General features: G+C 50.9%; 6 protein-coding genes and 2 non-coding genes across 15 annotated transcripts in view; 2 read left to right on the top strand and 6 right to left on the bottom strand.

Moving 5' to 3' along the window:
* The window catches only part of KRT9 (keratin 9), a 6,363-nt gene extending 5,081 nt beyond the window's left edge, over window positions 1-1,282 (bottom strand). The window contains exon 1 of the mRNA XM_086360962.1: window positions 563-1,282. Within this exon, the coding sequence (XP_086217088.1) occupies window positions 563-1,138 (576 nt within the window). The 5' untranslated portion in view covers window positions 1,139-1,282. The remainder of the gene's footprint in view (window positions 1-562) is intronic.
* Window positions 1,283-10,482: 9,200 nt separating this feature from the next.
* On the bottom strand, window positions 10,483-14,735 carry LOC147351614 (keratin, type I cytoskeletal 14). The gene is made up of 8 exons (XM_086355362.1): window positions 14,136-14,735; window positions 12,833-12,915; window positions 12,154-12,310; window positions 11,842-12,003; window positions 11,633-11,758; window positions 11,314-11,534; window positions 11,177-11,223; window positions 10,483-10,745 (listed from the first exon to the last, which is right to left on the bottom strand). The coding sequence occupies exons 1-8, from the start codon at window positions 14,676-14,678 to the stop codon at window positions 10,651-10,653; spliced, it is 1,434 nt and encodes a 477-aa protein (XP_086211488.1). The 5' UTR covers window positions 14,679-14,735; the 3' UTR covers window positions 10,483-10,650.
* Window positions 14,736-43,256: 28,521 nt separating this feature from the next.
* On the bottom strand, window positions 43,257-46,184 carry LOC147351613 (keratin, type I cytoskeletal 14-like). The gene is given in 7 exon segments (XM_086355361.1): window positions 43,257-43,466; window positions 43,605-43,955; window positions 44,271-44,396; window positions 44,486-44,647; window positions 44,750-44,906; window positions 45,013-45,095; window positions 45,566-46,184. Coding segments are annotated over 6 exon segments (1,248 nt in total). The 5' UTR covers window positions 46,061-46,184; the 3' UTR covers window positions 43,257-43,466; window positions 43,605-43,730.
* Window positions 46,185-52,776: 6,592 nt separating this feature from the next.
* LOC147351612 (keratin, type I cytoskeletal 17) lies at window positions 52,777-58,295 on the bottom strand. Its single transcript, XM_086357735.1, has 8 exons — window positions 57,757-58,295; window positions 56,614-56,696; window positions 55,864-56,020; window positions 54,896-55,057; window positions 54,151-54,276; window positions 53,835-54,055; window positions 53,722-53,747; window positions 52,777-53,004 (listed from the first exon to the last, which is right to left on the bottom strand). The coding sequence occupies exons 1-8, from the start codon at window positions 58,222-58,224 to the stop codon at window positions 52,910-52,912; spliced, it is 1,338 nt and encodes a 445-aa protein (XP_086213861.1). The 5' UTR covers window positions 58,225-58,295; the 3' UTR covers window positions 52,777-52,909.
* Window positions 58,296-60,121: 1,826 nt separating this feature from the next.
* On the bottom strand, window positions 60,122-91,175 carry LOC147351610 (keratin, type I cytoskeletal 42). 8 transcript variants are annotated; one of them, XM_086357729.1, is made up of 14 exons: window positions 91,105-91,175; window positions 79,066-79,359; window positions 74,883-75,099; window positions 74,245-74,384; window positions 74,087-74,156; window positions 70,377-70,635; window positions 66,967-67,095; window positions 64,561-64,643; window positions 64,279-64,435; window positions 62,979-63,140; window positions 62,276-62,401; window positions 61,808-62,028; window positions 60,557-60,606; window positions 60,122-60,432 (listed from the first exon to the last, which is right to left on the bottom strand). In XM_086357729.1, exons 9-14 carry the CDS (start codon window positions 64,408-64,410, stop codon window positions 60,335-60,337), a joined length of 789 nt encoding a protein of 262 aa, XP_086213855.1. In that variant the 5' UTR covers window positions 64,411-64,435; window positions 64,561-64,643; window positions 66,967-67,095; window positions 70,377-70,635; window positions 74,087-74,156; window positions 74,245-74,384; window positions 74,883-75,099; window positions 79,066-79,359; window positions 91,105-91,175; the 3' UTR covers window positions 60,122-60,334. The 8 variants fall into 8 exon arrangements, with proteins under 8 accessions (XP_086213855.1, XP_086213857.1, XP_086213856.1 ...); XM_086357731.1 differs by having other exon boundaries at window positions 74,282-74,384; XM_086357730.1 differs by lacking the exon at window positions 74,087-74,156.
* Window positions 78,167-78,270, bottom strand: LOC147351611 (U6 spliceosomal RNA). The gene has a single exon (XR_015148529.1). It is a non-coding gene; the product is annotated as a U6 spliceosomal RNA (small nuclear RNA).
* Window positions 91,176-97,304: 6,129 nt separating the features above from the next.
* LOC147351609 (small nucleolar RNA SNORA26) lies at window positions 97,305-97,424 on the top strand. Its single transcript, XR_015148505.1, has one exon. It is a non-coding gene; the product is annotated as a small nucleolar RNA SNORA26 (small nucleolar RNA).
* A 27,948-nt stretch (window positions 97,425-125,372) lies between these two features.
* EIF1 (eukaryotic translation initiation factor 1) lies at window positions 125,373-127,942 on the top strand. The gene is made up of 4 exons (XM_086357726.1): window positions 125,373-125,547; window positions 126,252-126,415; window positions 126,560-126,661; window positions 127,093-127,942. The coding sequence occupies exons 1-4, from the start codon at window positions 125,517-125,519 to the stop codon at window positions 127,135-127,137; spliced, it is 342 nt and encodes a 113-aa protein (XP_086213852.1). The 5' UTR covers window positions 125,373-125,516; the 3' UTR covers window positions 127,138-127,942.
* Window positions 127,943-140,853: the final 12,911 nt, after the last annotated feature.

Below are 140,853 nucleotides of genomic sequence, written 5' to 3'. Positions count from 1 at the left end.
TATGCTCCCTCCATGCTACCTCTGCTTGCCCCACATGAGCCAGGCCAAGAACTGTTTCTGATAAAAGTTCAAGTTTCCATGGAGTCTAAAATACAATACTATGAAACAGAAACAGGATCACAGACATAGAAGACAGACCCAGTGGTTGCCAAGGGGGGAGGGGGATGAGGGAGGGATGGAGTGGGAGGCTGGGGTTAGCAGATGTAAGCTTTTATATATAGAAAGGATAAACAAAAAGGTCTTACTGGGTAGCACAAACTATATTCAATAGCCTATGATAAACCATGAAGGAAAAGAATATTTTAAAAAGGAATGTATATATGTATATATAACTGAATCCCTTTGCCATAGAGCAGTAATTAACACAACATTGTAAATCAGCTGTATCTCAATTAAAAAATTCTTTTTGAAGTTAAAATTTGCAAAAGATGGATTCTCTGGCTATCATCTAAGTTAGAGTCCAGCATCTTGCCTTCGCAAGGGAAATAAAACATGTGAGTGAATGAGTGTACATATAGGTGTGAGAGACAGACAGACAGAGTTTTGAGTTTCCCTGGCCTACCTGGTTCTTCAGATCTTCGATGGTGTCATAATAGCAAGAGTAATCCTTCTTGACATTCTTGGGCCCCTGCCTGTCATACCAGTCCCGGATCTTAGTCTCCAGGTCAGTATTTTCCTTCTCTAGTTTCTGCACCTTATCCAAGTAGGAGGCCAGCCGGCTGTTAAGATCCTGCATGGTGGTCTTCTCATCAGCAGGCAGGATGCCAGCGTCTCCGCCTCCAACAGCACCCCCAAAGCCTCCAACAGCACTGCCAATGCCACCCCCAAAGCCCCAAAGCCCCACAGAGCCTCCAACAGCACCACCAATGCAACCCCCAAGGCCTCCAGTAAAACTCCCAACGCTAAAACCGCCCCCAGACCCTCTGCCATAACTGGAGCTGAGGCTACCACTGCCTCCCCTCCCACAGGCCCCGGAGCTCCCCATGACATAGCTGCTGGTAGAGCTGAATCGGCTCCCTCCTCCTCCAGCTCCCAAAGAGCTGAAGCGGCTTGAGCTTTCGAAGCTGCCCCCACAACCCCCACCGCCTCCGCCACTCCTGTGGCTCCTGCTGGACGAAGAGAACTGTCTGCAACTCATGGCGCTGCCCAAGGATGAAAGCAGTCGTAGCAGTGCTATGGGCTCTGGAGCCAGGATGCAGAGCTGTCACAGAGGCTGCCTACTTATACCTCCAGTGGATGGTGGCACGCCTGGGTGTGCCCGCTGTCCGCCCCAGTCGCCCCCAGACAGACTCTAAAGGAGGTCCGGGATTCGGGAGGTGGCCGGGCTGCCCCAAGCCACCCCAGGCTCAGCGTCCTTTGGTGACTGCCTGAAGGCAGCCCAGCCTCTCTCCATTGTGTGGGGTAATTTGATGACGTTAGGATGTCCAGGGCACCATAAATCAGTTCTGCTGCCAAGGGGGTGACCTAGATCCAAGAGTTTGATCTCCCCTGCCTAACAGCAGTTCTGAGACTTAGTCCCTCTGTGATAGAAATCCCCAGAACAGTCACCTCCGCTATTGATGATCATCACAGTCTGCACCTCTCCCTGCTTCCACTTGGTGCCCACTGTGGGTGAGCTGGTGCCGGGGTACCAAGGAGTTATCATAGAGGATGGGGGAGCTACCTGTGTGGCTAGAAAGTCCCAGGCTTCAAGGAGCCCCAAGTTGATGGGGAGCCCAGTCCTTGCTCTCAAGGTCTCCAGTCTGATGGAAGAGATGAGTGGCATGGCGGAAACACTGAGACAGTGACAGGCAGTGTGCCCCCCAGCACTTGGAAGTGGTGAGCAGAGCTCACACAAAGGACGTGGGAGAACGGACTAAATTAACTAAGCAGTGCTAATACAACCTGACCTTCGAGCAAGAAGGCAAGTGGCTTGAGTGTCCTAGTCCTTTAGCAGGGCCAGCAATGGATAGGAAATTGACCAGTATGGGTGTCTAGCCTGTACTGAGCCCTGGGAAGGATACTGAGATGTGGGACTTATCCTGCCCTCCTGGAATGTACAAGGCCCTGCCCCTGGCAGAAAGTCAGAGCATATTCTGGTCAGCAAGGCCAGACAGAAGAGAGTAGGAGAGAAGGCGGCAGGCTCTGGGACCAGACTATCTGAGCTCAACCCCAGCTCTGCGCTCACTAGCTGTGTGACTCAGGAAAGTTACTTGACTACTCTGTGTCTCCATTCCCTCTTCTATAAAATGATGATATTAATAGTCAGCCCATCTCCTATTAAGAGACACAGGCCTAAAAATGATAGACTGCCTCTTCTCATTCAGCGCCCCCAAGTCCCTATCCACTCCGACCCCACCTGGACCTTTGCCACCAACTCCTGGCTCTTCTCAAACCTTCTGACTCCTTCTCCACACAAGAAGCAGAGTGGACTTTCCAACCCCTGTCTGACCATCACTGACCTCCCTTCACCCCCAAGATAGTGTTCACCTTCCTGGTTTTCAAGGCTCGTCCTGATCTTTCATTCTCACCCCATCTCTCCTGCTTCCCCAGGACTCCTAACTAAACTATACAATGTTCCCACACACCCTGCATGCTTTGGAGAATGCTCAGCTTGCAGATCCCTCCAGCTGAGGTGTTCCTCCCTGTCTTTTCCACCCAGAAAACTCCTGCTCGTCTTTGGTGACCCATCTGTGTGCCCTCTCCTCTGTGAAGCCTTCCTGGGTTCTCTCTCTCCGGTTTGCACTTTGCTCCATTACAGTTTCCACAATGTATCTCTGTGCTCCCCCCATCCCCACCCCACATGGATAATATAAACTCCTCTATGCCTCTGCTGCTTATCTTGAACTTGATCCTGTGCCTAGCACCAGGTCTGGCCCAAGTAGGATCCCAACAAATTGAATGAAGGGAAGATAACCAGCTCCAGGTAGGAGACGCTAAGAGCCTAAAGAAAAGCTAAAGGTAAGGAGAGGCTAGCGTCATCAACAATGACCTCTAGAAGAGACAATGACCTCTGCGCTGCAGCTAAAAAGGCTTTCATAAACAACCAGTGTTCCCTGAAATGCTTTTAGGTAATGCATGGAGGCTGTGTTGAATAATAGTAAATCATTTGCTGGAAAAAAAAAAAAGATTTCCTTTCTCCATTTTCCAAACTTTTGCTCAGTCAAGGAGAAAACCTCAGACCCTAAGCCCTCTTCAATATCCTTCCCCTCTTGACAAGCACGCTGTTTAACAAAACCAAAGCCAGCCTTAGACCCAGAACTTTTAGGAAGCAACAGTATCTAGCTAGACATTAAGTATTTATTTGTAGCATCTCCTTGATAAGTGACTCTGATTTTCATTTTTTGGCAGTAATACAGACTTTCCTTCATAATATGCATGCAGGCTAAGTCGCTTCAGTCATGTCTGACTCTTTACAACCCTAGGGACCATAGCCCGCCAGGCTCCTCTATCCATGTAATTCTCCAGGCAAGAGTACTGGAGTGGGCAGCCATGCCCTTCTCCAGGGCATCTTCCTGACCAGGGATCAAGCCCAGGTCTCCTGCATTGCAGGTAGATCCCTTACCATCTGAGCCACCAGGGAAGCCCATTCCTTCATAATATATCTTTGTTGAAATGAAAGGTGAGCTTTGATGCACCAAAATGTACTAAATAAATGACTAGGACTAAATATGTTAAATAAAAGTTTAAACAGATAATACAAAAAGTATTGAAGGCATTTTGTGAATGCCTGACACCTGGGAAACTCTTAGACTAAGCTTGGTGGTGAGAGTGTTGGCTGTCAACCTTTCCCCAGGCTCCCACCAAGCTCTGCCAGTGAGCCCACCATCTACCTGCAAAATGACTGAAGACCTGGGAAGGCCGTATCCCAGGCCTGCTTCTATTGTCCTTTCTTCCTCCCCGCCCCCATCCCCATGCTGATGCTGCCACCCCGTGATGGAAGCCTCAGGTTCCAGGTGACCTAGCTGGATGGAGGAGAGTTTGGGCAGAACCAGGGGGAGCAGGCAAGGGGACAGCTGACAGCGTAGTGCCTCTGGGGCCCTGCATGTCCATTCTCTGCAAATCCAGTCATGTTGGGGGATCCTAAGGACCCAGGCCTGTCTCTATCAGCGTAGCTGAGACCAGCCTGGCTGACCAGACGCTCCCAGCTGGGACATACCTTCTCAGCTGACTCAATAAGAAATGGCCTCTTTCCAGCCCTGGTCCCAAGCTCACCAATCCCTGCCCTCAGCCACCACCTCAATTTTCTGTCCTCCAGACTTGCCCTGACTCTCGTTCAACTCAGAGTAGCAGGCCCCCATCCTTAGACTCTCACTGCAGCAGCCCAGGGAGACTGACCCTGGGGACCACTGCACAGCCGGCCCTCTCCCCACAGCCCCCTCCCAGGGCCAGCAAGATGAGGACTTGATGGTTTATTCGCTCTGGACTGCCTGTCTAACCTGAGTCTCCCCTAACTTTTGGATTTACCTGGCAGATTCTCTGCCTGCATGGAGGCCTGCCTGCTCTCCTCTCTTCTTTGAGAGCTAAGAGGACCAGGGCCTTCCTCCCACAACTGGCCATCCGTGCACATCGGCTCCAGCACCTACTTCTCTCCCCCAGCCTGCCTCTGTTCTCAGTCCTGGCCCTCCCAACTGGGGCTTGGAAGGGCAGCGGGGTGGAGAGAGAAGGAGATGCCTCCCAGTCCAGCATCCCTATCCCTGGACCTTAGCCTCAGTTTCCCCATAAGAAGCTGCTCTGAGCAGAGTTGTCGGGGGCCAGAAAGACGGTATGTGTGAGGCCTTTACCTGGAGGGGCCGCTCCATGAATGCCCAGCACTCCCCGTGTGCAGCTCTGCTCCCCACATCTGCCAAACCTCTCCACACTGGCCCTGCCTCCAGTAAACAAAGAGGAGCTAGCAATGCTGGACAGCTCCTATGGCCGAGAAATGAAGTCCTACTCCTCGGCACCTGGGGACCATCCTTTGCCCTCTCCCGAGCTCTCTGAATGGCCCAAGGAACCAGACAGGGCCAGGTGGGGTCAGGGATGAGGAAGGCTGGCAGAGCCCTGGCCTGAGCGAGCCATTTCTTCCAGGCCACATGACATGGCTCACTCCTCTACCCTCTCAGGGCTCAGGGGCTGCCCTCTGGGTTCACCTCCAACACCTATTGTGGGAAACCTCCAAAGTGTGAACATGGAGCAGCACACAGGCAGCTCAGGACACCCTGGCGCCTGAGACCCAGGCAGAGTCGGCTGCCTCTGCAGCCCCGTGGGCAAGGCTGAAGCCAACACCACAGTGCAGCCAGCAGCCACGGTGCCACACGTGCCCTCTGTACTCCAAGCAGAGCGTGGAGAAGAGGGGCTTCGAGGACTCAGGCAGACAAAGCCACAGACAAGGACCACACAGTTCCACCTACGAGGTGTCCCCAAAGGGCTGAGGCGATGGCAACTTAGGGGACAAGGGCAGCCTTCCTCTGACCACAGGGACCCCCCTGCTTGCCTGCGAACCACTGCTCACACCTCCCACTTGCTCCCCCCAACTTGCTGTCTGTCACTGGGCTCAGGTGGGGCCCCAGGAGGGCCCTGAGTCATCAAGTAGCTGGCTGCGGGGTGAAGGAGGGCAGGTGTGGTGCGTGGGTCCGCCCCTCCATTAGCCACCTAAGCAGGGCCAGGGCACCTGCACCTCTGTCAACGCTCAGACTTTACTCACACGTTAGGCGCCTGCCACCACTCCACCCAGCCAGACTTCCCCTTCTCCAAGACCAGTGGGCATGGACAAGAACAGAGGATGGGATAGGCTCCTCCCCTGAGCCTGGACACCCCAGGTTTGTGTCTGCAAGGACACGCCCAGCAGAAGACTTTTAAGGACACTGGCTTTGGAGCTGGACAGTTCTGAGTACAAAGCCAGGTTCTTCCACTTACTTGGGGAAGCAGTCTCCCTTCTCCGGACCTCAAGTTCCACTCTATAAGTTTGGATTCATCCTTTACTGAGCACCTACTATGTGTCAGGTGTCCTATTGAGTGCTGGGGATGAGGTGATGAAGTCAGACAGAGCCCCTACCTCCGTAGGCAGCTATGGGCTAAAGCAGACTCTCAAGAATAAATGTGCCATTCAAAACTGGGCTGAGTGCTGTCAGTAGGAAAATGGGGTGCACATAATGAGAGTGTGGCCCAGTTGGGGAGACTGGGGAGCCTCTCCTTGAGGAAGAAACCCTTGAGTGATGGGTGAGTGCAAGTGAGCCAGCAGAAGCATGTCCTGTGGGTGGGGATGGCCTGCGAGGGGGCAGAGCATGTGCAAATGTCCTGAGGTGGGAAGGAACAATGCGACTTCAGGGACAGAAGCCCAGTGTGGACAAAGAGTGGTGAGTTGTCAAGCAAAGGATTTGGATGGTAAAAATACTTCTGATGTCCCCAGGCTGCTGTGAGGCTCAAAAGCTAATACTGTAAAGCTCTGGGTGTGGATCTAGCACCCAGAGGGACATTCCCTGACTGTCAGTGGCAATGGGTCCACCCCCGACTTCCCCTTGGACTATGTGGATAACTTGAGTTCTCAGTCTTCTGACTCATAAGTCCTAGTCTGTTGAGTCCCCTTTCATCTGTGCTAAGTGGGCCTGGGAGAAGGGCACACAAAGGTTGGAGGAGCGTGGTTTCTTCTATGAAAGCACCTCCAGGCCTCCAGGTAAGGCTCCCGTTGCTTTCTTGCCCTGTTCATATTTAACCGTCAGTGTCATTTTACAAGGTAGGTGCTAATTTTACAGTCATTTTACAAGTGAGCAAACTAAGGCTCAGAGAGGGTATGTAACGTGGCTACAGTCACAAAGCTAAACCCGGAGGTGGAGCGGGTTTGTCCTGCAGTGAGTGGGAGCTAAGATGAGCTAAGATGAGCCCGGGGCTCCCTCTCTCCACCCCCAGCCTCCTCACTTTGTCTCTCTCCTTGTTCAGTCCATCTCAGTCCGTCCTTAGGTTTCCCCACACCCAGAACAGTAAGCTTCAGTAAATACGCGTAACTGAGTGAATGAACAAGTGAGCCTCTCTGCCTATTCCTCGCCCAGGGCCTTCACTGTCTGTCTTTTTCTGTTTTCCTTTTTCCCAGACTCCTCTCGCTCTCTCTTCCCACACACCACGCTTTCTCTCTGTCTACGTGAGTGTCTGTTTCTCTCCATCTCTCTGTGTCTTTTCACCCCGCCTTCATCCGAATACCTCAAAGGAAAAGGCTTTCTTTCCCAGTCCTACCCTACAGCGGCTAGCACTGAGCTGGGAAGCCCATCAGGAAAGTGCTGGCCCAGCAAAGGGCAGCTCTCAGATTGGTGCTTGCCCCGTGTCTGTCTGAATCCGGGCATTGCCCTGGAAATCCCAAGTAGCCCCTTCTTTCTTTGTGGCACCATCCAATCTCAGTGAGGATCAGGTCAGAATATCGGGACCACCAGCCTCCTGGGCTTCAGGCTTCCTTAGGGCTGCCTCCTCCGATACCAGCCTGTAGGACTAGTTAGCTACCAAACCAGATTGTCTGTGGCTGTGAGGATAAGCCGTCCACCTGATCAAATAACCACAAGGAGATACGCCTCTTGTTGCCTGTAGTGGCTCCTGGACATGATTGAGGTCTTTTCACAACAAAAAGAGCCCCCCAGGGACTTCCTTGGTGGTCCAGTGGCTGAGGATCTGCCTTCCAGTGGAGGGGACACAGGTTTGATCCCTGTCGGGGAACTGTTAATAGAATCAGGCATGCTGAGGGGAAACTGGATCCATGTGCCACAATCAGAGAAAAGCACACGCGCCACAACTAGGATCCAATGCAGCCAAATAAGTAAATAAATATTTAGGGGGAAATAGCCCCCCCTACTAAAGCAGACCCAGAATTTCAAAATGGATCTTTTCCAATGGAAAAAAAAAAAAAAAAACCTGGAGTCAGCAAGGAGAAATTAATATTGGTGCCGTTGGGCTCTCAGCTTCATCCTGAGAGACAGAAAACAGAATAGGAATGAGCACGAGCATGACGAGGGAGCAGGGCTGGGCTCGGCCACTCTCCGTCCTGTGACCTAGAGCAAGATGCTGTGCCCCAAAGAGGAGGAAGAGGTTGGAGGAGCCGGCTTTGCAGCCCTTCCCACAACGCCCTTGTGCTCTGAGGACAGAGAGATGTCCACACCTTCCTAATTGCTTAGGGGGAAATGGAGCCAGAGAGGCCGCCTGGCGGCCCCAGGACTCTGAAAGGCAGTTCCTGCTCCCTCCACTAGATAGCGCTATGGAGTCGCTCTCCAAGTTCCCCATCAGCTAGACCTAGGGGGGCGGTGCGAGAGGCGGTCTTGCCTTCGTCAGAGTAAACGGCCCAGGTTTTCAGCTGGGCTCCTGTGGTGCCAGGGCCTGTGGACGAGGGCAGTGGTCAACAGCTGGATCCAAAGTGTTGGCTTCACTTTTCCCAGTGGGGTATGGTGGGGTTGGGAGATGCACATCAGAGGAGAGTAGGCTCCATGTGGGACTCTGGGAAGGCTAAGGACGGTGGGGCCACCTTAAAGCCCACTGCTTGACTTCCTCCCCTTCCACTTCTGAGCCTGCTCTCTGTCAAGCAAGCCCATGCTCTCCCGATTCCCTCCAAAAAGTAATGGCAGCCTCTCCGGAGATGAAGCTAGCCCCACCACCGCCAGGTCTAAGAGATCTCACATTCCTTGAAAGCAGACCTCCCTTGGGGGTGGAAACTAATCCGCCACCGTCTCAGAGGCAGCGATGTCCCAAGAATCTTCACATAGTCCTCGCCTATGACTACAGATATGTTTTGCTCTCTGTCCTCCCGATGTGGACCACTCCCCCGACTCCATGCCAATTGAGCCCCTTGCACAGCTGGGAACACAGGTCTTCATGGTCCAGCCTCCCCAGAGGTGTCATCCAGCCACTCCCCACCAGGGCCTATCACTTTTAGGGCCATAAAACCATCTCTTCTCAGTCTCCAAGGAAGAGCCTTGAAACCTTCTTCCTCCCTGAACCGTTCCCTCATACCTCCAAAACTCTGTCGCTCACCTCCAGAATGGCCCATCCTCACCCAGAGATCACCCCAGATCAACCCTTTTAGAGCAACACTCAGGTAAAAAGACATCCTGGAGTTTATGGCCTCTCTTTCCTGAGGTGAAGATGAGGTCAAAGAAACCAACATTACTTCATTCCTTTTCCTAATAACTCACGCTCTTACGCTTCCATTTTATAGAGCCCCAACTATGTGCCAACCACGATGCTAAACTCGTTCCTGCATGAGATCATTTAATCCTACATGGACTTAACGCAGTGAGGGTTTTCATTCCCCATTTTGCAAAAGAGGATCTTGCCCAGATTCTAGTCAGTGTCGGAGCTGAGACTGCAACTCAGGATGTCTGACTCTAGCCAAGGCTTTTAGCCCTCTTGCCTTCAAAGACTGCCTTTTCTTTAACCCAAATCCCACCCTGACTCCCCCTGGAAGCTTCAGTCAGGCGGCCAGATGAATGAGTTGTTGAAACTGATACAGTGACTAGTTAACTTTTTCCTACCTTGGGGCAATGAGCCCTACCCACCTCCGGAATCTCTGCTACTCACCCAGGCAAGGCCCTCCCCTTCCTCCTTCTTTTCCAGCCCTCCAAAGAGAGAGGAAAAGACACTCCCCTTCAGAGGAGGCTCCTGCAACCCTGCCTCTTGGTGCACATTCAGTCACTGGATTCCCATAAAAACTCCAAGAAGCAGAGTTCATGCTTCTTGGAGCATGGAGCTGATTCAGAATAGACCCAGAGTTCGAAATCAGTCCATCTGTTCCCAAAGCCTCTAAAAACACCCTCATTATGGAAAAGAGTCACCATGCACAGGAAGAAGTTCACACAGCCATGCTCTCAGCTGGCAATGTGCCAGGCACTGTGGTAGAGATCTGACATGGGAATTTTCACAACAAAGTCCTGGGGTAGGTACTGTCATTGTGGCCAACTCACTGATGTGAAAACTGAGGCTTGCAGACACTAATCCACTTGCTGTTTGTCAACTAAAGGCAGGCAGGATGAAGATCCAGCTCTGGAGGCAAGAGCAGGTGGAATGGAGGGAGACAAAACTCTCAGTAAAACATGAGTTCTTACTGGGTTCATGGACCTCCATTGATGAGCTTTAGGGGAACTGTGAATCTCATAAATTATATGCAAATGTATATATGCTTACTGGGGGTGGGAAGAGATCTATAGTTTTCAATATACACGCAAATCCTTAAAGACCAAACTGTTAAGAATCCTTAACCTAGCATAGTGCCTGGCATGCAAAAGGCACTCAATAATATCTGGTGAATGAATGAATAAGTAAATGGAGGGGTGAGTAAATGAATGAATGTTCCAGGAGACGCCACATATGAGCTGGTACACACATTATCTTCTGTGGTGGTGAAAGCAATCCTGGGAGCTGAGCCCAATCTGCCCCCAGGTTCTTTCTCCCAGTCCCAGAGGCCACAGCCAGGTGCTCTGAGAGCTCGCAAGAGATGCCTCCCCCGCATTCTCCCCACCTCCACTCCTGACAATGACCAGGCAGAGACAGGAGTTGTGCAACTCAGCTAATGAAGCTTTATTGATTGCTGGAAGGGGCAAGGGTGAAACAGGGCTCACGAGTCAAGTGCTTGGGGGAGGCGGGGACAGGAGAAGGGATCCCCCAGGGAAATCTGTGTCCACTTGGGGGGTGCTTTCTAGGCATGAGCAGTGCAGAGAAGCCTTAGTTCTTGGTGCGAACGATCTGCTCGTGTGTGGATACCACCTTGCCATCGTGTACATCCACGACTTTGGTGCGAACCTGGCGACTGGAGGATACTAGGGAAAACAGAAGAGAGGGCGTTACTAGTGGTGGGTGGCAATAGAGAAATCAGGAGCACAGAGGCCAAGGAGCCCAGGGCACTTAAATGAACTGTCTCCCTACTGCCCTGTCCCCTGATTACCACCTCACCCACTGCTCTTGCCCCAGCACTGATATTATCAACACATTTCTTTCAGACTAGAGCTCCCTAAGGTCAGGGAGTCTGTGTCCTCAGACTGGAGCATCCTAATAACTGAGATCAAAATGGTTCTGTCCAGATCCGTCCAAATGGACCAGGCTTGGTGGGAAGACCATGTGGGGCTCTGTCCATGGTGCTAACTATGGGACCCTAGCTCAACTCCTCCAGAAGCCCCTATCTAACATTCTAGAGCTGCTGGGAGACAGGCGGTGGTCCTGAGTTCAGACTGGATGAGGAGGAAGGCCTTACCATCTCTGGATGACTGAGAGCCAGAGGAGAACTGGGAAGAGGAGAGGCTGTGAAGACAGAAAGGGGCAAAGGTCATTAGACACCGCGGTGGAGCAGTGAGTGAACACAGGGGCAGGACAGGAGTTCCAGGCACTCACTGGGCGTCCTCGCCCTCCAGCAGGCGGCGGTAGGTGGCGATCTCCTGCTCCAGCCGGGTCTTCACGTCCAGCAGGATCTTGTACTCCTGGTTCTGCTGCTCCATCTCGCAGCGCAGCTGGGCCAGCTGCTCTTCCACGCTGCTGATCAGCTCCTGGATCTGAGCCAACTGCATGCAGTAGCGGCCTTTGGTCTCTTCCAGGCTGTTCTCCAGAGATGCTTTCTGTGAGGGAAGGAAAGAAGATCAGGAATCAGGGAGGGCGGTCATTCCCTCCCAGCGAGACCCTGCGCACATACCCCCAGGCCCGGCCACGCCCCTACCATGCTGAGCTGGGACTGCAGCTCGATCTCCAGGTTTTGCAAGGTGCGCCGGAGCTCCGAGATTTCGCTCTTGCCGCTCTGCACCAGCTCGCTGTTGGTAGCCACCTCGCGGTTCAGTTCCTCTGTCTGAAGAAAAGAAAGCACCGTTTGCACGGGAAGTTCCAGGGAAAAGGGGTTCCTGGGTCCCTTCCACTCCGAATGCCACCCACCTTGCTGAAGAACCACTCTTCGGCATCCTTGCGGTTCTTCTCCGCCATCTTCTCGTACTGGTCGCGCATCTCGTTCAGGATTCTGCTCAGGTCCACGCCGGGGGCGGCGTCCATCTCCACGTTGACGTCTCCGCCCACCTGGCCTCTCAGGGAGTTCATTTCCTACACAACCAAAGAACAATCCATTATGGTGGCCGATTAGAATTCCCCAGTCGGAGGTGTTCCTGGACTGAACGCTGTCTTCAGCCATCTGAATTGCATCTCTTCCCTCCCAGCTAACCCTCTAAGTGGGCTTTTCCATTTAGCTCTCACCTCCTCGTGGTTCTTCCGGAGGTAGGCCAGCTCCTCCTTGAGGCTCTCGATCTGCATCTCCAGGTCGGCTCTGGCCAGGGTCAGCTCGTCCAGCACCCTACGCAGGCCGTTGATGTCGGCCTCCACGCTCAAGCGCAGGTTCAGCTCCGTCTCGTACCTGGAATGACCCAAGAGAAATGAGACACCCACCCCAGTCACACTGGTGGTTCTGTTCTCTTCCCCCCTTCTGTCCATAGTTGGCCTTCTTGGGTGGTTTATGGAGCCAGTCTTGATTGGCATGGATAGACATAATACCCATTATTCCTCAGATATGAACATCTGGGGAGGGGGACAATGACAGGAGTAAGTAGTTCATTGTGCTGTAGAATTCATGGAGGGGAGATGCCAACCAATATGACTACCGCTTGCACTTCAGGAACAAGTTGGGAAGTGGGGAGTGCCTCTCCCTGAAGCAGTGGCTCCCTAATCTGACTGTGGATCAAAATCACCCAAGTAGCCTATTAAAAATAACTGAATCAGAATCCCAAGGGTGGGGCCCAAGAGTATTGTATTTTTACAAGCGCCCCAAGGGGGTTGCACACAGCCATCCTGACACAGGCACGCTCTGTTCAGGGAACACTGCTCCCAAAACGCCCCACCCAGGGAAGACCGGGTGCTCTGAACCACCACTCTAACTCACTTGGTGCGGAAGTCATCAGCAGCCAGACGGGCATTGTCAATCTGCAGCACAACATTAGCATTGTCCACAGTGGCTGTGAGGATCTGCAGATGGAAAGGGCACAGGTCATTGGTGGAAAGGACAGTGTTAGCCAGACCTGACTTCAGCCTGCATCAGGCCTTTACCTTCATGCTTTTCTTGAATCCCCATTACTCCCCACAAGCCTTTGCCATGGCAGCCTAAAGGATAATCCCTGTTGGTCCAGCCTGGCTCATGCTCATCAGAATGGGTAGAAAGAGCCTTGGCTTTAAAATAAATAGCCCTTGAGTTTGGGTCCTGCTTCTACCACTGACTTGTTACAAAACCTGAGATGGGTCTCAGAGCCTCAAGTTCCCTGCCATTGAGGAGAATGACCAGGTTCTCCAGACCCCCTTCCTGACTTGAATTCTCTCTCTGCACAAGCCAGGCCTGCCAAGACTCTGTAGACACATGCACTCCTTCTCAAGCCCTCGGAGCACAGGATCTTAAGTGGGGCTTTCCCACAAACTGAGGTCCAGCTGGCACAGAGGATTCAAACCAGAAGAAGCAAATGGGGGTGGGGGAAGGGTTGGTGGGGATAGATCGAACTCTGGATTGGCTAGAGTTCCCTCCCTCATCATCTGATTTCCCTAATCCCCTCAAAGCATCAGAGCCAGACATCAAGATCAGCAGACTCCTGGTGTGATATGGGAGCAAGGAACAAGAGTCAGATGACACAAGTCCCCCCAGCTCCCCTCCTGTGTGGGGCACGTGAGGTGGGTCACTGCTGATTGTCTCTGTGGGTTTTCCATGCCCTGTTGGCTGTGGGGAGGGGCTGCCTGTGCCAAGACTCATGGAGGCAGCCACCACAGCCCAGACTAATGAGCTAATGAGTGGTTTGGATGTCTAGCCTGGTCCCGTTACAGCCTCGCTCCTCCCCTGGGCTGGAGAAAAGGTTGCTGCCTCCCAAGCTGGCAGGTGGAGCACAAGGGCTCTAGCTTTGGCTCTGCCATTAATTTGCTATGTGACCTTGGACAGAGAGCCCAAAGCTTCAACTTCTTCTTCTGTAACTCATAAGGGTAGGAACCCCTGGTGTCTCATGGGTCTCGAGTCCAGAGAGGTATGAGCCAGGTGGGGAAAAGGAGACCATCTTTTCATAGACCAGCTCTGTTGGGGTCATCTAGAGCCAGAAGAAGGGGCTGGAGGCTAGCCTGTCTAAGAATTCAAAGCAATCAATGCTCTGAGGCCTCCATTGCTCCTGAGTGAGGTGGCTAGAATGGCACCTCCTGCCGCCTGGCCCACACACCTTGTTCCTCAGGTCCTCGATGGTCTTGAAGTAGGGGCTGTAGTCCTTGATCTCAGCAGGCCGCTGCCTCTGGTACCAGTCACGGATTTTCACCTCCAGGTCAGCGTTGGCCTCTTCCAGGGCACGCACCTTGTCCAGGTAGGAGGCCAGGCGGTCATTCAGGTTCTGCATGGTCACCTTCTCACTGCCTGCCAGGAGCCCATCACCAGCGCCAAAGCCACCACCAAAACCACCACCCACGCCACCACCGAAGCCACCACCAAAGCCGGCACCAAGGCCACCGCCATATCCTCCACCGAAGCCGCTGCCCAGGGCCCCACCAAAGCTGCTGCTGCTGCTGAAACCACCACCATAGCCACCCCCTAGCCCGCAGACACCCCCGGAGGAGTAGCGGGAGGAGGAGACAGACAGGCCTCCATAGGCGCTGGGGGCCCGGCAGGAGCCTCCAGCCAGGACGGAGGATATGCGGCTAGAGCCACCACCGATGCCCCCAGAGCTCTTGATGGAGCTGGAGGAGGTGTACTGGCGGCTGCAGGTGGTCATGGTGCCAAGGAGAGAGGTGAATGAGCAAGTGAGCGAGTCGGCAGGGAAGAGAAAGGTGCTGAGGTGTAGAAGGATGCCTGGTTTTATACTCCTGCGTAGGGGCGGGCCTGGCATTTTCCATTCCCCTTGGCTTTCATCACCCAGAGGCCAGTGCCAACTCCCAGGCAGATCCCTCCTCTCATCCACCTCATCATGTCTGTCTTATTTTACTGGAAACTCATTGTTCAGGGTGTTTGGGGTTTCTTGTCCTGCCAGATGTGATTCACAGGAGGAGGTGTGGGCCTGCAGGCTACGCTTTCCCTTCAGACCCTGGGAGCACACGTGCTGGGCTCAGCAAGACGGTGGGAGTAGGGCTTGTGTGCACCATAAACCTGGTGACTTGTTAGTTTCCCATTAATTCAGTGAGCCTCTGCCATCCACCTGGGGGAAGCCCACCATGCCAGGTGGCACCTGGCTGGAGGAACAACAGCATGGCAAGGTCACATGGGGCACAGAGATGCCACTCAGCATTACCATCTATAAAATGAGATGAGGCTTTGGGACCCTCCCAAGTCTGACCTTCTGGGCTGTGCCAAGGGGCCTGTCACACTCCTGAAACATGCCCTGCCAGTAGTCCAGTGGCTCAGGCTTCCACTCCAATGCCCCAGGTAAAGAGAAATCCAGGCAGCTCTCCTCAGCCCTTAGCACAGACTCTAAGGTCCTCCACACACCTGTGGGTATGCCCATGGCATTGGCTGCTTAGTCTGGCCAAAGGTGGGTGGGAGTCACGAAGACATCGGGAAAGAGCATGGAGTCAAGTGGAGTCCTGACTCTGCTGTTTACTCCTGTGTGACCTAGGCCCTGACGCTCCTCCGAGTCTCGGTTTGCTCATCTGTAAAGTGGGCGTAAATACCACCTGCTCAGTCTGGCCATGGACTCTCGGTGGCCACTCTGCCTACGGCAGTCAGCTCAAGAAGACAACATGACAATCGATGTGAGAGGGTTTTATAAGTCGAGTGGGGCAGAGTCTGGGTAGCATTGTTGTAGCCCAGTCTGGGCCCCAGAGCTGGTGGAGCAACACCCCTGGAACAGCAATGGGGGGCACCAGGGCACTCAGACCACCAGGGCAGCCCCATGGGAGGGTCTGGCTCAGGCACCGTTGTCTGAGCCCCTTGTAGGGTTTTGGTGGGTGGAGGAGCACAAGCATCAGAAAGTGGAGTCAAGCGTCCCCAATCCCTGAGGCTCCGAGGGTCAGGGGACATTTCCAGGGGTCCTTCAAGCTCTGCCTCATATGTCTGTATATCGGGACCTCAGCCATCTCAGGTCTCCCTGACAACCTCCAAAGTCACCCCTGAGGCCTCACCCCACCCTCCCACCACCCCTCAGTCCCACAGACCCCGGCAGGCATGTTGGGAGGAATGCGGTCGTGTCTGGGGCTGCCTGACACGTCCCATCTCCCCAGACAGGCCCCAACAGCCCCTGCTGGAAGCTCCAGGACTCCTCCTAGATCAACTGCTCCTGGAATGGAAGCAGAGCCTCCCTCTGCCCCCTCCCCAACTGCCACCAAAGCAGAAGTCAGGGAGCCGCCCTCCCCACCCCCACCCGTCGCCACTGGGGCTTAGAAGACAATGCTGAGACAGACACTTGAGGCTGTGGGCTCCCCAAATCTGCCATGCTGAGGACGCTCGAGGATGTGAGTAAGCGAGGGCCCCGCCCCACCCCAACCTCCCCTGACAGACACTCTTAATCTCCTTCCAGAGAATGGTCCCCCACCCCGGCCCAGCCCTACAATTTCCTCAGTGAGAGGCAGCAGGGATTTGGGCTGAAGGAGGAGATGCCTTTGTTAGAAGATGTTGCTCTTGGCTGTGCGGTGGAGGGGTAGGGGTGCTCTCCAGAGAAACATGCAGCGTTCGGAGGGACCCAGGGAGCACCAGTGAGTGCAGAGCCCAGCACCCGCTTCTTCCATGGTGCCCACCACGCCATCTCTTTCCACCGCCAGGAACCACGGACAGAATCCCTGGAGCATGGGACACAGGAAGAGCTCTTCTTCCCTCTCACTTGATTCAGTGGAACCCACAAGAGGCTCCCTCCTTGCCCCTCGCCAAAGGGGAATCCAAAAGACAAAGAGGGTGGGGAACCCATGACGCATACCTTCACGCACACAATCCAGGAAGAGATCTTTGCCAGCCCACTCCCAACCTCCAGGGACCCTGGAATCCCAGCATCAGAAACAGTTCTGACCGTTTCCCCCACCCATCACTAGACCCTGGCTCAGATCCTAAGGCCAGCCCTCTTCCCCCTGTAGACAGGGATCTAGGTGTAAATAGCCCGGCCTGGTGTTCCTGACATTTTGAAGAGGGGCAGCTTTCTGGAGCAGCAAGGGTTAATGTGATGGGTTAGGAGGTGGCATCATCTGTTGGAACTGGACTACCCCCCACCTCTGGACTCCCACAAAACCCTGGTTTTGTGTGGCATGTGGCCACTACCTGAGCCTCCTCCAGCCTCCCCCCGGGGAAGAGGAGGTGGCGGTAAAGAAGGGTGGTGCCTCTTGCGGTTGGTGAATCTCCCAGCACCAGCCAGTTGAGGGGAGACGGATGCCAATCCAAACTGGTGAAGGGGCAGGGCCAGGCAGCCCCCCACAGAACCAGCACTGTGTGCTGAGGACCCGGCTGCTCCTAAGGAAGGAGGAGAGCTCAGGACAGCCCAGTCTAAGGAAGGAGACACAGCCCTTGCTCTCAGAGCCCCAGTCTCAGTGAAGAGACAGTCTCTGCTCTTTGGAAACCCCCAGCCTGAGAGGGAAGAGAGGACACAGACCCGAATTACTGAAGCTACGAATAAATATCAGAAAAGTGCAGTTCATGTGTATTCGTTTCCTGGGGCTGCAGTAACACATTATCACAAACCTCATGGTTAAAAACAACCGAAAGTCTTCCCTCACAGTTCTGGAGTATGGAGTCTAAAATGAAAGTGCCACACTCTGTGTGGAAGTGCTGAGGGGGATCCTGCCTTGCCTCTTCCGGTTTCTGTCCGCTCCTTGCACTCCTTGGTTTATGGCAACGCAACTCCAGTCTCTGCCCTGTCTTCATGTAGCCATCATCTCTCTGAGTCTGCATGTCCTTTTCTATCTTAGGACACTCACTGGAGTTAGTGCCCACCCTAGGCTTCCCTGGTGGCTCAGAAGGTTAAGAGTCTGCCTGCAATGCAGGAGACCCGAGTTTGATCCCTGGGTCAGAAAGATCCTCTGGAGAAGGAAATGGTAACCCGCTTCAGGATTCTTGCCTGGAGAATTCCACGGGCAGAGGAGCCTGGTGGGCTGTAGTCCCTGGGGTCCCAAAAGAGTTGGACGTGACTGAGCAACTAACACTCACTAATCCAGTATGATCTTCTCTCAGTTCTTACATCTGCAAAGAGCTTATTTCCAAATCAGCTCACATTCTGAGGTTCCAGGTGCACACAAAGTTCAGGGGGACACTATTCCACCCACTAGCTATGTAACAGATCCAGAACTATCCATGTTGCAGAGGCAGTGGTGAAAACTTTCGGAGAGATGGTTATGATAAGATGTGGGCAGGGCCAATCTGGAAGGCTTCTGGAGGCAGCTTTAACAACATATAAAGGTGCCAGGCAGTGAGCATCGGGGAAGTACTGAATTCTCTTGTCTCTGATCCACACTTCCCATCACCCAGTTTCTCTGACTCCCTCACAGATAGACAGCTGCTCTGGGACAGAGATCTTTTATGACTTTTTATTTTTAGATTATCTTCAATTTTCATTAAAAGTTGCAAAAATTTTACAGAACCTATGTGTCCCCTTCACCCAGCTTCCCCTAGTATGAACAGATCTCATAAACATTATACAATGATCAAAACCAGTACCTTAACATTGACCCAATAATGTTAATTAACCATGGACTTTTCTTGCATTTCACCAGTTTCTCCAGCCATGACCCTTTTTTGTTGCAGGAGCCAGTCCAGGATTCCGCTCACTAGTCATCATATGTCCTGCAGTTTTCGACAGCCCCTTCTGTCGTTCTTTGTCTTTTAAGACCTTAACGCTTTTAAAGAGTACCGGTCAGTTATTTTTATAAAATATCCCTCAGTTTGCATTTTTCTGATAATTTCTCAACATCAGATTGAGGCGATGCATTTTGACAAGAAGACCACAGATGTGTCATTATGACCTTCTCGGCGCATGATCTCAGGCATCAGAGACATGTGTTGATGTGTCTCAGGGCTGATGACACTAACCTTGCTCACTGGCTAAAGTGGGTTTGCTAGGCTTCGCCATGGTAGTATTGTTTTTCTCACTGAAACTAATAAATACTTGGAGGAAGATACTTTGAGACTATGCAATTTATCCTGTTTCTTTTTAAACGTTCACCCACTAGGTTTTGAATCCATCAGCAGAGGGAAAGAGCTTTTGACACCCACTGGCTCAAGAGCCTCATTTATCCAGACTTGAGGGACTGTGGCTTTTAGGAGACATTTGGAGGATTGTCCAGGCCCAAGAAAGAACTCTTTCCTCCTCTTTTGTCTAGCCCCATAGCTAACCTGGGCCCCTCAAACCCTCTGTGCCCTAAGGTATTCCCATACCTCTTCCTTGGAAGAGATACCAAGTCTTTCTCTAATCATTGATGTCTAGAGTCTTTTCTTAGCATTGCCCCCCACCAGCCATGGGGGAAAGAAAGGGACAGTCAGGGTCCTCCTCATGTCCCAGGTAGGAAGTCTGAGGTCCAGAGAAGCTCACAGTCAAATGACCAGTTGGAGCCCTCCTTGTGATTCTCAGATCACCTCCCACCCGGAGGGTCTGCCCAGAGCTGGGCTTCTCCTCTCCTCCTGGCGGAGTCCAGGTCCCCTGCCTTCCCTTCCCCATCTCTCCACACCCTCCCCTGCCCAAGCTCCTTCACTTTGCCCACCGCCTCTCCTCACCAAGTCCCAGCTACCTGTGTACAGCAAGGGTTATGTCTGCTAGAGCTGAGGGCTGCCACTTCTAGGAATGACAAGCTGGAACCTGAACTGATCTAGACCTCAGCATCTGTCACCAAAAAGGCAGAGCTGGCACAGGGGCCAGAAGCAGGCAGGCTGGCAGGCAGGATTGCAGGCGCAAGAGGCAATCAGGAGCCTGGAGCACCCGGCTCCCCTTTCCCCTTGAAAGCTCTGCCACCCGCTGGTTTCCCAGGCTAGCCTGCCCATCTAGGCTAAGCGTCCTGGGAGAAGCTGGGTTGACACTACCAATGGGCTGATTCAAGTGTCTCTGTGTCTGCAGGCCTGCCTGAGCCTGCCAGCTGCAAGAGTTGATAAATCTGAGACTGACCATCCCACGTTGTAGATGCAGAAGTTTCAGAGGCTGAGGAAATTCTCAAGGGTTCACAGAAAGGAAGCTGCTCAGCCAAGATTCAATCCCAGCTTGCCTGGACTGTAAGTTTCACTTTTCAAAGACAAGCCCCCTCCTGCCAGACAGTCTAAGATGGAAAGGGCCTCAGGTGTTATCTAGTCTCTTAACTTTACAGATGGGGAAACTGAAGTCCAGAGAGGGGAAAGGTCGGGTCCAAAGTCACACAGCAGAACCTGCTTTAAAAGTGCCAAGTGTTTAACAACTGTTACCCAGGAATCTGAGCTAGGCAGGGTGAGAATGTGTGGGGTGAAAAGAGCTGTGTCTGCACCCCAGAACCACATTCGGGTTGTTAAGAACATGAATGGTTAGGTGGTCAAAGGACAACAACAGAAGGATTCACTAACTTACTATTAGCTCCTTGTTCAAAAAAAACAAGGCTTACAATCTCTAGTCAATTACCTGTGATGCCCAGTGCAAACAGAGCTCCACCCCAACAGCCCAGTTGCCTCACAGACCCTTACATTCCCACCCATCTCCCAGCCTCTGTGTGAATTTCTGCTTCTGTCTTCTTTCTGCCCAAAGCCCTCATGCCTTTTTAAGGCCAAGCCTCAATCCGACAGGCAAATTTAAGCTATGATTTCTGTAAACCGCAGAGCATAAAGTAAATGTTCAGTGAAAGGGAGGGAAAAGAGAGAGGAGAACAAGGAAGGAAGGAAGAGAGGAAAGGGAAGATGGTAAGGAAATGTGGAAGGAAGAATAGATGGATGGATGGACTGGCAGGTGAGTGGGTAGATGGATATACGGAAGATAATGGATGGATAAATAGAGTAAGGTGGATGAATGGTGAGTGGGTAGGTGGGTTGTCATGGGGATGAAGAATTGATGGAACACAGAGAAAGGGAAGTCATCCCACCCATCCCAGGATGGGTAAGCATCCTAGAGGAATTCTTAATTTAGCTGTAACTTGACGATGAATAGATGCTAAACAAGCCTGTTTGCTTGGGGAAGCACCTGAGCAGACACAGAAGCGTGAGACATGGTTCTGCTGGAGAATGCAAGCTCTTAAGCACTACGGGGGCCCACCGCTGAAGGCTGGATCCGCCTGAGGGAACTAAGAACAGAGGCTGAGAGACAAAGGCTGTGCTGAGGTGCTCTGACCACTCTGGGGGCACTGAAGTGTCCTAAGCAGGGCAGTGACACTCTCAGATGTGTTTTCAAGGGCCACTCTGGCATCCGCGCGAGACACGCTTTGGGAGAGGGGGCAGCAAAGGAAAAGGGGGGAAGGAAGATGCCCCTCGCCCTTATCCAGATAAAAGATGGGTTGGCGGACCCCTCCTCTCCCAGGAAGTCTCACTCCATCACCTTGGATCACCTGGCTTTCCCCTTTCTCAGCCCGCCCAGTGTGTCTATAATCTGTGCACCCTCCCTTGTAGCTTCCTACAGTGCCTTAGGGGGACACAAATTGTCTCTCCCATAGCAGTGTTCAGTGTGTTAATTTACTGTTAATTACTCTAGTCTGCCAGGGGAGACACAGCCATTGCCCTCGGGGACACCCAATCTGATGGAGGATCTAGCTCTGATGGAGTTTAGAGCTTACTCTGCTTCCTAGGCTGAGGGGAGCCCAAAGCTGAGGAGCCACCAGGGGGGGTGGGTAGCACATGGAAACCTTCTTGGAAAGGTTTGACTCAGGTTTGAAAGAAGGAAGATCCCTGAATGGGTGGAGTGGGAGATGGCATTCCCAGGCAGGGGCGTGGCTGTGGGAACTCCAGCGCCAGCAAAGTCAGCACCTGGGAATCACAATAGCTGTGTCAGGAGCCTTGAGCAACAGGTTGGGAGAGGGTAAGGGAAAGGGCAAGAGAGGAAGGGGTCCTGGGCAGTTCCAGCCTGGAGGGTGAAAGGAAGAAACAGTTTCCATCAGTCAGAAGTTGGGGACCAGATTCAATGCCATGCCACCCACACGTAGGCTGAGACACCAAGGGGCCGGGGGGGAGCAGGGCCTCCCAGATTAGTCAGACCTGGGGTTCCAGCCTAGGATTTCCCCACTGACCAGCCATGCGACCTTGGTCAAGTCACTGCAGCCCTCTGAGCCTGCTTCCTATCAAATGGATTTAATAACCTCCCTTGCAGATTTATTGAGAGGAGTTGACAATTCATGGCGAGTAGCCAGCATGGCATTTGGCACAGTGAACATGTTTAGCTTTAAAACTTCCCTTAAATTAAGCCCTAGAGGTTGACCATGGGCTTCCCAGGTGGCTCAATGGCACAGAATCCACCTGCCAATGCAGGAGATGCAAGAGACTTGGGTTTGATCCCTGGATCAGGAAGATTCCCCTGGAGTAGGAAATGGCAACCAGCTCCAGTATTCTTGCCTGAAAACCCCATGGACAGAGGAGCCTGGCGGGCTACAGTCCATGGGGTCGCAAAGAGTCAGACACGACTGAGTGAATGAACACAGCACACAGAGGTTAATCAGTGGTGGCAGGAGGTGAGCACAGATGGAAAACGGGTATCAAAATTCAGGCAAAGGCAGAGCAAAGAACAAAGAGGAGTCCAAGATAGAGCTAGGGCATCGGAGTGACAGAAAGAGAGAGGCCTCAAGAGAGATGCTGAGGCCAGCGGGCCGGGGTGATGAGCCGGTGAGTCTGTGAGGGCCTGGCCAGGGCGGAGTCTCTAGGAACCGGCAGACCCAGAAACCCTGCTGAGGAAGAGTCAGCAGGATGGCTTGGGTGTGAGGGGAGAAGGCAAGGCCCACATTCTGAGGTTGGAGGCCCAACAGCATCTCCCGCCTCCCTGTGACGTCCCCTACCCCAGTCCAGGAGTGAGGGGAGCAGGGGAGCAACAGCTCAGGGGTTCCAGTGAGGCCCCAAGACCAAGGAAGTCCCACCAGTCACTTGGCATCACCCAGTACCTGGTTCTTCTCCCAACCCTGGCTGTTGGTACAATGAGGGCAATATCTATCCGGCTACGCGGGCAAACACACACACACTCACACACATCCATTTCTGTGTCACTCACCTACAAAAGAGGGAACGGGCAACTTATGAGATAAGACACGTGGATAACACAGCAAAGGAAACCATTTGCTGTTGTTGTTATTTAGTCACTAAATAGTGTCCAACTCTTTGCGACCCCAAGGACTGCAGCACACCAGCTTCACTGTCCTTCATTATCTCCAGGAGTTTGCTCAAATTCGTGTCCATTGAGGCAGAAACCGTAAGCAAAATATAAAGGAAATCATGAACAAAACCGACAGACAACCCATGGGCTGGGAGAAAATATTTGCCAATGATGCAACTGACAAGGGGTTCATTTCCAAAATATACAGACAGATCATACAGCTCAATATCAAAAAAAAAAAAAAAATCAAAACATGGGCAGAAGATCTAAATAGAAATTTCTCCAAAGAGGACACACAGATGGCCAATAAGCATATGAAAAGATGCTCAATGTCACTAATTATTAGAGAAATGCAAATCAAAACTACATTGAGGTATCAACTCACACGAGTCAGAATGGCCATCATCAAAAAGTCTACAAATGAAAAAGGAATGCATTTGAGTCCGTTCTAACAAGGTGGATGAACCTAGAACCTATTATAGAGTGAAGTGAGTCAGAAAGAGAAAGATAAATACTGTATTCTAACGCATATATACAGAATCTAGAAAAATGGTACTTAAGAATTTACTTCCAGGGCAACAATGGAGAAACAGACCTAGAGAACAGACGTGTGGGCATGAGGAGGGGGAGGAGAGGGTGAGATACATGGAAAGAGTAACATGGAAACTTACATTACCATATGTAAAATAGATAGCCAACGGGAATTTGCTGTATGGCTCAGGAAACTCAAACAGGGGCTCTGGATCAACCTAAATGGGTGGGATGAGGAGGGAGATGGGAGGGAGGTTCAAAAGGGAGGGGATATATGTATACCTATGGTTGATTTATGTTGAGATTTGATAGAAAACAGCAAAATTCTGTAAAGCAATTATCCTTCAATAAAAAAAATAAATTTTTTTTAAAGTCTACAAATAGTAAATACTGGAGAGGGTGTGGAGAAAAGGGAACCCTCCTACACCATTAATGGGAGTGTAAATTAATGCAGCTACTATGGAAAATAATATGGAAGTTCCTTTAAAAACTAAAAATAGTTGGCTTGCATAATGCATAATTATGCTGCACATAATCCAGCAATCCTACTCCTGGGCATATATCCAGAAAGGACAAAAACTGTAATCTGAAAAGATACATGCACCCCAGTGTTCACAGCAGCATTATTTACAATAGACAAGACACGGAAGCAACCTGAGACTCCATCAACAGAGGAATGGGTAAAAAAGATGTGGTGTATATCTATGCAATGAATACTACTCAGTCATAAAAAAGAATGACGTAATGCTATTTGCAGCAACAGGGATGGGACCTCACATATTAAGAGAAATAAATCAGGCAGAGAAAGACACATATCATATGTCTCTTACATGTGGAATCCAAAATATGATACAAATGAACTTATTTACAAAACAGAAACATATTCCCAGACATAGAGAACAAACTTACAGTTACCAATGGAGGGCTTCCCTGGTGGCTCTGGCAGTAAAGAATCTGCCTGCAATGCAGGAGACCTGGGTCTGATCTGTGGGTCGGGCAGACCCCCTGGAGAAGGGAATAGCTACCCACTTCAGTATTCTTGCCTGCAGAATTCCATGGACAGAGGAGCCTGCAGGCTACAGTCCATGGGGTCACAAAGAGTCAGATACAGCTGAGCGACTAACACTTTCTTTTCACTACCAAAGGGAAAGGGGAGGTGGAGGGATAAATTAGGAGTATGGGATTAACATAACATACATGCTACTATATATAAAATAAATAAGCAGCAAGGATTTACTATAGCACAGGGAACTATATTCAGTATCTTGGAATAACCTATAACAGAAATGAATCTGAAATATATATATATATATATGTATATATATATACATGTATAACTCCACCTACTCTGCTATATATCTAAATATCATAAATCAACTATAGTTTAATTTAAAAAAGAAAAAGCCTATAACAGAAAACTTACCTCTTTAAAAAAAATAGTCATGTATAATAAAGCTTAAAATGTTCACCAAAGAAAAATAAATCAAGAATCAGGTAATAGAGTATATTGATGAATGTGTTGCAAAAGAAAGAAAATCAATTTGAATTAGTTTCAAAAGAGACAATTCATTGATTCCTCATTCTCTCTCTTTCTGACACACACACACACTCATACACACACACTCATACACACAGAAGGCTGGAACCACTGCTGAAGGCAGACCTAAATTCATCCTTCAGCCTCTTGGCTAGAGAGGATCAACTCAAATTTGGGGGAGGCGGGGAAAAACAAGGGAAGACCATCTGCATGGCCTGATGTGACCAGTAGCCAGAATCCTACATGACCAACCCACTAGGCCTATTTGCCCCACTGCCTCACCCCTCAAGGAGTAAAGATCTGGGATCAGAAGAATTAAGGGACACAGGTTTGGTCCCAACGTTCACGATCTAAGCAGCCACTCCAGCTTGTGTCTACTGCAAAAGGGAAGTGGTGGTAACTGAAGGCAAGAGGCTGCTGTACCTAATGTCTAGTGCTAGGTTTCCCAGCAGACGAGACAAAAAGGGAAACATGATGAAATATGGAAGTCTCGCTAAGCAGGAGGCACATCTGACTGTAAAGAGAGAGAATCACTTCTGAGGTCTAAGAAGAATCTGTCTTCATGGAATCTGGAAGGCACCAAGAGCTTTCATCCACTGAGCCCTGTGCTAGGCACCACCACCAACATTCTCGCTTAATCCTAACCCCCTTGGGGAAGGCATTGCTGTGTCCTTGTTACAGACTTTGAGGCGGGAAGGCAAGGAAGTGCCCCTGGGCCTCAGTCCCCAGGCACTGAGCCCCTCCCAGCTGCCGATGAACACGCGGGTGTCCCAAAGGTGCCAAGATGCTCCATAAAGCCAAACCTTGGCAGCATCACAGCCTACCTCCTGCTGCCACCAAGCCCCAGCCACTTCTCCTAGGCATTCAGCGGCCAGATTTGTCAACACCAGAGATTTCCTTTTGATGGTTAAATCTTTTCATATTTTACCTCCCCCAAAGAAGTCTTTCTCTTTTTTTATTTTATCTTATTTTATTTTATTATTATTATTATTTTTTTTTGGCCACACCACTCAGCACATGGGATCCTAGTTCCCTGACCAGGGATCAAACCACACTCCCTGCTTTTGAAGCACGGAATCCACCACTGGACCACCATGGAATTCCCAAAGGAAATCTTTCCTTATATTCACCCTGCAAAAGTCAAATGTATGTACCTATATGTGGTTTATGGCCCAGTGAGGTTGATGCCATTAAGCCCCATTTAGTAGAGAAGGAAATGGCAACCCACTCCAGTATTCTTGCCTGGAGAATCCCATGGACAGAGGAGCCTGGCAGGCTACACTCCATGAGGTCGCAAGAGTTGGACACGACTTAGTGACTAAACCACCACCACCACCATAATGGTTTAAAGACCTTTAACATTGTGAGTTATTCCAGCAAACAGGCTCAAGAAAAAAAATAGGTATGTGTCTTAGTCCATTTCAGTTGCTATGACAAAATTCCACAGACTACGTAGCTTATAAACAGCAGAAATTTATTTCTCACTTCTGGAGGCTGGAAGGTCCAAGATCAAGGTGTCAGCCTAGTAGCATTCTGAGCATCAGAGGCTTTTGCCTGAGGGCCTTCTCTGGGCACAAGAGCCCATTCTGCCAGCCCACAGAGCAGGCCAAAGTGCTAGGGGATTAACAAACTCCCCCTGCCTGAGCGCACCTTCAACCTGAGACTGGAAAGTGAAAGTGGCTCAGTCATGTCCGAGTCTTTGTGACCCCATGGACTATACAGTCCATGGAATTCTCCAGGCCAGAATACTGGAATGAGTAGCCTTCCCTTTCCAGGGAATCTTCCCAAACCAGGAATCGAATCTAGGTCTCCCACATTGCGAGCAGATTCTTTACCAGCTGAGCCATAAGGGAAGCCAATGGAATGGGGTATTAAATACCCCAGCTCCCTCGTCCTTTGGGAAGAGGGAGGCGTTCTGTGGGAGTTCCCTGGTGGGATTAAGCTCCAGTTGTCTTCAGTGTTCACATGCTTGATAACATACTCCTTATTAGCTTCCATCCCTCCCTGTCTCACTTCCCACTTCCTAACAGTGTTTCATGAGACATCACCCCAAATTCTTCTTACCTCTGAAATTTTTGTCTAAGGATCTGCTTCTAAAACCCAAACTGAGGCACTTGGGTTTTTGAGTTTTAACTACATAAGCCAGTGGTGTGCTGTTAAATGTTCACCCACCAGATACCCAGGGGAGATGGGAAATATTAATATTATTTGTATAAAATGTTGTATAATTTGTGTACATATTATTGTGTATGATATATATAATATAATTTTACTAATATGTAATTATATAACTTCACAATATATTGTATAACACATGTGTGCTCAGTTGTGTCCAACTCTTTGCAACCCCGTGGACTCTAGTCCACCAAGCTCCTCCATCCATGGGATTCTCCAGGCAAAAATACTAGGGTGAGTTGTCATTTCCTCCTCCAGGGATCTTCCCACCCCAGGGATTGAACCCGTGTCTCCTGCATCTCCTGCACTGACAGGCAATTCTTTACCACTTAAGCCATCTGGGAAGCCTATGAATATCTATGTATTAAACAATATAGCATATATAATGTGTGTATGCATACTCAGTTGTTCAGTCATGTCTGACTCTTTGGACCCCATGAACTATAGTCTGCCAGGCTCCTCTGTACATGGGATTCTCCAGGCAAGAATACTGGATCCGGTTGCCCTGCAGAGGAAGATACCCTCCCCCAGAGGATCTTCCTGACCAAGGGATCGAACTGCATCTCCTGTGTCTCCTGCATTGCAGGCAGATTCTTACCACTAAGATACCAGGGAAGACCATTATATAATGCATAGAGCATACATTAGCATCATATAGTAGCATCACTGACTCAATGGACATGAGTTTGGGTAAACTCCGGGAGTTGGTGATGGACAGGGAGGCCTGGCATGCTGCGGTTCATGCGGTCGCAAAGAGTCGGACACGACTGAGCAACTGAACTGAACTGAACTGAGCACACAATTTGGGGGCCTCCCTGGTGGCTCAGCTGGTAAAGAATGTGCCTGCAATGAGGGAGACTTGGGTTCCATCCCTGGGTTGGGAAGATCCCCTGAAGAAGGGAACATCCCCTGGAGAAGAGAACGGCTACTCACTTCAGTATTCTGGCCTGCAGAACTCCAAAGAGTCGGACATGACTGAATGGCTTTCACTTTCACTTTTCAGCCCACAATTTACAAATAATAAGACAATCTCTTAAACTGTAGTTCCTCGGAGTCAAATGATTCCCACAGAATGCTTTCATCTATTTTGCCAAATTCTTGCAATCTCTGGTTGCTCCTGATAAGCAAGTGTTGTTCTGACATGAATGTTTACATCAGGGGATAGGATAAAAGTAAAATAACAAAGACCTAAGCTCCAACTTCCAGAGAAGGCAATGGCAACCCACTCCAGTACTCTTGCCTGGAAAATCCCATGGACAGAGGATCCTGGTGGGCTGCAGTCCATGGGGTCGCTAAGAGTCGGACACGACTGAGCAACTTCACTTTCACTTTTCACTTTCCTGCATTGGAGAAGGAAATGGCAACCCACTCCAGTACTCTTGCCTGGAGAATCCCAGGGACGGGGGAGCCTGGTGGGCTGCCGTCTATGGGGTCACACAGAGTCGGACACAACTGAAGCGACTTAGCAGCAGCAGCAGCAAGCTCTAACTTCAATCATTCAGCACTGATGTGAATGACTCTGCTAAGTGAAATATTAATAGCAGATTTCAAATACTGAAAAGATATTTTGTTATATTTTTTTGCTATTCACAGGCAATAACTACAGACATGAGACACTTTTCAGATTAATCTGCATTTTAACTATTTTTTTCTTCAACTGTTAAGGCCTATACTTCCCTAAGTCTTTGCAATCACTGAAACACAACAATCAAGACCCAGTTTGTAGCGTGGGCCATTTGCAAGGTGTAAATGCCCCATCACCTTACCTAGAGGAGGAGAGGAGGAGGGAAGGTATCAGCCAAGGCCAGGCTGCCTAGAGGCACTTGGCCACACTGGTGAGGTGGGTAACATGGGGGATGGGGAGAACGGGGATCCACCCCACCAGAACACACCAGAGGCACCTCTAGGAGAAGGACAAGGAGTGCCATTCCCCACATAGGAGCTGTAAGTCAGCATCGCCTTTAAGGCCAGGACCACTCCTGATTGATCACCACAGCCCCCACCCTGCCCTCACTCTCAGCCCAGCACACCTGGCCCAGAGCAGCCTCTAAGTGGACATGGGATGAGTTCACTAGGCTCCTCCTGTGGGAACTCACCTCCTCTGCCAACCTGATCAAGTCAAACAAGACCAGGGGTCCACTCGTCTGGGAGGTCAACCCCTAGGTAAAATGAGGGGACCCCATCCTGACATCCCACCTACCCCCTACACGCCCCTCAGCAAGTTGCTCAGCCTCCTTGAGCCTCAGTTTCCTCATCTGGAAAATGGAATGAGTGCCATACAGGGAGACAAAGAGGAGCCCTGGCAGAGAGCAGGCAGGGAGGAGGCATTTGCTCCAGGTCAGTCTTAGAGGCCAAGACACAGTGTGTGCCCCAGCCTTGCTGCAAAAATCAAAGGAGGTAGACTTGTGGATACAGTGGAAGGTGCGAGTGGGTTGAATGGAGAAAGTAGCATCAACATATATACACTGTCATGTGTAAAATAGACAGATAGTGGGAATCTGCTGTATAACACAGGGAGCGCAGCTCGGTGCTCAGTGACAACCTAGAGGGGTGAGATTGGAGAGGGGAAGGAGAATCATGCTGGAGGGCATGCATGTATAATTACGGCTGATCTGCAGCATACTGCTGCTGCTGCTGCTGCTAAGTCACTTCAGTCGTGTCCAACTCTGTGCGACCCCATAGACGGCAGCCCACCAGGCTCCCCCGTCCCTGGGATTCTCCAGGCAAGAACACTGGAGTGGGTGATCTGCGGCATAGTACAGCAGAAACCTGGCTTCCCAGGCGGTGCTAGTGGTAAAGATCCTGCCTGCCAATTGCAGGAGACATAAGAAATGCTGGTTCAGTCCCTGGGTCAGAAAGATCCCCCTGGAGGAGGGCATGACAACCCACTCCAGCATTCTTGCCTGCAGAATTCCATGGACGGAAGAGCCTGGCGAGCTATAGTCCGTGGGGTAGCAAAGAATCGGACACGACTGAAGTGACTGAGCATGCAAGCCTGCACGACAGAAAACAACACAACCTTGTAAAGCGGTTTTCCTCCAATGAAAAAATAAATGAAAAAAAAAGAATCGAAGAAGGTAGCAGCAGGTTATGAACGCTTCGAACACTGAGCAAGAGAGAGGGAGGTGCCTACTAAATCTCTTCAGTTGTGTCCGACTCTTTGCGACCCTATGGACGGTAGCCCCCCGATGCTTTTCTGTCCATGGGATTCTCCAGGCAAGAATATTGGAGTGGGTTGCCATGCCCTTCTCCAGGGGATCTTTCTGACCCAGGGATCAAACCTGCATCTCGTGTCTCCTGCATTGGCAGGAGGGTTCTTTATCACTAGCGCCACCTGGGAAGCTCAAGAGAGAGGGAATGTGTTAGCTGCTCAGTAGTGTCCAACTCTTTGCAACCCCATGGACTGTAGCCTGCCAGTCTCCTCTGTCCATGGAATTTCCCTGGCAAGAATACTGGAGTGGGTTGCCGTTTCCTTCTCCAGGGGATCTTCCAGATCCAGGGATCGAACCTGGGTCTCCTGTGTTGCAGGCAGATGCTTTACTGTCTGAGCCACCAGGGAAGCCCAAGAGAGAGGGAAGGAGCAAGCAAACATTTATTGGGTACCTACTGTGTACTTTGTCCACCTTTTATCTCCTTGATTCCTCTCATGAATCCCTTCAGGTGGATACCCTAGATTTTTAGAAGAGGAAACTGAAATTCAGAGATGAAGAGATCAGCTCAATGTCATGATCAAATTTCAATCCATGTTGTCCTCTTGCTTCCTTCCACTATTCCACACTACCTTCTGCAAGGGACTATGATCTTACTTTAGGCTTGCTTTATTTTTCTTTTTGGTTATCACTTTTGATTTGTATAGCCCTATTGTTATCTAAATATAAAATTAATTTTAAAATTGATTATATGGTTTCACATGCCAAAACATGGATGAACCTGGAGGACATCATGCTAAGTAAAATAAGCCAGACCCAGAAAGGACAAATACTGTGTGATTCCATTCATATGAAGTACTTGTAATAGGCAGAATCATAAAAACAGAAGTAAGAAGCTGGTTACCAAGGCCTGGGAGGCGGGATAAGAGAGAACCTGTGTTCTGTAGGTAGAGTGTCAGTGTTGCAAGATGAAGTTCTTGCACAACATGTAAATATATTTCACATTACTGAACTCCACTTCAACATTTAAGAAGGTTTTTAAAACACATCATATAGCTATATGCACCCTTATGTTCAGAACAGCACTATTCACAGTGGCCAAGACACGGAAACAACCTAAATGTCCATCAACAGATAAATGGAGAAAGAGGATGTGGTACCTACGTAATGGAATACTACTCAGACATTAAAAAAGAATGAAACAACGCCATTCGCAGCAGCATGGTTGGACTTAGAGATTATCACATTAAGTGAAGTAACTCAGGAAGAGAAAGATGACACATGATGTCACTTCTATGTGGAATCTAAAATATGACACAAATGAAGCAGAAAAAAATAGAGAAATATAGAACAGACTTGTGATTGCTAAGGTGGAGGGGGTAAGGGAGAGGGGTAGATTGGGAGTTTGGGATTAGCAGATGCAACGGATAGACAACAAGGTCCTGCTGTATAGCACAAGGAGCTATACTCAGCATCCTGTGATAAACCATAATAGGAAAGAATTTTTTTTAATTAAATTTTATTTTATTTTTAAACTTTACAATATTGTATTAGTTTTGAAACGTATATGTATATTATAACTGAATCACTTTGTTGTACAGTAGAAATTAACCCCACATTGTAGATCAACTATACTTCAATAAAATAACAAAAACACTTTCATATAGCAATATAAAATTGACAGTCCAGGATATTAGTGTGTGCAATCAGTTTTTAACTAGGAATTTAATGTGAAAGTGTTAGTCGCTCAGTCATGTCCAGCTGTTTGTGATCCCGTGGACTGTAGTCTGCCAAGCTCTTCTAACCATGGAATTATCCAGGCAAGAATACTGGAGTGAGTATCCATTCCTTTCTCTAGGGGATCTTCCCAAGACAGGAATTAAACCTGGGTCTCCTGCATTGCAGGAAAATTCTTTACTGTCTAGGCCACCAAGGAAGCCCATGGAATTTGATGTGGTATTCAACAAATTAACTGATTTTTTGGTTTTTAAATTTTGTTTATTTTCTTTGTTAATAGGCACACATACACAATTTTATGTGTATATATACATATATATAAATGTCTGCATTCTTTTTCTCCTTTCTTGTTTTTCTTAGATCCCCTTTTCCCTTCTACTCTTCCCCTCCACCCACATCAGCCTCCCACCCTACCCCCAGGGTAAACATGTTAATCACAGCATACGTTCCTGTTCAAATATTTTTGGTGCTCATATAATTGTACACACACACGTGTGTATTAAATAAATGGGGGACTGGCTTTTGTTTATTCACACAAGTGAGATTAATATCCTATATACGCTTTTCTACATTTAAGGAATCTCCCTTGCCATCCGACATCTGAACCCACCTGCCAAGGTAGGAGACGTAAAAAGATGTAAGTTTGGTCACTGGTTTGGGAAGATCCCCTGGAGGTGGAAATGGCAACCCACGCCCATATTCTTGCCTGGAGAATTCCACGGACGGAGGAGTCTGGCAGGCTACGGTCCGTGGGGTCACGAAGAGTTGGACACAACTGAAGCGACTAAGCACGCATGCTCCTCTGCCATCTGACAAAGCTCCAAGTTATCGATCGTGATGGCTGCTGAATACCCCATAGTGTGAGTGGAGCACTGTTACAGAACCAGACTCTGATCCCCTGTGCACAGTAGAGTCAAGCTACTGACCCCAGGCTTTGGTGAAGGAAAGCACAGATTCATTGCAGGGCACCGTTCAAGGCATCTGGGACACCTAGCTAACGCTTTTGAGCTAGCTAATGCTCAAAAAGCCTGAACTCCCTGATGGGTTTCAGCAAAACATTTTTAAAGACCAGGTGAGGGAAGGGAGTCTCAGGGTATGTGATCTAGGGCACAGTTCTCTAACTGGTTGATGGTGAAGTAACAGAGTGGTGTCACTGGGGTTAAAATTATCAATCCTTAGGCTCCAGTAGGGCTTCCCTGGTGGCTCAGATGATAAAGAATCTGCCTGCAATGCAGGACCCCCAGATTCGATCCCTGGATTGGGAAGATCCCTTGGAGAAGGGTATGGCTGCTCACTCCAGTATTCTGGCCTGAAGAATCCCGTGGACAGAGGAGTGTAGCAGGTTGCAGTCCATGGAATCACAAAGAGTCAGATAAGACTGAGCGACTAACACTAGGCTCCAGGAGGTGCTCCTGATCATCAAGTAGTTAATTTCTTCCATTTGGTGGGGGTTTTCATATCTATAAGACAACACAGGAAATGTGCATCTGCTATCTATCTACTACTACTTCAGAGAGGAGCTAAAGGGGATATTAGTGAAGGACAGGGAAGCCTGGTGTGCTGCAGTCCATGGGGTCACAAAGAATCAGATATGACTTGAACAAGAACAAAAAGAGGATGTGGGGGAGGGGATCTGTCCCAGGAAGGCCCCATGAGGTCCTGCTTGGTCACGTCACTGTCTCCTTTACTGCACACTACCAGTGTCTGCCGGTTGGTTTTCCATTTTCAGTCACTGTAAATAATGCAGCAGTAAATAGCTTGCACATATGTCCTTTTATACTTTTATTTCTATTAACTTATTTATTTAATAATGAAGACCCTAAAATATTTGAAAATCATCTTTGCCGTGTATTCACATATAAGGGCTTCCCTCGTAGCTCAGTTGGTAAACAGTCTGCCTGCAATGCAGGAGACCTGGGTTCGATTCATGGATCGGGAAGATCCCCTAGAGAAGGAAATGGCAACCTACACCAGTATTCTTGCCTGGAGAATCCCATGGACAGAGGAACCTGGCAGGCTACAGTTTATGGGGTCACAAGAATCAGACACAACCAAGTGACTAAGTGCAAACACACACACATACATAAGGAGGCCAGAAAGGCACCCAGGAGAATAAAAACCCTGGGAACAGAACAATGGACAAATGTTTCATTTTTTATATTTCCATTTATGTTGTCACATTATTCATAGGGCAGATAAAAACTGTGTTACTGAACACAAGTTCACTTGCCCTACACAAAGTGAAGACAAAACAAACCGAAACACTGAGTTTTGGAGCAGAAAAAGGTTCGTTGCAGGGTCACACAAGGCTAATGGGTGGCTCATGCCCAAAAGGAACCCAAACTCTGATGGGTCTCAGCAAAGCATTTTTAAAGAAAAACTCAGGAAATATGCATGAGATACTATTATGTGGATACTTCAGAGAGAAGCTACAGCAGAGGAGATGAAGGGGGAGTCTCTCCCAAGAAGGCCCTATTAGGGTTTGCCCAGTTACAATTGGAAGGAAATGAACATATCTGATTTATGTGTGAAAATCCTATAATTGTAGGAAAGAAAGGGACCTTTGGGCCCCAGCAACAAGATAACAGGGAACCAAGTCAGAAACGGACTCTCCTTCTAAATAGCTCTTTATTCTTTAACACACCTTGATCTGCTCAAAGCCTTTCCGGAGTCCTGGACAGTTGGGGAAATGGGGACAGAGTTGTATCTGCCCTTACAGTGACCACACAGCTCATCACCAGAAGGGACAGCACATCAGAGAGAGACCAGATAAAAAGCTGCACTTGCTTGGTGCCTCAGCTCTCACAGACCTAACTCCACCTCTCCATGACTCAAAAAGATACTTGCTCTCTCTTCCATGACAGCCTCAGACCAACGTGATGAAAGGCATGTGGAGTCTGGAAAAGCCGGTCCCCAAGAATTTTGCTTTTGAGAAGGTTCCATGGAGACCAGAGAGGGCAGAGGCTTGTACACTAAACCCCCAGCTCAACTCCACAAATCTTGAGTGTCCCTTACATGCTAGGTGCGATCTAAGTTTCTAGGGGATGGGCAAAACCAAAAGCTTCATTTGTGTTTATGTTTCAGGAAGCTGCCAGAAGATCTTAAATAGCAAGCTACGCAATGGGAAGGCAAACAGAAGAAATCACTTATCTCAGATATCAGGAGTGACGCAGAGCTTTTAAGAGCTCTCAGAAACAATGGGCCCAAAGAAAGCAAACCCTTATGAGCTTACCACTAAGCCATTGACATCAGCAGATCCACTTTATGGGCTATCATTAATTCTCACACCAGTCATTGTTTTTAGCACTTTATACAATTATCTAAAACAATATTTCACCAACTTTGACTCTAACTCAAGCATTAATAATCTGAGGGTGTGAGGAAAAATATCATATGACATCTGTTACATGCGAAATCTCAAAAGAAATGATACAAATGAACTAATTTGCAAAATAGAAACAGATTCACAGACTTACAGAAGGAATTTACGGTTGCCAAAGGGGAAGGATGGGGGGAAGGGATAGTTATGGAGTTTGGAATGGACAGGTAAATACTGCTATATTTAAAATGGATAATCAACAAGGACTTACTGTATAGCATAAGGACTCTGTTCAATGTTATATGGCAGCCTAGATGGGAGGGGAGTTCGGGGGAGAAGGGATACATGTATGTGTGTGGCTGAGTCTCTTTGTTGTTAACCTGAAACTATCACAACATTGTTAATAGGCTATATGGAGGCTATACTCCAATATAAAATAAGTTTTAATAAAAGATAAAAAAAAGAATCTGAGGGTGTGTTCAGAATAGACAGGTTCCAAGGAGCATTCAAGAGCGCTCAACCTCCTCACCTCGGGTGCCAGGATCTTAGGAAGCGGGAAGACCAGGCAAGAGCAAAATGCAGTCAGATTTGACATAGAGAGGGCTTCCCTATTAGCTCAGTTGGTGAAGAATCCACCTGCAATCAGGAGACCCCAGGTTGATTCCTGGGTCGGGAAGATCCGTTGGAGAAGAGATAGACTACCCACTCCAGTATTCTTGGGCTTCCCTCATGGCTCAGCTGGTAAAGAATCCGTCTGTGATGCAGGAGACCTGGGCTCAATCCCTGGGTTGGGAGGATCCCCTGGAGAAGGGAAAGGCTATCCACACCGGTATTCTGGCCTGCAGAATTCCATGGACTGCTTAGTCCATGGGGTCGCAGAGAGCTGAACACGACTGAGCAGTTCTCACTTTATTCCACTTCACTTGACGTAGAGAACAGACTGCTGGTTGCAAAGCAGGAGGAGAGGAGGGGGAGAGAAGGATCGGGAGTTTGGGGTTAGCAGATGTAAACTGGTATATATAAGATGGATAAACAACAAGGACCTACTGTATAGCACAAGGAACTATATTCAATGTCCTATGATAAACCATAATGGAAAATAATATGAAAAAGAATATATGGCGTAAGGAGCAGTGTGTTATTCACTCACTCATGTCTGACTCTTTGCAGCGGTAGCCAGCCAGATTCCTCTGTTCAGGGAATTCTCCAGGCAAGAATACTGAAGTAGGTGGTCATTCCCTTCTCCAGGGGATCTTCTCTTCCACATTTCAGGCAGATTTTTTTACCATCTGAACCACCATGGAAGCCCCATATATGTATGTAACTGAGTCACTTTGCTGTACAGCAGAAATTATCACATTGTAAATCAACTATTGGCACCCCACTCCAGTACTCTTGCCTGGAAAATCCCACCGACAGGGGAGCCTGGTAGGCTGCAGACCATGGGGTCTCGAAGAGTCGGACACGACTGAGCAACTTCACTTTCACTTTTCCCTTTCATGCATTGGAGAAGGAAATGGCAACCCACTCCAGTGTTCTTGCCTGGAGAATCCCAGGGACGGGGGAGCCTGGTGGGCCACCGTCTATGGGGTCGCACAGAGTCGGACACGACTGAAGCGACTTAGCAGCAGCAGCAGCAGCAGATCAACTATACCGCAACAAAATTTTATAAAATAAAAAATGCAGTCCAATTTGGGACTTGACTCTTAGCTTGAGAAATCCAGGCATTTCCAGGTGGAAAAGCTGCTTCCTTTATTGAAGGGGAAATTCACATTTCTGCTTTGATAATGTCTTTCTGTAAAAGGGGCTCATGATGAATATAACAAAACAGAAATAGACTCACAGATATATATAGTGGTTACAGGGCAGGGGAGAGAGCGAAGGGAGAAAGGGCAAGAGAGGGGTAGGGGATTAAGAGTTACAAACTAGAACTTCCCTGGGGTGATCCAGTGGTAAAGAATCTGATTACCAATGCAGAGGACACGAGTTCAATCCCTGGTCTGGGGACATCTCACATGCCTCAGGGCAGTTAAGCCAGTGCCCCACACCTACTGAGCCCACGCTCTACAGTAAGAGAAGCCACTGCAATGAGAAGCGCGGGCACTGCGACTAGAGAGTAGCCCCCACTCCCTGCAGCTAGAGAAAGCCTGCAGGCAGCAGCAAGCTGAAAATAAAAGAAATAAATACATGAAAATGCATTAAAGAGATACAAACTACTATGTATAAAATAAATAGGCTACAGGGACATATTGCACAGCACAGGGAATATAGCCAATATTTTATAACTCTAAATGGAGTGTATCTATAAAAATATTTAATCACCATGTTGTACACCTAAAACTAATATAATGTTGAAAATCCATTGTACCTCAAAAAAATAAAAATATAAATTAAAACAGGGGCTCACGTTTTGTTTACACTGGACACAGCAATGAACAGGAGACACATGCCTCCTGCTCTTAGGCAGTTTTACTAACTAGCTAGGAGATCCTAAGAAAGTTTCCCCCCTGCACCTTGGTTAGTTGACATCTCAGTTTTCCGTCTGTCAAATGGGGGACTTTCTCAGGGAGCCTCCCGAGGGTCCACAGACAGGTGGTATTCATTCTGAAGACACCAACACAAACAGCTTTGTTAAAATTGCTCCCCACACCCAGGTAGAGGGTGTTCTGCACGCTCTGTTCTGACATCTCATTACTGAACAACTCGTGACCATGTGCTCCAGCTCCGTTTTTAACAACCCAGGCCAGGACTACATCTCTGGGTCAGAGTCCTTCCATAACAACAGTTTTAAAAGTGACAGACCCTTAAAATATCCACTACCTTCTCACCTAGTAATTATACTTCTGGGAATCTAGCCTAAAGAAATACTGCAAAAACAGATAGGAAAGCAAAGATTTATGCAGAAAGATGTTCATTGCTGCATTATATTAAATGCCAACCAGAAAGAAAAGTGGAAACACAAGCTGCAGGGCAACTAAGCCCGTGTGCCACAACTTCTGAGCCTGAGCTCCAGAGCTGGTGAGCCACATGAAGCCCAGGAGCCTGGAGTCTGTGCTCCGCAACAAAAGAGCCACTGCAGTGAGCAGCCTCCACTCACAACTAAAGAAGGCCTGGGCACAGCAGTGAAGACCCAGCACAGCCAAAATGAAAATAAATTAACTCTAAAAGAAGATTTTGAAGAGTAAACAAGTCAAAAAAAAAAATGGAGACAGCATTAAAATGTATTTGGTATGATTGTAGTCTTGTGTGTGTGTGTATATACCTCCCAGAGGTATGGGGGTCACAAAGAGTCAGACACGACGGAGTGACTAACACTCCCACTTTTTTCACTTTCATAGTTTTGGCAATGAATTAGTCACAGGTACAAAGAAAACTTAAGCAAACTGAAAAAAGATACTTATTCTGAGGAAATTTAATATGGTATAAAACATGATTTGACTGTCAGGAAGATCTCCTGGAGAAAGCAATGGCAACCCACTCCAGTACTCTTGCCTGGAAAATCCCATGGATGGAGGAACCTGGTAGGCTACAGTCCATGGGGTCACAAAGAGTCGGACACGACTGAGCAGCTTCACTTCACAAAGTAAGCATTAAACATTTATCTAGTTAAAATTTATTGAGAGGGTAGAAAAGTGTGGAGAGGAAAAATGCTGTATAGAAAGCTGAGTCCCCTTCCTTTATAGCAGCAATTAAAAACTAAACTTGAGGGACTTCCCTGGTCCAGTGGTTAAGACTCTATACTCCCAATGGAGGGGGCCTGGGTTTGGGAACTGGTTCCTGGTTAAGGAACTATATCCTACATGCTGCAAATATGTGTTTGCATGCTGCAACTAAAGATCCTGAATGCCACAACAATGACTGAAGATCCTGCATGCTGCAACTAAGACCCGGCACAGCCAAATAAACATTAAAAAAAAAAAAAAACTAAATTTGAGAAACGGCCATACCACCCAAAGCAATCTACAGATTTAATAGGATCCCTATCAAATTACTTGTGACATTTTCCACAGAATTAGAACAAATAATCAGATTTCAGTGTCAATAAATAAAGTTTTATTGGAACACACACACACACAAAAAGAACAAATAATTCTAAAATTTATATGGAAGTAACAAAGACCTGGAAAGAGTCAAACATGACTGAGTGACTGAACAAGAAAGATCCAGAATTTCCAAAGCAATCCTGAGGAAAAAGAATAAAACTGGAGGCATAGCCCTCCCAAATCTCAGACAATGTTACAAAGCTTATGGTAATTGCACCGGGACAACCCTGAGGGATGGGATGGGGAGAGAGGTGGGAGGGGGTTCAGGATGGGGGACACATGTACACCCATAGCTGATTCATGTCAGTGTATGACAAAAACCATAACAATGTTATAAAGTAATTAGCCTTCAAGTAAAATAAATAAATTTATTTATTTTTAAAAATAGTGTGGTATTGGCACAAAAACAGACATATGGATCCATGGAACAGAATAGAGAGCCCAGTAATAAACCCACACACCTACCATCAATTAATCTTCGACAAAAGAGGAAACAATATACAATGGAGAAAAGACAGTCTCTTCAGCAAGTGGTGTTAGGAAAGCTGGACAACCATGTGTAAATCAATGAAGTTAGAAAACTCCCTCATATCACACACAAAAATAAACTCAAAAGGCTTTATTGACTTAAATATAAGACAAAACATTATAAAATCCCTAGAACAGAAAACAAACAAAAACATTCTCTGACATATATGATAGTAATGTTTTCTTAGGCAATAGAAATAAAAACAAAAATAAACAAATGGCACCCAATCAAACTTGTAAGCTTTGCATGGCAAAGAAAACCACAAACAAAATTAAAAAGCAACCTATGGAATGAGAAAAAACATTTACAAATGATGTGACTAACAAGGGCTTAATTTCTAAAATATATAAACAGCTCATACAACCCAATATCAAAAAAACAAACAAACCAATCAAAAAATGGGCAGAAGACCTACATGTATAATTTTCTAAAGAAGACATACAGATGGCCAACAGACATAGAAGTAGATGCTCAACATTACTAATTCTTAGAGGAATGCAAATCAAAACTACAATGAGATATCACCTCACACCAGTCAGAATGTCCATCATTTAAAAATCTACAAATAATTTTCATTTCGATGTTTGGCAAAACTAATACAATATTGTAAAATTTAAAAATAAAATAAAATTTTTAAAAAACCTACAAATAATAAATGCTGGAGAAAGTGTGGAGAAAGAGGAACCCCCCACAATGTTGGTGGGAGTGCAAATTGGTGCAACCACTATGGAAAATAGCATGGATGTTTCTTAAAAAACTAAAAATATAATTGTCACATGCTCCAGCAATCCCATTCCTGGGCATATATCCAGAGAAAACTGTAATTCAAAAAGATAGATGCACCTCTATGTTCATAGCAGCGCTATTCACAACAGCCAAGGCATGGAATCAACCTAAATGTTCATCAGCAGATTGAATGGAAGAAGATTTGGTGCATATATATGATGGAACACTACTCGGCCATAAAAAAGAATGAAATAATGCTATTTGCAGAAAGATGGATGGACATAGAGATTATCATACTAAGTGAAGTAAGTCAGATAAATAAAGACAAGTACCATATGATATCACCTATATGTGGACTCTAAAAGACGACACAAACGAACTTATTTACAAACCAGAAACAGACTCACAGACATAGGGAACAAACTTATGCTCACCAAAGGGGAGCAGGGTGGAGGAGTATGAAATTCGTAAATACAAGCCACTGCCTATAACATAGATAAACAACGAGGTCGTTCTTACAGCACAGGGAACTGTATTCAATAACCTGTACTAAGTAATAATGGAAAAGCATATGAAAAGAATATATCAATACATATGTGGGTATGTAGATATGAATCTCTTTACTGTACACCAGAAACTAACACAACATTGTAAATCAACTATCCTTCAACTTTTTAAAAAAGAAATCTAAAACAGAAAGATCAAGGAATTGTAGTATAACCTGTTATTTAGACATAAGGAGGCAAATGACAAGTTAAGAGCTAAAACTTGAAAGTGGGAGGTGGGAAAGGAGGTATGTGACACCTGGGGATGTCAGCCTGGGGACTGCTCTTTTCATAAAAAATCTAATGATGATATGCAGACATAACTGTGATTTCTTTGGTTAGTTTTGGGGGTTTTTTTGGCCACATCTCATGGCCTGTGGGATCTTAGTTCCCCAACCAGGGATTGAAGGCCCAGGCCCCAGCAGTGAAAGTACTGAGTGCTAACCACTGGGCCGCCAGGGAATTCCCATGTTTGATTTTTTTCATTAAAATTTTAAAATATGAGAGGCATTCATGGCAAGTGAGAGGATGGCACACCTCAACAGCCAGGTAGGGTGGATTCAAGGGGTAAGTATAGGGGGTGAGGGAGACACCTCGGTGGGTTGAGACAGGAGGGCCCAGTGTCCCAGGGGAGAGGGAACATCCAGAATGGTTGAACGAGAGGTCCTGATCACATCCTCATCTTTTATCTTACCCACATTCTCATTAGAATGGTCACTGGGGGGACTTCCCTGGTGGTCCAGTGGTTGGAAATCTGCCTTACAGTGTGGGGTATGTGGCTTTAATCCCTGGACAGGGAACTAAGATCTCACAAGAGAGGAGCAAGTGAGCCCATGCACAACTAAGACCCGACAAAGCCAAATAAATGAAAGTGAGAGTGTTCATCGATCAGTCGTGTCCCACTCTTTGCGACCCCATGGACTGTAACCCAACAGACTCCTCAGTCCATGGAATTCTCCAGGCAGGAATACTGGAGTGGGTAGCCATTCCCTTCTCCAGGGGATCTTCCCAACCCAGGGATCGAACTCAGGTCCCCTGCATTGCAGGCAGATCTTTACCATCTGAACCACCAGGGAAGCCCAAATAAATAAATACTTTAAAAAAAAAAAGAACAAAAGGTCATTAGGTAGAGTGGGAGAGATGAACAGCAAGAGGCCTGTCCCAGGGAGAAAGGAAGGTGGCGGTGGTTGTGGGGATGAAGAGGAGGGCATGGGTGACAGATACTTCTAGGGGACTCATTGACACTCAATTCACTAGCTGAGGGGAATGAGGAAGAGAAGAAAGTTAATAGGAATGATGAGGGGAAGCAGATTGGAAGAAGAAAAATCCAGTCCTAACCTTGGACACCACCCCCAAGACAGAAGTCTCATCCTCTACCATCCAATACCAAAATCCTGGTGCTCAAAGGTGAGGAGCCAAGGGGTAGAGTTAGGAGCTCATACGTGGGAGTCTTTGGGTTAAAATACCTAAAAAGATAGAGCTGTATAAAAGAAAGACGGTCTTGGCAGTCCAACAGACCTGAGCCACAGTCATGCCACTTAGTGTCTGTGTGACTTTACTCTCCAAGATGGGCCTGACTACACCCAGCTCACCCAGTTGCTGGGAGACAGTGGGAGGAAAGGGCTGCTGTAAAACCCTCACTCAGCACCCAGCAACATAAGCAAGCCAGCTCCCAGCCTGCATCCCAACTCCCACTCCTACCCCACAACAGCCTGGAGGTCGTCTAGGAACACCATGCAAGCTCTTTCACTTGGCTCTTTCCTTCCTCCCTCAGGCTGTGCGGTCCCAGAAGATTCCTCGGAGGCACCTCCAACCCCATATCATCACTTCAAGAATGGAGACCACACAGAATTGTTGCATTAACCAGAAATTCAGCTTTATTAGCCCACCACCAGCAAAGAGGGAGGGAAGGCAGCTGGGAGCCGCATAGGGGGAGCAGGAGCCAGCCCGGGCCTTCGGGCGGTGAGCCTGGCGGGTGGGCAGGCGGGAGGGCAGGCGGGAGGCTCCAGGAGAAGCCGCTGAGGGCTTGGAGCTCTGGGCCGGGCAGAAGCCGGATGAGCCCTCCTCCTTGAGGATGGACCGGGTCAGCCGACCAGAGGAGGACGGGAAGGAGGAGGTGAAGAGTGTGGGAGAGAGGAGAGGAAGTGAGAAGGGCACTGGGAGGGCCGAGGGCTCAAGGGTGGCCGGGACCCTCAGGAGCCTTACCTTCTCAGGAAGCAGTTTTGGCCAGACTGTTTCTGGGAGGAGAGGCTGTGCGGGAGAAAAGGCAGAGCAGTCAGGTGTGCTGGGAGCAGCAGGGGCGGGGCTGAAGTGCCCAGGGGGTCCGGGCACTCACTGGGCGTCCTCGCCCTCCAGCAGGCGGCGGTAGGTGGCGATCTCCTGCTCCAGCCGGGTCTTCACGTCCAGCAGGATCTTGTACTCCTGGTTCTGCTGCTCCATCTCGCAGCGCAGCTGGGCCAGCTGCTCCTCCAAGCTGCAGATCTGCTCCTGGATCTGGGCCAGCTGCAGGCAGTAGCGGTTTTTGGTCTCCTCCAGGCTTTTCTCCAGGAATGCTTTCTGTGAATGGGAGGGAGAGAGAGAGTCAACAGAGGTGATCATTGTTGACCCCCTAAGTCTCTGGGCACGTGTCCTGAGAGGTGCATGGATTTTGACTTCAGCTGGGCTGCTGATGAGCCAGACAATGTGGAGAAAAGTTATTCCAGGGTTGGTTCTGGGCTTTAATTTCTCTGTCTATATAACGGGTGCAGTGATCCCTCCAACCCACTCCTGGGAAAAGAGGAGGAACCATGCGGTGGTAGGGTTCCATTACAGGGGGTGGTGCCATTGCTGGCGATTTGGAGACTGGGGCTGTGCCCTCCTGGTCCTTCTCACCATGCAGAGCTGGGACTGCAGCTCAACCTCCAGCCCCTGGAGCACCCGCCAGAGCTCATTCAGCTCACTGCGGCTGTTCTGCATCAGTTCGCTGTTAAAGGCCGCTTCTTTGTTCAGCTCCTCAGACTGAGACAGGAAAGAACAGAAGGTGTAGAGTGCTCCAGAGGCCCCCTGGCTGGGAAGTCTGGCAGGAGGGCTGAGGACCCACATCCCACCTTGCTCAGGAACCAGGCCTCAGCGTCCCTGGGGTTCCTGTCTGCTATCTGCTCATACTGGTCACACATCTCATTCAGGATGCGGCTCAGGTCCACACTGGGGGCGGTGTCCATCTCCACGTTGACGTCCCCACCAGTCTGATTCCGCAAGGCAAGCATCTCCTAGGAAGGGATGTGAGGAGGTGCTCAGCTAACCCCTTCCCTGGCCCCAGGTGCATTTGCAACCCCATTGGACCTGCCTCCCTGCACCAGCAGCAACCTTACCTCCTCGTGGTTCTTCTTCAGGTAGGCCAGCTCCTCCTTCAGGCCTTCGATCTGCATCTCCAGGTCAGTCCTGGCCAGGGTCAGCTCGTCCAGTACCCCGTGCAGGCCATTGATGTCAGCCTCCACACTCTGGCTCAGGGTCAGCTCATGCTCATACCTGGCAAGACAAAGGTCAAGGCCTCAAGGTCCATCATGAGGCTTCTGAGGCTCAAGACGTGCTCATCCTCCTGGCTGGACAACCCCACTGCTCGCCCTCTGCTCACTTGGTCCTGAAGTCATCAACCGCCAGCCTGGCATTGTCAATCTACAGAAGGGGCTGTACATTCTCTATGGTGGCCTCGATAATCTGCAGAGGGGATGAAGGACAGGTCTGGTTAGCCAAGGCCCTGCTTCTCAGAAGTGAACAGCAAAGATGAGAGAAAGAAGCCTCCCCAGTCTTGAGAGCTGTCTAGCTGGTAGGTCAGGCTTTACACCCCCAGTCAGCCTCAGGTGCCTTCTCCACCGAGCTCAGTGTGTGGGGGTGATACAACCACATATCCCCCACCACATCCTGGGCCCAAGCCTGAGAGAAGCTGAATCCAAAGAAATGCTTGCATGAAGTAAGAGACTCAGGGTGCCAGCCCAGCTCAGACACCCTGATGTTGAAAAAGGACCCTCTGCCACCAAGTCTAAGTGGCCTGTGGTCACTCCTCAAAAGCAGGCTTCAGTCTCCCTCTTTGTAAAATGGAGACACTAGCAAGTGTTTTTCTAAGGGCCACTGCAGCCATGATCTCTATCAACACTCCACCACCAGAGCCACCCACCTGGCCAACCCACCTTGTTCCTCAGATCCTCAATGGTCTTGAAACAGGGGCTATAGTCGCGGGCAGGCCTGGGCCCCTGACTCTGGTACCAGTCATGGATCTTCGTCTCCAGCTCCCTGTTGGCCTCCTCCAGGGCGTGCACCTTGTCCAGGTAGGAGGCCAGACGGTCATTCAGGCTCTGCATGGTGATCTTCTCATTGCCAGGGAGGAGGCTACCATCGCCACCACTGTACCCTACACCAAGGCCACCCCCATATCTTCCAACCAAGCTGCCACACAGAGCCCCTCCAAGGCTGCTGCTGAGGCCACCACCATAGCCGCCCCCCAGCCTGCAGACAGCCCCGGAGGAGTAGCGAGGGGAGCAGGATACGGACAGGCGCCCATAGGCGCTAGAGGCCCGGCAGGAGCTTCTGGATAGGACAGAGGACACGCAGCTGGAGCCACCACCGATGCAGCTAGAGCCCTTCACGGAGCTGGAGGAGGTAAACTGGTGGCTGCAGGTGGTCATGGTGAGAAGCGAGAAGAGCAAGGTGCTCAGGGAGGCCAAGAGGATGCTGAGGCGGCCTCGAACACAGGAACATTTACATGCATGTGAGGAAGGCGGGGCTCCCCTCCGGATTTCATCACGCCGGGTCCCATCCAACGCCCTCTCTGAATTATTCAGCCCAGGGTCGATGCACTTCACTCTGTTCTGCGCTGAGCTCCCACCCAGCTTTTGTTTTTTTTTTTTTTTTTTTTTTTGGGGGGGGTAGGTGTGGAGCCAAGAGAAAACACACCAACTCGAGTTGGTGGTGACTCAGGCTAGGCGACAAGGATCTGGCTCCCGTCCTTAGAGCCTGAGGGGCCAGCAGTGCCCTGGCACAGGCGACTCTGGGGTGACTGCATCCCCGGGTAGTGAGTCAGGCCATGGAAGGACTCCCTGCCCCGTGGTGACAGCCTTGGATGAACGGCCTCAGTGATGCTGTCCAGGGGCTGTCTCAGGAGACAGCTGTGGGATCCTGGCTGTGGACAGGAGAGCTGGGTTCATGGCCCTGCTCTGCTGTGCTCGCTGTGTGAGCTTCTTCCTTCTATGAGCCTCAGTAAAGTGATAAGGCTGGACTGGGCAATCTCAGTTCTAGTTCTGAAAATTCTATGACTCTTTCCCTTACTGGATTCAACTTCAGTTTCGGGGGTTGCTTTTGAGTCCCCAGGACCTCCTGGAAGTGGTATGTACCATGAAACCAGTACATGGCAGCTTGAATCCCTGCCCTGACAAGCTACATGGCATAGGCAATCCTTTGGTCTATGAGCCTCTGGGCCTCAGTTTGCTCATCTGTGAAAGGAGAGGACATACCACTAGCCACAAAGGAACATGCATGAAAGACCCCGCTGGCCCCTCCCTAGTGGCCACCCTTGCCCCCCTCCAGTCTCCCCTTCCTTCCTTTCAAGCCCAGCTACCCCTCACCTGCCCCTTCTCACCTACCTCTGTGCTCCGGCACCTCCCTCCCTCCCCCTGGCCCTCCCCTCTGCCCCCTTGCACTCCCACCCTTTGAGCAGCACCCTCCACCAATGCCTTGCTTCACCTAATCGTGGGTACCCACCAAAAACTGCAGTGGGAAGGAGTTCCCACTCTGCTGCTGGTCCCACCTGTGACCCCAATCCCCCACCACAGGCTTCCAAGCCCCGACACTACATCCAAGGCTCAGATTCCAACAGTTTTCTCCAGACTGCCCAGATTCTAGGTTTAACTTGGCAATTCCATTCGCTCAGTCAAAGGAGACAGGGAAGGTGGGTCTCTGGTCACCTGCCACATTGACCAGGGCTCGGTATCATATGGAGGTATCGTATGTATCGTATGCCACACAGTCCTGTGAGGAGCCCTATTCCTGCCACCAGTTCACAGATGATGGACCTGGAAGGGGAAGTGGACTTCTCAAGACCCCGTCAGTGGGGAGCTAAAGCTCAAAACCCTGTCTGTCTGCTCGCCCAGCCCAAACCCTTTCCACCATTCTAAACCACTCTCTCTATACCCCTCCAATAAACACCATTGTCTTGAGTCAACTCTGTGAAGTGAGGAGGAGAGGGGGAGAGCCAGATAAATGGTGATTTGCCCAAAGTCACTGAGCTGCAGAGCCAGGATGAGACCCTGGTGTTTGGAATGTCTCCACATTCCCACAAATGCCCTGCGAGTGGGGACCAGGTGTGTCCACTATCATCTGCCTTCCCAAGGTGCCTTGAATGAGCTCTGCCCGGTGGGCATGACCTTGGCCCGGGGGCTAAAGGCAAGACTGGGAGTCTGGACTCCAACACAGAGGCCTCCCTGGGGTGCCCTGGGGGGTGGCCACTGTCCTTGCTCTGAAGTGCCTCTGTGGAGGTGAGAAGAGGCAAAGAGGGCTTGTCTCAGCCTGAGCCCTGCTGGGCGATACCACCATGAACCTTGGGGCAGGAAAGTCTGTCTCAGCATAATCAGGGCTTTGCTTCTGCCACATCACTCCCCTCACCTGTAGGCACAGGGCCCAGAGAGATGAGCAGAGCTGGTACCCAGCACACGTCTTCAGGGCCAGGCCTGGGAGAGGGAACTTACTGTTCCTTTCCCCCAACCCCCAAAATGGGCAAAAGGGACTTTGGAATCTTGGACAGATATCCCACCATCACAGGCATCAGCATGGGCCTGGAGTTCAGGTCCAATCAGACTCATCACCTTCAGAACTGGAAACAGCATTCGAGGTCACCAAAGACCACCAAGCGCCAACCAGAAAGAGCAGAGAAGCAGAGACTAGACCCAGGTTCGGCACCCTGACTCAGGCCCACACTGACTCTCCCAGTGGTCTCTTCTTCTCTGCACCGCCCCCCAACCTGCCCTGCATGACCTCCACCTCCCTTCGCACCAGATCACTGCCCCTCCCCTCCACCCCAGCATCCCTCACCTCCCACCCCCATCCTGGATGAGTCGGAGGTGAGATTACACACCAGGTCCTGCCCTGGAGATTGGGGATCTGTGTGGGCTGAGAAGCTTCAGGAAGCTGCCAACCAACCCATCAGACCACTTCAGTCAACACCTCAGACTGAGCACCCACCACACATTTGGGGTGCGGAGGGGAGGAGAGTGATGTCGTCATGGTCTCTGAACTGGGAACTTATCATTTGACCCTGGAGAGAAAAATTAAGGTCAGGAATACAGCCTGGTACAGCATGAAACGTGGGACACTGGGCCTGTAGCATGCAGCTGGCATTTTCTTGGTGCCAGTGAGCCATACCGGCCCCAAGGTTGGCAAGAGCCAGAATTGACAGGCCTGGTCAGCGCAGAGCACAGACTCCCATCCCTTCCTCCACCCAGGTCTCTTTCCTCTCTCCTCGGTCCAGCCTCATCCCAGGTAGCAAGACACACCTGACTTGGCCAGGGAATATCATTGGCAATGCCATGCTTCGCAGGTGGTGTTAGTGATAAAGAACCCGCCTGCCAATGCAGAAGACATAAGAGACGCAGGTTCAGTCGCTGGGTCGGGAAGATTCCCCAGGAGGAGGGCATGACAACCCACTCCAATATCCGTGCCTGGAGAATCCCATGGACAGAGGAACCAGGCGAGCTACAGCCCAATGGGTCACAAAGAGTCAGAAATGGACTGAAGCAACTTAGCACACAATGCCACAACTCAACTTGCAGGGATTCCCAAATCTGACTGATCACGAGAGTCCCCATACAGATTCCCGGGCCCTGCTCTGACCCACTTCAGCACTGGGCTGGATAAACCTGATGGTGAGGACGTTTTTACAAGATCCCAGGGGATTCCAGTGACCAGCCAGGCTGGGGAGCAAGAGGCGGCTGGGGGAGTGAGGGATGAGATTCCGGGCACGGGGGACGGGGGGAGAGGAAGAGAGCTCCCAGCCCCTGCTGGCAGCCAGAGCCACAGGCTTCAGGTCAGAATGAAGAAAGAGAGGAGCCCAAACAAGCCAGGAGCCCAAACAAGAGCAGGCTGGAGCTGGGCAAGCAGGGGCCAGATACTGGGCAAGTCACTCCTGCCCTCTGAGCCTCAGTTTCCTTCTCTGGGAAATGGGAATAGCAGCACTACTTCCCAGGCACATAGGGATGAAATAAATAAAGAAGCTTGCACAGAGTGGTGGCTATCACTGCATTTATCCACAGGTATTTATAAAACACATACTATGTGCCACACACTGTGTGGACACTCAGATGCAAAGAACAAGACAGAGAGGCTCTCAAAGCAGGACGTCTGGAGAAGCTAGAGGCAATGCTAACACCGAGTGTTCAGGCCACGATGGGGTGCAGGGGGCCTGCAGGGAGGGGGCAAGCTCTCTGGGAGGGAACAAATAGCCTGGATGCAGGCTCTGGCCCCATGACTGGTCCCAGGATCTGGGTGAGTCTGTGAGCAACTGATTTGCCTTTTGTGGTCATCCCCCCATGTTTCACGGCCCCCTTCCCCGGGGGCAGTTCTCACAGCCCCTCAGGATGGCTGCACAACCAAGAGGCCCTCAGGGGAGCCTGTGGCTGGATCAGGCTGGGTGACTGCCTGCGCTCTGCCAAGAGGCAGAACTGTCCTGGCTCTGTCCCTCTGTTCCCCTCAGCCCCCGACAGCCTGGGTGGTGCAGAAGACAGCAGTTCCCAAGGGTTGAGGGAGGTGTCAGGCCTGCCGCTGTGCCCGGCTCACCACCCACCTCCCTCCAGGTCGCTCAGGGTCCTCCCAGGCCAGGGCCTGGGTCTCTTCCTTCCCGCGTGCCCAGTGCAGACCCGGGCACAGAGCAACACAGTGCTGCGGACCGCGTGATTGCCGTGTCATTTCTCAGCAGAAGTGCTGCCAGGTCACCCTTCCAGGTGTGGGTGTGTGAGGGCAGAGACACAGGGACTGGCTACCACCGGCCCTGCCCCATCCTGGGAATCCCGTGCATGTGGCCCTCATAGGAAAGTGGGTGAGGCGGCACCAAGGGTAGGTACAGCTGGGCTCAGTGAAACATTCCGTGCAGCAGTGGGCAGGAGTGTGGGTGTGGACGGACTGTGAGTCCCTCAGGAGAAGCCCGCAGCTGTGTCCCCCGATCCCACTGCCTGCACACGCCCCAGCAGCCTAGGTCAGCTTGGCGTGCCTGGACAAAATCATACAGTGTGCCCAGGACCATGGGCCCTCACCCCCAGTCACTCCTCCCTGCTGCCCCCTCCTGCCCAGGCCTGGGCTGAGCATTCCTGGAAAGGGCTGGGCACTTCCTCTCTGGGCCCAGCACTCTGTCCCAAGGACCCCCAACCCCAGCACTGCAGCCACTGCCCTCCTGGGGCAGCCGGGAACATCTGGCCACTCCCCCACTGTGGCCTCCCGACCACCCGTTCACCCATTCAGTATATGGGCAGGGGCTTCTTCCCCCGCAGAAGGGTGAAGTCGGGGGCTGCCTCTGGCCAGCCCCACACTCTGACCCGCCCCACACTCTGACCCCTCCTCACTTGGCCCATCAGTAAGAGTGGACCTCCAGAGTCTGCGGGGAGACAGGGGCCCCGCCCAAGAGCCTGGCGTTGGGTAGTGGGTGGGGCTCTGGCCGCCCTTCCCAGCACAGCCCCGCCCCTCCTGCGCCAGCTCCACCCCTGACACACCAGGCTGCGGACAGGGGCTGAGTCACTGCTCCTCGGAACCTCAGTGTCCCCATCCGCACAATGGGGCGCCCCTTCGCGCTTCCTGAGACTGTTGTTCAGGTAAATGAGATCACCCCTCGATGAGCCTTCCGCGGCCCAGGGCTGGTTCTTCTGGTTGCGGCCGGATGTATGGTTGGGGGCCAGGTGGGTTCAGCGCCTCCTCCCTCCCGCCCTCCATCCCTACCGGGACTGCTGCCCAGGCAACGGACAGACGCCAGCCCACACTCCGAGCCTGCTGGAGTCCTGCGGTTGCTTCTGCAGACGCGTGCCCTGGACACCAGCCCGTGGAAGGGAACTCACTGTCCTCCGGGGTCAGGACCAGAAGGGCCGCAGGCCGGGGGCTCATCTAGCCCCTCCTTCACTGCTACTTCTGAGATCCAGAGAGTGCCTGGGATCTGCTCCAAGTCCTCACACCCCGCTGCCCACTTCATAGATAGCTCCCGTGCCACTGCCCCTCCTGCTCCTCCCGCCCCCTCTCCCTCTGGTCCCAAACCCCCACTGCTGGGGGCTCTGGCTGCTCCTGCCCGCTCCCTGCCTCTGGGCCGGCCCTCAGTCTCCAGGCATCTGGGAGAGCAGGTGTTAGAGGGGTCTGTGTGACTCTGCAGCAGCAAAGAGTCCAGGCCTGTCTGTGAACTAGGAGGGGGGCATTCCTCCTCTCATTAATCCCTCCACCCACCCCGACTTCTTAAGAAAACCGGGAAATCAGACCCACCCAGCCCAGTGGTTTTCAGATTTACTCAAAGGAAGACTTCCGGGGCTCCTCCCCTGCTGGCTGAGCCAGAAGAGCTGGGCTGGAGGGTGTTAGAGCGAATAGGCAGGACGGCCCCTCCCTCTTCCCCAGGAGGCAGCTTCCCCTGACCTCCAAGCTGCTGGAACCAGGAGGGGACAAAGGGCCAGGGAAGGCGGTGCTGCTCCCAGGGTACCACCTCCCCTGAACGCCCCATCCTCAGCTGACCATTTGAGGAGACGTTCCTGGAAGAGGCCCCGCCCTCTCTCCCACACCTGCCTTTTCTGGAAGCGCAGGTCTCAGATTCCTGGAGTTGAGGCAATGGAAGCATCCGGTTCCACCCACCCACCTTCAGTCCTGGTGCGTCTCTCAGGAGGATCCTGATTCCTGTCCTGGCCTGCCTCTCTTCCCCAACTGCCCCCGCCCCCCGACCTTGTCCCCAACAACTGGCTGGACGTGTTATCCCTTGGGCCTCTGGCTCCTGAGATCTTCTTGTCCATTTAGGGATGAGAAAATGAGGCTCCATGAGGGGAAGGCACTGCCCAAGGTCATGGGCCCACTTATGGGGCAAGAAGAGGACACCTAAGATGTCCTCCTGACACGCTGACCTCACTCTGGGTCTGGCGCTGCCTGGACCACCCTCCCTGGGGTCACTGCCTGGACCACCCTCCCTGGGATCATCAGCACTTGGGAGGCACAAAGCAACGCCCCCCCCGCCCAAGCTCTGCCTAGACCTAGTCTTCACCCCTGTTCTAAGATGACCTTTGTCCTCCAAGTCAACAACAGTGGGTGTCTGCAGACAGTTCCCCCAGCCCCCATTTCCCCCATACCCTTTACCCCTTCCTCACTAGGGTCCTCATTGGCCACAAATAGGAAGCATTCTGTATTTCAGTCAACAAGCTTTATTGGTCAGGGAGTGAGGACAGGAAAGGGACTGAAGCTGGGGGGGCTGAGGCTGGGGAGGCTGGAGGCTGCGCAGCCAATGGGGAGCCCCAGGGGGCTGGTGGGGGAGAGAGTCCTCAGTGGCTGGTCTGGTGGACCTGCTCGCGGCTGGAGATGACCCTGCCATCCTGCACCTCCTCCACAATGGTGCGCACCTGGCGGGTGGTCACGGCTGCAGGAGACAGACACTCGGGGTGGGTGGGGGCCCAGAGATCCTGGCTCAGCCCCCAGCCCCCTGAGCAGAGCCAGCTCTTCCCACCACGGCCACCTGTGTCCAGGCCTCTGCTGGCCCCTCAACATCACACCCCTCACACGTGCTCCCTCTGACCCTACCACTCCCTCCCTCCCACCCTGTTCCTTGCTGGTGCCCCAGGGTGGGTCCCACCTCCCAAATAAATGGTTTGATTCTGACCCTCTGCAAGAGGAAGATTGCGCAGACCAGATGCTAGTCTGAAATGGAGTCTGATTCCATTTCTCTGCAGTCTCCAGGACATGTATTTTGCCCCCTTCAGACAAGGATCTCCAAGACAAGACCCTGGTCCCCATCACCTCCCTTAGACTAGAGACCCCAGGGCTGGGACTTTATCTTCCTCATCAGACTGGGATCTGAAGGACAAGGATCAAGTCCCTTTCTGCCACCAGACAAGAGACTCCAGACACAAGACTGCTTTTACTCATCTGTAAGGTCCCAAGAGCAAAGAGAGTGAGACCATGTGCCTATCTCCCCATCAGATGAGAGTCTCAGAGCTGGGACCACATCTCTTTTCTCAGCCTAGGATCTCCAAGGTAAGGGCCTTTTCCTGCCCCACCCCGGGGACACTCCCCCAGTAAGGTGCAGGTGGGTCGCCTGCCCCGTGAAGCCCCACCCTCAGTTAACCAAAATGCTTACGTTCTTTGGTCTTGTACTGGGTCAGGCTGCAAAAAAAAAAAAAAAGGTTAGATGTGGGTCTGAGACTCAGCTTTGCTCCAGGCCCCCAGCCCTGGCCCGGCTCCCCCACTCACTGGGCATCCTCGCCCTCCAGCAGGCGGCGGTAGGTGGCGATCTCCTGCTCCAGCCGGGTCTTCACGTCCAGCAGGATCTTGTACTCCTGGTTCTGCTGCTCCATCTCGCAGCGCAGCTGGGCCAGCTGCTCCTCCACACTGCCAATCAGCCCCTGGATCTGGGACAGCTGCATGCAGTAGCGGTTCTCTGTCTCAGCCAGGCTACCCTCCAGGGATGCTTTCTGCAGGGGAGCAGGAGAGGCCGGATCAGCAAGGGTGTGCAGGGCCCCCTCCATAGCCCTGGGCACGTCTCCACCAGGCTCGGCAGCGCCTTTACCATGCTGAGCTGGGACTGCAGTTCGATCTCCAGGGCCTGCAAGGTGCGCCGGAGCTCCGAGATCTCGCTCTTGCCGCTCTGCACCAGCTCGCTGTTGGTGGCCACCTCGCGGTTCAGTTCCTCCGTCTGCAGACAGGACACAGGACAGGGCAGCGTGAGCCTGGCTTCCCTTCTCCAAGGCGACCCCCATGGTCTCCATATGCTCAGCCCAGGGCCCACTCTGGACCCAGACAGACACCTGGAGCACCCAATCCCCCCAACTCCCCTCACCATGGCTACCTTCCTGACCTACCTAGGCCTCTCAGGCCTCCTTCCAAATCTGGCTGTGGGAGCAATGCCTTCTCATCAGCCTGCCACCTCCCCAAACCCAGAAGACTTTGAAAGAATGTTAAGTTTTATCTCTAATGCCTTCAAGAAGAAGGTACAAGAGTAGGAAATTTGAGAACCAGCCAGGACAGTAGCCAGGCCCATGGGACTGGTTCCTGACTTCTTGAGGGACAGATGGAAGCTCCTGGGGTCTTGACTCTCTGGCTTTATTCCTGAGGGGGCCTCCCCATGATCCCCTCAGATCCCAGTTTCAGGCAAGCTGAAGGTCTGTGAATGCAACAGGCAACCCTGACGCCCAGGGTCCGTGCAGCTCACCAGGGTTAAGTCACCCAAGGTGCCAGGCTCTGGGCTTACTGTGGAGACTCAGGCCCTGCACCCCATACCCTGGGAGAGGCCTCTGGTCTGCGGCAGCCCCCACCTTGCTAAAGAACCAGTCCTCGGCATCCTTGCGGTTCTTCTCCGCCATCTTCTCATACTGGTCGCGCATCTCGTTCAGGATGCGGCTCAGGTCCACGCCGGGGGCGGCGTCCATCTCCACGTTGATCTCGCCGCCCACCTGGCCTCGCAGGGCTTTCATCTCCTGTGGAGGAGGGCGTGGTGGGTGTGGGCATCCCCTGCTCTGACCTCTCATTCCCAACCTTCCCACGCAAGCTCTCCAGACCCCTCCCACAACGTCTCCTTTGTTCTGCTCACCCTCTACCCTCTGACCCTCCAAATGACTTTTGTTCACCTGGTCTGTGTGGGCTTTGCCTCCAATATCAGACTAGGGGTTCCCCCAGGATAGATTCTGTGCTGCCCCACTAGACTGAGGGCTCTCTGAAAATACAATCTTAATTCTTAGGCCTGAGCCCCCAAAACCTCCTATCTAATTTCCAAACTTCTACCTAGGGTCCAGATTGGAGGGTTTGAGCTGGGAATCCTCCTCAATTATCTCCTGTCTGGTGAGGGAGGCCAGGACAGGCAAAAGAGGCTTCTGTGGGCCCCTGGGAGACTCCCCAGATGCAGGAAAGTAGGGTGGTACATGGAGAAGGCTGCCCTGCATGGGGAACTGGGCTCTGCAGACAGGGCAACACTCTAAGCTAACCAGCCTGGACACCCCCTGCCTTCAGATGATGAGGGGTGTGGAGTGAAAGCGAATCCCAGTCCTGGGGCCCTGAGACCACGAAGGGCAAGGCCCCACCCCCGCCCATCGTCCTAACTCCTCTCCGCTCTGCCTCCTGCCTCCCCTCCCTCTCTTCCATCACCTAACTAAGCCCAGCGACCTTCAGAATCTGCTACACAGTAGGAGTGCTCGCCCCAGTCATAGCAATGGCACAGCCTTGGCACAGCAATGGAGCCCTGCCACCCCCTCAGCATCTCTTTGACCTACTGCCCCAGCTGCCTCACCTCCTCGTGATTCTTGCGGAGGTAGGCCAGCTCCTCCTTGAGGTTCTCGATCTGCATCTCCAGGTCGGCTCTGGCCAGGGTCAGCTCGTCCAGCACCCTGCGCAGGCCGTTGATGTCGGCCTCCACACTCACACGCAGGGCCTGCTCTGTCTCAAACCTGCCAAGGGAACCAGAGACTTCTGTCAAGATGCTTGGACTGGCCGGTGCAGGTTCTGGCCAGCACCCTTCCCTTAAATGATGAGGGGGTGTTTGTTCAGTTGCTAAGTCATGTCCAACTCTTTGCCACCCCATGGACTGCAGCATGCCAGGCTTCCATGTCCTTCACCATCTCCCGGAGTTTCCTCAAACTCATGTCCATTGAGTCAATGATACCTTCCAACCATCTCATCCTCAGTCACCCCCTTCTTCTCCTGCCCTCAAATCTTTCCCAGCATCAGAGTCTTTTCCAGTGACAGGGTGGAGTGAAAGCCATTCACAGCCCTGGGGCCCTGGGACCACGCAGGGCAAGGCCCCACCCCACCCGGCTTCCTGACTCCTCTCTTGTCTGCCTCCTGCCTCCCCTCTCTCTCTTCCATCACCTGACTAAGCCCAGTGACCTTCAGAATTTGCTGCTTTTGCAGCATCCTGGGCTAAGAGGTGAACTCCTTAACCCCCAGATTCTGGACCTTGCCATCAGCAACTGAGGAGGCCTGGGCTCCTCAGTAGGGAGCGCTGCCCCCAGCTTCTCCCGAGACCCTGACCAGGGCTCACTTGGTGCGGAAGTCATCAGCAGCCAGGCGGGCATTGTCGATCTGAAGCAGGAGGTTGGCATTGTCCACGGTGGCCGTGTGGATCTGGGAAGATGGGAGAGTGATCAGGTCCCTGGGTTGGAGTAACTCAACCCAGACCAGGATTCTGAGATGAGACTCTCCATCTGGGGGCCAGGATGTGGCTACCTTCTCCAGGAAGGCTCCCTTCTCAGACTGTCTCCCTGCTTTACTGCTCTACAGTTGGTGACAGAGGCGGGGCCAGCAGGAGTCTGATAGCTGATACTCTCCTCCTCCCCCCACAGAACCCCCTTGCCAGACTCTGCCTTAAACCAAAGCAGACAGCCAGCTGGGAGTGCCAGGCTGGGAATGCAGGAGAGCCAGAAAAGAGTAGGAAGATGCCCCAGGCAGAAGCTCTTCCCTAATCCTGGAAAGAGGATGGATGTGAGAAACTCCCTCCTATTACAATTCAGGATACAGTGCCCCTGAGAGGCTTCCCACAAGAGGAAAACTAAAGGCGCCCTCACCAAAATATACTTCCAAATCAGAAGTCATGACCCCTGCTAAGCCCTGACCCCAGGCTCCAGCAGGCAGCCCTGCCCCAAGTTTGCCGAGCCCGTCTTGAGGGCACAGCAGGAGAGATGGAGAAGCCAGAAAAATCCCCAAATAAGGCATAGAAGTGGCCTCCTGAGGTCCCACCCACTATCTCCTGCCTCCTCCTCCCAGCAGGTGCCAGCAGGAGCTCACCAGACCCCTGACACCACCTTAGCCCTAAATCCCCGTCTTGTTCCAAGGAAAGCCGTGTCTGAGTATCTGGCAGCCCCAGGAACCCAGCCCTCCTCACGCCTCCATCCCTCTTATCCTACAACCACATAAGGTGGTAAAAAGCTCCATGATGGGAAACAGGCTCCAGGAAGCCCCCAAGACCTACTTGTCCCTAGCCCAGGCTACTGTCCTGAAAAAGAAATCATAAGCCACACAATGGCCCCAAGGTGGGCTCCCAGAGGCCAAGCTGAAGCCAAGCTGTGCTTGGCTCCCCGAGACCCTGTGACAGCCCCCAGGCTGGGCTCCAGGCCTAGATCAAGGGCAGATGGTAGGGGAGGAAAGGCTGTGCCCCACCCAGGACCCCTCCCATCACAGCTCCTACCTTGTTCCGCAGGTCCTCGATGGTCTTGAAGTAGGAGCTGTAGTCAGGAGCTGGCCCCGGGGCCTGCTTCTGGTACCAATCACGGATCTTCAGCTCCAGCTCCGTGTTGGCCTCCTCCAGGGCGCGCACCTTGTCCAGGTAGGAGGCCAGGCGGTCATTGAGGTTCTGCATGGTGGCTTTCTCGCCTCCCACCAGCAGCCCGTCGACACCTCCAAAGCCACCTCCAAAGCCACCTCCATAGCCACCGCTGACATAGCCACCACTGCCATAGCCACCGCCAGAGCCAAAGCTGTAGCAGCTAGAGTAGCTGCTGCCTCCAAGGCCACTGCCTAGGCCACCGGCAGACCCTAGCCTGCAGGAGCCACCACCCAGGCTGCCAGACACGCGGCAGGAGCGGGATGAGCCGCCCGCCAGGCCAGAGGAGCCCTTGATGGAGCCGGAGGAGAAGTGGCGGATGGTGGTGGTCATGGTGGTGGCAGCAGGTGGCGGGCAGACACGGAGAGAGAAGGCTGGAGAGGAGAGAAGCCCAAGATGCTGTTACTGCCGGGGCTAACCAGCCTCCTTTATAGGCCCTGACAAGTGGGCGTAGCGATTACAACAGGCTCACTCCTCTGTTTCCATTCCCCTGGGCTTTCATCACTGCTGGCTGCCCGCCAGCTCCCAGGTGGCTGTGGGCCCCCTCCCCTCCCACTGTCAGCTCTTTGCATCATTTCTCTGAACCCTCACGCTGGGCGTCTGCGTGTGTGTGTCTCTGGTCTCAGCCCCGTCACCTGTGATTCAGGCGGGCCCTCCAGCTACGCTTTCCCATGACCTAATACGGAGAAGAGGAATAAGAAGGACGTCACTGCCACGGGCCCTCCCAGGCAGCTGCCACCCCAGCCACACCTGCTTGGACCCTGTGTCTGGTGGGAAAATGGGTTTGGAACCCAGGCTGTTCCCAGCCATACACCATGCCACACCTGGTGCTACCCCTGGGCGGCAGGGGAGGCAGCAAGCACCGAGACCCCATCTTGCCTTGGACCCAAATCCACTGGGCTCAGCATGCAGCAGCTAGGTCAAGGTTGATTACCATCCCATTTACAGAAGAGGAAGCTGGGGCTTATACGGGGAGGGTGTCCCTCTGCCCGACCTGACTCAGAACCCTTCTGGCAGGGTTTCATCCTTCATCCTTCACTGCACTCAGCCACAGCACCCTTCCGCCTCCCTGGGGGCCCCTGACACACTGGCCCCCCCTTCTGCAGAGCCCTGACGCCAGGGGAGCATGTAGGGGCCATGATTCCATCTGGCCAGTTTTCTGCTCCTGTCTCTCGCCCTGGAACGCCCTGGGACCCTAGCATCCTTTCTTGACCTTTCCCCATTTTCTCTTTCTCAAGTGGGGAGTTCTGGGCTGGAGTGCGCAAAGAGGAGCTTAGCTGCAGGCTGGGGAAGTGGCAATTTGGGAGGGGGCATCAAAATAAGAGGAACAGCCTCCCTACCCCTCCTGTGCCCCAAGAACCCTTGGATGGGGGGTATGTGGCTTCAGGTCCCAGCTGGCTAGAAATCTAAAGGACACTGCCCAAGAAGACGGTCTTCCTGGGAACCCTCAACCCCCACCAGTTGGGAGGGGTCCCCTGCAGCCACCCCCAGAGGCCCCACCCCATCCCCTGAGCTAGCCCCTCAGGATGGGCCGGGTGCCCGCCCCACAGCCCCACCCTGCCCTGCCCACCACCCTCAGTCCCAGGGTCCCGGCGGGCCCGCTGGGCGGAATGTGGTCGTGTCTCAGACTGCCGATGGCTTCCACTTCCCAGACAGGCCCAGACAGCCCCCACCAGCAGCTGAGAGAGATTCCCCAATAGCCCAGCAGCTGCCAAGCCACCAAAGCAAACAGGACGCCCCCCCACGCTCACACGCAGAGCGGCCACCCCGCCCCACACACCCCCAAGCCCAACAGAGCCCGTCTGCTTCCATGGGCTGGCCATGCCCCTGCCACACTCACACCCTTCAGTGCCCTGGACCACTTCTCCAGGAAACCCCCTGCCCAGCCCCTCTCCCTCTGATCTTGACCTTGTACCCGCCCCAGGCTAAGGCAGGGTGCTCTCTATAACAGGTGTGGCTCCTGGAAAGTCTATGGGGCCCTTCCAGGGGCCAGCCACAGATAATGGGGCACCCAGGGACTGACTCTCAAAAACTTCCCCAACCTGGTGGACTGTCCCATCCCTCCATCTTCAAGCATCCTGCCTCCCTCCTTTGGGCCCCAGGCCCAGATGGGCTGGGAGAACAGATTGGCAGGTGACAAGCAGCCCCAAACATTTAACAAACTCTCCTCACCCCGCCATCGCCAGCCCACAATGCCCAAACCAATGACCAGACCAAATCACAGGAGACATTGAACTTCAAGCAAAGCTTTAATTGCAGTCACTGGGACAAAGTCAGGAGACCCCCCTCAGCGAGGGGAGGCAGGAAGCAGACAGAGAAATGCAACAGCTCTTGGGTGGTGGCCCAGACGGGCTCTCGGGGTGTGGCAGTAGCGTGCTGGGAGATGGAGGCGATGGCTGCCCCTGGGCCCTGGAGGCTGGGCTGTTGCAGGTGGAAAGGGGCCTCAGTGGGTGGAGCGATGGACCTGCTCGCGGGAGGAGACCACCTTGCCGTCCTGGACTTCCTCCATGATGGTCCGCACCTGGCGGGTGGTCACCGTGCCTGCGGGCGGAGGGGGAGGGATACACACAGAACCTCAGGCTGGAGGCCCTCCCTGAGCCCCCCCACACAGAAGGGGCCTCAGCCTCTCCCCACCCACCCTGGGCAGGACGGGGCAGGCTCTTACCTTCCCGGGTGGGCTGAGAGGCCAGGGACGAGGAGTACTGGGTGGACAGGCTGCAGGAAGAGGGGGAGCTGTCAGCCCAGGGGTGCTGGTGGGGAGTCCAGCCCCCTGGGAGGAGTAGCAGCTGGTGAGGCCGAGGGGAGCGAAGTCCCAGGAAATCGGAGAGAAATCACAGCGTGGGGTACACAGCAGAGAATGCCAACCACAGGGTCAGAGGGACAGGCCCAGTGGGCAGGAATAAGGAAAGCGGATACCCCAACAGGAGGCCCAGAGGCACTTTGCTGCCAACCAGGGATTTACAAGGAGAAGCTGAGAGAGTGGTTTTTTTTTTTCAGTATCCTGAAGGGCCCAATAAATAAACTTCATTAAAACAGGAGAGACTGCAGTTAGACTACAGATGGACTTGGCCACTGGCACAGAGCGAAACGCTGGAATGAGTGACTAAGCATGGAGACTCCAGGATATCCATGGCCCCTTTACACCAGGGCCTGAGTACCCTCCCAACTCCAAACCAGAGCGCCACCCATCCTGGACAATGGGATCACCAACCAGTCACTGGAACCAGAAACCCAGTGCCATTGTTACCCATTCCTTCATGCACTTACTCAAACATTTATTGAGTTCCGCCTACAAGCCACGCTCACCCCCGTGTTCAGGCATCCAGCCCTGCTGTTTTTAGCTAACACATCCTCTGGGTACACGACCTCCCCTCCCCTGTCCTCCACCTGCCTTATAGCAGGGCTTCTTCCCCGGTGACTCAGATGGTAAAGAATCTGCCTGCAATGCAGGAAACCTGGGTTCGATCCCTGGGTCAGGAATCCCCTAGAGGAGGGCATGGCCACCCACTCCAGGATTTTTGCCTGGAGAATTCAATGGCCAGAGGAGCCTGGAGGGCTATAGTCCATAGAGTCACAAAGAGTCTGGACATGACTGAGCGACTAACACGTTCCCTGGCCTTACTCCCTGCTCCAGCCTCCTGACAGGTCTCCCTGACCTCACCCTGGACCCTCAGACACATTTCTCTCTCTGTAGCCCAAGTGACTGTTCTAAGACATCTTGACAACCATACTTCTCTCTACACAAAAGGGCCCCGTTGGCTCCCCAGAGCCTATACCATCTAGTGGGCCCCCAGCCAGTGTTCTCTGCTTCATCTCCTGCAAGCCTCCACACCTCCTCCTGCCTCAGCTGGTGCCATCCCTCCCTGGGTGAAGCCACCCTAGCCCTCCAAGCACAGGCAGGGTGCCCTCCACTCACTGGGCGTCCTCGCCCTCTAGCAGGCGGCGGTAGGTAGAAATCTCCTGCTCCAGCCGGGTCTTCACGTCCAGCAGCACTTGGTACTCATGGTTCTGCCGCTCCATGTCACAGCGGAGCTCGCTCAGCTGAGCCTCAATGCTACTGATGAGTCCCTGCAGCTGGGCCAGCTGGGCTCCATAGCGTGCCTCAGTCTCTGCCAGGCTGCCCTCCAGCGACGCTTTCTGGGGGTCAAGGTGTAGGTGACTGGGGAAACCGAGCTGGGGCCCTTCCCCACGATGGAGCCCCCAGAAGTGGGTCCCCAGGTGGTGCAGGCCTGTGGGTGCTGCCAGCATGGCAGGGCAGGAGGTGGGGCAGAGTGTGAAGAGGCAGGGTGGGGCAGGGAGCCTCTGGTTCTCCCAGTGGGGGTCCAGGAGGCAGGGCCCACCCTGGAGCGGTGGGCACAGGGCAGGGAGGGGACAGTGGCCCTACCATGCTGAGCTGGGACTGCAGCTCAATCTCCAGGTTCTGGACCGTGCGGCGCAGCTCCGTGATCTCCGTCCGGCTGCTCTGCAGGGCTTCGGTGTTGGTGGCCACCTCGCGGTTCAGCTCCTCCGTCTGGAAGGCAGGATGGGCCCCTGGGGCTTGAGGAAGCTGGCAGAGGTGAAGCAGAGGGCAGGGGCCATCCCCGAGCCCTGACCTCCCAGACCTGCCCTTCCCCCGCCCTAGAAGGCCTCAGGCCCACTGGTGCACACTGGCGCTTGCAGGATTCATCTTGTCCTGCGGTCCTTTGCTTCTTCCTTACTGGGTTGCAGGCACATGTAAGGGCAGGCCCTGGCCTTTGCTCTCTGTGTGCCCATCACAGTCTGGGTGCTGCCACTGCTCAATGTGTTGTTCTTACTGGGGGCAGGGGAGTCTGCATCCAAATACACACCTGCCTATGAGTTCCCGGGCTGGGAGAGTGTCTGGTGGGGTCAGGAGATCTGGCTCTGCTCCCCCTGCCCCCATGAAGGGCTATGTGAGCTTGAGGCCTCTCTGAGCCTCATAGTCTCCCCCTGAACGTGATGGTTTGGTCCCAACTGGTTTCCAAAGGTCCTTCCAGCTGGGAATCCACATCTGCAAATTTTCCAGTCAGTGCTCAGCACAAAGCACAAGCACCCACACGTGTGCACACCTGCTCACGCGGGCCACCCACCTTGCTGAAGAACCAGTCCTCGGCATCCTTGCGGTTCTTCTCCGCCATCTTCTCGTACTGGTCGCGCATCTCGTTCAGGATGCGGCTCAGGTCCACGCCGGGGGCGGCGTCCATCTCCACGTTGACGTCCCCGCCCACCTGGCCTCGCAGAGCATTCATCTCCTGGACAGAGAGGGGTACAGGGGCTCACTCAGGGCCATCCTGGGGAGCGTCCCTGGGGCTGCCTTCTCATTCTGGGAGAGATGATTGCAGAGGACAGACACAAACAGGCCAACAGCTCCTCACCCTGATGGTGGAGATGGATGTTGTCGTGTCTCAAACGTGCATGGCTGTGGATGTCAACAATCTCCCCCAACACACACTTGGATGGTGGGCTTCGCCCAGCCCCAGTGCATGCTCGGGCAGGAGAGAAGGCAACTCCTGGTTATGCTGGGGGATGAGTCAGGACAACCTCACTCCCTGCCCTGACCCCTCACTTCGGGGCCCTACCACCAACCACGCAGCACGAGCACAGGGAAAGCAGCCCCTTGCTGGCACTGGGGGAGTCAGACCTCATTAGGAAATGTGAATCTGCTCAGGGATGCATCCCCAAAACCAGCCTCAAAATCAAGCAGAACCACTGGATGAACTCCTGCTGTTCGGGCATTAGGCTCTCTCAGCTCAGGCCACCCCAGAGGTCTGGTGAGAAGGAAGCCACACGGCTCATCAGTCCCCCTGCAGGGTCTTGGATCCCTACCCTTGGGTTAAGCCTTGGGGTCCCTAGGTGGTGGGAGAAGTGGCAGAGTGGTGACGTCAGAGCTGCTGCAGAAATGGCTCAGGCAGACCTGGGGAAGACCCACCCCTGTGCAGCCTTGGCTAAATTCCTTAACCTCTCTGAACCTCAGTCCCCTCGCTGGTAAAGGGAGGAACTCGCTCCTTTCTCCCAGCGACGCTGTCGGTATCAGCTGAGATAATTGCATGAATCACTTGGAATGCGCTGGGCAGATGTTCCTTGTTGTTATGACTATCACTATTACAATTAATCATAATTAGCCGGTGAGTTCTTAGACTGATTGGCCTATTAGATAGTTAACTGCCACCACATAGCAGGCTGTGCCTCGAGGGACAGGGAAGTATCTTTCCGGAGAGAGGGCCCTCCAGGCCTCAACCAGGGCCCCCTGAGGGTCTCCCAGGGTCAGAGCCAGGAAGGCATCAGAGACAGGAATTGGACAGAGAACGTGGCCTTGGCCCAGGCAGATGTGGGAGCCCAGCCTTGCCTGTTTCCAGGCAAGTCTTTCCCGTATCCCCAAGCCAGCCTCACCTCCTCGTGGTTCTTCCGGAGGTAGGCCAGCTCCTCCTTGAGGTTCTCGATCTGCATCTCCAGGTCGGCTCTGGCCAGGGTCAGCTCGTCCAGCACCCTGCGCAGGCCGTTGATGTCGGCCTCCACGCTCATGCGCAGGTTCAGCTCCGTCTCGTACCTGGAGCGAGGGGAAGCATGAGCCATGGAGTGCCGCGAGGACACCCTCATACGCACAGAGAGCTCTGTGGGGTGCAGAGCCGGACCGCACCAGCCCCCTGAGGCGCCCGGGAGGCCCCAACTCACTTGGTGCGGAAGTCGTCAGCTGCCAGGCGGGCATTATCGATCTGCAGCACCAAGCTGGCGTTGTCAATGGTGGCCGCCAGGATCTGGGGGACATGGTGGGGCCGGTGAGCAAGCACGCTCGGCAGCCCTGGGAAGGCCTTGCAACACCCCTCTGACAACCCTTTGGATAGTGGGCTGGAGTGAGGGAGGTGAGGGCCCCTGTGGTCTCCTCACAAGGAGAGAAAGCATGATACCCAGGCATGCAGACCATGATGCCAGTAGAAAGACCCATATGCAATCCTCTCCCACCATGGGAGTCACTGCCTAAGCTGCCTGGACCTCACTCCATCTTCCCCAACTAAACTCATCTCTGGGCTCAGTTGCCACCTCCTCCAGGAAGCCCTCTTGCATTCCCTGAGTCCTTCCTCCCCATCATTCCTCCCCTCGGCCCATCTCTCTTACACAGTACTTCTCACAAATGCAATTTTTTCCCATGACTTTTTTATGTGTATTTTTCTTCTCTTCCACTGGTCTCTGTGCTCCAGAGGAACATGGCCTTGTCTTATGCCTGTCTCATTCTGTTTGGAATCCCCAGCCCTGGGCACAGTGCCTGGCCCAGAGTCAACCCCCAGGAAACATTAATTTAATTAAACAATTAATGAAATGGTTAATAAAGCTATGATGGGTCCCACATCAAACCTTAGGACAAGGTTTTCTTTTCCCGCAGGGTTATCTGGGAGGTTCAAACGACCACAGGGAAAGGGGGAGGCTCTGGAAGGAACAGAGCTGTCGTTATTGCTAGAAACACAGGAGAGAGGCTCCCGTCAAGGGCCACGGGGGAGGGCAAGGCCCCTGCACGCTGCCCAGAGGAAGCAGAGAGGAAGTCTTGGCAGATGAGCTGGGTCGACTTTGGAGTTTTTTAAGACTGAGGGTTGAAGTGTACGGCTGTGAGAGGGGGAAGCCCCAGGAAACTCAGCCTGGACCTCAGAGCCCACTCGAGGCCCTAAGTTCTGAAAAGGCTCCCTGGGTCAGTCTCGGTTTTCAGACTGAACCCAAGAGCCAGTTTGAACTCGCCCCAGGACCTCAATGGGCTGGTCTGCAGCCTGCAGACCTGCCCCACCTACCACCTCCCACCTCCCACTCAGGAGACTGATGGGGCCCAGCGAGGGGGTGGTGGTGCAAACCGCCAAGGGGCAGTGACTCAGCGGCCTGGTGCGCAGCGTGCTGGGGTCTGGGGTGAAGAGCTGGCTGACCCCAGAGCCCGGGAACACTGACTCACCAGGGCTCCCCTGGGTTCCCCGCTGCCCAGACCAAGCCCAATATCTGATCTGGCACGCCCATCGGTGCGGCTTCCAGGGGGCAACTGCAGGAGTTCCCTTTCTGGCCTGGGTCCTTGGCAGGAGCAGGCAAAGCCCCTCACAGGGCCACAGGCCTGGTTCTCCACCAGGAAACTGAGCGGGCTGAGCCCAGGTCAGCCAGCACCCAGCCTAGACCTCCCCAAGCCTGGCTCCTGAACCTCTTTGACCTCTCTGCTGCCTCTGGAAACTGCAGCCCTTTAGGTCCTTCCAGCTAGAAGTTTTGTGCAAAAGACCCAGGTGCAACGTTCACAGGATGCCAAGGTCATGAGTTCATAGAGATCATAGTGTGTGTGTGTGTGTGTGTGTGTGTGTGTGTGTTGCCTCTTCCATCAGACTAAGTTAGAGAAATTTCTCCCCTTGGGAGCTTCCAGTCTGAGTGGGAAGACACAGCTCCTTTTCTCAGGGACCACCCTGCCCTCCTCCGCAAACTCAGCAAGGAGAGACAGATTCTGCCCTTAGGAAACCCCAGAGTGACCATCATGGAAGGACTGAGGAAGACCCACAGAGAAAACAACTGTGAGAATATGTCAAACTCAGTGAAATCAGCCCAATGAACAAAGCATAGACTGAACCTCAAAGTATAGAAAGGACCCCAAGGTCTGAGGACAAAAGTCAAGTGCCGTCCATCCAGGAGGACTGCCTGGAGGAGGTGAGGCAGGTACCAGGGGAGCAAACTCAGAGGAGAATGGACTAGTGAGAAGGAGACTTCCAGCCTCATCTCCCAGCAGCCACACCAAATTTGTTCCACTTCTATGCCTTTGCCCACACTGATCTCTATACCTGGAACATCTGCTGCTGCCCTCAAGGTTCTGAAGACTTCCCTGACCATGCCTACATCACCCACACCAAATACCCTCCCCCAGGAAGAAGGAACTCCAAACAGCCTCCCTTCACAGGATGCCCTCCAGGCCTGGGGACCAGAGCTGGGTTCCAGGGCAAGTGAGAGCGTGAGTGAATGAATGAATGAATGATGGAAACCTAGGCTGGAGGAGAGATGTTGGCAAAGGTCCAAAGTTGGGATGCATGAGTCGGAAGTAGATACTGAGGACAGAGGGCAGGGAGTGCCCACCTTGCTCCGAAGCTCCTCGATGGTCTTGAAGTAGTGGCTGTAGTCTCTGGCGGGCCCGGGTCCCTGCTTCTTGTACCAGTCATGGATCTTCACCTCCAGGTCGGCATTGGCCTCCTCCAGGGCGCGCACCTTGTCCAGGTAGGAGGCCAGGCGGTCGTTGAGGTTCTGCATGGTCTCCTTCTCACTGCCTCCCAGCAAGTTGTCGGCCATGCCAAAGCTGGAGCCGAAGCCCCCGCCCAGGTTGCAGGTATAGCCCCCTCCATAGCCACCCCCCAAGCCCATGGAGAAGCGGGACGAGGACATGGACATATTGCCAGAGCCGCCGACTCCCAGGAGGCTGGGGGCCCGGCAAGCACCCCCAACACGGATGGAAGACATCCTAGAGAAACCCCCACTGGGCATACACAGGCCCTTGACAGAGCCGGAGGTGGAAAACTGGCGGATGCTGGTGGTGGTGGCGGCCATGATGTCCACAAGTCAAGCGCAGGGTCTGGTCTGGACAGAGACCCCGGGCAGCCCTTTATAGTCAGGCTAAAGGGGGGCTGGGCCCCTGGCCCTTGAAGTCGGAGCCAAAACCCCAGCCGTGTAATTTGCTTCTGTACAAGCCGCCCAGGGCCTGGGGCTCAGGCTGGACACCCGAGTGCCTCCCCCGGCCCCCTCCCCTGCCCAAGCCTGGCCTGGGCACGATAGCCTCTTAGCCGCCATTGTTAGAAACAAAGGTGGTGTTGGAGCCGCAGCCCCGGGGGTAGGGTGATCCTCCATCCTCAGCCGCAATTAGGCAGCTGAGCTCATCCTTGGGGGAGTCCGGAGAACCCAACCCTGGGAGCTAGAAAGGGCCTGGGACAAGGCTCCACAGGCCCGGAGCCTGGGGCTGCTCTGGCCCCCCACCCAGCATCCTTGGATCCCAGGGAGAGGGTGGAGAGATCCAGGGGGACACCCTCCCCCACCTCTCACAGTGGGCCCGAGTCAGCCTCTGGCTTAGGGGAGCCCCCAGCTCTCCTGAGATTACTTCCAGCCTGTGCAGAAGACTCAGTCCCTGGCCAGGGGGCTGCCCTGAGAGGAACAGTCCCAGCTGCTGACCTGAGGGAACCCTGGATTCAAGCCTTTCAGGAAGTTAGTTCACTGCCTCGGTTGCCTCATTTGCAAAATGGGGTAACTCCTGCCTCCCAGGGTCTTTGTGGGAATGAGTCAAGCGGGGGACTGAGGGAGAGAGGGAATCAGAGAGTTGGTTAGGGGGACTGCCACTGCTCACCCTACCAGTACCTGTGGAAAGACGCCCCCAAAGGGCCCCCAGAGAAGGCGCTGAGCGCAGGAGAGGCAAGACCTGCCGGGAGGCCGCACCCTGGGGAAGGGCGGCCCCTGCGAGGAAAAAGCACAAGCCCACATCCTGGCGGCTGGCACCCGCCCGCTCCCAGCCAGGAGATTAGCGGCCTAATCTCGGCGGTGCTAATGATTTAGGTGCTGCCAGGACCCTGGCGTCTGTGTCTGCAAGGGGCCTGTCTGAATGGGAAGCTTCCAGGGGTGGAGGGAGGCACATGGGTGGCCTGGGCTCTGGGCCCACACACACGGGGACAGGAAGGGAGTCCGGGTTCCACGCAGATCAGAGCTGGTGTGCTGAGGTCAGACTGCTGGAAGGACTTCCAGCCTAGAAAGTGGGTGGCCTCGCACGCAAGGGTGTCTCCTTGTTGGAGAGTGGAGACTGCACGGGCTGCCGAGAGAAGACAACCAGAGTTTATTCTGCTCCCACCTTGACTGTAAAGACTGGGGGTTCCCAGCGTTCCTGGGAGTGGGGAGCAGGGTCTCAAGGTCGAGACTAGGGGGCAAGGTCAGAACACCAGGGTTCTTCCACGATATCTGGGAGGACTTCCTGCTACTCCAGGACAGGCTGGGGAAGGGAACAAACAGAACCTGGGGTCACCTAAGTGGCTCAGAGGCCAGCCTTGCACCAGCCACTCACCCCCACAGAGAAAGAGCTTCCCCTCCCCGCTGGAGCCACCCTCCCAGGAACCCCCTTCCCCCAGCAGCTGACTGCCCTCCTCTGTCCAGACAGGCCTCCCTAAGTTCAGAGAAGTGAATATGAAGCAGAGCTAGCAGCCTGGAGAGGGGCAGGCCACAGGGCACCCGCCACCCACCCTCTGCCTCTCCAGAGCCTGCACCCCACCTCCAAACTACCCAGACGTTAGTCTTGAAGCCCAGTTTGAAGGGACAGAGAGTTTCCTAACCTTCTTTTCTCGAAAATCACCAAGGCCCCACCATCACCCCGTCACTCTACCCTTTCCCCTGATGACATCAGGCTGTGCGCCAAGGGCAGGGCCTAGGTTTCCCCACACCAGTGACTCCCAGGCCCTGTGCCTCTGGCCTTTAGAGACTCTGCCACCTCTGGAGCCCCCCTCCACTTCTGTGCCCACCTCAGCCCAGAAAGGCCTCACTTGCGGAAGGACAGGCCCAGCTCAGCTCCTCTCCCCAGATGGAGGGGCAGAGACAGACCCCAGGAAGGTCTCCCTGGGTCTCTGGAGAGTGTGGCCATCCTTGGAAGGCCTAAGAAGACCAGACATGCTTCCTTCACGGCTCTGGACAGCCCTCGCCGGATTTCCCCAACGATGCTGTGAGGAAGCCGAGGCCCAGGGTTTCTGAGCAGCCAGCAGGCAGTAGGCAGGGCCTGAAGCCAGGGCCCGAACAGTGCCCACTCTCCGTGCCAGGGAAGGAAGGAAGGCCTGGCAGGAGCCAAGGTCCTCTCGGCCGTGACTCCTCCTGCCCGGGCCTGTCCTCCACCCCCAGCAGGGAGAGGCCCCTGACAGCCGGAGGGGCAGCACCAGGCCCACACCCCCCGCAGGTGTCAGCAGCTTGGCCCAAAGGAGGAAGGGGAAGGGAACAGGAGGAGGCATCCAGCCCCAGAGGCCGCTGGGAGTCCAGCACAGCAGGGAGGGGACCGCCGGAAGAGACCCCGGGCAGACGGCTGAATCCCCCCAGGGTCCCCACGCCAGCCCCGGGCTTGACCAAACCTCCAGGCCCTGGGTCTCCCCTCCAAAGGTTGCTGAAGAGCCCGTGAGTTCTCAGCATGAGCAGAACAGGTCTGTCTCGGACTTGAGCAGGACTAGGGTATCCGGAGAAGGCAATGGCACCCCACTCTAGTACTCTTGCCTTGAAAATCCCATGGACGGAGGAGCCTAGTAGGCTGCAGTCCATGCTAAGGGTCGGACACGACTGAGCGACTTCACTTTCACTTTTCACTTTCATGCACTGGAGAAGGAAATGGCAACCCACTCCAGTGTTCTTGCCTGGAGAATCCCAGGGACGGGGGAGCCTGGTGGGCTGCCGTCTATGGGGTCGCACAGAATTGGACACGACTGAAGCGACTTAGCAGCAGCAGCAGCAGGGTATGCGGGGAGGGTCCCTGGGACTACACTCACCCTATGGTGTTGATGGAAGGTGCAAGGTGATCTGGGGGGCCCCGTATGCAGTTGATGTTCAATAGATGCATATCAGGACTTCACTGGTGGTCCAGGGTCCACCTTCCAATGCAGGGGACACAGGTTCGATCCCTGGTCTGGGAACTAAGTTCCCACATTGATGTTGTGGTTCAGTTGCTAAGTTGTGTCCAACTCCATCCCATGGGGCAACTAAGCCAGCACGACACAACTTCTGAGCTCGAGCTCTAGAGCCTGTGCTCTGCAACAAGAGAAGCCACCGCAATGAGAAGCCCACGCACCGTAACTAGAGAGTCGCCCCTGCTTGCCACAACTAGAGAAAACCTGAGCACAGCAATGAAGACCCAGCACAACCAAAAATAAATTCTAAAAATAAAAGTAGATGCATATTGATGTTGACAAACATCTTGCCACAACAGCCCACCTGACCTTGGCTCCTACAGGGCCCCCAAGCATTAACCGTCACCCTCCTAGGACAGTGCCCACCCACCCAGAACCCAGAACACAGCATGTACGCAGCAGGTGCTCTGTAAGTGTTCGCTGAGTTGTTAGGAACGAGGACCCTAGACTGTGACTAGGGTGGAAGACAGGGACCCAGAAAGGGACTACATGGCCACCTACCTTCCCTCCAAGGAAAGAGTCCATATAGAGTGAGGTTGGGAAAGTGAGAGGCCCAGGATGTGGGGGTGAATCCCAGCTGGGACCTTGGCTTGACTGATGAAGAGAACACCCCAAATCCTTAAGGGTTCTCAAAGCCCTTGCCCTACCCCCAGAGCCCGGCCACCAGGGCCTGTCAGCTTGCTTCCTCAAAGACCCTGAGCCCCTCTCACCTGCGGGGACCTCGCCCAGGATGGGCTACACAGGGTCACCAAGGATGCCCTACCCCTTACCTCACCCCGAGCACCCCCACCCCTGGCCAGTAAGTGCACCCTCGCCCTGCGTGCTTGCCCTCAGGTGGAATCCTCTTCCCCTAGTCTGGAGAAGAGGATAATCCTCTTCTCCTATTTCCTCAGCCTCTCTCCTGAGGCCCCAGGCCTGCCCTGCCCAGATCCACCCTCTAATGATTTGTGTCTGGTTCCAAAGAAGGCCCCACCCTCTGCCTCCCTGGCAGCCATGGGAGATGCAAACAATCTGGGCCCTCAGGAGGCATCCAATTAGGAGAGTCAGAGGCAGGGGGTTCCTCCAGTGCCCCCACACACACCAGAGAGCCCCAAGTGCTCCGTTCCCCCATAACTGGTTTCCAGGAAACATGCTCCCTGGGTGGACACCCGGGATACCGCATCTTTCTAGGCAAAGACACATCAGCTGTCCAGAGTCCCGTCCCAGCAAGGGCCAGAGGCCTCAGCGCCCAGAGCAGGAGGACAGGGCAAGGGAGGCCCCAAACCAGCAGGAATGGATGGGGAGGAGGTCCAGGAAGGGGAGCCAGAGTGGGGCACAGGTGGGAACCCTTGCTGCTTCTGAGGCTGGAAGAGTCCAGCTTGAGAGGACCAGCTTCAGCTTCTCCCCTCTGCCCCGCCTTTCTCTCCCCTATCCACCCCTCCCCTTCTTTGGCCTGAGGTAGCTAGAGGGGAGGATGAGAAGGCAACAGGTCAGGGGTGTCCCGTTTCAGGCCCGGGGCTCATCCCTTCTCCCCTTTGCCCTGAAGGCTGAAGGGGACCTGAGGACCTGTGGGAACCAACTCAGAAATCCCAAAGGAACTCCAGACTGCCCACCCTCAAGACCCCAGCCTCCCAGGCCCCCAGGCCCTGGCCCACCTGCCCACTCGACTCTCCATGCCCTGCGAGCCTGGTTGCTCCTGGATTAATTCACCCTCACTGGTCTCTGCTCTCCAACACTCTCAAGTGATTTCCTCCAGGGGATGTGCGGCCCAGGCTCCCTGAGAAAGAGGCTTCATCTCTCCCATCAGAGTGGATGTTTCCTAGGGTAGACATTCTGTCTCCCCACTCAGACTGGGACCTCGCTCGGGGTGGGCACTGCATCTCGCCCGTGTGATGCTCTGAGCTTGGCGTCTCCTTCCTCCCACCTAACACCACCAGTGGGAAGCGGGTCTCTTGGCTCTTCGATCACCTATGCCGTGTGCATCCTCAGTCGCTCAGTCATATCCGACTCTTTGCAACCCCATGAACTACAGCCCACCAGGCTCCTCTGTTCATGGGATTCTCCAAGCAAGAATACTGAAGTGGGTTGCCATTTCCTCCTCCCCGCCTCCAGGGGATCTTCCCAACCCAGGGATCGAACTCGTGTCTCCTGCCTCTAGTTCCTTGGCAGGCAGATTCTTTACCACTGGGCCTCCTCTGATCACCCAGCCCACCACAAGACGATCCACATGACTGACCAACAAGAAAGGGGAGAAGCACACCTGTGCAGAGGCCTGGGCCCCGTGGACTACTCTGTCCCACACGAGGCCCCCAGCTGCTCCTCCCCATTAAAACCTGCCCGAAGCTGGCAGCTTCACAGACCCCTGGTCCTGCCTCTGCCTCAAAACCCAGGCCCTGGGCTTGTTGTTCAACATTTCAGGTGTGATTCACTTTCTCCAGTAAGGTTTTGTTAGAGAGGAATCACAGCCCCTAATCTTCTCAACCCCCATGATCACTATTCTGCCCCTTATGGAAAGAGCTCACTCAGGAGGCCAACTCCAAGGGCCTGGATCGATGCAGACTCTGCTGTGGACAAGTCACAACCCTTCTCTCAGCTTCACCTGCAAAATGAGGCTACTTGGTTTCCATGACAAACTCTTCGTGAGGCTGACATGAGACAGTGGCTGGCCTCAGGCCTTGTGCACACTAGGGATTTGGAAGAATCAGCGACTCCCAAGCTGGCTGGGTGAAGGCTCCCAGGGTAAGAGGTAACCCTTCCCTCTGCTAGGCAGATGTCCCCGTCCTAACCTCCAGAACTGTGTACCTTATATGGCAAAAGAGACTTTGCAGGTGTGATTAAGTTAAGGAATTTGCATTCCTTAACTGGAATTTTCTGGATTTTCTGGTTGAGCCCAATATAGCCATGTGCATGAGTGGTAAGTCACTTCAGTCATGTCCAACTCTGCGATCCCATGGACCATAGCCCGCCAGGCCCCTCTGTCCATGGGATTTCCCAGGCAAGAATACCAGAGTGGGTTACTATTTCCTACTTCAGGGTGTCTTCCCTGACCCAGGGATCAAACCTGCGTGTCTTACATCTCCTGCATTGGCAGGCGGGTTCTTTACCACTAGCACCACCTGGGAAGAGTCCTTAAATAGGGGTGGGGACAGGGAGAAAGCTCAGAGCCAGAGAAGGAGATGTGACAACAGAAGCAGAGGGCAGAGAGAAGAAGCCATGAGCGAAGGAATGTAAGCAGACTCTAGAAGCAGAAAAGGCAAGGAACAGTTCTCCCTGAGTGCCTCCAGAAGGGGCTCAGCCCTGCTGACAGCTTGATTTAACCTTGCAAGATGCACTTCAGACCTCAGACTTCCAGAATTGTCAGATAAGGTGAGTGTTGCTTTAAGCCCCTAAAGTTGTCATTTGGGACTTCCCTGGTGGTCCAGCAGTTGAGAATCTGCCTGCCAATGCAGGGCACACAGGTTCGATCCCTGATCCAGGAGGACTCTACATGCCACAGGGCAACGAAGTTCATGCGCCACAACCACTGAAGCCCAGGCACCCTAGAGCCCACGTTTCGCAACAAGAGAAGGGACCAGAATGAGAAGCCCACGCACCACAACAAAGAGTAGCTCCTACTCGCCACAACTAGAGAAAACCCGGGCATGGCAACCAAGACCAGTGCAGCTGAAAATAAAATAAATAAATAATCATTTAAAAAACAAAGCTGTACTTTTTTTCCAATAACAATAGGAAATAATACCCTCTCCCTCACCTCTTCTAGTGCCAGAGCGCTACTCGCTGTCACTCACGTTAGAATTATTATTTGGAGATGGATCGGCTCCCCTTCTAGAATTACAATCCGTTACAGCCAAATGAGGGCTTCCCCGGTGGCTCAGCAGTAAAAGAATCTGCCTGCAATGCAAGAGACACAGAAGACTTGGGTTCGGTCCCTGAGTGGAGAAGATCCCCTGAGAAGAGCGTGGCAACCTACTCCAGTATTCCCACTTGGAGAATCCCATGGACAGAGGAGCCTGGCAGGCTACCGTCCATAGGGTCGCAAAGAGTCAGACACAACTGAAGCGACTGACCATGCACGCACAGCCAAAAGACAGCTTTCTGTTCATCTCTGAACCCACTCTAAGGTCTAACTTGGCACTTTATGCACAGGAAGTGCCCAATCGATGCTGGCTTGCTGGATGCAGACAGTAAGTGCCCGATGCTGGGCTTTTCCTCAGCACCCATTCATCGCATCCATGGTGGGGCCATCACTGGGCTGGGTGCCAAGAACTCAGCACTGAGTCAGCTAAGCCCTGCCCTTAACGAGCACAGGCAGGTGAGCAAGAAATGGACACGCGGTCCATCCCGGGGCCGAGTTATTGTGCGGTGATGAAGGTGTGTATGTTCAGGCACCTGGGAGGAGCAGGAGGGAGCGACTCATTCAGACCAGGCTGCTGCTGATGGTTTCACGGGGAGGGACCACAAAGCCGGGTTTCGAAGCCAGGGCAGGGCTTTGCCAGGCAGAGGAGACGAGGTGAGAACACATCCGAGCAGAGGTGGGTGGGGACCAGGAGACTCGCAGCTGGATCACTGTTCACAGGGAGCAACAGGAATGCCAAGGAAAGCAAACCTCAAAGGAAACACATTTGATTGGCTACTGTTGGTTGAGCATCTACTGTGTGCTGAGCTATCCCTAGGCTCTGGGGATATGGTGATGAACACAAAAGTCGTCTTTGCTTGTACGGAGCAGATACTGTAGTGGGAAAGATGGAAAATAATCAAACCAGAGAATGCGATGCTCTCCGTGGAAGCGTGAAAAGGGAAACTGAGCGCTTCCGGGGGCCAGGGCAGGAAGGCCTCTCCCGGGTGACATTTAAAGGCAAACTGAATTAAGGAAGGAGCCAGCACATGCAGGCAAAGGCATTCCAGGCCAAGGTAATAGCTGGTGGAAAGGCCCTGGGGCTGAACTAAGACACTCCTTTCAGCATGGTTGGGGGTGGGGGCGGTTAGCAGAGGAGAGGTGGGACTATGTAAGCTCAGAAAAGGGCAGGAGCCCCCACAGCATAGTGGTTCTCCTCCTTTACTCACAGGGCTGGTGAAGTAAAGTGAAGTGAAATCTCTCAGTCATGTCTGACTCTTTCCAACCCCAAGGACTATAGCCCTCCAGGCTCCTCTGTCCATGGAAATCTCCAGGCCAGAATACTGGACTGGGTAGCCATTCCCTTCTCCAGGGGATCTTCCCAAGCCAGGGATCAAACCCAGGTCTCCTGCATTGCAGGCAGATTCTTTTACCAGCTGAGCCACCAGGGAAGCCCTGATGAAAGCCAGGGCTGAGAACCATGCTCCAGAGTCTGGGGGACCAGAGCAAGGCATGTACATCCCGGTCAAGCAGTTTTTGTTTGTTTGACTGTGAACTTCCCAGAGCCTTCAACAAGCTAATGTGCGCTGTGACTCTCCAAGGAGAAGACAGCATTTCGCAAACCTAATCACCCATGAAGCCCCTTCCAGGAGGAGCAGGTGAAGGTAGGGTTCCTTGGAACCCATTTTGGGAATCTGTGGACCAACTCATAGGGCTTATTAGAGGGAGAAATGGCTAGAACAAAGGTTGGAAAGACAGACCACCATGAAAGATGTGCTCAAGAGTTTGGACTTGATTCTGTAGCAACAGAGTCATCCAAGCGTTGCTATGACGTTTCGTTTTGTTTTTGTCAATTTATAGGGATTTTAATCATACAAAGGGGTATGACTGATCTCTTCAATGCCTCCATCTCCCAGTTAATAATACCACAATCTCTCAGTTAATAATATCTCCTGGAGAGCCACCTCACTCTCTTTAATCCATTGTGACCGTGAGCTATAATTCATTCACTCCTGTCCCTCCCAACCTCCGCTCAGGCATCCAGGAATTTTTTCCTTCTCACGAACAATGATATAATAATAAACCTGCCTGAACATCTAGCCTGGTGAACTTTTACCAATATATCCTTAAGGGAATTTTAACAGTGGGATTATCGGATGAAGGGGTAAAGCCATGTTTTTCTTTTGATGGCTATTGCGAAATTTCCATTCAAGGTGAATGAAATTATATCTTTGCTTTAAAATACCCCAGTCTGCCCAACAAAAGGTGATGGAGGAGAGAGAAGGAACAAGAATGGCAGCATGTTCGTGGGCACAGAAAATAGACAGGTGGTTGCCAAGCAGGAGTGGGTTAGGGGAGGGACGAAGAAGGAGGTTGGGGTTCACAGATGTAAGCTCGTATATACAGATTGGATAAACAAAGTCCTACTGCATAACAGAGAGAACTATATTCAATATCCTACGATAGGAACTTCTCTGGCAGGCCAGTGGTTAAGAATCCTCCTTCCAACGTAGGGACCATGGGTTCAATCCCTGATCGGGGAACCAACATTCCACATGTCACAGTGCAACTAAGCCTGGGTGCTGCAGCTACAGAAGCCCATGAACCACAAGGAAGACCCAGTTCAGCCAAAAAAAAATCCTATGATAAACCATAATGGAAAAGAGTATTTTAAAAAGAATGTATATACATGTATAACTGAATCCTTTGCTGTACAGCAAAAATGAACACATTATAAATCAATTATATTTCAATTTTAAAATATTGAAAAAAGAAAAAAGGAATGGCAGCAAGTTGACGATTACTGAAGCTGAGTGATGGGCATATTATGAATATGAATATTCAGTCCTTAAAATTCACTGGAAGGACTGGTGCTGAAGCTGAAAGCTCCAATACTTTGGCCACCTGATGGGAAGAACTGACTCACTGGAAAAGACCCTGCTGCTGGGAAAGATTGAAGGCGGGAGGAAAAGGGGACGACAGAGGATGAGATGGTTGGATGGCATCACTGACTCGATGGACATGAGTTTGAGCAGGCTCAGGGAGCTGGTGATGGACAGGGAAGCCTGGCGTGCTGTAGTCCATGGGGTCGCAAAGAGTCGGACACGACTGAGCGACTGATCTGAACTGATGGGCATATGGGACTTTGTTCTGCCATCCTCTCTACTTTCATGTATATTTGAAATTGAAATTTGAATTTGAAATGTTTAAAAAAGGCCCAGGCAGGCCCAGTGTCCTGTACATCATGGATCTTCACCTCCAAGTCTTCCTAAAAAGTCCTACACATTTTCACTTCCACCAACCATGAATGAGCATATTTCCCTCACCACGTCCATCAGCACTAGGTCTCATCAAACTTTGAAGTTTGTCTGTTGCTATTTTTCAAGTTTTGTCCTTTCAATGGTTGAAGAAGGTCTCTCTGTTGCTTCAGTTTCCATTTCTTTAATCTTGAGTGAGACTGAACATCCTTCCCTACATTGTTTTATTCTTTCTTGTTTTTTTATTTAATTTTTGTTTTATAGTGGACTATAGTTGATTTACAATGTTCTGTTAGTTTCAGTTGTACAGCAAAGTGATCCATTTATACATACACACATATCCATTCTTTTTCAGATTCTTTTCCCATATGGGTTATTACAGAATATTGAGTAGAGCTTCCAGTCCTATACAGTAGGTCCTTCTTGATGCTCTATCATATATATAGTAGGGTGTATATGTTCATTCCAAATTCCTATTTTGTTCCCCCTACCACCACATTTTCCCTTTGGCAACTGTAAGTTTGTTTTCAAAGTTTGTGAGTCTGTTTTCTAAATAAGTTCATTTGTATAATTTTTTTTAAAAAAATATGTAACACTTCACGAATTTGCATGCATCCTTGCACAGGAGCCATGCTGATCTTCTCCATATTATTCCAGTTGTAGTATAAGCACTGCCAAAGAGAGCTCCCTTCCTGTTTTTTATGAGCTAGATGTTGCTACTCTTTACCTTTTTCCCCTCTGTGGGATCTTGTCCTTGCTGACTGGTGTGAGCTTTGGTCAACGTGGGAAGAAGGCCTTTCCTACATGAGTTACAAATGTCTTTTCTCAGTTGGCCATTGTTCTTCCAACCTTGTTTACAGTGTTTTTTCCCCAAACAAATGATTTCCCCTAGGTCACATTCGCTAAAATTTTTCTCGTTTGAGTCTGGGCATCAGGGAGTTTGAAGAAGGGCTCACTTTGGTGGTGATGTGAAAGCTGGAAGGGGGCCAAAGGCCGGCCCTCAGGCTGAAAGGATGGCCTGGGAGAGAGATGAGGAGGCGAGATGGGACACAGTGGCTGAAAAGGAGATGGGGCTGAGTGGGGGAGGCATGGAGATGACTCTGCATTTTCAGGTTGAGCAGATGGGTGGTAATGATGCCACTGACTCTGTCAGAGAAGCCAGACAGAAAAGTAGGGCTCAGAGGAAGAAAACAATTCTCCTCGAAGTACATACCACCCTGCATGGTCACATCTATTTCCTGTCTCTCCTCTAGACTCAGGCAGGGACCCTGTCTCCTCCTCTCTGTCCCCAAAAACGGACATAGCAAATGATGCTTGATAACTGCAGAAATGAATGAATATGTGAATGACCTGAGCTCGAGGTGCCTCTGCCTGAGTGGACATGCCAGGGGGTGAAAGGAGGCGCCACCACCACCACCACCAAGGGACTGATGGGTTGCTCCCTCGTCTGAGCCAGCCGGACTTGGCTGTGTCCACTCACCAGCCACACACAAGCCTGTCACGCCTTGCGGCAGAAGATAAGGGCTGCATTTGGTTCTGAGAATTCTAGCATCCACAGGTTTGCTGGATGTGGCCGCAGGGGGAGCCTGTTGGGCACCAGGTGAGGAAATCTTCCATCTAGAGGCCAGTGAGGGAAGCGCAGAGACTCCAGAGGCAGAGCCCTGGGACTAACTCCCTGGAGAACCTTCTAGAAAAGCTGGCTGGCCTGAAGGAAGACTTCCTGGGCAGGTTGGGAGACCAAGTTGCCTTTCTGGATTGATTCCAAGGTCGCCACCTGGAGACAAGAGATGTAAACACTGACGAGACAGCACCTGGCCAGGGAGCTGGGGACTTGTGGGGCTCCCACCTCAAGTGGTTGTCTCTTCTCACCCCTCTGCTCCGTACCCCTAAGAGGGAAGCCAGAATGCTTCCGTTAGGACTACAGACCCCGGCGCTTTCCAAGAATGATCTGATCCTGGTTAAACCCGAGGCTCAATAGCCCGTCCACTGGAGCCTCAAATCTATAGCAGGAGCGCCCTCTGCTGGCTACCCTGGGTCGCTCATCTCTGCCGTACAGTCCCAAAAGGTGCTTGCTGCCTGCAATTGCGGGAAAGACCATCAAACTCAAGACATCCTCTACCTGCACTTCACACCCGGCGCCTTCTCCAGGGACCTGGCCCTTCCTCACCATCTTCAGCTCCTCCTCCTCTAGTCCCACGAACCCCATAGAACCAGGGGCCCAGGCTGGGCCACTGTGTCCCTTCCAGGCCAGTGGACAAGAAATTCCTTGCTGAAGCTGAACTGTCCATTTCACTCTGCCTGTCCCTGAGTTCTTCATCTCCAAAAATTCCTTCTCTGCCTCAGGCACAAAGCTCTCCTCTCTTCCCTACACCTTCAGTTCAGTTCAGTTCAGTCGCTCAGTCGTGTCCGACTCTTTGTGACCCCATGAATCGCAGCACACCAGGCCTCCCTGTCCATCACCAACTCCTGGAGTTTACTCAGACTCACGTCCATCAAGTCAGTGATACCATCCAGCCATCTCATCCTCTGTCGTCCCCTTCTCCTCCTGCTCCCAATCCTTCCCAGCATCAGAGTCTTTTCCAATGAGTCAACTCTTTGCATGAGGTGGCCAAAGTACTGGAGTTTCAGCTTTAGCATCATTTCTTCCAAAGAAATCCCAGGGCTGATCTTCAGAATGGACTAGTTGGATCTTCTTGCAGTCCAAGGGACTCTCAAGAGTCTTCTCCAACACCACAGTTCAAAAACATCAATTCTTCAGCGCTCAGCTTTATTCACAGTCCAACTCTCACATCCCTCCACCTTAGGTTGTTCTATTAAATGGCTCACCCCAAAGTTACTTCTTGTCCAGACTCCCCCAGCCAAGTGAGAGGGTCCCTGAAGCAGGGCACTGTCCCCTCAGTGGGGACTACCCACTTCCTGCCTCTAGCTCCCTGGAGACAGCAGCTGCTGTGGGCTGGCTCCTGCTGAAGCGCCCCACACGGCATATGGCACCTCCTCCGTTCACAATAGGTTGACCCCGTGCAAAGCTTTGAGTGCCTGGTGTGTGCATCTGTGCCTGGACGGGTCCTGCGCGTGCGTACACAGCGAGTGTGTGCACCTCCGTGGGGTCTGCAGGGTGGCCTGTCTGGGACTCCAACCCGGGCTGTGGCGGCGCGGAGCAGGGGGAGGCCGATGTCCCTAGCCGCCAGGGGGCAGCACTGAGCCGCTCTGGCCCTGCCAGAAACTTAATGGTGAGAAGAGGCCTGTGTCTCCAGCCAAGGAATAACAACCCAAAATCCACGGTGCGGGTCGGGGTGGGACCGGAGAGACTGCCGTCACTGTTTCTAAACTCAGGTGGTGGATTCACAGGTGTTTATTGCCTTAATTTTTTTTTTTTTTTGCTTTGATTTTTAAATCCTACCTATGTCTTGCAGATTATATTTTGAATCTATTTGGTAGTTTTTTTTTTTTTTTCTTTTTAGTAAGACTGGCCTCTGAGCTCTCTCTAGAAGAGGGGAAGACGCCCTGCCCTCTCTGAGTCAACTTCGGAGGCAAACTTGAGCCAGGCAGCTCTTGGGGTTTCCCCAGACTCCTGGGAGGGTTCCCTGGGGTTGACCTCCACCCTGGGCAAGAGGAGCCAAGCTTCTCCCACCTACCGCCCTAGATCCCCTGCCACCATCCTCCGAGATAAACTGCACACTCACACACGGTTCACACGCACATTCACACACCCATATCACAGGCTCAGACTGACACACATAGACTGACATAGTCACAAGCTCACGCACTCACACATTTACACTCTCCCACATATTCACTCTCCCACTCACACAACTTCACACCACAGAGTCACACGCTCACACATGTTCGTAAACTCCTACACACTCAGGCACATCCACAGACACACACCCAGGCTCCCACCTTCACACATTACCCACAGCTTTCACATAGTCACACTCACACCTCTAGACTCACACATTCATGATCCACAGATGCACACGAACTCACACACTCATAGATCCATACACACTTACACACAATATATACACATTCACAGACCCCACACTCATAATCAGCTCACATGCACATTCACAGACTCACATGCATTCACACTCACAGACTTACACACCCTCATGCCAACACATCCATGCACACTTACTCACATCCACACTCTCACTCATGCATACAGACTCTCCCAGCCTCACACACTGATTCACATTCACTACTCACGCTCACATTTTTACCCACTTGTGGACACACTCATGCACGCTTTCACACTTGTGCACACTCACACAGCCTCTCTCTGCTTGTACTGTATTCACCCACTCACATAAAGCAGTCATTGCCAGGCACACTGGCCCATTAACCTTGAGTCCCTACCCTGGGTGGGATCAGGAGCTTGCGCCTTGATCTCAAGAGAGATTTCTGGAATCTTCCCAGGAGGCCCCAGTCATGAGGTAGAGGGATGTTTCCCCTCAGACTGGAGGGAGCAGAAGCAGGGCTTGGTGACAGCCCTTTGCAAGTCCACGGGCCTCAGAGGACTTCCCCAAGCTGCCTGGACCCTTCACTATCCACTCTCTACCCCCTCACCCTCGTGAGAGAGGGCCTGGGGACATGCCAGGGGCCACATGTGACAGTGTGTTCCCCTGGTCTCGGGGAACTCTGTCCCGAGGGAGACGCTGGACATCACAGGCTGGCTGAGCAGCTGGGGCTGTGGACGCACCTTAGAGGGCCTCCCATCGGCCCAAGAGGCAGGACAGCCGGGGGAGGGGTCTGAGCAGGGACTTGTCTACATGAGGGTCATAGGTAGACATTGGCCTTCCCGGGAGATGACTGGCACACGCAAAGGCCAGGACACATGGGGGCCTTGTACCCTCAGGGAAGTGAGATGTCCTAGATGGAGGGAGTCAGCTGGCGAGGCAAAGATGGGAGCTGAGCTTGGAGACGCTGGCAGGGGCCCACAAGGAACAGGCCGATGTGCCCTGCTGGGGAGCATGGCCACAGGGTGTCCTGATCAGCCGTGCAGGACAGGCGAGGACAAAGCCACTCCACAGAGGCTGACAGTATGTCCAGAAGCTCCGGGAGTGGCTGGTGCCCTCAGCCCCCATTCCAGCAGCAGAGCGGCGCGGAAACCCCATCCAGGGACTTCCCTGATGGCCCAGTGGCTAAGACTCCGAGCTTCCAATGCAGGGGGCGAGGGTGTAATCCCTGGTCAGGGAACCAAGATCCCACGTGCCGTATGGCCCAGCCAAAACAGTTTTTGAAAAAGAAACTCGATCCACTGGCTCAGGGAAGCCTCCACAGGTAGACTGTGCTTTTCTAAGTCATCACAGCACATCCCCTGTGAGTGACAAGTCTGTCTGTCAGAGGGTCAGAAACAAAGCCGCCAACCAAAAACCCAGGAACCTTCAGGAGCAGTTCAGCTTCTCCTAAGCAGCCTGGAGTGGGGGGGTGTGGGGGCACCCCACGGGGGGAACAGAGGCTGGGGGCCAGCAGAGCAGAGCTGGGGACAGCATAGGGAAGGCACGGGGTCCCGGCTCCCCAGCTCATGCCCATTCCTGCATGAGGGAGGGTGGGGCTACTCCAGGCCGCACATTCCAGCTGGTGCCGCACCCTCCCAACCTGTTCTCACCTGTTCCCATGACTTCCCAGGCTGCGCTGGGGCCCAGTTCTCACTGCCAACTCCCAGAATCCTTCAGGGCTCAGAATCCAACTAGAGGGACCCTGGTCTGAATGTGCACAAGTCCACCACCACTGGGACAACTGCCTCCCCCTGATACAAACACATGCACACACACGCATGCACACATGTGCACACACTCATACACTGAACCATCCTTAGCTCAAAGACACCAGGACTCAGAGTGGCTTCCAGGAACTGAGGTACTTCTTTCCACTGCAAACAGCACCCCATTCTTACCCTGGGGCAAAGTGCTGCCCTCCGGTCACAAGGCCCTGGGCAGGGGAGGAAGAAAAGCAGCTGAAGTCCCTAGAGGGTCCCCAGGAATAGAGGCACCCAGAAAGCCAGCCCTAGGGCTCAGCCAAAGGCGGCTGGAAAGGGCAGGCCTAAGAGGTGCTCGGCGATGGGCTAGCTAGGGAGGGGGCTGCGTGCGCCCACCTGCTCTCCCTCCCATGGCCCAGCCCCTGGCGGCCTGGCACTCAGCCTGCTGCCTCTCTGGGGGCACGGTTGACATCTCATCTCGTCCCCTGCCTCTCCTCCCACAGCCCTGGTGTCACCCTCCCCGGCCTTTCGTGCAGGACAGAATTCCCACGCCCACCCTGGGCCCAGGGCCAGAGCTGTTGGTTCCCACCAAAGCCTGGGAAGTGGTTTCTGCAGCCCAAGCTACACCGGGCCTGCCCGGGAAATAGCCCGGCCCTGCTTGCTGCAGGGACATGACGGAGGGCGCCAGCCCAGGCCCCACGGAACTGCTGAGGCCGCAGAACTGGGTGACGGGCAGGCCGCCATTCGCCGGAGTGCATGAAACTCTAGCTCTACCAGCCGCCCTCAAAGGAGACGGGGCAACTACGGTCAGGGTCCCCAGATCCCAGACTTAAGGTTATCTCTGCCAGCCCCAGCCAGGAGCCAGGCCTGACCCGCAGAGGTTGATGGGAAGCTGCAGAGCTTGGGGGGAGGGTCCCCCACGCAGAAGGGGTAGGGTCCCAGGATAGCCCATCTCGGGTCTCAGTCTCAAGGTCACAGTTCACCCACCAAGAGCCCAGGGGCCTCGATAGAGTAGGGGGCTCTGTCTTCCTGTGACAGGAGAAGCCAGAGAGAGGAAATGGACTGTGGGAGCATCTCACAGAGAGTGACCTTGACCGACCCCCACATGAATCCTTCTCAGCCCCCTGTCATGCAGAGAGCCCAGCCAGGCTGTGGAGGAAACAGGGAAAGTGGCAAGCTGTTGGCAGGCCCCAGAGGCAGCCCCCATGGGCACAGGGCCCCACTCTGAGCCTCTGCCCCAGGCCCCACCTGGCACCCAGGTCTCCAAGCTGGTGAGGACAAAGGCCTCCTCCAGAGACTGGGGGCTACAAACAGGAAGTGCCCCCCCACCCACTGCCTCCTGGCCTTGAAGGGGCCCTCACCACCTCCCCAGCTGTCAGAACACCCTTTGCTCTTCCCTCCAGTGCTTGCTGAGCCACGAGAGAGCCAAGGCCCAAACCACACACCGGTGTGAGCCTCAGCCTCCAGCTCTCCAAGCGCAGAGGCCAAGGGGGGCGTGAGGAGGGGCGAGCAGTGGGCACCCCAGCTGCCAAGGCCATGGTGGGGGCTGGGGCTCCAGGAGGCTTCCCCCAAGCCAGCCTGCATCCCTCCCAGCAGGGATATGCAAGGCAAGCAGTTCCCACGCCCCATTCTAGGCGGCTGCCAGGCAGGGTCCATACAAGGCCAAGGCCGCAGCGCTGAGCTGGCAGGCGGGGGCCAGGGCAGGGCCCAGAACACCTGGCTTGGCCAAACCCCGACGCACCCTGCTTGTGAGGAATGTGGACACCGCCCGGGCTGGCCCTGGGAAACCTGCCACCCCCCTGGCTCCCGCCCGGCCCTGACTAAGCCTGGGTGGGCCGTGGGCCGGGAAGATACAGTCTCAGCAGGAACCAGGCTCTCCGGCCCCACCCTTCCCTCCCCTGGCCCACCGGGGACTGAAGCAAGGGACAGGGCCTGAGAGAGGGGTGGAGAGCTGGGACAGCACCCACTGGGCCTCGGGACGAGGGGGACAGCAGGGACACCGTGGGACTTCCCCCTCCCGGCTCTGCCCATGGTCTGCCCACACCAGATTCCCCCAAGATGTCCGAGAGCTGGGCACTCTAAAAACAACAGTCTGGCCCGTAGGACCCAAGCCCTCTAGCATGGCCCCCTCGTGTCACTGAGCCTCAGTCTCCACGTCCACAGAAGGGGGCCAGGGCTGGTTACTCCCCCACAGGGCCGGGCAGAGGTGGGGGGAGAAGCTTCTGCTCAACCTGCAGGCATTGGAAAAGCAGTTTCAATTAAGCACAACTTTGACCAGGCCTGGTAACCAGGGGAAGGGCTCACCAGCTCTGGGAAGGTGCCCCAACCCAGGGAGGGGAAGCAAGAAGACCCCCAGATTCCATCACTCCCTGAGTGTCAGAGGCATTTACCAAGGAGGCCTCGTGAGGTCCACGCTTCGAGCTGAGAGACTCCATCCATTCTCTGTCACCCAACATGGATGTTCCCAAATTCCCCAGAACAGAAGCTGGGCCCCCCGTCTCAGACCAGGCGCCCTCAAGGGCTGGGGCCTTGTTTCTCCCCTAACTGGGGGCTCCCCAGGGGCGGACACCCTGTCTGCCTCTATCAGCCCACAGTCCCAAGCCCTGGGCCATGGAAACCAAAAACCAGTGAAGTCCAGAAAAGCTGTCCTTCCCTCTTCAGTACCACCCAGCTTCCTAGGTCCTGATCCCCTCTGCTCACCCAGTCGCCCCCAAACACAATGCTAGAACAGCCTCCCAGTGCCCCCTGCCCCAGCCTTGGGGGCTGGTGAACTTCCCATCCATCCCCTGCTGAGAAAGACGCCCTGCTGCCCTCCTCCCTACCAGGACAGAAGGGCCTTCTCATAACCACCCCCTGAAACCTTCCCACAGCCCAGCTGGCCCAGGAGGGCTTTCTTGCTCAGACCCACACTCTTAAGAGTCCCTTGGACAGCAAGGAGATCAAACCAGTCAATCCTAAAGGAACTCAGTCCTGAATATTCATTGGAAGGACTGACGCTGAAGCTGAAAGCTCCAATACTTTGGCCACCTGATGGGAAGAGCTGATTCATTGGAAAAGACCCTGATGCTGCGAAAGATTGAAGGCGGGAGGAGAAGGGGACGACAGAGGATGAGAAAGTTGGATGGCATCACCGACTCGATGGACATGCGTTTGAGCAAGCTCTGGGAGATGGTGAAGGACATGGGAAGCCTGGAGCGTTGCATGCAGTCCAAGGGGTCACAAAGAGTCAGACCCGACTTAGCGACTGAACAATAACATCTTTCCCTGTGATCCACCTGGCCCATTTCCGCGTTCTGCTTGCTACCAAGTCTAAGGGGCTGGGGCCACACCATCCAAGGCTGCTGGGCAACAGCCCTGGCTCCCCTGAACTTGAGAAGGGAGGGAAGGGTCTCCAGGCTCAGGGGCCCTGCTGCCCCCTCCCCCTGCCTGTCTTCCCACCTTCCCCCCCACAGGCTTCTCCCCAGCCAGGCATGCAGGCCCAGGTTGGGGTGCGGCCTTGGCAGGACAAAGAGTCTCTATTGCTGGGTGTTGTGCCTCGGTTACCAAGGAGGGAGGCTGGGCTGGCTCCATGCCATGTTTGGGCCCCAGGCTGAACGCGTGGGTCGGGAGGGAAGGCAGAGGATTTGGGGTGTGGAGCTCAGGCCCTGCTCCCAGCGCCTGCGGGCAGGGAGGGCCCGCTGGGACTTGCAGCCACCTGGGCCAATTCAGACTTGCCCCCGCCCTAGCTTTCTGCTGGCTCTGGGACACGCCAGCCAGGTGGAGCCAGCTGGGGGCAGGGCAGGCTCCCCTGCTGCTCAGATGGGAGCAGCACCGCAGACACTGGCATGTCCTGAGGCCCAGGACTGACTCTGTACCACCCAGCACTCGGGCCAGCCCTGGGAGAGGGTCTCAGGACTCTGGGTCAAGTCACCACCTCTCTTGGACCTCAGTTTCCCCATCTGTCAGAAGCTGGCCTGGGTTGTCCCTGAGAAGGCTCCCTCGCTCTGTTTGCCCACCAGGAGCTGAGCCGGCTTGAGCCAGGGGTGCAGGAGCAGGGCTGTGCAGGGGGCTCACCGCTGGCTGGGAGGCCCTGTTTCCGAGGGCTCCCTGTACAACTGCTTAGGCCACTGCCTGGCCCAGGGCTGGCACCCCCGAGTGCCAGCGGGTGGCTGAGGACAGAAGCCCAGGGCTGTGCTCAGGAGCGCTGTCAGAGGGGAGGGGGCCTCCCTGGCCTCTAGTCCAAGGGCCGGGGCTACCCTTTCTCCCTCTCCCAGCAATGGCCAAGCAACAGCCCAAAGAATCCTGGCCTGACCTTCGGTGACTCCTCCCCAGCCCCTGCCCCGGAGACAAAGGGCAGCTTCGACCATTAGAACGTGGTTGAGCACTGGCCACGTGCTCATCAGGATTTCCGGGGCAGCAGAACGACACATGGTTTTGGAAATCCTGAAACACATGCTCAGATGCGCATGACTGTGTGCCTGGCTCTGTGCTGGAGGTTGGGAGGCTGGACCGAGGCCCCACAGCCTGGCGCAGGAGACTGTGGGCATCGTGGACAGCCCATAGGGCCAGGGCAGGGCAGGTTTCGGGGGAAGCAGGAGGAGAAGCTGAGGATGGGGAGGGAGGGAAAGGGGCCTAAGGACGTGGATAGACAACCGTGCCAAAAAGAACACAATGAGTGTGGCATTTGGAGGTGAGGGTGTGAAAGTGAGGCCAGGAGACCAGCAGGCAGGTGAGGAGCTGGTCTCCAAGGGCTTGTGACCAGGCTGAGATACTGAGAGTGGGGGGCATCCCAGGGGGAGGGGAAGGACCTGACCCCAGGAGGGAAGGACCCATGTCCCCACAAGCTGACACCTTCTGGGGGCCCTGACCCAGGCTCTGGACACTCCCCTGCCCCGGAAATCCCAAAACCTAGGCCTTTGCTTTGGATAAACACATGAGCTAATGCCCATCTAATCCAGACCTGTCCTCCAAAGCCTGAAGTTTGCAAAACAGAGAAAAGAGGCTTGTTCATGCAAGTGTGCCAGCTGCTGGGCGCACTGCTGCTGGGAAGTGGGGGACATACACACAGGGCTGACCTAGCTGGAGGCAGAGGGTCCTGGGCAGGGATACCCACTAGGCTAGAGGGGGAGCCTCACTCAGACACCCCAGGGCTAGGGTCTGGGGTGTGGACGGTGCGGGGGGCTGGGGCCCCAGGGAGTGGAGGCCCCCAGCAGCAGCTGCTCTGCTTTGCTGCTGGCACAAAGAATCCCAAAGAAGCCAGACCTCTGCCCACTTAGGAAGCTGGAACTTAGGATTTGACTGAAAGGCCTCCCGATCTTTTAAATGTAGAAACTATTCCAAAATAACATTCTGGGCAGATCAAACACAGCATGGATGTGAGAGAGTTCCAGGGGCCTGAAGGACAATAGAACCCAATGGCCTCCTTGACCAAGGAGTCCACTGAGGCCCAGAGAGGGAATGGGCCTGCAGACAAGGATCAAGTTGGGCCAAACCCAGGCCCCTGACTCTCCCAAGCTCACCCTGGCACCCCCAGCCACCTCCCAGGAACAGCAGCACAGACCTTCCCACCACTCACCTCCCCCACCACACAGACCCCATGCCCCTGAGGGGGAGGAGCTGTGCCCCTCACTAACCACCCCCGAGCCGGCCTTGGCACCCTGCCCTGCTGGGTCCCAAGGCGTCCCATACTCTTCAGACCTGAGAGCTGCAGAATTGTTCTCCCACCTATAGACAAGGGAAACTGAAGCCAGAGAGGCCAGACCACTGCCCAGGTTTCCTCAATGACAAGTCCCAGGCAGTAGGGAGGGGGCTCTATGGCAGCCTGCAGGAACCTGTAACTTGGGCCCCACGGGGAGGGCTGACTCGCAGGGTGGGGAGAGCAGGGCTGAGTCAGAGGCAGCGCTGGGCAGGTTCAGAGTGGCCCGAGCACAGTACCAAGTCCAGAGAAATCAGAGACTCCCTGTGCCTGAAACGGGGGTTCCGCAGGGGCCTGGACACCCTGAAGGCGAGGCGTGAGCATACCAGACCGGAGGAGGTGCCGACCCCGGCTGGTGGGAGCAGCAGCAAGTGGGGTGCTGAGGACCCAGAATGTCAGCGGCCCCCCACACCAGAGACCCCTCTCTCCCTTGTGGCACTTTCTGCCCTCCCCACCCTTAGCCCACTTCTAACCCTGGGCCACAGCCAGGTGTGTTAATGCTGGCCTTCTTGAGGGGCAGCAGTAAGAAGAAACACACCCCACACACATTGTCTGGTGCCCTAGGGCCTCGGAGGTCACCCCAAGGACGATGAGGAGTCAAGTTCGTGCCGAGATGCTCAGCGCCTGCTCTGTGCAGGTCCCAGGCTGGGAGACACGGATGCATGGCCATGGGCCTGATGTCAGGGAGCCCCAGCCCACAGGGAGAGTGGAAACCAAAACCCCACGGAGCAGCCAGGGCCTTATCAGCTGCCAATGGGAAGAGGAGCATTCCTAGGCTAATATGCACAGGATTCTTCTGGACATTCAATCTGGTCTTTTTCAACTTAATGTACAGGAAAAAAATGCACATACAGAGCAGTTCATAAAATAATCCCTCCATGTGGTATTATTGCACATTAAAATTACCTTGTTAATATATAAAATGCAAAGAGAACTCAATGAAAATTTTCTTTTCTTAAAGACATGTAAAAAGCAAAGTTAGAGGATTTAGAATGCTAGAGATCCCAAAATACAGACTTTCTTTAAAGGCTTTTTTTTTTAATGTGGATCATTTTTTAAGTCCTTGTGGAATTTGTTACACTATCACTTCTGTTTTATCTTTTGGTTTTTTGGCCATGGAGCATGTGGGATCTTAGTTCCTCGACCAGGGATCGAACCCGCACCCCCTGCATTGGAAGGTGAAGTCTTAACCCCTGAACCTCCAGGGAAGACTCTAGACATATTTTTAATATAAATGATCTGAGGGACAGACATAGTGTAGATGCTTGGTCCAAAAAGTGAACTTTTCTAAATTATATTATTGCCATACTTCTTACATGGTAAATGTAAAATAAATATTGAGTAAATCAGTAAAAATTAAAAAAAGTAAAGAAATGAAAGAAAGAAAAATGCATGTACAATCTCTGTGCAGCTCAGTGAATTTTCACAGAGTGAAACCAGCACCTATATAACCAGCACCCAGATAACAAAACAATTTGAGCATCTCCCAGAGCCCCCCACCCTCCATCCCATGCTCTCTTCCAAGTACTAACCCCCCACCCCGGGTAAGCATTACTAACAGCAGAGACTCATAGGACTGCTTTTGTACTTCATATGATTGGGCTCATAATTCAGCTCCCTTTATGTTTTCTTGCTCACTGCTGGAGAGAATCCTGCTGTCTGAACACACATGTGTGGGACTGTGACGGAGCATGGGAACGGGCATTCAAAGTGGGGGAACCTGGTGGGGAGGCGGGGTGAAGGTAAGGAGGTGAGCAACAGCCCTGGGGGAATTTGAGGGGGAGGATGAAGGCAGGGAGGTGAGAAACAGCCCGGCCCCCAGGCTTGCTCCCACAGCAAGTGTCCAGAGCTTGGAGAAACTCACAGGCAACCCTGTCTGATCCAAAGAGGGTCAGTGCTTTATGCCAGACCTGCTCCCAGGATGTGCCTCAGACAGGAGCTAGGCATGGGTCTGCAGCCCAAGGCCTCCCCAGCATCCTGGCCCTGTGTCCTGTCCACTGCTCCAGATTCCAGCCTGCTCCAACCCCACCTACTCCTGCCCCCCACTCCTCCACCGTGTAATCTGCAAGACGAAAGGCACCAGAGACAAGATAATCACATGCAAGTAATATGCAAATGAACTAGACTACCTGGACAGTATCTACCTGGACAGTGACCAACAGGAGAGCCAGACCTCCAAACTCCAAGTGGACAGACCAGCCCCAACCACTGACTCAGTCTTCCCACTAGCTCCTAGGATACACAAGCCCCACCCCCAAACCTTTACCCCAAAGCTCCAGTCTCCTGCTCTTCCCTTCACCTCCTAACTCAACTCTGAGTCATGGGGGACTGCAGTATGGTGGCCCTGAGGTGGGCTCAGCCCCTGCCTTCCAGGACACAGACACAACCAAGAGCTGGCCTCGGGACAGCGATTCTCAGCCTTGAAATCACCTGGAGACTGGGGAACTCAGCAGTTCTGGGTGTGGCCCGAGACTCTGCATTTCTGGCCAGCTCCCAGGGGATGCTGAAGCTCCTGGTCCCAAGACACACTGCAAACAGCCAGTGGCATAGAAGTGTGTGCCATGCTGCCCCCAGGAACACAAAGCAGGGCTCAGAGAAACGCAGGCAGGAGAGCAGTTAGGAAGCAGCAGGCCAGGACCAAATCTCAGCCCTGACCTGACTCTCCGTGAGCACGTGTCTCCCCATCCCAGAGCTCAAGGTCCTGAGCTGAAAGGTGCCCACATATAACAACTGACGGGACTTGCCTGGTGGTCCAGTGGTTAAGACTCCACACTTCAATGCAGGGGACCAGGTTCAAGTCCTGGTCAGGGAACTAAAAGCCCATATACAGCAACTAGAGAAGCTGTGTGCCCCCAAGAAAAGCCCACTCACTGCAACGAGGTCTAATAAATAGAACAATTGCCACCACCCCACCAGGTTCCCGAGGCTTCAGTGAGACAGGACTTGTTCCTGAAGCCTGGCACATTGCAAGTGCTTGATAACTGAAGACATTTAAAAAAATATACAAGGTTGACTAGGAAAGTGTCCAGGAAAGCTTTTGGGGGTGAAGGAAATATTCTCTATCTTGATAGGGTGGTGGCCCCTTGGGTAAATGCATTTATCAAAACTCATTAACTCTGCACTTAAGATGGGTGAATACTTCAGTACCTCAGTTAAAGTTGAATTTTTACAGAGAGCAATGAGATTGGGCCTTGTAAGGTGATAAAGACAGAGATTTCATTAGAAGGAGGCAACTGCCCAGGTAGAGGCATGGAGGTGGGGAAAATGCAGCCAGGGCCACAGGGAGGAGGGGAGGAGAGGGATCCCCTTAACTGACCGCTTCTGCGAGTGGTTTAGGAGACCCAGAACCAAAACTGGGAGGAGAGTGTCCTGCCAAGTCCTCCCAGGGCTGCTGAGCACCCACTGTATGCCAGGCACTGGTTTGGGACTTTACCTAGATCAGGGGTCACCCTGCCCAAGAGCTAAGAATGGTTTTTTACATTTTTCAGTCTTTTTTTTTTTTCCAATAAAAGAACAACATATGAAAAGTGGATGAAATTCAAATTTTAATGTCCACAAGTATTTATTGGAACACGGCCACACCCGTTTGTTCAAGGGTTATTTCACACTTGGAGACCAGAATTGAGTGATTATGGAAGAGACCAGATAGCCAGTAAAACCTAAAAAAAAGTTTACTTCTTAAGCCTATAAGGTAGAGGTTGCTGCTGCTGCTGCTAAGTCACTTCAGTCGTGTCCGACTCTGTGCGACCCCATAGACGGGAGCCCACCAGGCTCCCCTGTCCCTGGGATTCTCCAGGCAAGAACACTGGAGTGGGTTGCCATTTCCTTCTCCAATACTGCACTATACGAAAGAGAAAGAACGAAGGTGCCACACAGCCTTCCTTCCTCCTTTGCTAAGCTTCTGACCTACGCCATCTCCAGGCAGGGCTGACCCCGTCTCCCTAGCCCTACTTAGTAAACCCGACCCTCCGCATCCGAGCACCCAGTAGAGCCTCAGCGCCCCTGCCGGCGGTCGGGGATGGGACGGAGCAAGCTGAGCCCCGACCCTTGTCGTCTACCGCCACCTGCTGGCCGTCTTTGGACGTGCATACAAGGGGTGGGGTCCGAGGGAGGGCGGGGCCGTGCGGACTCATGGCAACGAGCGAGGCCAGCCCGCAAACTCTTCCAGGCCGACTGAAGTCTTCAAACTTGTGTCCACTGACAACGTTTCAGGTCGTCCCTGATTATTTGATGGGTGAGAATACATATGGCAGTTTCCAGCAGGGTGTCCAGATGCTTAAAAAACGTTAGGTGTTAATTGTGTCTTTGAGACTCGGGGATGGGGGACGGGCGTTGGGGGGAGGGGATGTGCCCTAAGCAAGGAACAAGAGCTGCACCCAGAGGGTGGCTGGAAGATACTTGAAAGATCATCAACTGACCCAAATCTCCTGACCATGCATTGGGCTTTGCTTGTTTGTTTCATTCTTTCTTACCTTCATTCATTCCTCATTAATTCTTTCAAGAAACCTTTCTTGAGCACCAAAGGAGGCACCCCGCTGCACTGAGAACAAGACATTCTGTCAGGTATATCTGACAGTCCAGCGGGGACGAGTATTACCCGTTAATTTCTGTAAGGCATGCGTGCTAAGTGCTAAGTCACTTCAGTCGTGTCTGACTCTGCAACCCTATGGCTGTAGCCCACCAGGCTCCTCTGTCCAGGCAAGAATACTGGAGTGGGTTGCCATTTCCCCCTCCAGGAGATCATCCCAACCCAGGGACTGAACCTGCATCTCTTGTGTCTCCTGCATTGGCAGGCATATTCTTTACTACTGAGCTACCTGGGAAAGATCAGTAAGGCGTGAAGAGGCTTATTTAGGGGGAATGAGAAGCTTAAACCAGAAGAGCAGCACTCAACGCATTGGGGAAGGCTTGGAATGGCCTGAAGGTGGGTGAGTTAGCCAGACAAGAGGGAGTGTGCATGTGCAAAGGCCCAGAGGTGTGTGTGCCCAACAAGTTGCTGAAGGAAGGCCGGAAAGGCAGGAACACAGAGAACAGCCAGGGGAGGAGGCAAGACGAGGCTGGAGGGAGAAGGGAACTGTGCCAGGCTGAGCCTCCAATGCTGTGTGAATGCGCCGGGGGCTGCCAGCAGCCCCTGCAAGGCCCGCAAAGAGGCAAATCACTTCTGCTCCTCAGGTTCACCCTTCCATGACTGGGCAGTTCTGATTGCTGCAAAGTCATTCATTCTGGGATGAATCAGCCAGCTGTATGCTCCCCTGCCCACAGGCTCCTGTCCTGCTCAGGCCATGCATAGGCGGAGCCCCCAGAACAGCCTCTCACCCCCTCACACCCTCACTGGCTCTTCCCTGAGGGAGGCAGCCTCACAGGGCAGGTGGGGAAGGCTCCAGGTGCAAACCCCAGCTCGTCCCCTTAAAGGCTGTGTGACTTTGGGCACCTTACCTAACCTCTCTGAACCTCAATTTTCTCCTCTGTGTAAGAGGCATAACCTTGCTCACCTCGGAGTGGGCGCACTTACAGGAATGGAGGCAGGACGTGCTCCCCCTCCCGGGCACTCCCCAAGCGCCCCGGGCTGACCTGTGACACGGGTGGTTGGCGTTGGTCATCAGGGCACACTCCTTGTTTGCCACTTCACTCCCACTACAGTGCCTGCCACTCGGTGGGTGTGCAATAGTGTGAACTGAATAAATAAATGACTGAATGAATGATTACTGATTACAGGCAAACCCACAATTGCCACTTGGGACATAAGCCAGCACAATTACAAATGGTAACAATGCCCACAGCTCCCCAGCTTAGCCAGCAGTACCCTCACTCCCATCACATCCCAGGTGAGGGTTGCAGTTGTTGTTCAGTCACTTAGTCGTGTCCGACTCTTTGTGACCCCATGGACGGCAGCATGCCAGGCTTCACGTGCAGAGGCCCAGGAGACATCCATTAGGAAATCAGTCCTGAATATTCATTGGAAGGACTGACGCTGAAGCTGAAACCCCAATACTTCGGCCACCTGATGTGAAGAACTGACTGATTGGAAAAGACCTTGATGCTGGGAAAGACTAAAGGCAAGAGAAGGGGATGACAGAGGATGAGATGGTTGGATGGCATCCCCGACTCGACGGACATGAGTTTGAGCAAGCTCCGGGAGTTGGTGATGAACAGGGAAGCCTGGCGTGCTGCAGTCGCAAAGAGTCGGACACAACTGAGCGACTGAACTGAACTGAACTACGAAGCTGGAGGAAGCTCAAGGCTGGGCTCCGCGTGCTCGCGGCGCCCTCTGCTTGGCAGACCCGTCGTTGCGTGCCCCGGGAAGAGGTGGAAGGACACGCAGTCCCTACCCAACCCAGCTCTCCCTGACAACTGCTGGGGGTAATCCCGCCCCTTTACCACACAACTCCTCGCCCCAGGGAAGCCCCAGGCTGTCCCTGACCCTCTCCAGACATCTTTGCCCTTCCCCTCAGGCAGACCCATTTCAGACATCCCTAAACTACAATGTCCTGCCCTTGCTTTCTCAGTTGGTCTCAGTGGTCAAATGTTGGAGCGGAAAGGACTCCAATCAGTTCAGTTCATTCAGTTTAGTTGCTCAGTCGTGTCCCACTCTTTGCGACCCTATGAATTGCAGCACGCCAGGCCTCCCTGTCCATCACCAACTCCCGGAGTTCACTCAAACTCACGTCCATCGAGTCGGTGATGCCATCCAGCCATCTCATCCTCTGTCGTCCCCTTCTCCTCCTGCCCCCAATCCCTCCCAGCATCAGAGTCTTTTCCAATGAGTCCAATAATAAACAGCAATAGCAATGAGGTCTTCCCTGGCTGTCCAGCAGTTAATACTCTGCCTTTCAATGCGGGGGCGGGGGTGGGATCCCTGGTGGGGGAACTAAGGTCCCACATGCCTTGAGTGCAGCCAAAAGTTTAAAATAAAGTCCCCTCTGTTCCAACATCGTCCCTCTTCTGGCATCTTGCCCCTCTTCTGGGCCACACAGAATCAAGAAAAGCGGAGAATGTGGTGACTGTCAGATAATTAGTGCAATCATCATTTCACCTTCCGAAAAATTGGGGCAAGGGGTCTGAGAGAGAGCCGAAAGTGGAGTCTCCGTGGCCATTTGCCGCGAGCTGGACTTTGTGATCAGTTCGTTCCTAGTACACAGACACTTGCCCGAGGCCGCAGTGCAGACCTAGGACCAAACCTACCACTCCCTCCCCGGTGCTCCTTCCATCCTACCTGGGTCTCCCTTGGAAAACGGACCTTGGGAGGGGGAGGTACAGGAAACCCAGGCACACCCTCCCTATAGGCCTCCCACCGGTGCCCCCACCCCAGAACAGACGCCCCAAGTCCTAGAGAGACGACTCTCCTCCACACACTTCGAGGGAACCGGGTTACTTTTTAGGGCCTTGAGTGCAGGGAAGACCGGGGAACATGGGAGGGGAGGGAGCCTCACCTGTTCTGAAGCCTGGTCTATGTTGCCATCTTGTGTCCATAGAAGGAAGTGCGCCCGTTCAGCCGCTCGGAGCAAGTTCCGGAGTAGACCGGGCTGAGCACTGCGCTCCATCTCCTCCAGACACAGGAAGGAACAAGGTACAGCCCATTCCTTTACAGTTCATTTACAGCTTACAGTCTGGCCTCGTGGCCTCCAAGTGACGTGACCCAAAACTCAACTCAGCACCGAATACTCACCAAAATAGAAGGTCAGCAAAAGTTTCCAAAAGATAGAGAAGCATCAGGAAAGTGATGTTGAAGCTGGGCAGGTAGGGGCTTCCCTGGTGGCTCAGGTGGTAAAGAATCCGCCTGCAATGCGGAAGACCCAGGTTCGATCCCTGGGTTAGGAAGATCCCCTGGAGGAGGGCATGGCAACCCACTCCAGTATTCTTGCCTGAAGAATCCCCACAGACAGAGGAGCCTGGCGGGCTCTGGTCCATGGGGTCACAGAGTCAAACACAACTGAGCGACTAAGCATAGCACAGCACAGGGACTTCCCTGGTGGCTCAGTGGTAAAGAATCGACCTGCCAGTGCAAGAGCCATGGGTTCCATCCCTGGCGGATCCCACCTGCCACAAGGATTGAGCCTGTGCTCTAGAGCCCGGGAGCCTCAACTACTGAGCCCATGTGCCACAGTCACTGGAATTTGAGCACCTTAGAGCCACTGCAATGAGAAATCTACAAACCACAATTGGAGAGTGAACCCTGCTCACCGCAACTAGAGAAAGCCGACACAGCAACGAAGACCCAGTACAGCCAAAAAAATTATAAACAAACAAGAAAACTCTCTGAATTAAAAAAAAAAAAAGAGGTGGGGTGAGCAGGTAGAACTGGAGGCAAGTGAAGATGAAAGAAGGCCCTCCACACCCTTTTCCTGTGCCCTTTTAAGGTTCGCAGTGCCTTAGGAGGCTAACACAGAAGGGTAAAGACAGTCTCCGCAAAATCCAGAGAAGAGACTGCGGAACTCCTCTTTGGATCCTGGCTGGAGTCACAGCTGACGGGAAAAAAAAGAAGAAGAAGAAGTAGTCACTCCAGATAGAGAGACTAGCCTGAGCAAAGGCACGGAGTCAGGAAAGCATCGTTTCTAAGGAATCCAGTTTGTCCCAAGACTAGGTCAGGGGTTAAGGCGTTAAGGGCAAGATCATTTGGGAGCCTAATGGGCAAGGCTGAGTTTGTACTTAAATCCTTACGCAGTGGTCTTCGAGCAAGGGCAAGCTCCAGCACGTATGTCTCCAGGAAAGAGCAGTATAACTGCAGAGGAGGGGAGTGAACAGGAGAGCTGAAAATGGTTGAAGGACGTGAGGTGCTGAGGGTGGTACCCCTGGGAGCGCTGATGAGCCAGGGCCACCGGGAGAGATGAGGGCTTCAGCTTGAGTTGCTCTCCGTGAACATGTCCTTCACGCAACTAGGAATAATAAACCAGTAAAAATGGAAGCAGTAGCAGTCACACAGGAGACTACATAGTAAACAAAGCACTTTAACTCATACATGCCTTCGACCAGTGTTTACTGAGCCTACTATGTGTCAGGCCCTGTGCTAAAGGGCTTGCGATCTATCAGTAACTGATGGTTGATTCCAGTGGAGGAGGTGGGCATTAACAGCACTGATAAATAGATAAAATACACCGTGTCCTAGAAGGTACTAAGGGAAAAAAAAAAAAGAGCAGTGATGCAGGAAAAGGAGTATGAGAAGAAAGGGTGGAGGGCTGCAGCTTAAAACAGGGTGATCATGTGACTCCCCTAGTGGTCCACTGGCTAAAACGCAGGGGGCAGGGGTTCGATCCCTGGTCAGGGACTAGATCCCACGTGCCACAACTAAAAGAAGTCACGTGCCACAGCTAAAAAGATACCGCATGCCGCAAGGCAGATGGAAGATCCTGCGTGCTGCAACTGAGGCCTGGCACAGCAAAATAAATAATAATAATAAATAAAACAGCATGGCTGGGAGAGGCCTCTGTACAAAGGAGATCAGATCAGATCCGTTGCTCAGTCGTGTCCGACTCTTTGTGACCCCATGAATCCCAGCACCCCAGGCCTCCCTGTCCATCACCAACTCCCAGAGTTCACTCAGACTCACGTCCATCGAGTCGGTGATCCCATCCAGCCATCTCATCCTCTGTTGTCCCCTTCTCCTCCTGACCCCAATCCCTCCCAGCATCAGAGTCTTTTCCAATGAGTCAACTCTTCACATGAGATGGCCGAAGTACTGGAGTTTCAGCTTTAGCATCATTCCTTCCAAAGAAATCCCAGGGCTGATCTTCAGAATGGACTGGTTGGATCTCCTTACAGTCCAAGGGACTCTCAAGAGTCTTCTCCAACACCACAGTTCAAAAGCATCAATTCTTCGGTGTTCAGCCTTCTTCACAGTCCAACTCTCACATCCATACATGACCACAGGAAAAACCATAGCCTTAACTAGACGAATCTTTTTTGGCAAAGTAACGTCTCTGCTTTTGGATATGCTATCTAGGTTGGTCATAACTTTGCTTCCAAGAAGTAAGCGTCTTTTAATTTCATGGCTGCAGTCACCATCTGCAGTGATTTTGGAGCCCAGAAAAATAAAGTCTGACACTGTTTCCACTGTTTCCCCATCTATTTGCCATGAAGTGATGGGACCAGATGCCATGATCTTCATTTTCTGAATGTTGAGCTTTAAGCCAACTTTTTCACTCTCCTCTTTCACTTTCATCAAGAGGCTTTTTAGTTCCTCTTCACTTTCTGCCATAAAGGTGGTGTCATCTGCATATCTGAGGTTATTGATATTTCTCCTGGCAATCTTGATTCCAGCTTGTGTTTCTTCCAGTCCAGCGTTTCTCATGATGTACTCTGCATATAAGTTAAATAAACAGGGTGACAATATACAGCCTTGACGAACTCCTTTTCCTATTTGGAACCAGTCTGTTGTTCCATGTCCAGTTCTAACTGTTGCTTCCTGACCTGCATACAAATTTCTCAAGAGGCAGATCAGGTGTTCTGGTATTCCCTTCTCTTTCAGAATTTTCCACAGTTTATTGTGATCCACACAGTCAAAGGCTTTGGCATAGTCAATAAAGCAGAAATAGATGCTTTTCTGGAACTCTATTGCTTTTTCCATGATCCAGCAGATGTTGGCAATTTGATCTCTGGTTCCTCTGCCTTTTCTAAAACCAGCTTGAACATCAGGAATTTCATGGTTCACATATTGCTGAAGCCTGGCTTGGAGAATTTTGAGCATTACTTTACTAGCGTGTGAGATGAGTGCAATTGTGCGGTAGTTTGAGCATTCTTTGGCATTGCCTTTCTTTGGGATTGGAATGAAAACTGACCTTTTCCAGTCCTGTGGCCACTGCTGAGTTTTCCAAATTTGCTGGCATATTGAGTGCAGCACTTTCACAGCATCATCTTTCAGGATTTGGAATAGCTCAACTGGAATTCTATCACCTCCACTAGCTTTGTTCATAGTGATGCTTTCTAAGGCCCACTTGACTTCACATTCCAGGATGTCTGGCTCCAGGTCAGTGATCACACCATCGTGATTATCTGGGTTGTGAAGATCTTTTTTGTACAGTTCTTCTGTGTATTCTTGCCATCTCTTCTTAATATCTTCTGCTTCTGTTAGGTCCATACCATTTCTGTCCTTTATCGAGCCCATCTTTGCATGAAATGTTCCTTTGGTATCTCTAATTTTCTTGAAGAGATCCCTAGTCTTTCCCATTCTGTTGTTTTCCTCTATTTCTTTGCATTGATCACTGAGGAAGGCTTTCTTATCTCTTCTTGCTATTCTTTGGAACTCTGCATTCAGATGTTTATATCTTTCCTTTTCTCCTTTGCTTTTTGTTTCTCTTCTTTTCACAGCTATTTGTAAGGCCTCCCCAGACAGCCATTTTGCTTTTTTGCATTTCTTTTCCATGGGGATGGTCTTGATCCCTGTCTCCTGTACAATGTCATGAACCTCATTCCATAGTTCATCAGGCACTCTACCTATCAGATCTAGGCCCTTAAATCTATTTCTCACTTCCACTGTATAATCATAAGGGATTTGATTTAGGTCATACCTCAATGGTCTAGTGGTTTTCCCTACTTTCTCCAATTTCAGTCTGAATTTGGCAATAAGGAGTTCATGGTCTGAGCCACAGTCAGCTCCTGGTCTTGTTTTTGCTGAATGTATAGAGCTTCTCCATCTTTGGCTGCAAAGAATATAATCAATCTGATTTCAGTGTTGACCATCTGGTGATGTCCATGTATAGAGTCTTCTCTTGTGTTGTTGGAAGAGGGTGTTTGTTATGACCAGTGCATTTTCTTGGCAAAACTCTATTAGTCTTTGCCCTGCTTCATTCCGTATTCCAAGGCCAAATTTGCCTGTTACTCCAGGTGTTTCTTTACTTCCTACTTTTGCATTCCAGTCCCCTATAATGAAAAGGACATCTTTTTTGGGTGTTAGTTCTAAAAGGTCTTGTAGGTCTTCATAGAACCATTCAACTTTAGCTTCTTCAGCATTACTGATTGTGGCATAGACTTGGATTACTGTGATATTGAAAGGTTTGCCTTGGAAACGAACAGAGATCATTCTGTCATTTTTGAGATTGCATCCAAGTACTGCATTTTGGACTGTTTTGTTGACCATGATGGCTACTCCATTTCTTCTGAGGCATTCCTGCCTGCAGTAGTAGATATAATGGTCATCTGAGTTAAATTCACCCATTCCAGTCCATTTCAGTTTGCTGATTCTTAGAATGTCGACATTCACTCTTGCCATCTCTTGTTTGACCACTTCCAATTTGCCTTGATTCATGGACCTGACATTCCAGGTTCCTATGCAATATTGCTCTTTACAGCATCAGACCTTGCTTCTATCACCAGTCACATCCACAGCTGGGTATTCTTTTTGCTTTGGCTCCATCCCTTCATTCTTTCTGGAGTTATTTCTCCACTAATCTCCAGTAGCATATTGGGCACCTACTGACCTGGGGAGTTTCTCTTTCAGTATCCTATCATTTTGCCTTTTCATACTGTTACAAAGGAGGCATTTAAGCTAAATCTTGAGAGGAAGGAGAGCAGGAAATCTTTTGAATAAATGTGATACAAATGAACTTATTTTCAAAACAGACTCACAGATATAAAACAAATTTATGGTTACCAAAGGGGAAAGGGGGTTGGGGGAGGGATGAACTAGGAGGTTGGAATTAACATACACACGCTACTGTATTTACCATAGATAAGCAAGAAGGACATACTGCATAGCACAGAGAACTCTACTCAGTATTTTGTCATAATCTATAAGGAAAGAGAAACTGAAGAATTTATTTATATAACTGAATCACTGTGCTGTACACCTGAAACTAACAGATATTTTAAACCAACTATACTTCAATTTTTGAGAAGTTTTTTTTAAATTTACTTCTCCTTAAAAGGGCTATATCCCCCCTCCCTTCCCTTTTTCCTATTAAAATGATATTTAAATCTGACTTCTAAGCCACCTCGGGCTTCCCTGATAGCTCAGTTGGTAAAGAATCTGCCTACAGGAGACCCTGGTTCAATTCCTGGGTCAGGAAGATGCCCTGGCGAAGGGATAGGCTACCCACTCCAGTATTCTTGGGCTTCCCTTGTGGCTCAGCTGGTAAAGAATCCGCCAATGTGGTAGATCTGGGTTCAGTCCCTGCGTTGGGAAGATCCCCTGGAGAAAGGAAAGGCTACCCACTCCAGTATTCTGGCATGGAGAATTCCATGTACTACAGTCCATGGTACTTCCCTGGTGGCTCAGACGGTAAAGTGTCTACAATGCGGGAGACCTGGGTTTGATCTCTGGGTTGGGAAGATCCCCTGGAGAAGGAAATGGCAACCTACTCCAGTACTCTTGCCTGGAAAACCCCACGGACAGAGGATCTTGGTAGGCTACAGTTCATGGGGTCGCAAAGAGTTGGACACAACTAAGCGACTTCACTTCACGTCACTTCTAAGCCACCATGAAGTCACTCATTTTTTCCTGGTTACCTCCCCTGTATGGAATTATACATGTTAATAAATATTTTGTTTTTCTATTTTAATCTGTCTTTTATTACAGGAATGTCAACCAGAAACTTAGAACGACAGAGGGAAAATTATGTTTTCCTCCCCTACAAGACTTTGGAGAAGAAAGCCATGTGACTGTCTGGGGAGAAGCTTCCAGATCCCAAAGTGGGAGCATTTCTGGCATGGTCTAGCCCAGCAAGGGAGCTGGGGTGGCTAGAGTGGAGGGCCGAGGGTCGTGGAGTTGATATGAGCTGGGAGAGGTGACCGGGGTTGATACAGGCGGCCTCATAGAACATGTGAAGACCAGCTTTTACTTTTGAGCAGAAGAGCATTGCAACAGGACTTGCATTTTCAGGAGCTTTCTCAGGCTGCTGTGTGGGGACCAGACAGCAGGGATATGTGCACAGAGCCCAGAGTTTCCTAAAGACTGGATGTGGGCTGGGAGAGGGGAGACTAGTCAGGATGCTGTCTCCATGGGGATGGAGTTGCCACCAGCCAAGATAGGGTGGCTATGGCAGAGGTAATTTTGGTGGTGAGGGGAGATCTCAATCTAGGGCAGGCTGAGTTTGGGATGTTTATGAAACATCATAGGGAGGATAACAAGTGAATTAATTTCAATCCACTGGGTAACCATGTGTGTGTGCATTTGTATATGTGTGTGTTTTATTTTGGGAAGATACGCAAACCATAAAATTTATCATTTTAATCATTTTTAAATATATTGTTTGATGGCATTAAATAGATTCACATTGTTGTTTTACAACCATCTTTCATCAGCATTATCCTCATAACAATCCATCTCCAGTAACTTTCATCTTCCCAAACTGAAACTCTGTACCCATTAAAAAATAACTCCACATTCTCCCTTCCCCCAGCCCCTGGCAACGGCCATTCTATTTCTACAAATTTGCCTATTCTGTGTACTTCATATACATGGAATCATCCAATATTTGTTCTTTTGTGTCTGGTTTATTTCATTTAGCATAATGTCTTCAAGGTTGATTCATGTTGTAACATGTGTCAGAATTTCATTCCTTTTTTAAGGCAGAGTAATATTCTATTATATAGATATTCCACATTTTGTTTATCCATTCATCCACCAATGAACATTTGGGGTTTTTTCAGCTTTTGGCTATTTGTGAATAATGCTGCTATGAACATTGGTATACATCTGTTCGTGACTCTCCTTTTAAAGCTTGTGGATTGGTACCCAGAAGTGGAATTATGAGTCATATGGTGAGTCTATGTTTAGCTTCTGCTAAGAGGAACTGCCACACTGTTTCCCAATCTTGTGTGATGTTTCCCACTTATCCACAGGAGGGACTGAGAATCTGAGAAGGGAAGGGACTTACAGGAGGTAGGGATCCCTGAGCCAAAGTTCTCTTGACTACTGTGATTCTAACACCCCTTCTAGAGAGAGACTCGGAAATAGAAACTCATGGAAGCTGAACTGAACCAAGGTGCAAACTTGGAAGCCATCTTCATAGAGCGGGTGGGGAACGAGTTTGCCGTAGAAGAGAGGAATGTGAGACCCAAGAGAGCAGGAAGCAGGAGTTTGGGATGGGGCATGAGTCCAAAGAAGGAAGGGGAGCTAGTAGAGAAAGCAAAGGGAGAGCTGCCCCTTAATACAGTTCCAAGCCAGGCCCTCCAATCAGAGCTTAGTAGCAGCTGTGTGACCTTGGGCAGGTTACTCACCCTTTCTAAGCCTTGGTCTCCCTGCCTATAAAACGGTGGTACTAAAAGTCCTTGCCCCATTGGGTTTATGTGACAACTAAATGTGATGAACCAGGATTTGTAAAGCCTGTGGCCAAGATATGAAAGAGTGTCACAGAGCCCAGGGAGAGAACAGTTAGAGAAGTCACTGGGAGAAAGGGGACAGGCCCGCCCTCAGAAGGGCTGCTGGAGGAAACATGAACCCATTTGTCTCTGGAGGGCAGTTTGGCAAAAACCTTAAAGATATGCTGATCTGTTCACCCAGAAAATCCACTTAGAGGAATTTATTCTCAGAAATCCTGAAAGACATGCAAGTTAAATTATCTGCAAGGATGTTGATCCAGTGCTGTTGATGAGAACAGAGGATTGGAGATGATGTCAATGTCCAAGTAAAGGAAACTGGTAGCATTATTTCTGCTTCATGCAGACAAAAATTACATAGCCACTAAAGATGCAGTTGATGTAGTTGTAGAATCAGAATTCTGTTTATCAGTCCAGAAAGAGGCTCATGTGCATACACATACATGTGTGGGCTTCCCTCGTAGCTCAGTGGTTAAAGAGTCTGACTGCAATGCAGGAGACTCGGGTTCAAGCCCTGGGCTGGGAAGAGCCCCTGGAGAAGGAAATAGCAACCCACTCCAGTATTCTTGCCTGGAGAATCCCATGGACAGAGGAGCCTGGCAGGCTACAGTCTATGGGGTCACAAGAGTCAAGACACAACTGAGCAACTAAGTATGCGCCTGTATATATGTTACTATTATATATATATATATTTATATATATATATATATATATAAGGTTATTGTCTTATTTAACTTATATGCAGAGTGAAAGTGAAGTGCAAAGTGAAGTTGCTCAGTCGTGCCCGACTCTTTGCGACCCCATGGACAGTAGCCTGCACCAAGCTCCTCCGTCCATGGGATTTTCAAGGCAAGACTACTGGAGTGGGTTGCCATTTCCTTCTCTAGGGAATTTTCCCAACCCAGGGATCGAACCCAAGTCTCTCACATTGTAGACAGACAATTTACCATCTGAGCCACCAGGGAAGTGCAGAGTACATCATGTGAAATGCCAGGCTGAACGAATCACAAGCTAGAATCAAGATTGCAAGATTGCCAGGAGAAATAGTAACCTCAGATCTGCAGATGATACCATTCTAATGGCAGAAAGTGAAGAAGAACTAAGGAGCCTCTTGATGAAGGTAAAAGAGGAGAGTGATAAAGCCGGCTTGAAACTCAACATTCAAAAAAACTAAGATCATGGCAACCAGCCCCATCACTTCATGGCAAACAGAAGGGGAAAAAGTGAAAGCGACAGAGTTTCTTTCTTTTCTTGGGCTCCATAATCACTGCAGACAGTGATTGCAACCATGAAATTAAAAGATGCTTGCTCCTTGGAAGGAAAGCTATGACAAACCTAGACAGCATATTAAAAAGCAGTGACATCACTTTGGTGACAAAGGTCCATCTAGTCAAAGCTATGGTTTTTCCAGTGGTCATGTATGGATGTGAGAGTTGGTCCATAAAGAAGGCTAGTTCAGTTCAGTTCAGTCGCTCAGTCGTGTCCGACTCTTTGTGACCCCATGAATCGCAGCACGCCAGGCCTCCCTGTCCATCACCAACTCCCGGAGTTCACTCAGACTCACGTCCATCGAGTCAGTGATCCCATCCAGCCATCTCATCCTCTGTCGTCCCCTTCTCCTCCTGCCCCCAATCCCTCCCAGCATCAGAGTCTTTTCCAATGAGTCAACTCTTCACATGAGGTGGCCAAAGTACTGGAGTTTCAGCTTTAGCATCATTCCTTCCAAAGAACACCCAGGGCTGAGCTCCTTTAGAATGGACTGGTTGGATCTCCTTGCAGTCCAAGGGACTCTCAAGAGTCTTCTCCAACACCACAGTTCAAAAGCATCAATTCTTCGGTGCTCAGCTTTCTTCACAGTCCAACTCTCACATCCATATTTGACTACTGGAAAAACCACAGCCTTGACTAGATGGACCTTTGTTGGCAAAGTAATGTCTCTGCTTTTGAATATGCTATCTAGTTTGGTCATAACTTTCCTTCCAAGGAGTAAGCATCTTTTAATTTCATGGCTGCAGTCACCATCTGCAGTGGTTTTGAGCCCCCAAAAATAAAGTCTGACACTGTTTCCACTGTTTCCCCATCTATTTGCCATGAAGTGATGGGACCGGATGCCATGATCTAGTTTTCTGAATGTTGAGCTTTAAGCCAACTTTTTCACTCTCCTCTTTCACTTTCATCAAGAGGCTTTTTAGTTCCTCTTCACTTTCTGCCATAAGGGTGGTGTCATCTGCATATCTGAGGTTATTGATATTTCTGCTGGCAATCTTGATTCCAGCTTGTGCTTCTTCCAGCCCAGTGTTTCTCATGATGTATTCTGCATAGAAGTTAAAGAAGGCTAAGCACTGAATAATTGATGCTTTCAAATTGTGGTGCTGGAGAAGACTCTTGAGAGTCCCTTGGATAGCAAGGAGATCAAACCAGTCAGTCCTAAAGGAAATCAACCCTGAATATTCTTTGGGAGGACTGATGCTAAAGCTGAAGCTCCAATACTTTGGCCACCTGATACAAAGTGTTGACTCATTGGAAAACAACACCCTGATGCTGGGAAAGTTTGAAGCAAAAGGAGAAGGAGGCAGCAGAGGATGAAATGGTTAGATAGATGGATGGTGATGGTAAGGATGACTGACTCAATGGACATGAATTTGAGCAAACTCCAGGAGATGGTGGAGGACAGAGGAGACTGGTGTGCTACAGCCCATGGCATCACAAAGAGTCAGACACAACTGAGCAACTGAACAACAAAAACTGTTTTATTACAGGAGTTTTTTAACATGCACCAAAGTAGAAAAAAATTATATAAAAGATCCCCATGCACCCACCACTCAAAGTTAACTACTGTCAATTCACAAACCACCTTCATTTATATCCCCACCCACCTCCTCCCTCCTCACTACATATTATTTCAAATAAATTCCAGGAATCATAGCATTTCACCCTTAAATATTTCAGTATGTAGCTAGCAGCTAAGAACCCTTTTTATTTAACATAACCTCATACAATTATCACACCTAAAATAATTAATCAGTTCAGTTCAGTCGCTCAGTCGTGTCCAACTCTTTGCGACCCCATGGATTGCAGCACAGCAGGCCTCCCTGTCCATCATCAACTCCTGGAGCTTGCTCAAACTCATGTCCATTGAGTCAGTGATGCCAACCAACCATCTCATCCTGTCGTCCCCTTCTCTTCCTGCCTTCAATCTTTCCCAGCATCAGGATCTTTTCCAATGAGTCAGTTCTTCGAAGCAGGTGGCCAAAGTATTGGAGTTTTTGCTTCAGCATCAGTCCTTGCAATGAATATTCAGGGTTGATTTCCTTTAGGACTGACTGGTTTGATCTCCTTGCTGTCCAAGGGACTCTCAAGAGTCTTCTCCAACACGACAGTTCAAAAGTATCAATTCTTCAGCACTCAGCTTTCTTTAAGGTCCAACTCTCACATCCATACATGACTACTGGAAAAGCCATAGCTTTGATTAGATGGACCTTTATTGGCAAAGTAATGTCTCTGCTTTTTAATATGCTGTCTAGGTTGGTCATAGCTTTTCTTTCAAGGAGCAAGTGTCTTTTCATTTCATGGCTGCAATCACCATCTGCAGTGATTTTGGAGCCCAAGAAAATAAAATCTCTCACTGTTTCCATTGTTTCCCCATCTATTTGCCATGAAGTGATGGGACCAGATGCCATGATCTTCATTTTTTGAATGTTGAGTTTCAAGCCAGCTTTTTCACTCTCCTCTTTCACTTTCATCAAGAGGCTTTTTAGTTCCTCTTCACTTTCTTCCATAACAGTGGTGTCATCTGCATATCTGAGGTTATTGATATTTCTCCCAGCAATCTTGATTCCAGCTTGTGCTTCATCCAGCCTGGCATTTCGCGTGTTATACTTTGCAATAAGTTAAATAAGCAGGGTGACAATATACAGCCTTGACGTACTCCTTTCCCAATTTGGAACCAGTCTGTTATTCTAACTGTTGCTTCTTGACCTTAATTTTAATTATTAAAATAATTAATAATAATTCCTTAATAAAGAAACATGGTTTCTCTACTCACAAGACTTCTGACAATAAATGTGAGGATTTTCCATACCAAGCAATTCTGACACTAACTACCCATAGTTAGTACAGACCTCACAGATTAAAGGTTCAGTCCCCCTCTTCAGACATCAATCACAAGTGGTGGGTCCTAAGGGACCCACAGTTCTGTCCAACTCTGGTTACAAATTGGGGGTTCCCTCAACCTTGGGTTCGATAATTTTTTATAATGGCCCACAGAACTCAGGAAAACAGTTTACTACTCACTCATGTGTGTGTGTGTGTGTGTAAGTCACTTAGTTTGCAACACCATGGACTGTAGCCCACCAGGCTCCTCTGTCTGTGGAATTCTCCAGAAAAGAATACTGGAATGGGTAGCCATTCCCTTGTCCACGGGATCTTCCCAACCCAGGGGTCGACCCCGGGTCTCCCACATTGCAGGCAGATTCTTTACCATCTGAGCCACCAGGAAAGCCCTTACTATTACCGGTTAATTATACAGGATAGTATAACTGACAGAGATGAACAGACAGATGAAGAGGAATACAGAGCAAGGTGCAGAAGAGTCCCAAGTTCAGGGCCTTCTACTCCCAGGAATGAGTGCACCACCGTCCCAACACATGGGGTGTTCAGCAACCTGCACTCTGCTTCCTAAAGTTTTTATGAAACTTCCATTCCATAGGTTTGATCGATTCAATCCTTTGGCCCCTGGTGACTAATTCCATCTCCAGCCCCTCCCCCTTCCCCAGAGGAGGCTAGAGAATGAGACTGAATGTTCTAACTCTCTAATCATGTGATTGGTTCCTCTGGCAACCAGCCCTCATCCGGAAGTTATCTAGGGCCCACAGCCACCAGGCATCACATTAACAGACAAAAAGACACTTATTGCTCCAAAGACTTGAGTCTTAGAAGCTCCTGTGTCAGGAACCAGAGACCAAGACCAAACATTCTAATAAAAAAATTATTCTAGCACCCCTATCATTCAGGAAATTACAAGGGTTTTAGGAGCTCTGTGTCAGGAACTAGGAGCAGAAACCAAATATATATTTATTTCATCACAGTACCACACAACATAATAGAATATCTGGTCAGGGACTTCCCTGGCACTCCAGCAGTTAAGACTCCACACTTCCAATCGTAGGTCCGATCCCTAGTCAGGGAACTAAGATCCCACAAGCCACCTGGTGCAGTCAAAAAAATAAATAAATAAAAGAAATCTGGTCAGTGTTTAAATTTCTCTCTAAAGAATCCACCTGCCAATGCAGGAGGTGTAAGAGACAAGGGTTCAATCCCTGGGTTGGGAAGATCCACTGGAGAAGGGCATGGCAACCCACTCCAGTATTCTTGCCTGGAGAATCCAATGGACAGAGGAGCCTGGCAGGCTACAGTCCATGAGGTCTCAAAGAGTTGGACACAACTGAAGTGGCTTCAGCCATACGTGAACCGTGAACTTCCAGATGTTCAAGCTGGTTTTAGAAAAGGCAGAGGAACCAGAGATCAAATTGCCAACATCTGCTGGATCATCAAAGAAGCAAGATAGCTCCAGAAAAACATCTATTTCTGCTTTATTGACTATGCCAAAGCCTTTGACTGGGTGGATCACAATAAACTGTGGAAAATTCTTCAAGAGATGGGAATACCAGACCACCTGACCTGCCTCTTGAGAAACCTATATGCAGGTCAGGAAGCAACAGTTAGAACTAGACATGGAACAACAGACTGGTTCCAAATAGGAAAAGGAGTTCGTCAAGGCTGTATATTGTCACCCTGCTTATTTAACTTCTATGCAGAGTACATCATGAGACACACTGGGCTGGAAGAAGCACAAGCTGGAATCAAGATTGCCGGGAGAAATATCAATAACCTCAGATATGCAGATGACACCACCCTTATGGCAGAAAGTGAAGAGGAACTAAAAAGCCTCTTGATGAAAGTGAAAGAGGAGAGTGAAAAAGTTGGCTTAAAGCTCAACATTCAGAAAACTAGATCATGGCATCTGGTCCCATCACTTCATGGGAAATAGATGGGGAAACAGTGGAAACAGTGTCAGATTTTATTTTTGGGGGCTCAAAATCACTGCAGATGGTGATTGCAGCCATGAAATTAAAAGACGCTTACTCCTTGGAAGGAAAGTTATGACCAAACTAGATAGCATATTCAAAAGCAGAGACATTACTTTGCCAACAAAGGTCCATCTAGTCAAGGCTGTGGTTTTTCCAGTAGTCAAATATGGATGTGAGAGTTGGACTGTGATGAAAGCTGAGCACCGAAGAATTGATGCTTTTGAACTGTGGTGTTGGAGAAGACTCTTGAGAGTCCCTTGGACTGCAAGGAGATCCAACCAGTCCATTCTAAAGGAGCTCAGCCCTGGGTGTTCTTTGGAAGGAATGATGCTAAAGCTGAAACTCCAGTACTTTGGCCACCTCATGTGAAGAGATGACTCATTGGAAAAGACTCTGATGCTGGGAGGGATTGGGGGCAGGAGGAGAAGGGGACGACAGAGGATGAGATAGCTGGATGGGATCACTGACTTGATGGACGTGAGTCTGAGTGAACTCCAGGAGTTGGTGATGGACAGGGAGGCCTGGCATGCTGCAATTCATGGGGTCGCAAAGAGTCGGACACGACTGAGCAACTGAACTGAACTGAACTGAACTGCAGTGACTTAGAACACATGATTATAAATGACACTTTTTTTTCTTTTGCATTTGTGATCCATATAAGGTACACACAAAACAACTGGTTGTATAGATCTTAAGTCTTTCAAATGATAGGAACCTCCTCCCTGTATTTTATTTCCGCTCCCAACGAAAGTGTTGTAGAAAAGATGATTTGTCCTGTAGATCCAGACTGTTGGTCTACCTGATAGCCAGTGTCTGGACTTTGCTGATTGCATTCTCATGGTATAATTTAACATGTCTTGCTGTTCTCTGTGTTGCTTGAAACTTGCTAGTTTGACCTAAAGTCTTGATCAGATTTAAGGTTGTCTCCTTCTCAGCAGGGACAATTTATAGGTGGTGCAGGAGAAATGTGTTTCTCTGTTGGCAACTTTAGCAACTGTGGATGATCAATGCCCAGATCTATTATTCATTCATTAAGAGCTGAAAAATAGCAACAGTCTAATTGTATCATTCCTTTTTTTCGTAAGTAACTTTACTTATTTAGGTTGGCTGTGCTAGGTCTTCGTTGCTGCCTGGGTTTTTCTCTAATTTCGGTGAGTGGGGGCCACTCTCTAGTTGTGGTGTGCGAGCTTCTCATTTCAGTGGCTTCTCCTGTTGGGGAGCACAGGCTCTGGGGTGTGAGGGCTTCAGTAGCTGAGCTCCCGGGCTCCAGAGCGCAGGCTCAACAGCTGTTGAACATGGGCTTAGTTGCTCCACAGGATGTGGGATCTTCCCAGACCAGGGATTGAACCCATGTCTCCGGCATTAGCAGGTGGATTCTTTACCACTGAGCCACTAGGGAAGCCTGCCTTCTTCACTTATTACCTAGAATACTTCTATAAAGAGAATTACATCCCTCCCCTACATCTACAATCAGTTTCCACACCGAAGGCACAGTTCTTCCAGGAAAGGCAAGCTCACAAAGTAATGATTTTCTAACATCCTCCAAAGGTGACTACTGAGGATTTTCTTTAATCATTACAAACTTGTGAATTTAAATATATCTAAAATGAACATATTCGATATGCTTCCATCTATTGCATTTATTGGGCTTCCCTGGTAGCTCAGTGGTAAAGAATCTGCCTGCAATGCAGGAGACTTGGATTCAGTCCTTGGTTTGGGAAGATCTCCTGAAGGAGGGCATGGCAACCCACTCCAGTATTCTGGAGAATTCTATGGACAGAGGAGCCTGGTGGGCTACAGTCCATGGGGTCACAAAGAGTCGGACACAACTGAAGCGACTAAGTAGCAACAACAGCATTGCATTTATTATTCTTATAATTATGTAAAATATAAACATGGTTCCCAAATCAAACGTCCAAAACAAGATAAAAGTCAAGGAAATCCAGTTTCTATTAATATTCCCATCTTCTCTACTCTATATCCTATTTTCCTTCAGTTCAGTTCAGTCGCTCAGTCATGTCCGACTGTTTGCGACCCCATGAATCGCAGCACGCCAGGCCTCCCTGTGCATCACCAACTCCTGGAGTTCACTCAGACTCACGTCCATTGAGTCAGTGATGCCATCCAGCCATCTCATCCTCTGTCGTCCCCTTCTCCTCCTGCCCCTAATCCCTCCCAGCTTTACATCACCTTCTTTTTTTTTTTAGGATCAACGCACACACACATCCTTTTTCTTACTAAGACTAGGGTACCTCCTTCTCTATTATACGACAAAAACAAGTTATAAAAGAGTTTGTACAATTTGATCTCAAACAAAAATATTGTGTTTAAATGTATAATAATGGAAAAAAACACACATCTTTGATGTTTCTAACTATATCTGCTCTCTAGGAGCCCTGCAATCCCACATGCCCTTTGCTTTGCCAAGTGGAGCTACGTCTTAACTGCATTCATGTCAAGCATGGGGCAGAGCTGAATTGCAAACTCAAGGGGGCAGGAGTTTAAGGCCTGGAACTGGGAATGGCTCAAAGTGGGAGATGAAGGAGCCAGAAAGAGCTGCATAAGACAGGCCAAGAGGAGCCTGCACAAGCTGACTTTTGAGCTAGACTGTCCTCACGCACTTTTGTCAAGGGTCACGGGGTAAAACTTACATTGTTCACTAGTGTTTTAAGTAAGAATGGATTCTTTGGGGCAGATCTGAAGCTATGTCGAAGGCTGTAAAGAAAATAACAGGGCCCAAGGCAGAGGGACACTCAGAGCAGTGGACAGATTCATAAAAACCCATGCAAACAGATGGAAATGTGCCAAGATGGATCCTGGTCATCCCCAGGTAGTAACTGATTTAACAGGTGTTTTAAGAGTGGGGGTCATTTTTCTACTTTTTAAATTTGTATGCAATAAGAATATGTTATTTTATAATTCAGGGGGAAATCACCTTTATTTTAAAACAAAACAAAACATAGAGATGCTCAAAGAAATGAAGGAAGTGGGTTCATTCAAGGGCCACCACCCTGCCCTGGGCAAGGGTTCTATGCCTCCCCCAGCCCTGGGAAGAGAAGCCAGCAGTGACTTCAAGGAGTCTGTGGGGGGCATAGCCAGGGCAGCTGTACCCTCACAGTTAAGGGAACAGGTTCAGAACTTGAATGCAGCCCTGCAACTTACCAGCTGTGGGCTTGCAGAAATACCTCCAGCCTTCTAAGTTAGGCATCAGTTCAGTTCAGTCGCTCAGTCGTGTCCAACTCTTTGCAACCCCATGGACTGTGGCACACCAGGCTTCCCTATCCATCACCAACTCCCAGAGCTGACTCAAACTCACGTCCATTGAGTCGATGATGCCATCCAACCATCTCATCCTCTGTCGTCCCCTTCTCCTCCTGCCTTCAGTCATTCCCAGCATCAGGGTCTTTTCCAATGAGTCAGTTCCTCTCATCAGATGGCCAAAGTGTTGGAGTTTTAGCTTCAGCATCAGTCCTTCCAATGAATATACAAGACTGATTTCCTTTAGGATGGACTGGTTGGATCTCCTTGCTGTCCAAGGGACTCTCAAGAGTCTTCTTCAACACCACAGTTCAAAAGCATCAATTCTTCAGTGCTCAACTTTCTTTATAGTCCAACTTTCACATCCATACATTCAGCATACTCATCTATAAAAGAGAAGAGCTATTCCCACTGGGTGAGATGTTGGGAGGATTGAACGAGACAGCAAATATAAAGTGCTTAATGCCATGCCCATCCCTTGGAAGTAGATAGTAAATATTTCTGCAATGAGCCATGACCTCCCTGTAAAGTAACCAAAGTGCCACAGTTTCTCCCATGCAGATGCTCAGGCCAGTCTTGAAGCAAACCCAAAACCTCACTCTCCCCTAAAGAAAGCCCTCTCCTCAACCAATGAGCAATCACTATTTTACCAAGGATTTGCTCCTGCAGTGAGGAGGGGCAGGTGGGACACACACCATGCACAAAGTTTTCCTCCCAAAGGCCACCTGAGACCCATCGGTTCTCCCAGCCCCTCCCTCTCCACCTCTCCTCACCGAACGCATGGCCCCCAGCCTTGATGGCGCACTTACTCCTTCCCTGGGGTTTCATCCTCAGCCCAACATCTCAACTCAATGAGGTTCCTCCACCTGTCCCCTAAGGTCCCTCAGGGATCTGAAATTGCTCTCCTTAGAAGGTTAACTGGGGGTTATAGATTTAAGCCAGTGGGTTTTTCCTGATACATATAGGAAAGAACACTGAGGTTCAGAGAGATTATGCAAATCGTCTTGTATTAGGGAAGAACAAATCTGATCCCATACTGGGTCTATTTCTTTCAGTTTAACATCTACTTCTTCTTCATTGACTACATTAAACCTTTGACTGTGTGGATTGTAATAAACTTTGAAAAATTCTTAAAGAGCTCAGAATACCAGACCGCTTTCCCTGCCCCCTGAGAAATCTGTATGCAGGTCAAGAAGCAACAGTTAGAACCGGACATGGAACAACAGACTGGTTTCAAATTGGGAAAGGAGTACATCAAGGCTGTATATTGTCACCCTGCTTATTTAACTTATATGCAGAGTATAACATGAGAAATGCCGAGCTGGATGAAGCACAAGCTGGAATCAAGATTGCTGGGAGAAATATCAATAACCTCAGATATGCAGATGACACCACCCTTATGGCAGAAAATGAAGAGGAACTAAAAAGCCTCTTGATGAAAGTGAAAGAGGAAAGTGAAACAGCTAGCTTGAAACTCAACATTCAAAAAACGAAGATCATGACATCTGGTCCCATCACTTCATGGCAAACAGAAGGGGACAATGGAAACAGTGAGAGACTATTTTCTTGGGCTCCAAAATCACTGAAGATGGTGACTGACAGCCAAGATGCTTACTCCTTGGAAGAAAAGCTATGACCAACCTAGACAGCATATTAAAAAGCAGAAACATCACTTTGTTGAGAGAGATCCATATAGTCAAAGCTATGGTTTTTCCAGTAGTCATGTATGGATGAGAGAGTTGGACTTTAAAGAAAGCTGAGTGCCGAAGAATTGATACTTTTGAACTTTGGTATTGGAGAAGACTCTTGAGAGTCGCTTGGACAGCAAGGAGATCAAACCAGTCAGTCCTAAAGGAAATCAACCCTGAATATTCATTGGAAGGACTGATGCTAAAGCTGAAGCTCCAACACTCTGGCCACCTGATGCAAAGAACTGATTCACTGAAAAAGACCCTGATGCTGGGAAAGATTGAAGGCAGGAGGAGAAGGGGATGACAGAGGATGAGATGGTTGGATGGCATCACCGACTTGATGGACGTGAATTTGAGCAAGCTCCAGGAGTTGGTGATGGACAGGGAAGTTTGCATGCTGCAGTCCATGGGGCCACAAAGAGTTGGACACGACTGAGTGACTGAACTGACCCTTTGTATTCTATTGCTTTTGCTACAAGAATGCTGCCTATAGCCTGAAATATACAGAATAGTCCATTCTCAAAGCTCTGACCTTTAAAGGTATAACAATTTTCCACTCATATAGAAATAAAAAGTTTCAGAACAGAGAATAACATTTGTCTTATTGAAGGTTTACAGGAACTTCAAAACCTGACCTACACAGACAGCTGCAGGAACAAAGAATTCTGGCAACAAGAAGTCTGCAGCAACTAACCACACCCTTTTGAACATAAGCCTGGATTCTAATTCCAGGAAGATGGTACTTTGGGACACTTGTCCACCATCTTTTCAGTCTGCAGGCTTTCCAAATAAAGTCGCTATTCCTGTGCCAGCAACTGGTCTCTTGATTTATTAGCCTGCTGTGTAGTAAGCAGCATGACCTTGGACTTGGTAACAGTCTGAAGATACAGAATAGACAGGTCGCAGGACAGCCTTTCAAATGGTCCCTTGATTCAAACCCCTAATCTTGGGACTTCCCTGGTGGGTGGGTGGTGGAGAGTCTGCCTGCCGATGCAGGAGACGTGGATCTGATCCCTGATCCAGGAAGAGCCCATACGCTGCAGAGCAACTGAGCTCGTGCACCAGGACTATTGAGCCTGCCCTCTAGAGCCTGTGCTCTGCAAAGAGAAGCCGCCACAATGAGAAGCCCGAGCAACGCAACTAGAGCGTGGCCCTCAATCACCACAACTAGAGAAACGGTCTTACAGCACAGCTGAAGATAAAAATAAATAAAAATTTAAAACAACAACGATCTTGTCAGCAGGGCCTCCTGTAGGGACTGAAATGATTCCCCTAGGCTTGGGCTGCAATACAGGAAGCTCTCAGTTCCTCAGGAACATCTGGGAAGAAAGAAAGGAACACACTCACGTGTACACACTCACACTCAGATACCCATCCACAGGCACACACCAATAGCACACACATGCACTCTCACCCCATTTATTCACATACACACATGAGCACACACATATACACACGTCATCCCACTCATCTCTAAACCACAACTGAACTCTGGAGATTCCCCTGACCCCTCGGGGACAGGCGCCCAGCACAATCCTGGTCAAAGTAGGAGTTCAGACACTGTTTAAAGAAAGGAATTAAGGGTCAAAAAAGTTTTGTAAAGTCAGTTATGTGCTGTGATATCTGCCCTGTCCACAGCAGTACTGGCCACCCAGACTCAGTCTTCAAGCATGAAGTAACATCCCCCCTCACCAAGACCTGGGGTTGCACTCCCAGGCACTAGCCCCATCAAGGAAGTGACTAACCCCCTTAACAAGGGCAGAATCATCCAAGACTTCGCCTGGAAACCTGGCCCCTCTGATGGCCGTGCTGCCCAGCAAGAAGAGGGTCACCGCCACCCAGGCCAGCGATCTTGTCCAAACCCAGGTGCCTTACCTACGAAAGAGCTAATACCACCTGCTTTAATCCTGTGAGACAGGAGTGGGAAACTCTCAGGACAGCACCTAGTGGGTCGTGAGTGCTCAGTAATTGTTAGTTTCACAAAATTAAAAATGTATTGCCCAGGAATGAACACTAACGTAAACCATGGATTCCGGGTGATTGTGCTGTGTAGCTTCACTGATTATGACAGATGTACCCCTCTAGTGGGAATATCCATGGCGGAGAAGACAGCCATGCCTGCCTGGGGGCAGGAGGGAATTCTCTGCACCTTTCTCTCAATTTTGCTATAAACCTGAAACTGTGATAAAGAATAAAGTGTTTTTTTTCTACTTATTTCCTAGAATTCCTCTCAGGAAGAGTGTTATTAGGGGTTAAGAGGACAGCATCTAAGCTATTTGGGACAAAAGACAAGGCCAATGCCCCCAGTCCCCTGGGGCATGGTCAGGTGGCCATGAAAACAGTGAAAGTGTTAGTCACTCAGTGTCTGACTCTTTATGACCCCATGGACTGTAGCCCGCCAGGCTCCTCTGTCCCTGGAATTCTCCCAGCAAGAATACTGGAGTGGGTTGCCATTCCCTTCTCCAGGAGAATCTTCCCAACCCAGGGACTGAACCTGGGTCTCCCACACTGCGGGCAGATTCCTTGCTGTCTGAACCTCCAGGGAAGCCCTCAGGTGGCCATACTTGGTCACTAACTGGTGGGAGTGTCAGCTTGGGCTGAGACAAAAGGAGAGACCTTCACCTTCCGGGTGATAGAACCCTCAGCCCTGCCCAGGAGGAGACCCAGCTTGGACTTGGGGAAGGAAAAGATCCGTGACTGACTTTTCACATGACCGTCCCTGAGCTGTTTTCTAAACTGAGAGCAGGAAGCAATTGGTCAGCTCATCAGAGAAGACTGAGGAGGGACTAGAAGACCAGGAGAGAAGTCTAATGTTGGTAAGGAGAAAGCTGGGGGGAACAGCCAACTGTATGAGTATGGATTTGCCACTTGCTGGGCCAAGGAACCCTCTCTTCAGTCTGGAATCACCTAGAGCAGTACTTTCCAGGAGCAATATAATGCATGCCACCCATGTAACTTTAAATTTCCTAATAGCCACATTTTAGAAACAGGTGAAATTAATGATCTATTTAACACAATATATCCAAAATATTATTATTTCAATAAGTACTTATATAAAAGTTACTGAGATATTTTACTTTTTTTTTCAGCTAAGTTTTAAAAACTCCATGCATGTTTTACATTTAATAGCACATTAAGTATAAAATGGAGCTGCATTCAGACTGGTCCTGTTTCCAGGGTTCACGAGCCACAAGTGGGCCCCACATGGCCCTTCAAGAGTTGGATTTACTGTGGGAAGGTGAGTGGGTGCAGAGGAGAACAAAGGCCACCCAGAGAGGCCTGGTTCCTCCAGATGATCCGGCCTCTAGGCAGAGCTGCACAGGAGCTGAGTGCCTGGGGTAGGGTACGGAGGTGTGGAGTCATGTGACTTAGTTCAGGGGACACCCAGCTGTGCCCTGTCAACTCTCTCTGTGTTTCTTCCCCAGGATCTTAAGTACAAGCCACCCACTCTCTCCCAGTTGGTAGGAGAGATCTTCTCACATCCATAGGAAGGACTTGAAGTCCAAGGAAGACTTGCTGCTGGGTGAACACAGAGGTTTTCCTGAAGATGGCCCTTATGTGAATTACATTAATTTTTTTTGTATACATGTGGTCCCATGGGATCTTAGTTCTCCAACCAGGGATCAAACACACGCCCCCTGCATTGGTGCATTGGAAGTGCAGAGTCTTAACCACTGAACTGGCAGGGAAATCCCTACATTAGCTTTTTAAAAAATAAAAGGGCAGACTGCCAGACACACCCATGCAGTTCTCCCAGAGAGAGGCCAGGTCTGAACTGATTTCCACACCACACATCTGATGGTCTTTACTCCATCTGAAATGACCACATATACACTGCCCCGCCCATGCCAGGGGACTCCTACTGCCACACTCAGGACACACCACCTTGTGTGCACCTGTGCCTGGCACTTCCTCCCTTCTGCCTGGGTCCCTGGCTCTTTGGGAGCATCTTCCGAACCCTGGCAGGCTGTGAACTCTCTGACAATGGGCACCAGGCCTGGCCCTTCTTGGCTTCCTCCATGAGACCAGGCTACACTTAATCCTCCCCACAAGCAAGTCTGCAGTTGGCCTGCCCAGGGAAGGGGAGCCAGGGACTCTGGCCTGTAACTCCCTCCCTAAGCAAAGCTGCCTCCCCTCATCCCATCCCATCCTCTGCAGGATCCCAGGGGAGGGGGAAGGAGCAGAAGGCAGGATGGGGAAGGCAGATGCTCTGCCAGCAAAGAAGAACTGAGCAGGAGTCCCTGGCAAGGGACGTAGTTCGGGGGACTATGAGAGGAAACGTGACAAGAAGAAAGCCTGGTGGGACTTCCCTGGTGGTCCAGTGGTTAAGAACCCGCCTTCCAGTGTAGGGGACATGGGTTCAATCGCTGGTCGGGAAACTGAGACCCCACATGCCTAGTGGCAACTAAGCCCATACACCACAACTACTGACCAGTGTGCCTAGAGCCCGTGCTCCAGCAACAAGAGAAGCCACTACAGTGAGAAGTCCCCGTGCCGCAACGAACAGCAGCCCCCACTCACCGCGACTAGAGAAAGCCTGCAAGCAAAAAGCAATGAAGACCCCGCGCAGCCAAAAATAATAAACAAATAAAACACTTTTAAAAAATAAATGTTAAAAAAAGATCCAGCGCAGCCAAAAAGAAGAAGAAAACAGCCTGGCAGTGGGGCGGGGGGCGGGGGGAGGCAGCGAGGGCCGGGGGCGGGGCGGGGCAGCGCGGGCGGGTTGGTTGGAGGGTAGTAAAGCATACTAGGCTCCAGGAATTTTTACCACCAGTCTCAAGATCGAGATCGTTTCCAATACCCCATAAAGGGTCCCTTGTGTCACTTCCCAGTACCCAACCCTGGGTGCAGGGAGGCTGAAGAGATGATCGAGGAAACGCACATCTCACAACAATCCCGTGCAATCTAGGTGGTCAGAGCCACAGCAAGCCCAGGTCTGCCTCCTTTTCCAAGTGACAAGAACAGCAGACTTCATTCACTGAGGAAAGGTGAGGGGGCATGATTCCCACATGTACATACATAACCGGTAGCTCCCAAATAAGGAAAGCAAGAAAGAGAGCATTTATTTGACTTTCAAGCAAGTTAAATCCTGTGCCAGTTATCCCACCAGCTGCTCAGAAATCCGACCTGGGGTGTGACAGGGCCTCCAGTGATCCCTGGGGTTCCCTCTAGGTCAGAGTTTTCTTTAGCACCAGAGCTACGGGGAAGTCCATTGGACCAGATCAACCATCTACCCTGGTTACCATGGAGACACCTATTTCCCCAGAAGATGTGATCCTTTCCTGGTGGGAGAGTCTGCTGCTTGCATGCCAAGTTCAGAGCCCTGGGGAACTTTAATCGAGGCTGAGGGTCCCCAGGTGTCCCACACAGCCATGCCCTTGCCACATTCCGAGCTCACCCCAGAGAGATGCCCATGTTTGCCTCATTCTGAGGAGCTCGCTCGCTCTTTCTCCCTTCTTTGGTGAGAATCTGGCATAATCTACTTAGTGATTTAATAATGTAACATTTTTACCCTATCATATATATTCTCTTTGCTGCTGCTGCTGCTAAGTCACTTCAGTCGTGTCCGACTCTGTGTGACCCCATAGATGGCAGCCCATCAGGCTCCCCCGTCCCTGGGATTCTCCAGGCAAGAACACTGGAGTGGGTTGCCATTTCCTTCTCCAATGCATGAAAAGTGAAAAGTAAAAGTGAAGTCACTCAGTCGTGTCCGACTCTTAGCGACCCCATGGACTGCAGCCTACCAGGCTCCTCCATCCATGGGATTTTCCAGGCAAGAGTACTGGAGTGGGGTGCCATTAATCCCCTCAAAAACTTAAGAGAAAACGTATGAGTATCCCTCTATACAGATGGAAAAAAATGGAGGCTGGGAGACTGAGTCACGCAGGCAGGAAGACGTAGAGGTGATACTCAGATTCAGGTAGCCCATGCTCCATGTCCTGCCAGGACTCAAAACTACGAGCACGGTAATAAATCAGCCAGTATTGTCAGCAGGCACAGATGTCACTTTCAGACAAATTCATCCTGGCTCCATCAGTACTCCACAAGCTCTCCGGGCTGGAAGCAATCTCCACACTGGACAGTGGATTCTTATAGACCTCTCCTTGGAAATGTTCCCAGCAGGGAGCACAGAGCTATGGACTGTAGACCTGGCAAAGGTCTTAGAAATTCCTGAGTCCTCCTTTGGGGGGATACAATGGAGTCCCAGCGAGGCGAGCAGGGCCTAGAAAGTCGGTAGTAACCAAGAACTTGGTGTCCTACCTGCTCCAGGCTTGGCCTCTGAACTGCAGCCTGTCCAGAGTGAAGCCTGTGTGTGTTTGTGGCAATAACTATTTACAGTCAACTGGACATCAGGTCCCTGCAACAAGAGCTGGGGAATGTGCTTATCTAGGGCCACCCTCCCTGCCCTGCACCAGGAGGCCAGATCCAGCAGCTCCCCATGGAGCCCAGCCTCTGAGGAGAACTTTTCCCAATGCTTCACCTCAGGACTCTCTAAAAGAGCAGCAGAGGCTACAGTCATCCCTACCACTGAGTACCTGTGAGACAGGCCAGGACCTGGGACCCTTTGCTGAAGTGCTTGCTCCTGGACAAATGTATCAAGCAACAAAACACAAAGAAACTCTAAGGAACTAAAAATAACTGTGTAAAAAAATTATAAAATAACTGAATGCAAGTACAACTGGGGCAAATTATGGACAACAAGATACAAAAAGACCAAAAACCTAACTGCCACTTCTGAAGAGCTGGGAGCAAAAGCAGGGTAGTGCTCAAGGCCCGGCACACATCACCACCAATGAAGTGGGCAAACCACCTAAGCCTCCCATCTGGCCCAACCCATGGATATGCCGCTACCCTCTGTCCACACAAAGAACCAACTCACCCCTCCTCAGGGAGCAAAGAAGAGAACTTGTTGCTTGTTTTTGCTCTCCCATGCTGCAGCAGGGGCCCCAATAAAGCCTTGCCTAGATTTTTCATCTGGCCTCTTATCAGTTTCTACTGAGGGCCAAGAACCGTGATCAGTGACACCTACAATGCCTGTTTGTTCGACAATCACTGAGCACCCACTGTGTGAAGGCACCTACTGTGCGTACACAGAAAAGGAGACAGGCATGTACCCTGCTCCTTTGAACTCACAGTCTAGCAGGGACATAAATAAGGGAACAGGAAGAGTCGGATCATGGGCATGCCACCTGTGCCATCACACAGAGCCCCGTACTCAGGAGAGCCCTGTGCTTGGCTTTGCTGTCACTGTCTTGAAATTCTGAACCGTTTTGGAACAAAAAGCCTCACGCTGTCATTTTGCACCGGGCTCAGCAATTTATGTAGCCAGTTCAAGGAAGAGGCAAGCAAAATGCACTAGCTAATGCCAGATAGAGGAAGTGGGGGCACAGAGTAAACTCCCTGCTGAGTCCTAGAGAATGAGTGGGAGACACCAAACAGAGAAGTAGAGGGAAGAAAAGGGAAGGGACCACATGTACAGACCCTGAGATAAGAAAGTTCAGGTGCCTCATAGAACACTGTAGAATGTGGGGCGTGATGATACACCATGAGACGAAAGGGGAACTAAGACCAACAAAAGTCAAGATAATCTTGATGAAAAACAAAACAGGGGTGCGTGCTATTGGACACGAAGACTTTTTGTAAAACTCCAATAATTGAGCGATTGTGGCTTGGGGATAAATAGACCAGTGAAACAGACGAGAGTCCAAAAATGAATCCACGCATAAATGGAAATACGATGATGATAGAGAAGGCAGGACAAATCAGGTATTAGTCAACGAACATTGCTGGGACAATTGGCTATCCACAAAGGGGAAAATACTAGAGCCCTGTCTCACACCACACACACACAAAATTCCAAGTGGTTTAAAGACCTAAATGTGAAAAAGCAAAGCTTTAAAACTTTTGGGGAAAAAAGAAACAGAATCTATCTTTATAAACTGGAGGCAGAGAAACAATTTCTTCTTTATAACATAGAAAGGACAGAAAAGATCAGCTGGACCACATTGCTACTTTAAAATTTCATATTACAAAATATACATGCTCACTGAGAAGGCCAGTTCTGACTCTTTCACTTTCTCTCCCGAAACCCCTTTCAAGCAGAGCCATGTCTCTGAGTACAGGTTCCCACGTGGAGGAAGGTTGTGCTCTTAGCTTCTCAGACTGGGATGGGTGTGAGACTGCGACACCCTTGACTTCTTGCCATGGTAACCCAACTCCTGACTTCAAGAAAGCCAAATTATTATTTAAAAGATTACTTAGTAAATACGGAATCAAAAACCTATCAAGTACACCCAGCTTTTCCTCCCCAAGGGCTTTCCATGTTCTGGACTCTCATCTTGCCCCACAGTGGACTCTTTCCCACCCTCTAAGCTTCAAGGAGATCCAACCAGTCCACTCTAAAGGAGATCAGCCCTGGGATTTCTTTGGAAGGAATGATGCTAAAGCTGAAACTCTAGTACTTTGGCCACCTCATGCGAAGAGTTGACTCATTAGAAAAGACTCTGATGCTGAGAGGGATTGGGGGCAGGAGGAGAAGGGGACAACAGAGGATGAGATGGCTGATGGCATCACTGACTCGACAGACATGCGTCTGAGTGAACTCCAGAAGGTGGTGATGGACAGGGAGGCCTGGCGTGCTGCGATTCACGGGGTCACAAAGAGTCAGACACGACTGAGCGACTGATCTGAACTGAACTGAAACATAAACTGGCATGTCACCTCCTCAGAGGCCTTCTGAAGCCCTTGTCACTCTCTCATGTCACCTAATTCTTTCTTGGCACCTGTCACAATCTGTCATCTTATTTGTTTATTGTCTCTCTCCCCCCTACTAGACTCCACGGAGCTGAGCATCAAGAGACATAAACCAGCAGCCCTTGGGACTAGCACACATTTTATTTGGCTTGCAGAGTTTTCCCCAAAATTAAATTTATTGGCAATCTTTAGAAATCAAGAGATTTTATATAAACATCTGAATTTCCAAGTTGTCATGAATAAGATCTAGCACAACAGGGTAGAGGTGTCTGGCGGTGCAGCCTCTGGTTTTCACCTCCTGGCCCCTACCACACCCCATTACATCACACTTGGCTGTCTGCACTCCTTTATCTTACCTGTCTGACCTCTGGCCGCCTTTAGAGTCTAAAACCTCGCTATGTCCCCCTGCAATTATGAACATTTCAATTAATAAGCTAAAAGTGCAAGAAAGGTTGACCTTTTTTTCTTTTTTGGTCCCCGGGGGGTGGGGAGTTGGAGACAGTGGGATGCAGGCTCTTATATCTCTGACAGGATCCAACCTGGGCCCCTGCATTGAGAACAGTGAAGTCTTAACCACTAGACCTCAAGGGAAGTCCCAGGTTGACTGTTTTGAAGGCAATAATTCAACTAAGCTCTAGGAAAGGTCAACCCCACACAATTTGTATGACACCAAGGACCCCCTTCTAAGTGCGTGAATTCTTCTTGGCCCCCAGAACCAACGTTACTCTCCCTTGAACTCCTGCTGATGATCTGGACATTCTTTCCTTGGACGATCTAAATGATAAGCTTAAAGTAGATTAATCCATTTTTAGATTAGATTCATCTAAATGATACATTAATCTAAGTAATAAGGTTTTGGTTACACTACTGTACATTAACATGCCGCCCTAAATCCGTCAAAGAGTAAATCTGTAAAGTAGGGAATTGGGTGGGTTCATACATAGTGGGAATTTGTCGTGTTTGGGACGGTCAGTATCTAAATCCTCTCTAAGGAGTGCCAAATCTACCCCCACGAAAAGACCGCCCGGCAACAGGGTCAAGAAGACAGAACCCTCCAGATCATAGTACGCAGGCGTGACCAAAACCTTCGCCAGTTGTCTGCGCCGCTGTCACCCTCCTCCAGCACTGCGCAGGCGCTTAGACAGACCAACCTTTCCCTCCCCCTTCCATCTCTCCCCTAGTCGAGAGGACGCCCTCCCGCAGAACACAGTTCCTGCGCAAGCGCCGTCTCGCGTCCCTGCCCGAAGGCCAATTGGAAGCGGCGGCGGCTGGGCGCAAGGGGCACAACGCCGTGGGTGGGGCGTGGACGTGAGGGCAGCGCGCTGGCGTCACAGGGGCGGCTATATAAGTGAATACAGGCGCCGCCCCTCCGCCCCAGTCACTGAGCCGCCGCCGAGGACTCAGCAGCCTCCCCCTTGAGCCCCCTCGCTTCCCGACGCTCCGTCCCCCCTGCCCGCCTTCTCCCGCCGCCGCCTTCCGCAGGCCGTTTCCACCGAGGAAAAGGAATCGTATCGTATGTCCGCTATCCAGAACCTCCACTCTTTCGGTAAGTCCCAGAAAGTCCCGAGGGGAGGAAGGCCCCGGTGGGGCGCTCCGGTCTCAAACAGGGCCAAGAAAGCTGCTAAACGTTGTAGGTCTTCGTAAACTTGGGCGGAGGGGAACTGTCTTGGCCTGCGGGCTGTAGGGCCACTGCCTGGGCCTTAGAGTTGGCCCCTGAGCGCGACCGGAAGGAGCGGGCGGGAGGTCAGCCCTTGGGCGGGCTTCGCGTCTCGGGTGGCGCATTTACTAATGGCTCCTGGGCCTCTTCGGGCCACACCCGCCCCTCCCGCCACCCCTGCGTCACGTCCGGTACGTCACCGCCGTTGTCACGGTGTCGGGAGGGAGAGGCGGCGCCAGCCTAAGTGACACCCGCGCGCGCCAATGGGGCGGGAAGTGTGGCCCCGCCTTAGAGCTCGGGTTCCGGCCGGTTGCATCAGCTGGGTGGGGCGCCGCCGGCCTGCCCTGGCTCCCCCGACACGTGATCGGCTTCCCAGGGCGGGCCTGGGGCAGGAAGCCCAGGCTTTCTCCCAGGCTGGGAAAGCTGGCCGTCCCGGACTGACCTGTTCGAGGAGAGCCAACAAAGAACATGTCTGATCCGACCAAGCCTTGACGATTTCTGTATCAGTTTCTGCACGCAGAAGAGATCAAGTGGAAGGGTGGCAGTGGCATCTGAGCTCAACATCACTAAACAAGCTTGACCTTTCTTCCCAGACCCCTTTGCTGATGCAAGTAAGGGTGATGATCTGCTTCCTGCTGGCACTGAGGATTATATCCATATAAGAATTCAACAGAGAAACGGCAGGAAGACCCTTACTACTGTCCAAGGGATCGCTGATGATTACGATAAAAAGAAACTAGTGAAGGCGTTTAAGAAGGTAGGTTTTTAATGAGATTTTAGGAAAGTCGTATTTACCCTGCCTCCATGGAGCTGCTGAGTTGTATTACTTACTGAAAAGGGGTATTAACGGCATTCAAACTGTTGCTTGGCCTGACTTGTTTTACTTGTATTGTTCTTGCAGAAATTTGCCTGCAATGGTACTGTAATTGAGCATCCAGAATATGGAGAAGTAATTCAGCTACAGGGTGACCAGCGCAAGAACATATGCCAGTTCCTGGTAGAGGTGAGTTCTGTTGCTTTTTGTTGGTACATTTGTGCCTCTTCCCTGGTTAACTAATCTCAGATCTGCCTGGTCTATTCAGTTTTTTCTAGGGACATAGAAGTTTGTTTTATAAGGCTAAGCCAAGCAGTTTTTGAAGTTCAGAGTGTATTTCTGGAAAGGAGGGATTTGTCCACCTTAAAGTTTACTAGCTTGGATCTAGTTTAGGGACGTTGTGCACATAGACACTACAACAGGATGTCTGCTTGGCTATCCTTCAGTGGCAAAGTCTTATTACATCACTGATGCTAAACCGAGTGTACCCTGAGTTCAGTGCACCTCGGCTCTGGGACTCTTCTTGGCCAAGTGTAGAAGTAGGGAGAGAGGATTGTGGACATCAGAAATGGAGGCTTTTACTGTGCTCCCTCTTAAAACTGCCCTTTTTTCCTTTGCAGATTGGACTGGCTAAGGACGACCAGCTGAAGGTTCATGGGTTTTAAGTGCTTTTGGCTCACTGAAGCTTAAGTGAGGATTTCCTTGCAATGAGTAGAATTTCCCTTCTGTCCCTTGTCACAAGTTTAAAAACCTCACAGCTTGTATAATGTAACCATTTGGGGTCTGCTTTTAACTTGGACTAGTGTAACTCCTTCATGCAATAAACTGAAAAGAGCCATGCTGTCTAGTCTTGAAGTCCCTCATTTAAACAGAGGTCAAGCAGTAGGCGCCTGGCAGTGTCCAGCCTGAAACAAAGCAATAACAGTGATGTTTCAGCCAAGTCCAGAGCCCCAAGATCACAGATGGCTATGTCTGGCCAGAAGCTCCTCGGCAGTCCCTCTGCAAAGTTCCCTGCCCTGAGAAAGTGTCACCACCTGAACAGTCCCCGATGAAGCGGAGAGCGGAGGATGGGTGTGGCAGCTGTGCTGCTAGAGGGTGCCTTCGGTGGTCAGGGAAGGATCCCGTGACGTCTCCAATGTGACTGGGTGGGCAGAACTTAGAGCAGCCACCCTCCAGGAAGGTGATAGGACATCTGGCTTGCCACCAAGGTCTTCATGACCAGACATGTCCTAGCTAATTGATGTCCAAACTAGAATGTGAGGCCAACCTTCTATCAGTTAAACTTTTGACAAGGGAACAAATTTCAAACCAATGTTACCAGTCACGTAGCTGTAGAGCTTGCAGCTTACTGGCAACAGCTGCCCAACGCCGTGTGAAGTAAACTGGTTTTTTGGTTTTTTCCCCTCTTCAGTTTTAATGTTATGTAATGTATTTAAACCCTTATTTAAATAAAACTTGTTTTCAGAAACATTTGATTTGTAGATTCTGTTTAATATATAATCAATCTTATGCATGTGGAGGAACCACAGAAATGGCAAGAGAGGGTACATCTGGACCCACAGCTCCTTAACTGGGGCCTGACCCTCTTAGCCAAAAAAAAGTAGTGAGCTTGTCCCTCCAAGCACACTCCCCACCCCTCCTTGTTAGCCGTTGTGTAAACATTCGGTCTGTTGTCTCAGTCAGCGTCCTGAAAAGACCTGCTGAGAATGGTCGTGAAAAGTCAACTCTTGTCTACTTAGTCTACCAGACCATCTTGTTAGCCTCCTGGATGTATGATGAATTGGTGTAGAGGCCACCTTGGAACCATGACAATGAATGTGTCTGTGGAACCAACGTGACTTGGGTAGATCTCAGGAGATAACAGCATAATTGCATCTATTTGATGCTTAAGAGAAATGAGATGTGGAAATTTGCAAGGCTAGTAGGTGCTAACATGTTTTCTAGGACCCAGGGCTCCACTGCTCTTCCCACCAGATGACCTAAATGTTTTACAGAGGTTGCCTATTCAGTATATGCAAAGAATCATGGGACTCAAGATTCAGGCTAGTCGGGCAGACAACCTGTGCTCGAATGCTGACCCCAGATAGGAGTGTGAGACTGGCATACAGCCACACAGCTTGTGACACTAGGCACAGGTCCAGGCCACCAGTGGCTTGGCTGAAGAGCTGTAGCATCTCAGGATTTGGAAATCTTTCCCACCACCCCCATCCAGACCCTATAAAGCTAGGGAAGGCTCCATAAAGGTGTCATCTGAAGCAGGGCATTCCAGGCAAGGAGGAGTCAAGACCCAGATGTGATGACCCAAAGTGTGTGAGGAAGCCACAGTAGGACCATTTAACTGGAACAAAGCCCGTGCATAGACCCTGACGCAGTACTTCTTACTATGTGTCAGGCTGGTGCTAAGTGACTCATTTAACAGTGGGGACTCAGTCCCATGGTGGGAAAGAGGGAATTGGAGAAGAGGGCTGGGTGGAAGGGCTGCGTGGCCTGAGCCACAAGCCAAGGCTTTTTGATACTAATATGCAAAAGAATCAAGAGTAAAGAATGTCTCCCAGGGATCTTGCTGATGTTCCAGTAGTAAATAGTCCCTCCCACTGCAGGGAGCACAAGTTGATCCCCTTTCAGGGAACTGAGGTCCTGCATGCTGTGTGGCCCAGCCCCAAAAGTGAGTGATTAACAAGATGGTTAATGAAATTTATGGCCAAAAAGTATCCCAGCTCTGCTCCTTGGTTCCTCTCTCCTACCCCCAGTTACTTCTCTGCCTCCTCTTTCCCCTCTCCCGTCTCCTGCCCAGTCCCAGGCATCAGCCCCCAGTGCCAACCCTCTGAAACAGGGACAAAGACTACAGACTGGTCAGCTAAAATGAAAGCCTGTTGTATTTTTAATCTATAAATAGGTCAAAGAAACCCAGTATATTCCAGAACAAACATTGTACCAGAAGGTTCTCGAATTGCCCTTCCTTGTTTACTAACCTGGGTAGTTCCTCCTTGTGGTGGCATCAGGGTCAAAAACTTTACTATTAATCTGAAAGAGAGTGTATGTATAACCGAACCACTATACTGTACACCTGAAACTTACACATTGTAAATCAACTACAATAAAAGTTTTTTTAAAGGAATTAAAGTTTTAAATCTATATAGGAAAAGAATCTGAAAAAGGTTGAATATATGTATATGTGTAACTGAATCACTATGTCTATACCTGGAACGAGCACATTGTCAATCAACTATATTCCAATAAGGTTTTTTTATTTTTTATTTTTTTTCAATAAGGTTTTTTTAAAAAGAAAACAGAAACAACACTTTACTATTGACTGTTCACCATTACTTTGAAATTAAGAGCTCCCTGACATTTTAGCTTTTAAGGAGATAAGACATTATTTCAAAATTAGCTCATAAACTGAGACTTCGGCAGTTTCTTCTCTTATCTCCAATTTAGATTGATAAAATGCGTTGTTCTTGGGAGAACCTATTGAAAATTCAGATTCTAAGCCTCTCCCAGGATAGTTTGGCTGTATTGGGTATTAGCTAAACATTGCCCAGGTCCCAGCTACTTTTCAAGGGCCTAAAAAAAGGTCTAAGAACTGAAGGGAAAATGTATTATCTCCTAAACTTGACTCCAAAACTGCAAAATCGTAATGATTAACTGTTTAACACTAAAAGGTAACGTCGTCGGTACCTACAGTGTAATTCCTCTGTGGCTTCCCAGGTGGCGCTAGTGGTAAAGAATCTGCCTGTCAGTGCACGTAGATTTAAGAGATCAGGGCTCAATCCCTGGGTCAGGAAGATCTCCCTGGAGGAGGGCACAGCAACCCACTCCAGGATCTTTGCCTGCAGAACCCCATGGGCAGAGGAGACTGGCAGGCTACAGTCCATAGGGTCACAGAGTAGGACATGACTGAAATGATTTAGCATGCATGCATGGAAGCATAATAAAGGTTCTCATGAAAGAATGATTTTTAAAGGAGTCCACGTGGCACCAGTGGTAAAGAACTCGCTTTGCGGGTAGGATCTGCAGGAGACATGGGTTCGATCCCTGAATTAGGAAGATCCCCTGGAGAAGGAAATGGCAACCCACTTCAGTGTTCTTGCCTGAAAAATTCCGGGGACAGAGGAGCCTGGCAGGCTATGGTCCATGGGATTGCAAAGAGTTGAACAGATTGGGCAGGTAGGCACCAGGCAGATTGTAAAATTTATAAACATCTTTTTTTAAATGTTACAGAAATACCTCCACCTCAAAAGTTAGAAAAATATTATTTTAATATCAACAAAAAAAAAAAGTTACAGAAAATGTATGTCTCTTTGGCCTATGGGTACCTTTTTATTCATTTGGTATGAGGTGTGATGGAGCCTCTGAGGATGTTACAGAAGCCTACAAACTCCAGGAAATGGCCCTGCCTTTAGGTCCAGAGATTCTGATCCAGAAGCTCTGATAGGGGGCCCAAGGACTGGCCTTTTAACCAGCATCAGCCAATTCCTATTGGGAGAGCCACAAACTCCACTTGAGGAAGCACTGCTGTGGCTAATGGGAAGCTATTGAGGAACCTGAGAAGCATGTATGCAGGTTAGAAGAAGCACAGCTAGAACCACAAATGGCACAATGGACTGGTTCAGATTGGGAAAGGAGTGCGTCAAGGCTGTATATCGTCACCCTGCTTATTTAACTTATATGCAGAGTACATCATGCGAAATGCCAGGCTGGATGAAGCACAAGCTAGAATCAAGATTGCCAAGAGAAATATCAATAACCTCAGATATGCAGGTAACACCACCCTAATGGCAGAAAGCAAAGAAGAACTAAAGAGTCTCTTGATGAAGGTGAAAGAGGAGAGTGAAAAAGCTGGTTTAAAACTCAACATTCAAAAAGCTAAGATGATGGCATCTGGTCCCATCACTTCATGGCAAACAGATGAGGAAAGAAGTGGAGACAGCGACAGACTTTATTTTCTTGGGCTCCAAAATGCAGATGGTGACTGCAGCCATGAAATTAAAAGATGCTTGCCCTTGGAAGAAAAGCTATGACAAACCTAAGCAGCATATTAAAAAGCAGAAACATCACTTTGCTGACAGAGGTCCATATAGTCAAAGCTATGGTTTTTCCAGTAGTCATGTACGGATGTGAGAGTTGGACCATAAAGAAGGCTGAGTGCCAACGAATAGATGCTTTTGAACTGCGATGCTGGAGAAGACTCTTGAGAGTCCCTTGGACAGCAAGGAGATCTTACCAGTCAATCCTAAAAGAAATCAACCCTGAATATTCATTGGAAGGACTGATGCTGAAGCTGAAGCTCCAGTACTTTGATCACCTGATGCTAAGAGCCAACTCATTGGAAAAGACCCTGATGCTAGGAAAGATTGAAGGCAGGAAGAGAAGAGGGCAACAGAGGATGAGATGGTTGGATGGCATCACCGACTCAATGGACATGAATTTGAGCAAACTCCAGGAGATGGTAAAGGACAGAGAAGTCTGGCATGATGCAAATGGGGTCACAAAGAGTTGGGTATGACTGAGCGACTGAACAACAATTGAGGAACTTTGAGCAGAAGAGAGACATCATCAGAGCTAAACTTGAGGGCAAATCAAGAATATTTTACTTAAGATGGTTGAAAAGGGGGTGACCAAGGATTACCAGCAGCTGAGAAACCAAACCCTGAGAGTTTGTGTATGATGTACATGAGTGCATTTTCTTCATAGCTTTGATCAGATTCTTTTAAAGGAAGCCATTACCCAAAATGGTTAAGAATCACTGGTCCATGATTTCTTTCTAAGGCTTGCAAAGCCCCAGGGATTATCAAAGGTTTTCCAGGCACATCCCTACAAGCAGTAACAGTGCCTATTTCAATATCGATTTTTAAATTAATGACTATTATAAATATTTTAAAATAACTCTAAAACTGAGTATAGTTTGAGCAGAAGGCGTGCACAGCAGCCAGACTGCATGGCGCTTGGAAGCTCGTGTGACTCACTCACTCCACAGTCACTATCACCAGCCATCCTCCAGCCGTAGTCATCTGGTTGGTTGCGAGGTTCAAATTGCCATTAATCTTTTAGACCTTTATGCTTAATTTATACCCAGAATGGACAACTGGTTGAAAACAGGAAGCATAGGGAGCACAGAGGTTGAGAAATGCTAATGTGGGGACGTGGATGCGATAGTCATTCTGTTCCGGTGTCAAGTCATTGATTCTCACTCCATTTCTGTGACAGAGTAGAAAACAAACACAAGAGCAAATCAGGGGCCGGGAGATTGCAACTTCCTTAGTTCCGTGGTCCACTGTGGAAACAGAACTAAAGACCCAGTGCTCAGCATCATCTGGGAGCTTGTTAGACATGCAGAATTTCAAGCCCACTTCAGACTTACTAAAGTTAAAGAATCTGCCTGTATGCAGGGAACCCCGGTTTGATTCCAGGGTCAGGAAGATCCCCTGGAGAAGGGATAGGCTACCCACTCCAGTATTCTTGGCTTCCCTTGTGGCTCAGATAGTAAGGAATTTGCCTGCAATGTGGGAGACCTGGGTTTGATCCCTGGGTTGGGAAGATCCCCTGGAGAAGAGAAAGGCTACCCACTCCAGTATCCTGGCCTGGAGAATTCCATGGATTGTGTATAGTGCATGGGGTCACAAAGAGCTGGACATGACTGAGCGACTTTCAGACTTAAAATTAAGTCCATCTTCAGTTTTACAGTCTTCATTAACAGAGTTTAAGAAGCACCGGTTTGGACCATAAAAGTAGCAGCCTTCAGGGATTTCCCTGGTGGTCCTGTGGTTAGGACTCCACACTTTCACTGATGGAGATATGGGTTTGATCCTTGGTCTGGGAATGAAGATCCTGTGAGTTGCATGCCAAAAAAAAAACAAAAAAGATTTCCCCAATTAAAATTAGCAGACTTCATAGATTGATCTGCAAGCTAGTTAAGCAAAGACAGTAACATATGAATTTAAATATTTTTATAAGTGCATTTTGCATTGCAGGTTTAGATCTGCATCGAAATGCACAAAAACAAACAGTGGAAGAATGGAAAGCAACAGTTTTGAGCTGAATACGGATTCATTAGTATCTTGGCGCTAGCTGGGAGGTGCAGGAACCTGGCTGTCACAGCAGTCAACTGGGGACTCTCCAGTGGTACCAAGCCTGAGCTCAGCCCTCAGCCTCACGCCAGAATCCCTGGGGTGGCCCATGAGTGGTGAGGAGCTCCCCATTCACCACCACTGAACCCTACCAAGCCTGCAGCTCCCACTCATCTCATTAAGGATGTAAAAACAATGTTGCAGCGGAAAATACAGTGATGACTCTGTCAAATTTGGCTTTTCACTTATTAGGACCAAAGACAGCCCCCATCGCAGGTGCTGTTTGTTTGTTTGTTGTTGTTTTTTGGCCACACAGCATGTGGGACCTTCCCAACCGGGGATGGAACCGGTGTCCCCTGCACTGGCAGGCGAACTCTAAACCACTGAACCAGCAGGGAAGCCCTACACTGGGACTTGCTTCTTGCGGATTTCAATTGTAGACATTTGAAATTGCATTTGATAAAGCCCTGTGATTTGCAAACCAACATATCAGACTGACATGGGAGCTTTTCAGAAATGCAGAATCGGAGGCCCCCTATGAGACCAACTGAATTGGAATCTACATCCTAACAAGACCGCCAGGGGGTCTCATACGCATTAAAAGTTGAGAAGCACTATTAGGAAACCCATTAATGAAGCCTCTACACACTGCTTTTGAAATAACACAAATCCCCCCACCCCCCAAATTAAGAATTGCTGAACTTCTGGTGGCGCAGTGAATAGGAATCCTCCTGCCAATACAGGGGACACGGGTTCAATCCCTGGTCTGGGAAGATTCCACATGCTGCGGGACAGCTAAGCCCGTGCACCACAACTCCTCTACTGAACCCCGGCTCTAGAGCCCCAGGGCAGAGACTACTAAGTGCCTAAACTACTGAAGCCCAGGCACCTAGAGTCTGTGCTCCAAACAGGACAAACCATCACAATGAGAAGCCCATGCACCGCAACAGAGAGCAGCCCCCACTTTCTGCAATTAAAGAAAGTCCTTGAAGTGAAGTGCAGTGAAGTCGCTCAGTCGTGTCCAACTCTTTGCGATCCCATGGACTGTAGCCTACCAGGCTCCTCCGTCCCTGGGATTCTCTAGGCAGAAATACTGGAGTGGGTTGCCATTTCCTTCTCCAGGAGATCCTCCCAACCCAGGGATCGAACCTGGGTCTCCCGTATTGCAGGCACTTTACCATCTGAGCCACCAGGGAAGTCCAAGAAAGTCCTTTCGCAGTAACAAAGACCCCGAGCAGCCAAAGATACCTTGTTTTCAATTAAAGGGCATTGATTTTTTTTAATTATCAAGAATCATTGCATTTCAGTCAAAGTTTCCACAAGACTTTTGACAAAGGGGCCAAGACAATTCAAGAAGGAAGAATGTAGTCTTTTCGATAAATGTGCCAGGACCATTGGATCTCCATAGGCAGAAAATGAAGCTGGACCCCTACTTTTCACCATATGCAAAAATTAACTCAAAGTGCATCACAGACCTAAATATAAGAGCTAAAAAGATAGAACTTTTCAGAGTAAATAGAAGACCTTCATGACCTTAAATTAGGCAAAACTTTCTTAGATATGATAGCAAAACGGCAAGTGATAAAAGAAAAAAGTAGATTAATTGGACTTCATCAAATTTTCAACCTTTTGTGCTTCCAAGGATACTGTCAAGACAGTGAAAAGACAACCCACCAAATGGGAGGAAATATTTACAAATCATATATCTGATAAAGGACTTGGATTTAGAATATATAAGAACTCTTAGAAAGCAGTTTTTTTAAAAAGACAGAACACTGAAAAATGGGTAGAGGATCTGAATAGACATTCCTCCAAAGAAGATACACAAATGACCAGTACACTCGTGAAAGAAGTTCAGTGTCATGAGCCATCAGGGAAACGCAAATCAAAACCACTGATGTGAACAGATAACTAACGAGAACCTACTGTATAACACATGGGACTCAGTGCTCCACCGTGACCTAAATGGGAAGGAAATCCAAAAAAAGAGAGGACACGTGTAAATATGTAACTGATTCAGTTTGCTGTGCAGCAGAAGCTAACACAACATTGTAAAGCAACTATACTCCAATAAAAATTTAAAAACACGATTTGAGATTCCACTCACACTCTGTAGAATGGCTACTGCCAAAAGGACAAATAACCATTTTTGGTGGAGAATGGGGGAAAACGAGAACCCTCATACATTGCTGGTGGGAATGTAAAATGGTATGGCCTCTGAAAGTAATAGTCTGTCACTGCCTAAAAAAATTAAACAGATTTACCCAGTGATCCAGCCATTCCTCTCCTAGACATATACCCAAGAGAACTGAAGACATATAGTCACCTAATACCTCGTATATAAATATTCCTAACAGCATTGTTCACAACAGACAAAAAGTGGAAACAACCCAACTGGCCATTTGATCATGAACTGATGAATGAATAAGTAAAATGTAGTACATCCACACAAAGGAATATAATTTGGGGGAAAAAAAAAAAACGAAGTACCAATGCATGCCGTAACATGAGTAAATCTTGAAAACCTAATGCTAAATGAAATAAGCCAGACACAAGAGGCCATATTTTGTATGATCCCATTTATATGAAATGCCCAGTCATATCTCGAGACAGAAAGTCAACGAGTAGTTGCCAGGAGAGAGGAGGAATGAGAAGGGACTGCAAAGGGGGTAAGGGCTTTCCGCTTGGGGTGATGAAAATGGTTTAAATAATGGTAACATTTGGGCAACTTTGTGAATGTCATGAAAGCCCCTGGATTGTATACTTTAATACTGAATGGTGTAATGTGTGAACTATCTCTCAGAAAACAGGTTATATGGTTGTTGGGATTTGTTTTGTTTGGCCACACCTCGAGGAATGTGGGATCTAGTTTCCTGTCCAGGGATCGAACCCGTGTGCCCTGAGGTGGGAGTGAGCAGTCTGAACCACTGCACTGCCAGGGAGGTCCCCTGTACTTTTTAAACTACATCCTTTCAAAGTTCGGTGGGCAGATTATGAACAGGGATTTTGCCCTTGCCACATGGCACACCACTTTGGCTGGTAAATGAAAATATCCTCTGCCTTCTGCCAGGGATAATAATAGAATGAGGTGAGTTTATAAGAGCAGAAGAACTTCAGTACAGCCTGAAGAAACGCACTGCCCCCTCGCCCTTCTCTGAAATAGCTTTTCACAGAAGTCAAGTGAGGTCACAGGTGAAACCACCATCAAAACCTCCCATTTCTCCTTAGCCCTGCTGTCTGTCTGTCTAACCAACCTCACACTGGCTCAATAAATAGTAGAGTGAAGGGAAGAGACACTTTGCCATACAGGCAGCAGGAAAGCAGCAAGGAAAGATTCTATTTCAGGCTTAGGAAATCAAACTGCTAAGTTCACGTCTCAGTGATGAGCCCCGTGTCCTGGGTAAATCACTGTGTTGGGTTTGGGATGGACTTGATTGATTTGACTTTACCCTACTTACCAAGCTGTTAGTGGTTTGGATGGTAAAGAATCTGCCCACAATGCAGGAGACTAGGGTTTGATCCCTGGGTCAGCCCCTGGAGGAGGAAATGGTAACCCATTCCAGTATTCTTGCCTGGAGAATTTAATGGACAGAGGAGCCTGGCAGGCTACAGTCCATGGGGTTACAAAGAGTCGGACACCATTGAATGACTAACACACACACACACAAGTTGTTATCCTTTCACCAATGCTGGCAGATGACACGAGACTCCTGGGTCAGAGATGAATAACCTTATTACTTATAACCCAGCGAGCAGCACCATTTGCATCCATTCCCTCGCGCCTTGAGTTCCTCAGTTGGTGACACAGCAGGGACCCAGGTGGATGATTTGTGGGCAGTAGTTGCCACTGAGGAACACTGAGCTTGGGGAATCTCCTTTCCCATTGGGAGATAAAGAGCTATGTCCTTCAAGGCTATTCACTCCAAACACAACCCTGAGACATGGCCCAGGTAAAGAAGTGGTCCTGAGCTTGCATGCTTGGCATCCTCAGCAAGAACATTCAGAGATGCTCAAGATCCACATGGACTGCTTCATCACTTCTCGTAAGAATCACCAGCCTCTCCATTCCTTCATTTTCTCGGCTATAAACTAGGGGCAAGACAGTCACCCTCCTCATAGGGTGGTGGTGAGGATTAGAAGACATAAAGCACACAAAGTGCCTACCCTGCAGGCCTGACCATAGAAGTGCTCCCTAAATTTTAATCCCATCATTTTGGGAAGGAAGAGGGGAAAATGTGTTGTAGATGTCAGAAGGCTTTCCATGGAGGAGAACGTCAAGCTCCAGGGGGATAGACAAGGTTTCCCTGCTTACTTCCCTCCCCACTGCCAGCTGCCTGTGGAACCTTCAGCCAGAGCATCTTACTGTTTCCCCTTCAAGAGAAAAGGCAAGAAGGCCCTCTCAATCAACATTGTGTCCTCGGGGTCAGTACAGTGCCTGGCATGAAGGGAGAACTTAGAAAAATGTTGTTGAATAAATAGATGAATGAATGAATGGAAAAGTGAAGGCATAAAGACTCTAAGCAGACAGGAGGGCCTGGGATGAAGGACCCTGGTGGGGGTTGACCTTGAACAGGACTATGCACCCCCCAGTATGGAGAGGAGAAAAGGATGGAAGGCAGACTTGAACAACCTCGGTCACGGTAGAGAGAAGGGGGCTGACATCAGATGACCCTGAGGGTGAAGGGAAAGAGATGAGTCACAAGGTTGCCAGGCAACAGTGTAGCTGCAGCATATTAACCTGAAATTGAATCAACTGGCCAGTTTCAGGAACTTTCCTGTTGACAATGTGAAAGAGATAGGAACTGAGGAAGGGGTGATGGCATCCTCTGCCAGGAACTGGGGACCAGCCTGGTGAGCTCTGAAGCAGGACCAGGGCAGCAATCTGGAGCATCACACAACTGAAGTGACCAACCACGTGTCCCGGACTGGGGAGGAAAGTGAGGCCAGGAAGGGTAGGTGGTTTTCGAGGACTCAAACGGGAGAGGAACTGGGGGCCCAGCAATGGTAGATTCAGCAGGAGGCTTAAGGAGAGAGGGTGGAACAGAGGTTGTGAGCAAGCAGAGGCAGCGGTACCCAGAGACCAAAAAGAGAGATTGGGTTCACAGCTCAGCCTCCTCACCTCCTTCATGTGGGACCAGGGGCAAAAAGTCCACCTGGCTGACCACCTCTAAAATGCAGCTGTGTACAGAGTCCTCTCACGGGTACTTTCAGAATTATTTTCCCACTTAAAACCACTCTCGGGAATTCTCTGGCGGTCCAGTGGTTAGGACTCAGAGCTTTCACTACTGGGGGCCCTGGTTCAATCCCTGGTTGGGGAACTAAGATCCTGCAAGCTTCGAGGCATGGCCAAATAAATAAAACCACCACTTGACATTGCTAAACAAAACACTTGCTGCTGCTGCGCTGCTGCGTCACTTCAGTCGTGTCTGACTCTGTGCGACCCCAGAGACAGCAGCCACCAGGCTCCCCCGTCCCTGGGATTCTCCAGGCAAGAACACTGGAGTTGGGTTGCCATTTCCTTCTCCAGTGCATAAAAGTGAAAGTGAAGTCGCTCAGTCGTGTCCGACCCTCAGCGACCCCATGGACTGCAACCCACCAGGCTCCTCCGTCCATGGGATTCTCCAGGCAAGAGTACTGGAGTGGGGTGCCATTGCCTTCTCCGAAACACTTGCTAATATTTTATTATTAAAGAATTCAAACACACAAAAAGTTGGATTTTAATGTGAACATTCATACACCCATTGCCTAGATTCTATAATTTATATTTTGCTGTTCTAGATCTCATATCTATCCAGCTGTCTATCTTGTTTTTTCATGTATTTCAAAATAAATGCACAGTACATTTTGCTCTAAGCACTTCATTAACTAGAGTTCAGCATTTGCAATAGTTTTTTAAAATAAAATTGGCACATCATGAAATGCACAAATCGTAAGTGTGCACTCAGTGGATTTTGACCAAAATGTGAGTTCAGTGGGTTTTGACAGTCTGTAAACAGGGTTCCAGGCTTGATTTTGAGTATTAAGTGAGGTAATATGCTCTTATTCAGCAGGGGGAGGCATTCATGTTAAGATATGGGAGACAAAAAATGCCCCAGGGTGGAGGCCAGGATGTGACCAGGGCTGTGGGAAGCAGAAAGGGTGGGTAGAACTGAGGAGCTGGCGTGAGGCCTGCCTGCAGGAGGAGGCACATACCCGCAAGGGAGGAAACTCACCAAGGACAAGGGGGGAATGGATATTCTGGGAGTCAGCCAGATGCCACCGCGCTGAGGATAAGTCTGTGGAAATGAAAGCACCAATGATAAAAATAGCAGCTCTTACTTAGAACTAGGGGCTTCCCCAGTGCCTCAGCAATAAGGAATCCGTCTACAGTGCAGGATACGCAGAAACACGGGTTGGATCCCTGGGTTGGGAAGATCTCCTGGAGGAGGAAATGGCAACCCACTCCAGTATTCTTGCCTGCGAAATCTCACGAACAGAGGAGCCTGATGGGCTACAGTCCATGGGGGTCATAAAGAGTCAGACAGGACTTAGCGACCGAACGACAGCTTAGAATTTGCCATGGGTCAGAGACCAAGTGAAGGCTACGGGCATCTCCTTTAACCCTCACCACTACCCTCCATGTAAGTAAGCCCCCCGCCCCCCGCTAGCGTCCCCTCAAGTCTGTGTCTCGCCTTAGATGGCATCCAGGAAGGGCCACAGTTGGGACTCGAGCTCAGGGTCAGAGCCGCCTTACCCCATCCTTTCTTTCAACAAATGCCAGTCCTCCACACAGGCTCCCGCCTGGGCCTCACCCCAGCTTCTGATGTCAGAGGACCCGGCTGCAGCCTAGTGTGGGAGATGGGTTTAGAGCTCCCCAGGTGATCCTAAGGTGAAGTGTGGACTGAGCACAGTACAGGCCCAGGTGGGCATCAGGTGAGAAGGCAAGGGACTGCCCTAGTGTCCAGTGGTTAGGACTCCGATGGCTAGGTTAGGACTTCTAGTGGCTTGGGTTCAATCCGTGGTTGGGGAACTATATGATCCTGCATGCCGCATGGTCCGGCCAAAAAAAATAGGCTCCTTGCCATATCCTTAAGACTAGTTCATGGGCTTCCCTTGTGGCTCAGCAGTAAGGAATCCGCCTGCCAATGCAGATGACACAGGTTCAACCCCTGATCCAGAAGGATCCCACGTGCCTCGGAGAAACTGAGACCCTGTGCCACAACCAGTGAGCCTGTGCTCTAGAGCCCGGGGCCCACAACTACTGAAGCCCAGGCACCCTAGAGCCAGCGCTCTGCAACTAAAGAGGCCACCGCAGTGAGAAGCGCACCATAGCTA

This window comes from Bos grunniens, chromosome 19, assembly GCF_055505025.1.
Source record: "Bos grunniens cultivar Pamir isolate PY7600 chromosome 19, Bosgru_T2T1.0, whole genome shotgun sequence".
Classification (NCBI taxonomy): Eukaryota; Metazoa; Chordata; class Mammalia; order Artiodactyla; family Bovidae; genus Bos; species Bos grunniens.
This window is presented reverse-complemented; position numbering and strand designations above follow the sequence as displayed.

Coding starts and splice junctions, on each gene's coding strand:
- LOC147351614 (XM_086355362.1), bottom strand. CDS start 14,678: ATGACCACCTGCAGCCGCCAGTACACCTCCTCCAGCTCCATCAAGAGC. Junction 11,224..11,313: donor CTGGAGGGCGAGGACGCCCA/GTGAGTGCCTGG, acceptor CTGTCTTCACAG/CCTCTCCTCTTCCCAGTTCT. Junction 10,746..11,176: donor CTCTCAGTCATCCAGAGATG/GTAAGGCCTTCC, acceptor TGTTTTCCCTAG/TATCCTCCAGTCGCCAGGTT.
- LOC147351612 (XM_086357735.1), bottom strand. CDS start 58,224: ATGACCACCACCATCCGCCACTTCTCCTCCGGCTCCATCAAGGGCTCC. Junction 56,697..57,756: donor TCGAGGACCTGCGGAACAAG/GTAGGAGCTGTG, acceptor CCATCTTCCCAG/ATCCACACGGCCACCGTGGA. Junction 53,005..53,721: donor CCAGTACAAGACCAAAGAAC/GTAAGCATTTTG, acceptor TGTCTCCTGCAG/CCGTGACCACCCGCCAGGTG.
- LOC147351610 (XM_086357727.1), bottom strand. CDS start 67,431: ATGGCCGCCACCACCACCAGCATCCGCCAGTTTTCCACCTCCGGCTCT. Junction 62,029..62,275: donor TGCAGTCCCAGCTCAGCATG/GTAGGGCCACTG, acceptor CTTGACCCCCAG/AAAGCGTCGCTGGAGGGCAG. Junction 60,607..61,807: donor CTAGAGGGCGAGGACGCCCA/GTGAGTGGAGGG, acceptor CTCTTCCTGCAG/CCTGTCCACCCAGTACTCCT.
- EIF1 (XM_086357726.1), top strand. CDS start 125,517: ATGTCCGCTATCCAGAACCTCCACTCTTTCG. Junction 125,548..126,251: donor CCAGAACCTCCACTCTTTCG/GTAAGTCCCAGA, acceptor CTTTCTTCCCAG/ACCCCTTTGCTGATGCAAGT. Junction 126,416..126,559: donor TAGTGAAGGCGTTTAAGAAG/GTAGGTTTTTAA, acceptor TTGTTCTTGCAG/AAATTTGCCTGCAATGGTAC.